The following is a 142727-nucleotide window of genomic DNA, read 5'->3' as shown; positions in this document are numbered from 1 at the left end:
ATTTCCAATTTTCAACAACACTTATTTTCTAAAGAAGGGATTTTTTTAAGGATTTACTGGGTGAGTAGGTACCTAGTACCACTTAATACTAGTAAAGATGAGTAGATACCTCTTAGAGAATTTGTGTTTATTACTGTTTTATTACTATTTATAATTATTATATTGATTATTTATTGTTATTGATATCTCTTATTATTTCATTTTTATCTTTATTGATTATTTATTATTACTTTGATAGTTTCTCGTATTTTTTTTGGAATATTCTACACTATAATCGAATACGTCCATAACCATTTTTTCACCTATACATATGTACAAACAGTAGTCTCAGTAGTTTCAGTAAACAGAAGTTTCGCTAAGATCCGTGCTTAGGACCAATTTCAAATTTAGCCATGAGGATAAAGGAAAAATCTCTGTTAAAGATAACAGATAACACGTTTAAAAATCGCTTTTACTTTGTAAAAATAGAAATTACTGAAAATTTCGTTTTTTTGTTGAAATTAAAAAAAAAGAATTTGTTGAAATTGCATTCGCTTCTATTTTCTTTGTACAGGAGAGACCGTTTTTCCTTTTCTGGACCTAATTCTACAGACTTATTTTAGCCTAGCTGGGCATGTTTCTCACTAATTCAAAGTACCGTTCTTCCACGCATATGTATGTACATTGTCCCTCACGTTGTCGAACAGGTTATATAAATAATTCGCGGTTGGTTTCACCTTTACAACGTCATAAACACAGAGTTACTCGTGAACGCAGTCTTTACGAATTCGCACCGCAAATGGGACACATTAAATGCCATAAAAATCCGGATACCTTTTTTGAGGATTTCACAACAGCAGGTGTGGGCCTACGCGAATCGACAGCCACAAGTACGTAGGGATGCTTATCATTACTATCTACAACAAAACCCATATTTTTTTTTAGAAATTATTACGTTCTGGTGGACAACGCAATATTAAACTTAATTCAAAAAAAAATAAATGTAGTAATAACAATAAAAAGTCGGAAAAAGTCACTAGTGAATCAATCCACTTGGGATGCTCTAACGAGTTTTACTGTAATTCGTAGTCGTCGAGGTTTTAGAATGTGTGTTCGCCTATACAATATCTGGCGGGGACCAGCCCATGCTCGAGTCACTGTTTTTATCCTCCCAGACAGCTCTGGTACCAACTTCTCGACCCCTCAGGGATGAAAGGCTTGGTTTGCACTAGGGCGGTTTCGAACCATTGACCACAGTGGCCACAGCGGACTTCTAACCGACTGCGCTACACCCGCCCGTAAAGATAGTAATAATAATATAGTATTGTGATAGTAATAGTGTCGAATTCATAAACACTTGTCTATATATAACATATTTCTGGGTAGGAGCGATCGCCCCATTGTTGCGTTACCCTTTCGAATTTGATTTTTTTTCCACAAATCCATGGGTTCAGATAGTTCTTCGTTAGTCTCACCGACCTCAAACTACATACGTTTAAGGTCCCAAATGAAAACTCGCCTCAAATCTGCATCCAAAGCGTTATGCCAACTGCAATATTCTCGTTCATCATCAAATCCACAAGTAATTCGTCCACCTGCCGAAACAGTTAGAGCATCCGGCATTGGATAAACGCTAGAGGCAGCCAGAATTTCTGAACATTAACATTAACATATCGATCTATTAGCATTTCCATATTTTTCATATTTTTTCACATTTTTTTTTCTTACAAAAGTGTAGTGTTTCAAATGTTCTGAAGCAAACCTTCTGCATTGTAAGGCGGTTTGTACTGGCACTTGTCCATCGATTGATAAATTGGAACCTGAGGGGAATTTGTGGCTGAAGTGACACCGTTAGCGTGAGCAGAATGTAGTTGTTGTAGTTGGTGGAAATTGTGACACGCAATGGAGTTGGCTAGGACAATTTGTTTAAAACGGTTATTTTAGTCCCTTAGGGTTTATTTTTTGAAAAAAAGAACAAACAGAACAAACGCATGAAAATTGATTTCAAAGAAAAACGCTTACCAATTGCAATAATAAAAATGAAGAATGAAAATTCAGGATAGATCCGAGATGACTTGAATGTTGTGAACAGATTCATAAGTGAACGTATGAAATAACTGCATACGATTTAGATGAGTTAACTGTATGGCTGAAGATCTCAATAGTGAGGTGAGGATTTCGAGGGGAAATGAGGTCATTTCGCTCTCGACCGAGTACCGACCGTGCTGACCACGGTAATTACGATGACACCTACATTCACAATCGAGTTGAAACTAAATACTAGATGGAGACTAGGTAGTCTAGTAGATTATAATTTTTTTGTGGATTGAGAAACATAATTTCTTCCGTTTGAAATTTGTGGAGGTAATTTTCCTGGATAAAGGACCAGAAAAAGGCTGGTTCGTGCAAAATAAACTAAAAAATTTGAAAAATTATTTCTAATAACCAAAAACCAAAGCAAGCACCTATGGTAGAGTCTTCAATTAGCTCTTATTTATTCATTTGCGCCATAGCGATGCGTAGAATTGATGTAAAAAAATAATCAAAATTTAAAATTTAAATTACTGATTATTTGTTAAATTATTATTATTTATTAATTTTTTGTAAATTGATTTACAACGTAATAACGACTCACTTCGTTCTATTGTTGTCCATTCAATTGCTCATTGTATATGTACATCTCAATGCCACACCATATTTATTTATTTATTTATTTATTTATTTATTTATCTGAAAACAGTCATAGGTGTGCCATAAAACAGAAACAAGAAACAGCAAAACTCACTAGAATTTCGCCAAAGTTTTATACATCTAAGTGGGCCTTTCATAGCACATTGTGTGATGGGTTTTCAGGTCATTATCCCGCTACAGAAGATGGGAAATCCTCACGCGTGATCAAAAAAAAATTCATTATTGCCATAATGAATTCCTTGAGGAATCGATATTTAGATTTTGAGAGAATGAAAGGAAGTAAGTAAAAATCTGCGGAAACCCTTCCTGTACTTGCGTTGTAAGAAAGAATAACCAATAATGTTTAAATCACAGTTTCATCCTTTGCAGTCCCACGATATGCGGTAGTAAGAATATAGGTTTTATATTCTCTTACGCAACCTTCGCGCGCTCTCTTTTTGGTAACTTGACCATTAAACTTGACCATTAAACTTGACTTTTTTGGTAACTTGACCATTAAACTTGACTTATGAATAACCTCGAAAACATCGAGGTTATTCATAAGTCAAGTTTAATGGTTCTTGCATTCAATAACTGACATAGTTTCGCTCCATTGTGTATTTACTATCTCTCCGTTTCTCTTTCTCTTTCTCACATAGTTTTTCTTTATTCTTTCTCAACTATTATTTATTTTCTAATTAATCCTTTCTTAATTTTCTTTTTCTTTTTCGTACTAGCATTCCCCAATTATTATTTATTTGTCAATCTCTGAAATCTAAAAGAAAAAAGACCAGTTCGTAGTTAAGCATTCATTTCTGATAAGTTTCTAAACACGTAGTGCATATGTAGTGTTTCTATTTTGTTACGATAAGAAATCCATTTTTTTTTGAACCACTACGACATCCTTAAGTAGATATTTGATGAAAAAACGGAAGCCTACAAACTGTTCCTATTACAAAATGTCAAAATTATCTGCCGAAAAATGTGTAGGCGGGCTCGAGTACAATCATGGGCTTTAAGAGGAGATGCTGAATCACCTGCATGGATCGTGGCGAGTTGCGTTGTTGATTATCTGTTGAACCATACATGTCGTGCTCGGTACGACTTTCCCAGCCAGCTGGCACCGTTTTATCATGCGGCGCGTGGGAAACATTGCCAATGGCAAGGAATTACGGTAGCTTTCCCGCGCCAGACGCAGTATATGCAAAGGCTGGCACTGAGCACTCGGGTTCCTGCTTCCTCTCCTTTTTTTAACCCTTTTTTTTACCTTGCCTTATGTGGTAGACACTCTCGTACTTCGTCGTATTCGATCGTTCGACCTCGCCAGGTATAACCCCCTATAAACATCTACAACCACCTACAGCCGCAGTACCAAGCTGGCTTCCACGGGTCCGGGCCCATCTTGAAGCTGAGGACCACTACCACGTAACCGTGTGACAGGCTTCGATCTATTCCATTTATCCATCTATAATGTATTGTTGTTGCCGTGTATTGATGTCATAATGATAAACCACTTTTGTAATCCGCATGTATCGCATTATACCACACAGCACCACTTGAAACCAAACACCATAAGGGTTGCGGTATCGGATCAGGAGTCAGCCCCGAGTCCCCATCATTCCCTTTCACTTGGTAGCACAATACCGTTGGGAAATCTCCTCCCATCGTATTTTCTCCAACAACAAGATAACATTGAGCGTTTAGTGAACATTCTGATTAGTGTTCAACATCCAAGCAATCTAACAAAAACTCTTTATTCGTATAAAAAATGTATAAATTACAATGACGTGTTGGTGGTTAGGCTATCACGCGGGATTTCGTTTACTTGCCAGAACACCAATTCAAATTATACTAGCTTTATACTGGACTTATTTGAGAGGATAAAAACACTGACTTGATCATTGACTGACCCCCGCAAATCATTGTACAGGTATAAATTAGCTATATGTATGTTTATATTTTTGTAGGTATATGCATAGATTCTGATGATCAAAGTCAGGGTTTGTCTCCCTAAGCTCCCGATCGTTGACTTAATTCTGAATGTACGTTTTGGCATATGTGTCCATAATTGTACTTCAGTGGTTCTTCATTTTTCTACGCCATTTGTTTTCTTCATTCCAGTGAATTTAGAAAAAAAAATCTTTTAATCGTAATTAATTTTTTGAGTTGATGACTTTACTTTAATTTCAAAAAACGAAGAATGGAGATAGAAAAAAAATAAAGGTAATAAAAAAGAAATAAACAGACGATTCTGAAAAGTATTGTTCTGTAGTTATTCTATACTTTTCAAATGTAATAATCACCGCGATAACACAGCCACAGCTAGATCTGTGGCTTAAGGTATCTGTTGGGTCGGCGTGCTTAGATAACAATAATCCCCCTAGAGAATAAACGAGTTTTTGACGAAAACATGAATATTACAGGATTTTTTGAGATTAGCACCATTCAATAGATGTCTTTTCCCTGATTAAACATATCCACTTGAAATTTGAAAAAATTTAGGATAAATCGCTGAAGAACGAGTTATTTGTAAAGTCACATGAAAAGTTTTATTCTTTACAGGGTCAAAATTGGCCGCAGTTGAGAAATATTGTAGAAAAATCAAAACAGTTAAAAGGGCAAATACTGCTCTCTATTTTGTTGTATCGAGAAATGACAAACCTAATTTGTTTGCGAATTACGAACTGTTAAAAGTGACAATAACTAATGTAAAGTACCGAAGTTATAACTTTAGCTGCAAAGAAAAAAATCTCTGAAAATTCTGTTGAGCTAGGAAGTTGAGAGGAAAGGGCATCTTACAACAAATAGTTTCCCTGCAGATTTTCTAGAAGATTAATTTCTCAGCTACTAATATCGATCTTTTCTGAAGTTGGAACATGTGACTTTAGTCAATTTTTCAACATCTTTAAAGTTACGATATTATAGCTGTGAGAAACATCGCATTGTTCGCAATGATATGTAGATTACTTAAATATAACTATCATATTACATTTTAAGAAATATATTCATACTAAAAATCGTATATCCTTAAGGCGTAATTATCTCGGATTCAGCCTTGTTAATGTGTAGCCGCAGGTAATTTTTTTCAAAAAGTGTTTTAAAGGCATCACTCCACGAATCTGGGGTGATGCGGGTTCAGCTGGGTTAGCCTATACGGATTCGTAGACTATGGAGAAAAGGTGATTCCGTCTATTTCTTTTTCGTATATTTATTTCCGTAAAAAACGGTCCTGAGGATACGACTTCGAGCGTTCCGGTGCGCTATTCTATTTTCTATAAGGAGTTCGATTGGAGCGCGCCAGCCTTGTGCTCGCGCTGCATCCTCCAGGCCATTTTTTACGGCAATTCTAATTCTAGTTCTAATTCTTCGACGTAAGACAAAAAAGACGCGGACCCGCGTTCGTTTGTCACATTGCTGTTCGGAAACTGCAAACGAATGACCTGTGGTTCTGCTGAACCTCACAAACATACATTCTTTTTCAGTTCACAAGAACCTGATTACAACAAACGATAGTAAAGTAATCGTATGCATGTTGTGCCGTGCTGTATGTATCAGCTGATTATTGCAAATTATTCTGTCCGAACACTTTTTGTTTACACTGTTTATAGTTCTTCTACATACTCGCGACGATTACTTTTTGTTTTTGTTTGGTTGGAACAAGCTGTTTCATTCACATTAGTTGGCAAATACAGAATATAGGAGGATTTGGGGAAAAAGAAGAAAAGCAACATGGGACAGAGAACGCTACATCTCTTCCTTTTGGCTTTGGTATAAGACTTTCTTTTTCTCTCTTTTTCTTTTTTTCTGGTTATAGTTATAAAGAATTACTCATTTGGGGATGCATTTTCTTTGCTCGTTGCACCGAAGTCATTGCTCTATCTGCTAGTGAGTATTTCTAGGCTTATCAGATACTTGTTTGCAGCAACTAAATACTGTCCATTATCGCTCGCCGAAGATAAGTGCAAAAGAGCTCAAAAGTATGGGACAACGGGGGACTAACGTCTATTGAGAGGGCACACTAATAATAGAGAATACAGTAGTAGCCCGGATATTTGATATGTAACAATCAAAGATTCACAGGCAATCCCACCTGTTTGACCGTGAGCTGCACTGAGTGCAAAAAGTATTCAAACAATTGCGATTGTGGATTTGTAAGACCGCTAGAATGTATCGATGGTAAGCCGTGCAAAACGTTCCCGAGATGTATTCCACAAGGTTTGTCAGCGCTCTTCATTTTTGCATAATCTTCTTTATGCTTTAGCGCTTCAGAAGAGTCTTGTTCTTCCATGATCTGCTCAGCTGATGAACGATGTGAACTCTATGAGCTTCTGTGCGAGTCGCCCCCATGGTGCATTTAAGTTTTTTCAGCATGATTTTCCTATTCGTCGTATTTTTTTATGGATAGATCCGTTCATTTAAAAAAAGGTTATGCATTTGTGTCCGAAGAAAATATTGAAAGGCGTGCTCAGAATTCAACCAACTTAGGAGCACGCGCAGCGAAGATAACTATAAGATGAACCAAATAAGAGCACTAGGGAATGACTAGGTTGTAAATCAGCTACATTATTGATCCTCTGCTTTATTAACCCATTTCTCATCGGATTTACCCTGAGTAGAATTGGTGACAAGTATTTTCAGCAAGGGTGGTGTAGCGCAGTCAGTAAGAGGTTCTGCTGTGAAACCTTTCATATCCATTAATGAATTGATACTAGATTCGTCTGGGAGGATATAAACAGTGACTTGGCATATCGGCTAGCCCCCGTAAGTCATTGTGCAGTCTGGTTACGCGTTCGTAAACCTCAAACGATTCTGAATTGAACGCCAAACACTTTATTTACTTCATTTTCAGCAAGAGTAGTTGCATTACTTGGCATTCTTATGTTGGACCCAGATTTTCATACCATCTGAAACATAGTCGGTCAGGACGACTTGAAGTTCTGTGCAATCGTGTGAGCGGCTGCGCTCCAAGCGGCGCGGTCGAGGTGGCGATTGCGAACGACTAGGACTACAGCGCTGAGCGGAGCTAGCGATGGTCCCGTCTCGATTCCAAACGCTAGCTCCATTGCGCCGCCTGCGGAACTCCACAAAGGTTCAAGTCATATTGATCCGACTATAGTTTACGCGTGGTAAATTATCGTTCTTTCTTCACACATGCGGATCTTATATATCTAGAACCAAAGGATTGAGATGTTGGATATTGGATTTGTGAATTTGGGTGGTGGAATTAAGGTATAAAACTGATATTTACAGTTGGCCATCAAAACGATGTACACCGATATTGTGTCGAGCAACGGGCGAATAGTGTCGTAACAATTTGTGTGCCTAACGTGGCTTCTCCATCAGTTGCTAATCTTATAATTGTCGAAAAATGTCTATAATTACGATTGTCTTATAATTGTTTTCTTCTATTTTTGTGTTAGTTTTCTTCTATAAATAGTTTATATTGTGTATTATCGTGTAAAAAAAACTGTGCATAGCCGCTCTATCCAAACTGGTGGAAGTCGAGATCTTAACAATACAAAATGTTAAGCAGCTTGTTTAATATACTCACATGGACTCCTCCTTCAGAATTATCAGTTGGGATCCTTTCTATAATCGTAGTCGAGGCTTTTCCTCTTTTTTACGGATGAAACTCCTGCCTATGTTTCCCACAAATGAATGTTGAATAGAGTCACAAGGAAAAAAAAAACAGAAGGTAAATATTTAAGGACATATTACTATTTCAAAGAAAATCCTTTTCCTGCTATAACTTCAATTCGAACAGTCCAAAAAAGGAACACTTCCAACCAATCGTCAGCAAGGATAAGGATGGAATAATTCAAAAGAACATAAACAAACATGATCATGGCAAGTACGGATAGACAGACATCGGATTCGGAGTGTAAGAGACCTACGATCTCTTTCTCATAAGAATATCCCCGGTTGACAACAGAAAACATATACTACTATAAATTTCAAAAGGAATTTCTGCCTTTTTTTTCGAAGGTGGTAGAGATTGGTGTTTCGAGTTTTGACCTACCACGTCAATAGCGATCATCACTGGACTGGGTAAGTGAATCACAAAAAATTAGTCGAATCTCAGATACGCTGTTGTCTTGAGGGCAGCATGCATTAGATATTGAGACCTCTCCACGAATGGATAGGGTTAGGGATGTAGATCACGAGTAGCGCTATCGCGTTTAATTCCATCTGATGTTTCGAAAAACTGGCGTGGAAAACTGCTTTCTCGACCGATATTTCCTACGAAGCAGCTTACATTGCCTCACTTCTATATATCCACCACGTCTGCGAGCCAACAGACGAAAGTAAATGAGGTTCCCCAGACTTCCCCGGATGCAGAACGGCTTAGTTTCAAGGTTGACCTTTTGAACGAAAAAAAAGCAAGTGACTACAAAAGAAAGATACAAGGATAAAGTCACATCAATCCATTTGAGATGCGCCAACGCGTTTTACCGGAATTCGTAATCGTTGAGGTTTTGGAACGCGTGTTTTCCTATACATTGATTTACAGAGGCTAGCCGATGATCAATTCCGTGTTTTTGTCCTCCCAGACAGGAATGGTACCAATCTGTCGACTCCGGAGGGATGAAAAGCTTGGCTTGCACTAGGGCGATTTCGAACCATCGGTGGGAGGAATAGGGCTTCTTCAGCTTCACAAATAATTTTTTGTGTAAAACGAAGTATGCTATTTTCTAAAACCCATCAGTCTTTGTCCGGAGCGTATGTAGCCGGACTCTCACACAGAATCTGTTACAGGATGAAATAAAAGCACAACTTTGAAGAAGTTATTTCTTCACTATTGTAGCAAGCTATTGCAGTTAATAGAACTGAAAACCTGAAACCTATCCAAATCACCTCCTTGTAGCCATTTATTTCGATCTGGTTCAGGAGCCTACATTGCGTGAGACAACTAGTAATGGGGAAGGGCTTGATGAAAGATAAAAAACACATTAGAATAAAACAGACTGTTTTGTCATGAAATCGTAAAACCGCCGGCGCAGAAATGTGTAAACATTTGTAGACCATAAGTAAAACAAAATTCTCTGCTCTTAATTAAAGGCAAAACTAAGCTTATGATATTGGGGTCTCTATGAGCAAATATAGAGTTTGAGATATAAATTACGAGTATAAGTGTCGCCCTGCTCGAATCCCCTTAGTCTTGAAAGAACGGCGTGGGAAACGGCGGGGTTGTTCCCACGAGGTAAGTTGGGACGCAAGAGTGGTGCGCTTTTACGTACCGCGTAGGAAGAAGCGCCGTTTCGCACGCCGTTTTCTGGGGCGATTAAAGGGAATTGAACAGGACGCTCATACTCGTAATCTACACTCCAAACTCCATGTTTGCCCACAGAGATCCCAACATCGTCTGTTTCGTAATATACTGCCTTCAAACAACTGATAATTTTTATTGAAAGAACGTATCTCACGTGCACTAGATTTTGCAACAACTTCCCACATATTCTCTATCTAGAAGCACTACAGATCTGACGTTATTCGAACGAACGTATGTATTCTTTGTTTTCTTAATCCTGAATATCTGATTAAAAATGATTAGAGTCGAATTATTCAAATCCTTGTGTAAAATGTTGCGTACACAGTGTTTGTTTGTGTTTTGGCCAACATTCTTTCATTAATATTCATCGGAAAATGTGTATAAAAGCAGAATCAGCTGTCGAAAGACTATGCAGAGTTGCGACTATGCTTTTCCAGGTCTTCTTCATTCTTGTGAGTTTCTTCCTCTATGGGTGTGTTCCTCATCTCGTCACAACCGAGACAGGGTGCGATAAATGCAGAACCGCCACCAAGGTTACTGCATTCGTCAACTACTCTTGGCATTGCCCCGATAATCTGTTGCGCTAGGAAACGATGAGAGTAAGAATCTTGCTGAGGGAGGAGCGCGGAACTACAGCAAAAATTGCGAAAATTCTCAAAGAAGCAAGGATAGGAGATTTCAATTGATAACTTGATGTCGAAGTTTCTAGACGAGTCCCACAATGATAACATAGCGCAGGCTGTCTAACCATAGTCTTTTACTTTCAGGCTCATCAACTAAATATCCTCTCTTTGAGTTGGGATAGGGTTATTTCTCAATTGTACTCCCCCAAAAACCCATAAGCTTGATAAAAAAAATGCCCAAATTTTGTCCTTATCATTGCCCCTTTCAGCCTTTCAGTTCTGTCTTTTTCAGCTTTTCTAGTTAGCTTCGAATTGAGATAGCATGAATAGTAACTCAATAGAATTTCGAAAAGATTTTCCACCTTATTCCCTCTTTCTAAATTTAAACCGGAGCATCGCAAGCGACAAGACACATCGTTGGAGGGAGAATTCTGAGAGTAAGTGAGTAATAACAGTAGCATTGACGACTGCTTTGCACTGAGCGTTTGGTCCGCATTCTCTTTATGACGGCTGTGAGAGTGAGAAACCCTCATTCCCTTTCCTCTGTTTGAGAGACAATTTTGCAAGATTTTGTTCACTTACAGTCGTATTTGCACTACGTTCTACCATCTGGTAATCATACTGCTACTATCAGTGAGTTTTTTCTCCACATTTCGCAGATACAAGCATCCGTCTTGAAGGGGGCAGTGAGAGATTGAGAACAGTGACTCGTAGCCATCGAAAGTGCATTTCCTCACTGCATACGTGATGCTTGCTTTATGCTGATGAAATGTCCTTCCTGTACGTTCTTATCATGAGCAGCTAAAAGATAGCTCATTTAGAGAATTTCTTCTATATTTCAGAAGAGTCATTGATAAATCGACTATTACCAATAATTAAAAGAGTGAAATATATCAGTGACATGTCAGAAAGGCATGATCACTCGACCAGTCCATTCGAAGGGTCAAATACGCGGAAATTCTGCGTAAAGTTATAGGACAATGTAAATGCGCATAGCAACATCCTGACATTTGTCATCTAATCCTCTTGCATTCAAGAACAACTAAGTGCTCTTCTTTGAAGCTAAACATTAATTGATTCGAAACTGTAGAAGCGACGGCTACAGCATACACGAATTGCAAGAATGTGAGCTGTACGGAATGCAAGAAATACTCAAAAGACTGTGTCTGTGGAATGGTGAAGCCGCAAAACTGCGTTAAAGGAAAACCATGTAAGCTCTTCCCAAGGTGTATTCCAAGAGGTTTGTTTCTTACAATGCTGAAAAAAAAACGAGCAAATAGCAAATTCAAATCGTTGGGTTCGTTATTCCAGAGCAGTCCTGCCTCTCGACGCCTAGTAAACCTAGCTGCTCACCCGGTAACCGATGCGAGCTTCACGATGTCACCTGTGTGAAAGCCCCGTGGTACGGTACAAATTTCTTCCTTGAATCTCTCCTCAAGAGAAGAAAGTTGTTTTTCAAATAACTGTAGAAGGGCTCAGTTAGCGTAAAGCACTTTCGAGCCATCAACTGTGCGGACGTTGAAGAACTCCTCTCCCTGCAGTTGCAGTAACACCGCCCTTTCTTCCAAGAGAGGGAAGTATAGTTCTTAGAGAAGAAATTCTGTGATATTATAGTTGGCCAGCAAAGGTATGCCTACCAGTGAAATGCCCCCCGCATGAAAAGTGGCATGACTGTGGAACGTGCCAACCTATTTGCGGCCAGCCAATACCAGTGAGTCGTCGAACTGTGTTTCTGTTTCTTCCAGTACTGAATGAGTTGTTATTGCAGTTTTGTCCTGCGATTTGTGGAAAAGCAGGTTGCCAGTGCGTTGAAGGATTCAGCAGGAACAATACTGTTTGCGTACCGTCAAGCAGTTGCAAACATGTCGGTCCATAAACTTCGAAATGCTATCAAGAGTTGCTCGAAATTATATCTTGATATATGATTGCTATTTACCCATAATGTGAATGTAACCGGAACGAAGTTTTTTTTTTAGCCAGAAAAAGACCTTCTTGTTGTGTGAACAACTATCACCACACACCTATTCCGTAGTTACTTAATGAACTTCTTTTGTAAATTAGAATACAGCGGGTATTCGATGAATGACACACTGCAGTTGAAAACAGTAAAACGAGTATGGTAAAGAGATGTAAGTATTAGGGTTTCTCGTGTTTTAATTAGAAACCCAGCCGAGGATTAGTCTAAATGACGTTTTTGGCCAGAACTCAAAAGGTGGAAACGGACTGACCGATCTACATTCTACTTAACGTTTGCAGAGAACTATTTTTTTTTCTTATTTAAGCCCTCATTTGCGACTAGGTGGGAATGCACACATGTACACATAATTCATGCATGAAGAGGGGAATAGGAGAACATCAAATAGCAAACGATAATATCAAGGGCTTTTAAAGTGTTTTGAATTTGAAAGCATCTTTAAGACATCTTGAACAAGACGGTGAGATGCTCTTCCTATAATGGAAGCAAAAAAAGCGAAAACACAGATCTGTGACCACATCAGAGATATGGGCAAGATGTTGTGGCTCTCCAGATCCTTTAAACCACATCTGCGTCAAGTTCTTCGCTATAACATTATTTTCCAGAAATATCTTAACAGTCATCAGAATACCTTTCTCTGCGAGCAGTCAAGCTTCTTCACCAACGTGTATGGTGTTGGCCACACCTCGTACTTCATGATAGAACGGATTACGGATAGAGAGACTCGCAGCTTGATTTCATTGGCGATGGCTGTCAAACACGGACACTTGGTCAATAGAGTTGTATGGGCTTCATATTTGTTTGTTGGACATCTCTCTCGCAGCTGCCAGCGTTTACCTTGCCAAATGACAAAACTCATCCACGAGTTCAAATACGTTGTCCACCCACTCTGTTTCCCGTTTAGAGTCTCGAAGAGACACACATCTGCTTGCATTTGTCAAAACAGAGTCACGGTCCGTAGGTTGCTGCTAATTTCGATATAAGTTTCACAACATGTTGTAACCTCGCGCTGCTTGGAGCGAATTCTACTACATTGTCGGCGTACTCAAGATCCACAAAAGGACGTGCAGACCGTGCTAAAGCGACATTGGCGGGACACTACTCAATTGTTCTTCGCATTATGTCGTCCACGGTGGTTCCTTTGCAATGCTTGATTAGCCGATCCGGATGATCCAAATTTTTTTTACACTAAATGCAGCAGTGGAGTATTTTGGTAAATTTCAGGTTCCTTGATACGTAGATTTTGGTGGAGGGAAGTTATGAAAGCGTCCTTTTAGTCAGGTATTTTTCGTCAATCCATATGAAACGGATGTTGTTTGTCGTCTCAAGAATCCCAGACGGAGGGAGAGATTTTAGTATTTTTGCGCTAGTACCATGGCTCCACCATACTTCCCATTCTTCATTTTTTGGATACAAACTAGAACCTCTTAATCAGTCGATAGTTCTTCACTGACTGTCGATCGTTTAACGTGAGCGAATTTAAAGACAAACGCTGAACGGTGCATCAACGTAGGAATTTGTCATCCAGATTGCCAATATGGATTCACCGATAGCATCATCGTCGTTCATCCTCTGCGCAATTGAGAACACGTGAACACCTCTTCATCTTGCCACTGTACTTGTTTAGAAGAGCATGGCTTGCTCGAGTTTTCTCCTCAACATCTACTCAAATTTCTTCACTCTTGATGCACTCTGATGATGATTAGTTTCGTAACATTTTTATCAGACGTTTCTCTTGTCTACTTCTCAACAAAACCGGGAGCTATTTTCTTCGCATGTCCTCAATACATTCAATAAAAAAGTAGGAGACATCCATCTCTTTCTTGGTCCGTAATCCGATAATGAGAAATTCTTATTCAAAGCGAATTTACAGAGCACTATCATAAAATTTCCAACGTATTTATAGCCATATTCTTCTGTTCAGAAACGGTGGAAATCTGATGTTATTTGAACATTTGAGCTCTTTGTTTTTTTTTTTATCCCAACCACCTGGTTATAAAGTCGGATTATCTTAATCCCTAAAGAAAAATGTTGCGTACACAAAGTGTTTGACTTTGTTTTGTCTACTATGCGTTCATTAATATGCATTAGAAAACACGTATAAGAGCAGAATTAGTTGCAAAAGTTTCAAAGTTGCGACTATGCTTTTCCACGTCCTCTTCATTCTTGTGAGTTTCCTTCCATATGGTGTCGTTGTTGTCCTCACCCTTACGCGCTACAGAGTGTGAGCCATGTGATAAGTGGAGAATCGCCAGCAAGGTTACTGTATTTACTAATTACTCTCGGCATTGCCCTTCCTGTGTGGCTCTGACGGAAGTGAGAACCGTGTTGAATAGGAAACACGGCACTGCAAAAAAAAGAAGAGTGAAAATACTTGGAGATTCTTGAGCTGCAAATTTCAACTGGAATGTTGATGTCATCGAAGATTTTGCCGAAGTTCTGTAATGATAATAAAAGGATGAATTATCTGGCGCATCAGGCCGCTTGAGATACGACAACGCATTTTCCAGCAATTCGTAATCGTTGAGGTTTCTTGGAATGTTGGCCTCTACAATGACTTGTAGGATTCAACCGATGTGTCAAGTCATTGTTATTATCCTCCCCGACGACTATGGTGCCAATGTTTTGATTCTGAAGGAATGAGAGGCTTGGTTGGCACTGTGGCGAATTCGAAGCATCGACCGTAGATCTCTTGCCAACTGCGCTACACCGCTATAATGATATAGTAATATAAATTATCTTTATTATTCATTATTATTAATTATGTAGTAATATAAATTGTTTAATTAGAGTTATAGACCATCTAATAATTGACTATTATTTTCTACGTATCAACTAAACATCCTCTCTTTGAGTTTACATGGAGTTTATTTCTTATTTCTCCTCCAAACACCCTTGCCCTTGATTAAGGCTTATCTACACATTAGCATGTAGGAAGTATACTCAAATTTTTTGAGCAGCTTTCTCATTTAGTTTTGAGTTTAGACAGCAAGAACTACTAACCCACTCAATGAGAATACCGAAGGTGTTCCCGCAGTGTCCCCTTTTTCCGAATTTCTCAGTTTTTCGCGCTACATTGCAGCAACGCGAACATCGCAAGCGGCAGGACACATCGTGGACGGGAGAATTCTGAGAGTAAGCGAGTAATTACAGTAGCATGTGGGGACTGCTTTGTACTGAGCGGTTGGCTCGCACCGTATTTCTGGTGGCTGTAAGCGTGAGAAACGTCTGTCTCCCTTCCTTTGTTTGAGAGACCAATTCAGAAAATGTTGTTTATTTACAGTCGTGTCTACACTACGTTCTACCAGCTGGCAGTTATACTGCTACTACTAGTGAGTGCTGTTTTTCGACATTAGGGAAGTGCTAGCATTCGTCACAAGAGGATCAGTGACAAATTGAGAAGCTTAAGAGTCCATTGTCTTACTACATACTTGATGCTTGGCTTACGTACAGTACATTCCCATCAGAAGTAGCTAAAAAGATAGCTCACTTTCAGAACTTTATTGAAATTCTAAAGGAGGCATCAACACATCAGTTATTTTCAAAAGCTACATGCATGAATTATACACTGTTATACATTGGAAAGTTCATTAATGTTACCTGATCGGAAATTCTTCGGCAAGTTAGAGAACAATAAGTATGCACATAGTAGAATCTTGTTAATTGTCATCTCATCCTCTTGCATTCAAGGAACGACTGACAGCTCATCTTTGAAGCTAAATATTCACTGATTCAATAATCTAGAAATCTAGTAGTTTTAGAGGAGCCTCATTGCAAGCATGCGAGCTGTGCAGAGTGCAAAAATTATTCAAACGATTGTGTTTGTGAAATGGTAATGCCGCAATACTGTATTGAAGGAAAGCCATGTAAACTCTTTACGAGGTGTATTCCACGAGGTTTGTTTTTTCGAGTAGCAGGAAAAAGTGCGCAAGAATGATTACACATACACATTTGTTTTCTTATTCTAGAGCAGTCCTGTCTCTTGTCGCCTTGCTTTCCTGGTTTTCGATGCGAGCTTGCCGATATTACCTGTGAGAAGGCACCGTGGTACGGTACAGGTTTTGTGGGTGTTTTCAAATCTTTGCTGAGAAGCTCAAAGTTGTTTCTCGAATATCTGTAGATTGGCTTGGTTGGTCTAGTGCGTTTTCGAAAAATCAATTGTGCGGACACGGTGTAACCTCGTACAGTTGAACAGCACTCGCCTTCCCTACGAATATAGGAAGGCGTAACTCCTAAAAATATTTCAAATGAATTGATGTTATAGTTGGCCAACAAAGAGGTGCGCACCAGCGAAATGCCCGCCAAACGAGGAGTGGAATGACTGTGGAACGTGCCAACCCATTTGTGGCCAGCCAATACCAGTGGGTCATCGTAGTCTTCCTGTTTCTTCCAGTACTGAATGACTAGTTATTGCAGTTTTGTCCTGCGATCTGTGGACGAGCAGGCTGCCAGTGCATAGAAGGATTCAGCAGGAACGATTCTGTGTGCGTACCGTCAAGCAGTTGCAGTTAACCCGGTCCATGAATTTTGAAAGGCTCTCAATGGTTGCCCGAAATTATGTGCTGAAAAAGATTGTTGATATAACGTGAATGTAACCGGGATCAAGTTTTTGTGGAATCACAAAAAATCGTCTTCTGCATAAACTGATCGCGCAGGAACGCGGCTATTACCAAGCAAATACGGAGTTGTTACCAGATGATTTTTTGTTAATTAAACATGGTATGTAGTCGATGAATGACAGCGTTCCGTTGAAAATAGACGGAGGGTGCGCAGAATCCTGTTGAGTGGCAGACATTAGGGTTCTCATGTTTTGATCAACAAACCAGGCGAGGAGAAGCCAAATGACGTTTTAACCCTGAACTCGTATGGCGCTGTGGAAATGGACTGTGAGGGGAACAGGAGAACATTAAACAGCAAACGATAATATTAGACTTGTGCCAATGTCCGTTGATGGTTTTTATCCACTACTCTATAAGCATTTATTTCTTTCGAAGATATCGATAGCAGTACACATCGGTGGTGTCTTTAACTTAGCTTAGATAGCGGGCGGACACGAGAGTGCGGGTATCTGCATATCTGCCGGGGCGCGTCTTATTTAAAAACATCCGCGGCCATTCTGGTCGATCTTTAACTAGCATGCAATCTATCTATACAGCGATACTGCATGATATGTCAACGATACACCCCAATTAAAGTGCGTATCGAAGGCAAGTGTCCACCTCTGTTCAAAACTTTTTTTACGAGCACGAGACTTCTTCCAGTTGGAGTCTGAGTGCGAGCTTAAGACAACTTGGACAATGGGGTGGACTTTCTATAATGGGAACAAAAAAGCGAAGACAGTTTTCTGTGACTATTTCAGAAATATGGACAATAAGGTGAGGCCATTTGTGCCCCATAATCCACTTCTGGGTAAAGTTCTCCGATGACAGGCACTTAGTCAGGGAGCTGTACGCCGAATGGGCTTTAGCGTTTCTTTGTTGAATATCTCTCTCGCAGCTCTTTGAACACGCAGTCCAACGACGAAGAGATGCTCCTTGTCAGAACGTGATCCATGTTAGAAGACTAAAGTCGGCATATTTTATTGCTCTGCTTTTGTTTCGTTAAAGAACTAATTTCTCGCCACTCATGCTGAAGGCATCGATGATTCCTCCTTATAATATAATCTTGCTTTTGCAAAATGAAAGGAAGGTTAGATTCGTCTGCTTGCAGAGATCTTTCAAATTTTAGTTGTCCGACGTTGGTTTCGTAGAATAATACTATCTTCAAAGCAAACCGGGTTGTTATGAGAGTTCTATCTTTACATTCGCATCAACTCCGACAACTAACGCCTACTGGCTTGATGTTTTGGACACTAACGCATTGAGTTCATCAAGGGCGTCTTCGCTATAGTGCCCAGCGTTTTCCGTGGGTGCATGAGCACTAGCGATTCGGGGTTTGAACCCTCTTCCTGTGTGGCAATCGTACAAAGCTTGATGACGTTGATCGAATCTTCTCTACCGGGTTGCTATAGTAATTCCTCCCTTCACAGTTTCCTATCACGACGTTGATCAAACCCTATGGTGATGCGTCTACGCTTTCGAATTTATTTGAGAATCGTAATGGGTTCATGACCTCAAACTGCTCTCATTGACCTACGCAGTACACCTTATCCTTTATTTCTTAGCATCGCATCGTTCTTTCCATCCGAACCACCGGACGGCATTTTCGAGACCATTTGTGGGGTGATCTCTGATTCGTGCTTCCTGCAATGCAGCAAACGGTGTAGGAAGACATCGCAGAAGTCTGGACTGAACGGCTTGTTGGAGTTTACTTGACAGTGAACAGCAGTTCGACATTACAAGACGGATGTTTGTTGCCATAGATTACATATCTCCACCAAGCACTTGGTCGATCAGGGTATGGACTGTGGAAGTGTGTTGGACAAGAGCACCACCTATTTAGAATATTTGGACCATAAAGCTCTCACTGTCATATGGCGAAAGTTGTGAAGTAGCGTCCGTCCCAAGCCGTTACGTGAAGGTAACAATCGAACTTGTAAACGCGACGAATCTTTATGTTGCAAAAAGATTGCACAAGAGTTTCCAGAAATTCTTCACATACTAAACTATACTGTATTCCGCACAATAATTGATTTTGAAGAAAACTATCCGTTCTAATCGTTGTTCATTACCATGCATTGAGCCTTGAGGGTGTTCCATGTTTAGCTTCTCTATTTTCTTTTAATGCTCTCGTGTTCTCTTCCCAATGTGCTTCTTTTCATCCTGTAACAACTGCAGATTAAAATAAATGACATTTAGTGCAACTTGGATCAGAGTGCGTTGAATAGTGGACTCTGAGATTTGATCTACAATGTCAACAGCTCTTCGTCAGTTGTTTTGCTAATTGTGTCATAAAAGAACAATAGAAGTTAGCAAACACATTCACATTTGAGTCTTAGAAGTAGTCTTACAGTTATTATAGTCAAAGAAACTTTCTTTTATTTGTCAAATATGAACTGAAAACGTACAAAATTAATAGTGGATTGTTTGTCTGAGGGAAACTTCTCGAACTTTCGAACGATACGAACTGAAGACTTTGTTGCATCATGTTGGGAGAGTTGTACCGAAAGAGATTATTTTAGCTGCGTTCCGTTTTGAAAGAGATGACATCTATCGGAAATTAATCTTTGAAGAAATCACTCCATTCAACTGAGGCACTCGTGACCGATTGCAATGCGAAGTTGCGACTATAGCAAGGCAGTAACACGAAGAATTTAAAGGACGTTGAACATTTCACTGATGGTTGTTTTGCTGACGTAAGAGAACCTGACTTTTGTTTCCGGATACCTCTATCACAAACGATTAAAAACGATTCAAATGGTAAGCTTGAGTGTTTTTCTGCTGGATTAGTAGCATATTTTGTTATCGTGGAAGGGTTGAATCCAGGAGTTTCGTAGAAAAACAGATGCGATTCCAAAAAACATTCTCTCGCACGAACTATTTCACTGGTCTCTTCTATAATTTTGGAATTTGTAATTAGAGTAACTTATGTGTTATAAAAAGATTTTTTTAGGCACGTACAGTAACAACTCGGAAGATGCAAATCCGAATCGGTATTATTTTGGTGGTGAGTGTCTCTGTTGCATTTTTCGACTTCCGCATGAATTTGATGGTTTAAGGCTTTCATCATTGTCTCTTCTTCAGCAGCTGAGGATGCAGCGGTTGCGGCTGTTGCGGGTTTGTTGGAAATTTATTAAAAATGTCCTAAACATAATCAGAAACTTCTCGTTTTGAGAGTAGCGCTGAGAATTTCAGCACCGTCGAGTTGTGCCTGCAAGGTGTGTCCTAAAGGTCAAGTATGTGAAATGGCCTATAGGATCGGTTGCGTCTCTGGACAATCTCCATGCGAACAATTTCCCGTTTGTGTACCTAGTGGTGGGTGGTTTAGCGGTTTTAGACTTGAATTATTCTGTATTCACTATATTACATATTACAATCATTCGAACATATTAGAATCTAGGATTTACTTTGGTTTCTGTACAATTCTCAAAAATTTTCTCAAACAGTTCCTTCCAGACAGATCATGTGCTGCCACAAAGTGCGACAGCGGCCAGAAATGTTTCTTGCGAGAGGTTGTCTGCATCACGGCTCCATGGTACTCAAATAATCTTTTTGAATAACTTAATCTGTAAAGATCGAAGTTTACATCTAAAACTTCCTAAATACTCTTGATTTAAGTCAGCACCATGATTCTGCATGTCGGTTTTTGAAAAACTCTTAATTTAAAGGCTGCCAAATCACGAAATTGACGAGATTTGGGTCTCTGTGGGATAATATGGAGTTTGGGATGTAGATTACGAGTATGAGGATGTTATCTTGAAAAGGCGACGTGGTATACGCCTTAGCTAGCTAGAAGATACGTTAGAACCGCCACATTTGTTCACGGTTCGGTTTCTTCAGCAGCTGATTCATTGCTTTTACTTGAATGGGCTGATGACGGGACCTCATTGGTTTTCGAACGTGCTCGTGGACGCGGGAGAAAGTAAAGAAGCGGTGCGTTCTAAGGTGCCTCGTAAAACTTAATACCGTTTCTAACGCCGTTGTTCAGGGCGATCAGGGGGAAGTAGTGTGGTCTTGTGGTGGTCGAGACAACGAGTATGAGAATGATCAAGGCCTAGTGGTCGCTTATATTCCCAAGCTCGATATTGTCCCAGTCAGCTTCGATACGTCACTGATAAGCTGCCTTTAAGCTATCCTGTACCGTCTTGCGAATATCAGTGCCCAGAAAACGAGGAATGGCGAGAATGTCCAAGTAACTGCGAACCGTCATGCTCGAATCAAAGTCCGGTTGGTATCAAAGCTAAATTTCTTGTTCTCAAGTACCACAGGAGGTGTCTTCGAAATTCGTAACTCCAAAGTTTAGATCTGCAATCTCGCCTGCCTTCTAAAGCCGCAATGTCAGTGCAAATTTGGATTCTACAGAGGTCCCGATGGAAAATGTGTTCCTAGTAACCAGTGCAAAGGTTAGCGAAGTAAAAATTCATTAAGCTAGAGGGATACTGGATGCTTAGAGGGATAATATATTAAGTTTCTGAGATCAAGCAAGATCAATCAAACAATCAATCAGTCATCTGTCAGTCTGAATGTGACAACGCGTTCACTCCAGTTCAGAATCATAAGAAGTTTACTGACGAATGTCTACTCTATACAATAATAGCCAATATGTCATGACAGGGTCTTTATTCATCCTCCGAGACAAGTCCGGCACCCATTCATAGCCCCAAAGGATTAAAAGCCTGGTTGGCTTCAGCCTGGTTTTGAACCATCGATCATCCGTGTGGTCGCAGCCGAACCTCTTACCAACAGCGCTACACTCGCCTCCACTTTTCAATCGTAGAAAAATTTGAACTCAAACGCCCTTCATTTCCACTTAAAATTCACTTGCACTTAATTTTCAAACGCTTCATTAGGGATAAACTGTAAAATTGCAGCGATAGAGGGGGGGAGGGAGTGGGTGGGAAGGACCAGCTGGATTTCACACGCATTTAACACACAAAAATCTGCTTTTTTCTGGAATCGTACAGAATTTGAGAAAACTTTACTCCCTTCAGTATCATTGTATTTCGATATCGGCGAAACGATAGCATAAAACCGGTATAAAAAATGCCAGCTGCACCAGGTTCTAAACTCATGCCTAATAAATATAACGAGATAAAAATCTTGGTAATAACTGTAGAGGACAGTCAGAAGTTCCGACAATCCCTCCAACACGATAGAAATAGCTTGTCGATCTGAGGACGTCATTAAGAGAACTTCGTTGTAGCTTTCTTCCTTAAAATGACTGCGATTATTCGATGGAGAGTCTTCTGCCTTCATAAGTTCCATTTCAGCCGACGCAACATGTGCTACCACTAGTTGCGATGAGTGCAAGAAATACACAGATGATTGTGTTTGCGAAATGGTGAAACCGCAAGGTTGTGTGGATGGAAAACCATGCACGCTTTTTCCTCGATGCATTCCACGAAGTTTGTTAAGCTTCAAGGGTTACTTCCGACTTTGTCATTCAAAATTCTAGTTTATTTCAGAGCAGTCATGCTCAGCATCACCTTGTCCTCCTGGTCAGAGATGTGAATTGCGTGAAGTCGTTTGTGTAAAGGCACCATGGTTGGTGATTTGGCGACAACTTCACATTTACAGCGAATTCAACTACTTTTGACATTAGGGTTTTTCAAACCAAGAACGTCCCTCTCAAAAAAAGTAGGAAAACCAGGCTGTGAAGGATTCTCTTTTCAATTTTGACCATTTTTTCACCACCGAAGTGCTTTTTTTTATTACTAAGTTGAGTCTTGCATATCACATTAAAGGCATCACCCCAAGAATCTGAGGTGGAACGGATTTCAGTTGGAGTATTCGTATATGGGATTATATGGGATAAATTATGGAGAGAAGGGTGATTTCGTCCATTTCTTCCTAATTGCCGTAAAAACGGCACGGAAGATACGGCTTCAAGCGTTCCGGAGTGCTGCTTTCTACAACGAGTTCGATTGGAGCGCGCCAGCCTTGTGCACGCGCCGCGCCGCATCTTTCGGGCCGTTTTTTACGGCAATTAGGAAGAAAAGGACGGAATCACCCTGCTCTCCATGATCTACGATCCCGTATAGGCATAACCTACCTAAAATCCGTACTACCTCAGATTCGTGGGGTGATGCCTTTAATCACCCTTCCTAGTCCCTTTCCACTTGCATCTTTGACGATTTTCGATTTCGCCGGAGTACGCAAAAATCGTAAAAGACTGCAGTCTTTTTGCTGCGCCATTTTCCATTCTCCTTTCTAATCCGAAGATGTTACAGCTGGCCTGTAAGAGAATGTAATCCATTCAATTGTCCACCGAATGAGGAATGGAGGGATTGTGCAGCATTCTGTGAGCCCAGCTGTACGTCTCCAGCACCTGTACGGTTTCAATTGAAAATTTCTTCCTTCACCTCGATATTGAATAAGTTTTTTTTTTCCTTTACAGTTATGTCCAGATGTTTGTAAGCCAGGACGATGTCAATGTAAGAATACCTTCTATCGCCGTAATAACATGTGCGTACCCTACGTACCCGGATGTAATGGTGTCACCATACCTGGACCTGGCGGATAAGGATAAACTGCTACTGTTGGGTGCATCAGCTAGCTGTACAGCACGGCACATATTCTTTAGCACTCAAACATTCGTCTATAATAAAACTAATAATGCAATAATTGTGTATAAAATAAATATTTGTACGCGAAATTTGACAATTCGAGTGTATAGTGTTTCAAACATTTGAAGCATAATGGCTTATGATGTTTGCTTCCTTATGTCCCCTCGTCATATCGTATTGAAAGGAGGCGGTCCGCTTTTGTCGTTTTTATGTTCTACTATGTGACAACGGGACTCTGTTTCATAGCTCCGTTTTGAACAGAAAATTTTACTGGGTACCCATTACGCTAAGCAATATGGTTTAAGAAATTTGTGCGTTCTTTTGCGTCAGATGAAACCTAAACATATTCTCAATGGCTGACATTTTACTTTCCCAAGATTTCCCAAGATGGTTTCTGAACTACGACATTCTCACGTGTCATTTTTCGATACCAATTTCTTGTTCTATTTCCTTTGGATAAAAATGATCATCTTCATTTGTTACTACTAGCGACGCAAGTTTAACAACCGCACACAGCTGCTCTGGAAAAACCTGGTGTGGAAATTTCTCCGAATAAGTGAAACACTCATGACCGAGTGCAAATTTGCGACCATAGCGATGCAGTAACACAAGGAATTTGAAACGCGTTGGACATCATACTGCTGGTTGTTCTACAGTCAAAACAAAACCTTCGTTTTGTTCCCAGAGACCTTTTTCACATAGAGAAGCAGATAAAAATAGTGATTCTCACTGTTTCTCTACCATCATATTCTCTTATAGAACCATATAGTTGCTGAATCCTGAAGCTCCGGAGGAGAAGATGAGGAGTAAGTAAAATTCTTTCACGCATACTATTTTATGGGTCTCTTTCAAAAATTCCAGGCATATGCAATGTCGTCACTCAGAACATGCAGATCCGATTCGGTGTTATTCTCGTCTCTAATGTTTCTGTTGCATTTTTCTTCCCCCACATCAATTCGATTGTCTGAGGCATTCATCACCGTTTCTGACACGGGTAGGCGAAATAAAAGCGGTTGCGGCGGTAGCGGTTTGGTTGGAATTTTTTTTCGAATATGTCTTGAAAAGAATGAAGAACCGCTCTTTTCGAAAAGTTCCACTGGGATTTTCGCGTCAAATATATGATCTCCCTGACACGTTCAATGCTTTCCCAAATCTTAATCCCTTAGGATTACTACGTTTCAATGTGTCGGTAGATCGATGGTATGAAATCGGCATGACAAATGCCAGCTATCCACTTTTTAACCACATGAGTGATTACTGTAATGGGACAGAAGTTTTCTGTCTCTTAACATTCTTCTATAGGTCTTATTAGGGGAAATAGTAGAGTTTTTTTTTTTGTGTTGTTGGGCCCTCCTCTCTCCCCCAAAAGAGAAAACACCACAAAACTAATTAAAAAAAAAAAACAAAACCTTCCCAAAAAAAAAAAAAAAAAAAAAAAAAATAAACAAAACAAAAAAAAAGAAAAAAAAAAAAAAAAAAAAAAAAAAAAAAAAAAAAAAAAAAAAAAAAAAAAAAAAAAAAAAAAAAATTTAATAAAGAAAAAAAAAAAAAAAAAAACCAAAAAAAAAAAAATTTAAAAAAAAAAAAAAAACCAACCCAAAAAAAAAAATTTTATTCCCCCCCCCACCAACAAAACAATTTTATTAACAAAAACCCCACAAAATTTTACAAAAATCCCCCCCCCCCCCCCCCCCCCCCCCACAAAAAAAAAATTTTAAAATAAAATATATATTTTATAAAACAAAACCACCCCCCCCCCACAAAAAAAAAAAAAAAAAACAAAAAAATAAAAAAAAATGAAAAAAATAAAAAAAAAAAAAAACAACCAAAAAAAAAAAAAAAACAAAAAAAAAAATTAAATTTTTTTATTTTAAAAAAAAAAAAAAAAAAAAAAAAAAAAAAAAAAAAAAAAAAAAAACTTTTTATAAAATTTTAGTCTTAACCGTTACACAAATCACACTCAACCATCTTCTTCATCCTTATTCACCTGGATCTGTGATACGATTCCCGATTTCACAATAGTCCACACAAACTTCCCGTGAAAATTATGACTAAATTATAATAAAAATCATTGAAATTAAAATTTATTAAATTACCATTAAATTATCCCTTTTTGCTGCGCTAGTAGCCCTTCCTCGACATAATTTAAAAATATTGTATTTGACGTATGAAAGATTGCTAGGTGGAGGGTTGTTCAGGCCAGGAAGACTACCACCACTATGCTACATCAACTAAAACACAGTCCATAGGTCTTAGTACTTAAATATTTGTCTATAACACAAAAAATCAATATTTGCTGCTAGAATAAATATTTACTAAGCATTACATGGTTTTGCGGTCTATTCACGGGAAAATCTCACAATCTAATCGTCTCATCACTCGGAGACTCAGCTAGTTCAACTCGTTCACGTTTTGTCCTTGGAGCGCCCTTTCTGTCGACGTAATATTTCTACTCTCCTTGTCACGTGTTACAAAAACAACCAGTGTTCTTATTTATCCATGTATTGATTATTAAAAAAAACATTGGACTGATCAGGGGACCTTTCCTTTTTTTGGTTTCTCTTCTTTTCCTTTTGTTTATGCGAGCAAGACTTATTTTATTAATAGTTTATTCTTTTGGGACTTCTTCTGCAAAAAAATGGCAATAAATCGTCGCTGTGATTGTGCTCTCATCGAAAAAAAATGAAAAATGATTGGTTGATTGATTGATTGCAAAATGACGTCTTTAGACTTTTATTTAAAAAGATCTTTTGCAAGTTATTAAAAATTCAAGAAAAAATTGAGAGGTATGACGAAGAATTTGTTGGCCAATGAATGTTTTATGTATAACATAGTCATACTTCTTCGACCTGTTGTAGTAAGCAAAAAGCCCATTACCAACCTATTCTGAACCGCTAGTAAATGGCAATATATTGTCTTGAATCAGGCTACATAGCCGCCATATACGTTGTGATTGTATTCTCATCGAATCCGAACTACCGCTGTTAGACGTCGTTTTTATTTTCTTTCCACGATCTTTTGCATGTTATTCAAAAATCCGCTTTAGAGAAACACACATTCTCAGAAATCGTTAGATAGCAAATCGATCGATAGAGCGTTGTGAATATTAGCAGAAAAATCCAAATTTGAACTTCAACATAGACAAATCATCTATTTTTTAATTTTGAAAAAAAATCTTTTCTTGAAATCGATAATGGCCGCCTGTCACGTCGTACCTATTTTAATTCATCCCAGCAGCGCTAATTTAAGATTATGTTCTGAGAAATTTCCATTTTCCCAGTAGCGTCGGTCATTTCATTTATGACGATGAATTTATTACCTTTCAAGGCAATCTTTAATTAATAAAAATAAAAATAAAAAGAGATAAAAATGAAGATGTTAGTGGCGGGCCATCTGGTGCACACCTTCGTTTAGATATCAGTTCGAATAAGCAGTGGGTGGATCATTTTTACCTTCGCACACCTATAATATTTGAAATCCCTCTGGAGTAGTAAAGATTAACATTAATTTTACAAATTCTATTGCATACGCAAAAATAACACACTGATATAACATTTTGTAGGCTAACACTCGTCCCAAAACCTCAAAGATTACTAATTGAAGTAGAACGCGTTAGTGCATCCTAAGTGGATTGTTGCGTCAGTGAATTTATCCTTTTCATAATACTCTGCATTAATTTCTATTGAAGGTAAGATTTTTCTGCAGCTCTTATTCTTCGAAAAACGGATGAGGATTAGGAGATGAACACAGATTTTTCTTTTTGCTTCAAATTAGAATGACGTGAGATTTTTTGACCACTAATCCCAAATCCCAAAGAATTCAAATGCTTTGGATTAGAAAACCTATAAGACGAGTAAATGTGCTGGATGGCCTGGCACTAAAGAGCGTAGATTTCTGCTTAGTTTGCAGACCGACTCGCCGAATTTGCAGAGGATTGTTTTTTTTTTCCAGAAAATATTTATTCAATCCGCAGGCTGCTCTTTTGTATTTGTAAGTAAATATACGGAGTTTTGGAGGGTTCCCAACTTCCTTCTCGACGAAAACCCATAAGATATATTATAATATTTAATGCCGTTACTGTATTTGATTAATCGCCGTTATATTTACATAATTTGATTAAAGGCATCACCCCACGAATCTGGAGTGGTACGGATTTCCGGTGGAGTATTCGTATACGGGATGGGAGACTATGGGGAGGAGGGTGATTCCGTCCAGTTCTTCCTAATTGCCGGCTTCATTCGTTTTGGCGCACAATTTTGTACAAGAGGTTCGATTGGAGCGTGCCAGTCTTGTGCGGCGCCGCATCTTCAGGGTCATTTTTTACGGCAATTAGCAAGAAATGGATGGAATCACCCCTCTCTCCGTAGTCTCCCATCCCGTATACGAATACTCCACCTGAAATCTGCACCAGCTCAGATTCGTGGGGTGATGCCTTTAATATTTGTAAAGCCTCTCAGGTACACAGTTTTCGTGTCCAATGTTAGAATTTCTATGCTTGCGCTGGGCAAAGGAGGTGAGAAAACTCAAAGCAAATCACCAAAAACAAAGCAGCCATGCAGAAAGGAGAGAAACCAAAGTTTTGCTTTTCGTGAATACATTAGTGGCTGAAACTAATGTTTCCAGAAGGTAACAATGGAACGACAGAATTGACAGCGACAAAAGTGAAAAAAAGAAGACGCTAAAAAAAAACTAAAAGCTGGAATGAAGCGGAAGAGAGGTGGAATTTTAGAGGAAAATTCGTTTGAAAAAAAAGAAAAAAAAAGTTGCAGCGCCGCAACTGAACAAAGAAATTTGTGTGTGTTTTTATCTGTATGGATATTCAAGAGAGCAGCACGTAGGGAAAAAAAAGAACAGAAAGGAGGATTATTTTGTCCCCCATTTGATTTTTGTGCATAGATTTTGTATTTTGTATTTTGTATTTTTTTTTCGTAAGGTGATTCGTACATTGTGTTCTGATGAGGTCGTATGACATATAGTCGATGTACTTTAGGTATTTTTTTTAAATTTTAATTTTTTTTAATTAATTAAATTAATTAATTTTAAAGTTACAATTAAGTAATTTTAATTTTAATTTTAATTTTAATTTTTCATTATGAGGTATCAGACGTCAAACCCAATATGAACTACGTGGGGAGCTTCTTTTGAGAAAAAATAGCTTGGAAAATTAATGAAGAATTTTTTGAAAGGAAACAAATTTCCTTTTTCTTTCTGTGCTGCGTGCAAAGGAAATATTTGCACGGATAAGGTGTTCAGTGATCATTTCGACTTCATTCATTGTGTACTTTGATGGTACGAAATACGAAAGAAATCCGATAATTGTTTAGTTTTTCCTTAATTGCTCATGGTAATTTGGGACGTGAGAAATGAAAGAAGAAATTATTCAGCGTACAACACGATCATTATTTCCTAGTTCTATTTTTTTTTTCGAAGGAAAAATTCATTTCAATCAAGCTCTGCTCTCATAGTTGATTAGTTTAACTTCAATTCGATTTTATTTCCTCTACGCTTTTCCTATTTCCGGGTTATCGTTCCTTTTAGGGGGATTCTGACGAAAATCGCCGTCATTCCTATCAGATCGAACTTTTTTCCCAAAAATGAAGTTGTTATTCTTTCATTTTCTCTTCCATTCAGTCACTTTAACTTAACAGGGTTGGGTGCAGTGTAAGACATTTGTGGAAGCTGTAGCCTTTTCCAGAATTCCTCCTTTTTCTAGATTTTTTAGCACTTTCAGAACAGTTTAAAATTTCCAAAAAAAATTATTTATTTGCTCTCCTTTGTTATTTTTATTCTATTTATTTTTATTTTATTTTATTTTTATTTTTATTTCCATAAAAACTCCAAATTGAAAATTTCTACGACTTTCCGAAAAGTTTAAAATCTCCAAAAAGCTGTTGAAATCTCGATAGATTATTTCCTTTCTTTTTTCACGTTTATTCTTCTATAATTTACAACCGTAGTCGTAAAATTCAAAATTAAATCAGCAATTTAATCGTTTTTAGTAAAACACAAATTATATACTTATATACGTACGAAGATCGTGGAGAAAACTCTGGAAAGAACACATTTTATTGCGTCCTCAGTTTTGTCGCCTGATTCTTCGATTCATCTCAAGTATTCAGCAATAAAGAACTGCCTAATAGACTTCTCATCTTCTACGTATTCATCTTTTTTTTTCCAGAAACACTCCTTTTCCTTTTAAATTTATTCGATTCCACCAAATTATCGGTCCCGTTCATTTGAAGATTTGACTGTTTAAAGCTGAAAAATGTAAAAGAAAGGAAAAACATATGTGGTACAGAGTTTTATCGTCGAACAATTCCATAAATTATGGTCTATAGAGGTCAAAAGTAGATCGTTGCCGATTGATCGATGTGGGCTGATCCGATCAATGTTGACAGACGCGACTGCTTCCGTCCCGGTTACTTTTTTTTAAAGGATATATTTTCTTCTTTTATCCTATATTTTCTTCTTTTATCCATTTTTCTATATTTCATCTGATTCTTTTCTCACATTTTCAGATGGCGCTTATCATTGAATGAAAATTTTTTCATTTTTTCAGTCAGTTCATATTTCCTTATTTATTATTTTATTATTTCATTCTATTTCCCATCATCTCACTATTCTATTCATATTTTTTCGTGTTTAATTTTCTAAAAGCTATTCAGAAATAGCTAATAACAATTTCTTCCTAACGGATCTTTTCCTCACTGCGAAATTTACAGCTGCGGCTATAATAGTTTCGTTTGAGGGAGGGGAGGGAGTGAAATATCCACCAGCTACGCTCCAAATTCTATTAGTGACGGTGGATTGTTCATTTTTGGGGACTTTAAGGACTGCATACATATATATGTACTTCCGACGGGTGACGTCCCCGTCACCAAAATGTGTCAAAATTGAGCCAAACGTTGTTGAGAGCGTTTTCCATTTGCCGCACCTTTTAGGATTTTTCACAATAGCGTTCGAAGTGGTTTTGAGAGAAGTTTTGAGGAAGTTTTAAGCGTGAGAGTTTGTCGGCGACGACGACGGCGGCGACGACGTTTCTCCGAATCAAACTTCTGTTCCTAGGTGGTTCTTTTTTTTTCGTGTTTCATTCAAGATTTTCTATCCTCGTGCTTTCACATTATCATTTCCCGAATTTTTCATAGAATTATTTCAAACGATGTAGGGGAGCGGAGTAAGTGGACAAGAAGAGTAAGGATATGAGGATATGATGATCATCGTCTAGTCTAGTAGTCTAGTGATCGTCAGCTTATCCATATATATACCTCTTCTCTCATCCGTGGATGGACATCATCATGACTAGTGCTCGACGAGGAATGTTATGCGGACCTGCCCCTGAGGCATGGGCGGAGCGAACGCAATCATCATCTCTCTCTCTCTCTTTATGCGGCTGCTGCTGCTGATGCTGCTGCTACTATCCTTCTGACCACACGTCGCCACTCGCCATACGTGGAAATTCTCCAGAAATCTGATTTTTTTTTCTAAACCATCATCATTGTGATTTTCTTGATTTTCCTGACTTTAACAATTTCTCTTCTTTTTATTCACCACCTTTTTTTTTACCTCTTTGTGGGTTTTTTCATCTCTAGGTGATTTCTTGATTACAAATCCTAAACTGCTTCCGTGTATACATAAAATTTTCCCCGGCTACCCTTTATTTTCAGGTTAGTCATGATTGACTGCGTAGATGTGAACCATATTCTACAGATTTACGGCGATTGGACATCATTACTTGAAGTTCGAGTGTGTTTTATGTGGTATTTTTCGTTCTAAATAACGAAACCGGAAAGTACATATATCCTAAGGGGGAAAAACACCTGAAGAGGGTCCCGAGAGGAAAGTACGAAATTCCACGAGTTCTGCCAAATCTTAATATTCGTGTATGTTTGTGGAAAAAAAAGTGGTAACCATTGAGACAAGGCAGAAAACAAGTTTATGGATCTCAATATCTTCCTGCTGCTTCTATGCTTCTAGTCAACAACAGAAGATTCAACAATTTGTTTAAGGGTGTGATGATGATGATGATGATGATGATGATGAGGAGGAGGAGAAGAAGAAGGAGAAAGAGAAAGAGGAGGAGGAGGTGGAGGGAGAAAACAAGAGATCCTTATAAGCTACATAGATCTTTTCATATCCATTCATATTTTTTCTTTTTTTCCGGAAGAAGTCGTGAAATTTTCTTACGCTAGTCCTTCTGCGTAGTGAGAACTATACGATTAGCTGGTATTATTGAAATATTTCATGAAAATTCGTACTATTCGAAAGAAACTAATAAATTTTCGATGGGCTATACGTTGGTGCGTATTCCTATTTACTTCAGAAATATGAATGGACAATAATGGCGCAATATTGCGGATATATTTTTTTTGCTCTTTAGTAGTGTTAGTACTCATAGACTCATCTAATTGCATACTTTACAATGATTCGTTGCCTCGATAAGATCTTCGTGGAATTCCGCGCGTTAGACACAGCGCAGCCTTTCCAGGAAATGATGGTTCTGAGAGGATCTCACGCTGATTAGCCGACTGTAATAGAAAACAATCATTCGAGACCACTTCCTTCACTGTTACTGTGTAAGGATGGTAACAGAGAAATCAAATGAGGATGACGATCGAAGGATCGATCAATATTATCAAATTAATCGAAATGCGATCGATGCGAATTCCTAAAAGATAGATGAAATTTGTTTTTTTTTTTCGTAGAGGAAATAATTTAATTTAACGGCACTTTTTTGGTGCACAGCTGAGAGAAATTCGTTTACGATCGCAATCAGATTCTATCCACGTGTGGGGAACTTTCATTTCGCCTAAATTCTCCTCCGACAATATTTCATTGTTGCAATTTTTCTACAGAAAAACTGGGGACTTCTGCAAAAAAAAATCCTGTTCTCTTATGTTTGTTTTGAAAATTTCGTGAACACCTTACAATTTGCACATAAAACCTGATCCGAGTCCTGTAGTTTTTTTTTTTTAATTTCTAATTTTACAGTATCTACGTTGAAGGAGACGTTTTAAAAGAAAATTGTCGAAGTCGAAATAATATGACTTTGAGAATGAGTAAAAACATTGTTCGATTCTCCTCCATCCATTTGAATTCTCCGAAACGGATCTCACAGGTGAACACAAAGTCATTTTTTGTTTTATTTTCGTGTCAAACTTGAAAAGAAATCCAAAATTATATCCGAATGGTATCTTGAACTTGTCCATCGCATGACCGCACAAGCAATTGATCTTCGTGCTTACATTTGCTAAGAAGTGATCCGTTCGTTGGATCCGTCCGTTCTTGAACACCTTTCCGCTTTCTACATTTTTCCAGCACATAAAAATTCCAGGATAAAAGCAAACATCCTCTTTTGTGCTGAATTTTTATTCTGCTCTTCTGTACTATTATTACGTTCCGTATTACCTTTTCATCCCTGAACTGTATTTTTTTTAAAAAATTCTGAACTAATACAACTTAATTTTAATTTAGTCATCGGGTAAGACTAAAGGATCTCGTGTGAGGATATCGTTTGAGGATTTCTGAATTTCCAACACTTTCTGTGGCAGGAAAATGATCTGGATAACCCATCACACAATGATCTACGAAAGACCAATCTTTCTGTTTATAACTTTTGCAAACTCCTAATGAGCTGTGCTGTTTCTTGTTTCTGTTTTCTGTTTAATGGCACTCGTAAGGGTGTTTTCAATAAACAATAAACAATAAAAAATATAAGGGAAAAATTAATGTTTAAAACGTAGACAAGGCAATTGTAGTAATAGTTATGAAGTGAACTTTACAAAAGACTAAGTAAAAATTATAGGTTAGGTTAGTTATGAAGGTTGGACTATAGGTTATGTTATAAGATAAGCTTAAATTATAGTCTGGATTATTTATGAAAGTTTTTTTTTTGACGTAATTGACCCGCTAGTATTTATGTATTTGTACTTATGTATGTGATCGATTAGCGGCATTTATTCACTTATTTAATTACTTATTCGCGTCCTTTCCATCCATCCATCCATTATTTCTTGCGGATACAAATAAACGAAGAAATTCAAGAAATTCAACACTTCAAGAGTAGTTTTGAAAGCACTTGATTACATAAAAAAAGAAAGTTAGTTTCTGTTTCACAAAACATCACCGAAACCCATTAACGAAGAAAGTTTTGTTTTGTTTGTTTTTTTTTTCTCGTTTTGCCGCTGGCTGGCTCTAGCCGAGATCGAGACTCGCTTTTAGCCGTCCTCTCCTCTTTCCCCATTGTCCTTGATTCTTAGTGAAATCCGTACATATAACATTTGTTTACTTACTCGATTAACAAAGAAACTACATAGCAAGAGGAGAAGGAGGAGGAGGGGATTTGAGATATTTTGCAAGTGAGGGAAACAATGAGAAAAATATTGAATTACTAGAGATTTTTCTTTTCGGTTTTTTCTTCTCCATCATGGAATGGACGAATTTTAATGACTCTTCTGTCTTTCGTCTATATAATTTAACTTACTATTGATTAATTAATTAATTTATTATTTTTATTATTTATTGCTTATTTAATTTATTTATTATATAGTTTATATAATATAATTTTATTTGTTTTTCTTCGCTGAGAATTAAAAGAGACTTTTTTTGTAGTTCCCTGAAATGGATAAAAATTGGTGAGTCTTTTGTTTTTCCATTCATTTCACGGATATCTGGTGATTTTTTCTGGTGATAATATGAAAAAACTGAGCAATTCTAATTAGTACACGTTTTTTCTCCACAGAATAATAGTATGTCACCACCTTTTTTTTTTGGAAAAATTCACGAAAGGATTATTGCTATTATTATTAAAATATTATTGTTATTATTAGGATTATGTAGCTGTTTTGCTTATTATTTATTACTTTTATTATACTGTTTTTATTGCTAAATTATTCGGTTGTTAAAATATTGTCGTTGTCCCATGAGTTTTTTCCTGTTTATCTGGTATTGTTTTACTCAAACAACAAAAGTATTACAAATAAATAAATAAATAGATACAAAATTATAGTAAATTACAAAAATTACAATAAATTACAATTACAAAATTATGTAAACATTAAATGATGCAAATAAAATTATTTTTTTTTAAATAGAATAATCGAAACATTTACATGAATAAAATAACAACAACTAACAACACGAACTCACAATAGCATTTGAAAATTTATTCAACAAAATATTAACAAGTACGTCAGCAGATATGTCAGTTATCGTCATACATCAATATCTAAATCGGTATTGATTTTTTCGGTGCAGGAGTCAATTTGCTGTGAATTAAAGGTATCATCCCACGAATCTGAAGTGGTACGGATTTCAGGTGGAATATTCGTATATGGGATCGTAGAATATGGAGGGAAGGATGATCTCGTCCACTTATTCCTAATTGCCGTAAAAAATGGCTCGGAAGATACGGTTTCTAGCTTTCCGGCGCACGATATTCTACGAAGAGTTCGATTGGAGCGCGCCAGCCTTGTGCACGGGCCGCATCCTCAGGGCCGTTTTTTTACGGCAATTAGGAAGAAATGGACGGAATCACCCATCTCTCCATAATCTACGATCGCTTGTAAGAATACTCCACCTGAAATTCGTACCACCTCAGATTCGTGGGGTGATGGCTTTAAGCGGTGACGTCCGTGGTAAGGAACTTATCGGACAACCTACATACTACATAAAGTTATTGCAATATGCTTCGTAGGAAAAAGTTAGAAATTACGTGATTGGCTGATTGGCTTAAACATAATTTCCTAGTTTTTAACTGTTGACCTCTTTCTAATTTTATAGACATTACTGTGCTGAAAAATATCGTGACGACATTAGACAAATAACGTTTTCCCTCTTGTACGTAAGTTGCTATACGGCGATAATTCTTACGTCATCGAGAAGAAAAGGAGAAATTTGCGCATGACGTAAGAAAAAAAAATCTACTCACTCCGACCTTGTATACATCTTACAGTATCCAAGAGATACGGAAATTCATTTGAAGTTTTGAAAAATATCACTTTATCCGCCGCATCCAACGTAAATTTTGAATGAATTTTGAATGAAGCTACGAATTTTAGCCAAAAAATAATGACTAATATGTAGTTCAGGATCGTGCGATAAATTTCAAACACTTGAGAATAGCTAATTTTCCCAGTTTTTTTCCTCGGAAATTCCCTTCTGGAATCTTTTACGACCCACTTGATGGAGATAGGGTAGTCAACTAGTGTTTTAGCAAAACCAGCTATATAACATTTCGTGGTTTCTGGAAATATATCTGTGGCTGTGTAAACTGCGAAAATCCAGAAAATTTCCCCGTGAAATAACGCTGCAGGTGTTTATTCGTGGATTAACCGCACTTTTTTCCCCTCGGATTCAACATTACAATGAGAACGAGAGTTTATTCGGAAGCGAAATTAAACCAATTTCCAAGAATTTCAGAACAAAACCAGATTGATCGAATGCCTCCTCTTAAACAAAGCAACTGTTTATAATTTTTTGAAAAGTGAGAACTTATGAAATTTTCAAGATCCCAAAAATTTTCCCTTTTTGTTTTTTTTGGCGACGTTTTCTTGAAATAAAAGCTATGTCGAGGTTTTAGCACCTCCAAGCTTTAGCCTGCTCTGGTTCAGAAAGTTTCTGGAAAGGCGGCTTTTCCGTTGGAACATAAAATGCTTTGCTTGCTCATTTGCTTTTTTTTTACTTAGAAAATATTCTAGAATACGAATTTAAATATTATAGAAATGAAATGAAATATAATATGAATTCTGAATACAGAAATCAGAGCAAAAAAAAGGAAATTAAAGGATTTTTTAGAGGTCCACTTACTTCCTTTATATTTTTCCTTGTAAATAAAATAAAAAAAATTTTAAAGTAGTGTTTATTCTTACTTATTATTTGAAGTCATATTCTTCGATGCTAGAACGTCTAACGAATAGATATTGTACATCCAAAATTTTACAATTTTCACTTTTTCCTGCAAATAACGGTCAAGAGGTTTAGTTTACTGAGTTTACTTCCCAGTTACCTCACCCGGTAAAAAACAAATCTTGTTCTCTTTCCTGTTTTTCTTCTCTTTCTCCCACTACTCCTACTCCTGGCTAATTTTTGGATCCAATAAACCGAGAATGGTGGACACACCTGCGTACGTATAGATTTCTTTTTGCTGTTTTTTTTTTGTTTGGATATTATTCGTTAGCTGCTCTTCGTAATTGCTATCCATCCGTTTTGTCGGTGTATGTGTGTATGTGTGTGTTTGGATGTGGGCAGATCAGAAATCTATGCGCCTTCAAATTCCCCATTCGTGCCCAGCCAACGAACAATACAAGAACCTCTTCGGATCGGATTGTTTTTCCGAGCAATTCGCCTGAATGACCTCTTATGCATGTCGACGGGGGGTTCCCGTAAACGTTCACAAATCTCGACTTCATCTATGAGATGACTGCCTGTGAGGATAATCGGTTTAGGTTATGAAGTTGATTTCTAACTGCTATCCATAGTGTAGCGGTTAGAGGTTCCGCCACCTGCACGATCGATCGGAGGTTCGAATCCGCCCTAGTGCTCACCAAGCGTTTCATTCCTCCGGGGTCGATAAATTGGTACCAGACGTGTCTGGGAGGATAAAAACACTGACTTGACACATCGGCTAGCCACCGCAAGTCATTGTATAGGCCCGTTACACCTTCGTAAACCTCAAAGATTTTGAATTGAAATGAACGTATCCGAAGCGTGGGGGCGCATCCCAAGCGGACTGATTAACGCCAGAACTTTATCCTTATCCTTATCCGGTAAGCAGTTAGGAATCAACTTCACAACCAGCTCCAACTTATGGGCGCACGTTAGTAGCTCCTTGTCCTCCGCGTATCTCCCGCGCCGCCGCGCCGATCCTCAATTCCTCTTCTCGTATCCTAAACGCATTTTCAATCCCTTGAGGACGTTAAGCGTAGACGGATATACGTGTGTGCGCCCGTATGTGCCACCAACCACTTCACATCCACAGATCATTGGATTCATAATGCACCCATCTATTTTCGGACACAACTCACGCGACATTTGATGGAAAAAACGGGCTGCGGATTGAGTAGGCTGCGTTTTTTTCTACTCGTCTCTCTCTCCTCCTCTCTCTCGCTTGCTTACCATGTGACTTCGAACGTCATCAACGTTTTCTTTTTCGAGAAAAATGCAACAATAAAGAGTGTATTTAGCTTTTTCCCCTGATTTACATCATCCACCAGAAGGCGAAGGCGGAAATGGATTTGTTGGTGGATTTTTTTCGTACATCGTGAAAACTCCACCGAAAAAAAGTGTTCTTCTTTCTACTTGAATTTCTGGATGAAAAGAATGTTAGAAAGCTTAGAAAGCTCAAATAACGATGACGAGAACAGAAAAATTGCGCAACTTTGCATGGGTTTCCGATTGAACCTAGAGAAAAACTCGTTGAATAATAGGTCCATAGAAGGAAATAACGACATCCAAGACAAAGGGGCATTGCAATTATTTTAAATGAGACGAATCCGTGAAAAGAGCGTATATGTATGTATTTGCAGTGGGTTTTTCTTTTTCAAGGGAAAAGAGATCAAAAATGTGAGATTCCTTTGAGAAATCCTCATTTAAAGCGAATATTTTCAAGATGAAATGCCGATTTCGGACGAGTAATGGTTTCGAAGATTCGAATATTTGTTTGAAAGATTGTTAGAAAAAGAGAAAAAAAACTTGTTGAATAATAGATCCGTAGAGGAAAATGAAGATAACCTACAAAGAAAATTAGTTGTACGTAGCTAATTGTTTATGTTCTTAGTCAGTGCGCCAGAATATGAAATAAATTTGAACATATTCAATTCATAGAGAAAAAACAAAATTATAAAAACTTAAAAGAAAAAACTGAACTAAAAACTAAAAGAATTAAAACGAAATAGAACTGCATCACAAATTAAAATCAAGAAAAATAAGTAAACGACATTGAAAGTTTTTGTATTTATTTTTTAAATGTATAGTTAAGAAATAATTAATAATCATGGTTGAAAAAATATAAAACTTAATAGTAAATAAAATAAAATAAAATAATTTTAAAAATTAGTAGAATAGATAAATAATAAAATAAATTAATTAATAGTACGAAAATTTGCTACTCTTTTATTTTTTAGTGGGTAAGGTATTGAACTGATTGAAATTAAAAGTGATCTAAGGTGTAGGGTACACGTATTATGAAAAGATATGTAGGTATTGGATTGAAATTGATTTTTTTTCGTTTTTAGTTTTTTTTTTCGAAGTGCAGATTAAAAATTATCAATTGTTATGGTTGGTAGAAAATGTAAAATTCAAATTAATTTTATAAAAATTGGTTTTTTTCCTTATTTTCAGTGGGTCTTCAATCTTAAATATTTTTACATAGCAAGTCAGTTTACTGCATGTTTGAAGAGCGGCAATAGAGATCAAGTACTCTACATAGTTAAGATATGCTTCACTGATATTCGTTGTCATGTGATCGTGGAAAAATAACAGTAGAATTATCTGAAAAAGTCTGAAAACGTTAAAATTTGTGTTTATTATCAGAAATGCTTCAAAGGAAACATGGCAATTGTGGTAATTTTAAAAATTTCCTTCTCCTTTTCTTCTCTCAATTTTTGACTTTCAATTTTCAATTTTTGGCCGGCCGGTTGTTTGATTGTCGCAAAAAAAAAACGCTGCCAGAACTTGAAATTTTTCAGTAGAATCGTTTAGAAAGACAATAGCGAAAGAAAAGGTAGATAAACAAATAGAAACAAAAATAGGAAATTAATTAGGAGAATTGAAATGAAATTGAAATTAAAAATTAATTGAAAAATTAAAAATTCCCCGAGGTAACTAAAAAAATATAGAAATAATAATAATAATAAAACAATAATAACGGTATTAATGAAAGTAATTTCGCTTAGAAATATAAACCGATATCCTTGCTGAATAAATAATACATGAAAAAAACGTTACTTAAGACCTATCAAGTTTCTTTTAACGTTATTTGTTCTGTATTCGAAAGGAAATTGTGCTTTTAAGAACGGAAACATGATATATTACAAAGAAATTTCCGAATAATATTAAAAAACTTTAGTAAATACAAATTTTTGAGTTTTTTTCTTCGAAACAAAAATGTAAACGATCTATCACAAGGCTTCGGTCATACCTTTGCACTACTACAATCCCATCAAAGAACGTTCGGGTGCTACCACGTGGCTGCAGCACGGATGACTCTTGACGTTTCCAGAATGTTCGTATGTTTGAGAGAAAATACGATGCTGAAAATTTATTTGAAAGTGAAATTTGAAACTATGACTTAAGGAAGTTTCTGTCGTGCAAACAAAAAAAACGCATTTCTATGCTTCTTGCTTTGTAGCAAAGAATTTCTGTCGAGAAGCGTCGATTCCAAAGTCCTTTATTAGGGTGAACCCACCATTGCTAGATCGTCGTGCTTATACATATATGGAGCGAGGAAAATCCAGAGGAAAATGTCGGGAATTTCCTAGTAAAGCGAGCACAGACAAAACATATTAGCGTTTAGTACGCATATTCAGAACAAAGACATCTGAAGGACTGTATTACTCATGATTGTTATTCTAGAATGTTCAAAACTTCAGGCATTGATTAAACTTAATCTACATTTTCGATGACAATTTCTGCATTTCCTGCAAGAAACGCAATAGATTTCAGTCCAGAGGTTCTCATCAGACGTTTTTCTTTCTTCGTTCTATAAAACATTCACAGACACACACAAAATTGCGTGACAATATTTGGCCTTAAGGACCATTGCCGCAGCCGCAGAAAAATCCATCGTTTTCAAGTATTCGTCAGTATTCGTCTGTTTTTTTTTTTCGATTGTCGATTACCCGGAGCATCGCTTTAGTGCTGCATGCTTCTTATCGTCTGTTCTACAGCGGAAGAAAAGAAAATGGAAAGAAATTTAATCCGCAAAATTTTGAATGCGCCAGAGTCCATTATGTAGCAAAGAAGTAACAAGGAAAATATTTCAAAACAAATAACTAATGACAAAAAACTTTCACCAGATCGAAACTATTTCTACTAAAATTTTGATTTCATACTAAGCTGCAGTTCGCCTAGCACCGTTATAACGATCATGGAAAAATCCAAATTCTAGCATGAAAGTAATATCTACATATATGTTTATTTTTTTTTCGACTAGCAAACACTAAACTTCAAGGATTAGGAGTAGGAGAATATTTTTGAGGATTAATAGTATTATTATATTTTTTAAAGATTTCTTATTTGAGAAAAATGGCCTTATTAGAGTTAGCAGATAGTGTTACGCCTGTGTTTTCGATAATTATCGATTGACAGCGCTCAATGAACGATGAAGTTGGGCTGGGTCATCGGGTTTTTGCATATATTTTTTTGTACAAATATGTTCAGTACAGCGATGACATTGTGTGCTACTGGTCACTAAGCATAAACGAATAAAAATATAAATAATATAATATTATTTGCATTCGTATAAAAATATAATCATGATTCAAAACCGATGTTCTCTATTCGCCTAGCGGAGCGGACCTTTCCAAATCAATACCGTATCACTTTCGCAGTTTCATAATTTTTTCCTAACCATACATTCTTTTCTCGTTTTTTTTTTTTTTGAAGTTGTAGAATGTTATTTTGAATTTCTAGTGGTTCCAGCGACAGTTGTTGTTGTCTAAACGGCTATATCGACCGAGGGAGAAAAAAAAGAGGAAGGAACAAAAAACAAAAGGGAAATGTAAGGATAATTACAGGCGAAATTCATATGTTTCAAAGGAAATTGCGGCTAAGAAATGCATATGACTATAAATTAATTGGCAATTAAAAGACTACACTTAATTAATAGTTGAGAGCACTTTTATCGCCAATTTAAGGTTGCTTTTTTAAATGGTGTCTTATCTGGAACGCTGGAATCGTTGGTGGGTACGTTATGTCGTCTATGTTATATACATACATATTGATCCATATCACTCAGCATAATGTACACTTCAGCAATGCTATGCTGGCTTAAAATCCCCCGCGCACACTATTCATCCAAATCCGGAGCAGTCCAAATCCAGAGTCGTTTCCCAACGGGACCTCTGCTCACTGTTATGGTTCTCTTTATTCACTAGCTACGTCATCAAAAATGCTCTACTCTCCTACCGGGATGTCGGGCGGACTTAACTTTAAGGGAATTCCCAGGGATGAAATCCTCACGGGACACATCTGTAGTGTTTTTTTTTGTTTGAATGATGACCTTCATCATATATGCCTTGCTGACCGCTTCAAAGAATTATGTATGTGCGCTATTCTTTATGGGGACCATTAAAAGAAAAGACCATAGAAAAAATTTTCCTTGAAGTTTATGGATTTTTTTTTGTTATGGAAACAAAGTTTGGTAAAATCCTAATTAAGACCTTTCTTTTCATACAACCTGGTCGTTATCGAAGATCTGAACATGGCTTGAGGTCTCTAAAACTGTGCATATCACAACAAATTCCTCCTCTCTCCTTACCTTCGATGCTGTTCCGACTTCCGGAGCAAAAGACAAAGAAGGGTGAACTGCACTGGGTTAAACACTCCCAATCGCGGTCCGCCCACGCGTTCCATTTTAATTCAGGATCGCTTGAAGTTGTCCATTAATTTCCATCCATCCATCAATTAGTCATTAAAGGCATCACCCCAGGAATCTGAGGTGGTGCTGATTTCAGGTGGAGTATTCGTACACGAGATCGTAGATTATGGAGAGAGGGTTGATCCCGTCCATTTCTTTCTAATTGCTGCAAAAAACGGCCCGGAAGATACGGGTTCGGGCGTTCCGGGGTGCTATTTTCCACAAGGAGTTCGATTGGAGCGCGTCAGCCTTGTCTATGAGCCGCATCTTTCGGACCGTTTCTTTACGGAAATTAGAAAGAAATGAACGGAATCACCCTCCTCTCCGTAATCCCATCACCTCATAATCTACGACCCCGTACAGGCATAACCCCATCTGAAGCCCGCATCACCGCTCGAATCTGGGGTGATGCCTCTAAGGAAGATTTAAATAGGCTATACACTGACTTCCAGGGGCTAGCTAATGTTTCAAGTCAGTGTTTTTGTCCTCCCAGACAAGTCTGACACCAATTCATCAATTCCACGAGACAAAAAGCTTGGTTTGCACCACGGCGGTTTCGAACCATTGATTGATCGTGCAGACACCCCCGAACCTCCTAGCGACTGCGCTACAGCCAACCATGCCGAAACAGGAAATCATAATATCAGTACACAGGAAGTGAAGACTTGGGAATTTTCGATATTTTAAGTAGACCATCACTCACAGAAAACTACAGAAATGAAATATGGAATGAAGAAAAACACCGAGCTTTTCCCCCAACCTCACTGACTCCCATCGATCGATAACTCTTACTTCGTCGCAAAATCTCCATCGCTGCGCTTTCTCTTTTTTTGGAAACAAATTAACTGCGAAAATTTCCTCAAAATTACGCAATTTATTTGCAAACAGTTAGAAGAATGGCAGCAGCGCCGGCAGAAACGGCAATAACTTCCCGTGCATGCAAATGCTGGCCAGTTTCTGTGTGACCAAAAACAATTGGTGCAGCCGGCTGGCGGCAATTTCCAGCTTTTCGGGTAATCAAGGCTTCATGGATTTGGAAAAGGGCTCATCGCATACGAATGCGAAGCAGGGACGTTATGAGGTCAATCATTTGCCGTTTCCGATTTGCTGAGTGATTTGTGCGGTTATTTGCGAGTTTCCGAAATTAGCTCCACCAGCTCCTTCCAATTCCGATAGTTTTTCTTTCCCAGCACTCCTTAACAACCGATATTTGAAGGAACTGGAACTAGCCGTTTCAATGATCTAGAGTCGATCGATCGATTTTTCATAGAACCAGGGTCGATCAATTCGATCGATTAATGGTCAAATCATCGATATTCACTTCGATCTCTATATATTATACTGTACGATATTTAGATCTCCAAATATCATACTATACATACATATGTATTATATTTAATAAATAAGAGAAGTCAATAGTGTGCACATTCGCAGGGAATTTTTTTTCAGATTTTCTCAAAATTCTAATCAGAATAAATTTTATCAAGAAATAGTGGTTTTTCATACTAAATAGTCATAGTTGATTACCTTCGAGGGTCTCAGTTGACCTCGTTCAGGATTATATTTGTTAGGTTTTTTTTTTCGAGAGCAATTCTGAATAAATAGTTAGAAATAAATAAGAGGGACAGAAAACAAACAAAATCAAAAGCAACAGAAATTTTTAACTCTCGAACTCTAAAAGAACGAAATTTTTTATGTCTATATATTATAAATATGTTACTATTTATTAGTTTTTAATTATAATTTTTAACATTCAATATATTTTTACTTTTCGTGATAATTTCCCTTCAAAATCTGTTTTTTTCGGAGGTTCTTCTTTCCGTTTTCAACACGTGTTGCCTAAATTTCTTCTACGTCTCTAACGGAAAGAACAGAGAACAGGAGGATTTGTTTTGTTTTGAAAGTTTTTGTTTATTTGTTTTGAATTTGAACATTTGAACAATCTTAGGTAGACGACGGTCACATTTCAAAGGATGTCATAACGCTGCAGCGAGGGAAAAGAGGTTCGCAGAGTTCCTCCGACCTCGCTGTGGATGCTGAGCAGACCCGCTCCCAAAGCACATCCCTAATTTTTAGAAAAACTTCGAAGTAATATGGAAATTTTCTAACAAAGTTTACAAATTGCTGAGAAAAAGGCTCCTTGTCAAAATTCAGTATTTCCCCCATATAATCTAGTTGAACATATTAAAATATTATCAAATTAATATTATTAATTATTATTATAATATTACTAATATTAACATATCACATTCGAGTACTAAGGATCGATATTATTCTCCAATAAAAAAGCATGAAAAATCACAAGTCAAACATCAAACTAGAATAAAAAAATAAAATAAAACAATAATAGTATACTAAAAATAAAATATCAAATATTAAAGTAAAACGACATGCCCTTGACAGATAGGTTTTTCTTTGCCTTTCTTTAGATTAAAACAATATATTGGTTACAATAGTAACAAAATCTTATTTATAACTAGCTACCAGTTAGAGGAAATCGAATATCCTTTCCAGGAAATTTCTGAGGAATACTAAGCGGGCTCTTGAGTTTTACTGTTTGTTAGCAGAAAACCACACTCACGGGTTTTTAGCGACAGAGCGCAGACTCAATTAAGGCATTCCGAATTCCAAAAATAATTGTTATCGCAAAAATCAAAAAAAATAGTAGAGGTAAAAGTAAACGCTGAAAGTAAAAGTTTTTAGAACTAAAAATAAGTGAAATTAAAGTCACAATGACTATTTTAAAACCTATAGCAATAATTCGTAACATCCAAATTAAGGGATTCGGCCATTTCAAATTCGCTTTCCATTGTTTCTTTGACTTTCCAATTAAAAAAAGGGCCCCTAATTTACTTATAAATATGGACTATCTGTTGAAAAATTATTTTAAGGATATTTTCTTTGAAATAATGATTATGAGGTTTTTATTTGTCACATTTTTTTAGTATTTATTTTTATTTGAGTATGGAAACAATTACATACCTGCGAAAACGATAACTTGAGTTTTGACAACGGGAAAACATCGCTGTTAACTTGGCACCTTAGATTTTTCCGTTATTTTCTCTTCAAATACTTTTCTTCGATTTTTAATTATTTTATTTCATTTTATATTTGTATTTTTATTTCATATTTATATATTTATATATTTTGTATTTTATCTTTTCTTTCTATTTTCAATATGATACTCACTGGTGGCGCACATAGCTGTGTGGACACGTACAATTGCTTAGAAATAAAAAACAAACATATAAAGTGCATATCCTTTTCATTTTTTTTAAACAAAAAGCTAAATAATTTTTGTATGTCATTCTATTTATGCCAAATAGTTCTAATTTAAAATAATAACAATAAAATTCATTGTTTATTAAGAGTCGAGGGTGATTCATGGTGGGAAGAGAGTGAAACGGGATCGGTTTGCTAATAGGAGGCTAGGATTAGAGATTTCTAGACAAACAAACCAGAAAACAACAGACAGACACAAACAATTTCAGGATTACATTTATGGGAAATCAAAAAACCACAACTTTATCGGTTTTCTAGAATTTTCTAGCTTCGCATACAAGGGTGGTCAACATTTAGGTGGTCTACTCGTTGGTCTACGCTTTGATTTTTGTCGTCGGTGTGGTGGGGAATGGACTTCTCATCTCGTCGGTGCTACTTCGGAAGCGATCCACCGTCGCTAACGTGTTCCTGGTGAATCTTGCCGTTTCCGATTTGGTAAGTGATTTGTGCGGTTATTTACGAGTTTCCGAAATTAGTTCCACCAGCTCTTTCCAATTCCGATAGTCTTTCTTTCCTGCAGCTGCTCTTCAACAGCTAATATTTGATGGAATTGTTCGTTAGACTTTTACAATTATCTGGAATCGATCGACTTCCCACTGATCCAGACTCGATCGATTTTTCGAAGAACCAGAGTTCATCGATTCTTTATAGAACCATAGTCTATTGGTTTTCCATGGAAGTGTAGTCGGTCGATTTTCCACAGGAACCGAGTCGATCGATTTTCCAATGATCCAGAATGGACCGATCGATTGGTCGATTGATGATCAAATCATCATTCACTAGTCTCTTCGATCTCTAGATATCATACATTAAAGAGTCATAATTGATCACGACATCAATAGACACATACATATTTTGATCTACGCAATAGACTAGCGAATTAGGTATCTAGAAAGAAAATCAACGAATATTTGTAGAATTTTTTTTAATTTAGTTTAACTTCATTTTCTCATGAATTTATTTTTTTTTATTTTGCACATTAATTTATGATTATTATATTATTATAAATATTATTATATTACATATTATTATTATCACTATATCATTATATATATTACATTATTATATCAAATAATACATTTCACATAATTTTATCTGAAGAAAACGCAAACATTTTTTCAACGTGAGCATTGAAAATAAATTTTCAGTTATTGTGTATCACGGCTGTGCCAATAACACCTGTATTGGCATTCATGAAACGTTGGATGTTTGGTCTTGTGCTGTGCAAAATTGTTCCGTCCTGTCAGGCTATATCAGGTGGGCACCTTCGGCTTTTTTAAAATTTCAATTTATTCCAGATAAATTCAGCAGGATGATAGCGAAAAGGCGGGGAGAAACAATAAATTTTTGAGATTATTCCTTCTTATTTCGTTTCTTCAGCATCCCCGTGCTTTTCCGTGTATCATCCCTCTTTTTAGTTGAGGATTTCCTCCTTTTAGTGCCAAACTGAGTACTGAGTTGGCATATAAATTTTAGTGTTTTTTTTCTTGTGAATTCCTTTAAATTTTTTCTTTCAAAGATTAGGTATACACAGAAGTAAACAAGAAGTGAACAACAAATCAATCAATAATGTATCCATTAGTGATTGTTTACAAATTCTCCAGCCGCAACCGTCGAAAAGCTCAGTTCTCAGTGTTTCGAGGCGAGAAATCATCTGGTCTCTACTCGAAGAAATCTTTCAGCCAATCCTTCAATTTTTCGTCATTACTGAACGAAAGCATCGCATCGCTTTTTCTCCCACACACACTTTACGAACCTCTTGAGCAGATTTAGTGGACCAAGCATCTGGATTAAATTCAAAGAAGAAAGATGCGTCGAAAAAAAACAAAAATGAGTTTTTTTTTGTATGCTTGACGCTACACTTTAATGATCGGAAAACAAGAAAAATTATATCTGCGCAAAAAAAAACACATTGTTTCGTAGGGCACATAATTCTCTATCGAGTAACTTAAAATGCATTACCAAAACATATTATTATCACTATATTATTATTAAAATGTTCATATCATATTATTATTAAAATAATATCATATTATTATTAAAATAACATCAAGTTATTATTAAAATCATAATAGCAAGTATACTAAATAAAATATAAGAAAATAAAAAATAAATGAAATTAAAATAAATCTTATATTATTAAAATTTTTACTTAAAAAACACTAGGACATATAGAGCAATTACATCATATTATTGTTAAAATTACATCATATTATTATTCAAATAACATCAAGTTACTATTAAAATCATAATAGCAAATATACTAAATAAAATATAAAAAATAAAGAAATAAAAATAAAATAAATATTATATTATTGAAATTTTTACTTAGGAAACACCAAGACGTATAGAGTAAATAATAATCAAAAAAATAATGATAAACAATAAATCCAATAATAATAAATATTAGTAGCCACAGTGAATATCACAGATGAGATGAGTACAAAAAATAAATAAATATTGCTGTTTGTTGTTATTGATGTTATTGATGTTATTGCTGTTATTGATTTTCTTTTTTTTTCTTCCAGTGTTGATCTCTTCATGGTGCCTGTGCTATATTGCTATTGATCGCTACCGGAGTATAGTGACTCCATTGAAAGAACCATGGAAATTGAAACACGCTCAAGTAAGAGTTCATTGAATTATCTGGCTATTTCTTGGATTTTTCCTATTTAAAAACAAAATTGCTATTTTCTTCTGCTTTAGAATAAAAATAAGTGAAGAAAAATAACGACTAAAAATGTAGTTTAAATTCTATCTAATTTTTTAAATTTTTTTTTTCAGAGAATATTAATATGTACTTGGCTTGTGGCGATGTTCGCTTCATCACCCTTATATTTCTCGCAATCGTTGAAGACGTTAACCATGGCGAATATTTCTCTCTGTGGCGAGGTATATCTCAGTTTTATTTTTTTAATGCTTTAATACTTCAACTAACACTTTAGTGTGTATAAAATTAAAATTAAAATTAAAATTGTATAAAATTGTCCAATTAATACAATGTTGATGATAAAATTGAACGAAATCAAATCAATCAAATTGATTAAATTCCTACTACTACTATACTACACACACATACTATACACATATTATAGATACTGTAGATGTAGAGTACTATAGAGTATTGATCTATCTTAATTATTCGATCAATAACGCTCTTAATGGCTGCTGCTGGCGGTCGTTCTCCTCTTTCTCGTGTAAGGGGACTCCCAATTATGTTATAGATACTTGATATTGATTTTTAATTGGACGGTCTGACTAAAATAGGGTTTTTGCTTATCTTAGAACTGTAAAGACAGACATAGATACAGTAAGAATGGCCTGGATCAAAGAGTTGATCTAGGATAATCAGTGGTCTACAGGACAGCCATGCTAGACGCAGCGACCTTACCAAAGTAGCTTAGTAACCCCTTTTAGACTTCTTAGAACCTCTTTACTCTACCTATTAAGAGTAAATTTAATTAACCTAACCACGCATGATCTCTGAATAAATTCCTTACATCACATTAACCCGAAGGATTAAATCCATTCGCTAATATTCGTCAAATCGAAGAAATTTGATCGATGTTCCTGAGAAAAGTGAAACCAAAAAAATCCGTATTCGTTTGTTTTTTCGCCATATTTCATCCGGCCACTTTTATTTTGATGATTACGTTTTAGTTTTGATTGTTCTTGACAACGATCCAGTTTTTGAACGGATTGAATGATTGTTTCATTGAAGTATTCGGACATTCGTTCGAATGTTCGTGAACATTCCCAGAAAGTCATTCCTAAAAGTTAATGTATCGTGATTTAAGTTGTTGTCGTTTGGCAAAACCTCTTGTTCTTTTATGTGTGTCGAGTATTCGAATCTTCGAGTCGTTCAGCAATTTAATTGATCGAATCAATATCTTATCACTATACGTATTTATTATTATAATATTATGTGATTACTATTTTAAGGCCATAGGAGATCAGCTCCAATAGTTCTGGTGTTTTCGGCCATGAAACTGTGAAGTGATGAGCCAAGATTCTTAAAACACTTCATTATTATTTATTTATTTTATTATAATTTATTTATTTATCATCATTTATTATTTTACTTATTACTATCATTTATTCTTTATGCTAAAATTCAAGCAAGGTTAAAATTTTATATATTTTTATTTTATTTTATCATTTATTATCATCCAATATCATTTTTGGTATCATTTTATATTTTAATTTCATATTTTTAGTTTTGTGGTGAATTCAATTGGGATCAAGAGGAGCACACGAAACTCGTCTATGGATTTTCGTTACTTGTCGTTCAATTCGTAATTCCCGCCATTATTATGTCATTTTGTTATTGGAAAATTCTTCAAAAGGTTCGTTTCTTTCTGTCTTTTTATTCTCTTTTTTTTGTGCTCTCTTTTTTCTATTCGTCAAAATCTTCTCAAAAACGATCAGAAATGACCACAACTAAATGCTAAGCTTTTATTCATTCATGCAAGGATGTATGGGTTCACATATATTTTGCGGCAGTCAGCCGCGTGCAAACATCATGTCCGATTAGATCAGGATGAATTTGCTGGGGACACACACACATATACGTGTAGTGCACACGGAATTCATCCTGACATTCATATGAACGTAATCCCGAATCCGGGGGGATCGCATGTTCGGAAACATTAGGGGAGCTTTTACTAAGAAAAAACGAACTTTTTTTCCAAATAATAACTCATTAATGACAAATCCCAAAATCCTTTGTGCTTTTCCCCCCTTTTTTTTTAGGAAACCAGAGTTTTTGATCTTACTGGAAGTGAAATAAGTCAAATTATTAGATTCGGCGTTATTTCAAACTGAAAACAAAATTAAATAAAGCATTTAATTAAAATTTAATTTATCTGACTTTCTGAGTCTTTACTTCGCCAAAGGTTCCCATAATAATGATGAATTGACAATCCCAATAACAACTTTTTTCAAGAAACAAAAAGATTCTGTAACCAATAGAAAATCAATTGCTCGACAACACAATATCATATTTTTCCAGGAAAGATAGCCATCAAGGACTACGTTTTGTTTTCTTTTTGTTTTCGAGAGAAAAAATGCGGTAGTTTATGCTGAGCAGCGTATTTTCTCGGTTAATCGTTGAATACATACTTACACTTACAGGAAAAAATTAGAAAATTCATATTTTTCTGAACTTATATTCTTCTCATTGTTAAGAAATTTCTTTGAAAAATAAATTAGTTTAATTGTATCCTACTGTCTATACGAGCACATATGATACATAGGTTGATTCTGAGGAAGATCTCAGCTTTTTTCCTAATTCGCAAGAAAATTTCACTCAATCGAAGCCGCATTTTTTTCTCCACAATTTTTTATTTCATAAAAGAACGAATCGGTATGTGGTTGGTATATTAATTTTCCAGAAATAGTGCGGGTGCTATATTTATCTCTATACTAAAATTTGCCCATACTTTATCTTCTTCTTTCTTTTCTTCTCTACTTCTTTCCTCTTTTTTTGGGGGGGGGGAGACCAACAAAAACGTGAGAGAATTTACTGAATGCGAAAAATTGATTTTTCTTGTGCCTTTTCCTTTTTTTTGGAAAAGTAGAGTTTTTGAGGTTATTGGGATTGGAATAAGTCAAATTATTAGATTCGGCGTTATTTCAAACTGAAAACAAAAACAAACAAATGCAAAAAACAAACACAACAAACAAACAACAACAACAAAAGTAGAGCATCTAATTAAAATTTAATTTATCTGATTATCTGAATCTGTGCTTTGACGAAATTTCCCATGTCCCTTGATGTTTATTGCATTTTTTCTTTGTGTGAATAATTTCAGAGCATGAGAAAAAAAAACATTGTCTTGAATGACGGCGAAAAATGTTGCACCGTGTGCGACCAGCGTGGACTATGTTTTTTTTTCACTCACTTCCTGTTCTCTTTGTTCGTATGATTGCTGTCATTAAAAGCTTTCCACCCAAAAGTGTCCACAAAAGTTAACGAGCAGGAATCATCGTCTTGCTGAGAACAAAAAAAAATTCTTCTGAAAACGTTGATGCTGGACTCAAAAGCTCGAAATTGCTCACAGTGACTTTGTGAATCGTAAAAAAAAAAGTAAAAAAAAAAACAGAAAGCTATAAATAAATAATGGAGCAATAACGAACAATCTAGTTGGTATATGGCTTATAGTTTATTGGAGACTATTAGGATTTCCTTTTGCCATAATGCGGACCATACACTTTCCAACATTCCCACTGAATTCTCTTTGGGAAAACATGAACAATTTCTGTGGAGGATCTATGGAAAACTCGGGATAGCCCGGCTTGGACCTCTTAGAGGACATTGATATGTCATATGTTCTTTTTTTCTCTTTTTTTTCTTATTCTATGACTCATCGATGATGGAGAGGAGACCGGGTGAATGGATACTGAATGTGCTTTTCAATATAATTCCAGAACATTATGTGGGATGTCCTCTTCATCGTGAATGATGTAATCATGGCAGAGAATAAAAACAAAAGAGAAAAAAGAACACATAAAATGGAAAGTCCCCGATAGATTTGTAGGAGGATTTCCCGAGTTTTCTGTGGATCCTCTTCAGAAATTTTTTATAGTTTTGGAAATAGGAGGAAAAGGTTAACGCTTCATATTTCCAGATTTCCACAGAACTTTTGAAGAATTGAATCCTTCAGTAACTTTAATTTATTAGAAATAATATTACTAACTACAAATATTCCTAATTTAATTAGTTTAATTTTAGTATAGAAATCTCTTTAATATCTGTAAGGAAGAGATGAATATTCCAGAAGTCTAAACATTAAGACCTAATTATTGCATTTATTGTAAATTTCTTTCTCCTGTACGGTATGTAAACTGCTTCAGTGAACACAAACGAACAATAAATATACACATAATAAATATACATAAACAATATATTGTACGTTGTACATATGTATTTCTTACCATTTGAAAATTACCTTTTTCCAGTTTGTGCGTGTGTTAATTTTGAGCAAAATTTTCTCACTTAAGACGTAACGTTTGGTTTTTTTCTTGGAATTGTATTTTTTCATTTTTATTTGGCTTCTTTTTTCCAGAAAAAAAGGACTTTCGTCAAATGCCTTTTTCTTTTGCGATGATTATGATCTTTCCATCCTTTTCGTCGATAACCTCCTTAACAGCAACAAATAACAACACATTCTCAAGACCGATCAATAATGCTAGTAATTCACCGAACCCTCCTCCTTTCTTCATGTAATTTGAAAGTAATCATCAAACTCACTACGAGCATTTGCACTAGCGGAAATGAACACGATCGGGTTGGGATGGCTCGCCTTATTTCAGGCGATTTAGCAATCCGTTGAGGACCACCGATAACATCCTGAAATGATACTACAAATGTACTTTATTCCCGATGCACTTAAAAGTACATAAATACATCCAGAAAAAATTTTCGTTACATGGTTCGATAAGAGTCTGGACAGATGTGAGCCATGATAATAGAACGTGGCAGACATATAGTACTTTTTATAACCGTTCCCAATAAGTATCAACCAAAATTCATTCCACTACCGGATTTCCGGATGATTTTACCGGATTTACTCAAAATATGAACAGCTTATTATGTTCGATCACCATCTATAAATATGAAGCCAAATCTCGTTCATTTTAACCTTTTTTCAATCTTTTTTCTCTCGTTTTTATCTTGAGGACAAATACTTGCTTTTTTTATTACAAGATGAAATAGGCAAGGAAGAGGGAGTCAGATATGTTATGTGTATACAAGCCGTAGTGTCCTTATAAAATAAGTTTAAAACGGGAACTTCCAGAACATCTCAAAAAATCTGCGCTAGTGCGGCATTTTCGGCAGATACTTTCCGAACACCCTAATAAAATAACTTTAGAGGGAAAACCTTACACGTGGCGCGAGTTATGAGGTGTTCTTTTTGAAATTATCTTCAAAAAAGAGTTTTACACTCCCCTTTGTTCGTTATTAGTCAGGTGAAGTGAAAAAACAAAGAGATCATAGAGATCCAACAGTGATCGTCGAGAAATCCGTGGTGGTCTTCAGAACTGGGATGCGAAAAAGGAAAATAAAGCGATAGTTCGTGAAAACTGAAAACGATAGTTCGTGAAAACTCAAAGAAATTGCAAACAACTATTGCTATTTCATTACTTTTTTCAAAAACCTCTCAGAAACTGTAATTTCGACGGAACTATGAGGAATATTGTGTATTTTCCGTTTTATGCTTGGATATTAGACAAAACTCACTGTTCTTCCAGCTCTCGCTACGATTTATTTTTTCCACTTTTTTCTCTAATATCTTAGTTTGAGACAGCTTCATTTATATCATAAATATTTGTCTCAGAATAAGTACTGCGGTTCTACCGAATGCCTTCATCTAAGAAAAATTACAGCACTTACTAGATATTTTTTTCAACCTAATTTTATTTGAAGTTTGAAAATCTGTTTACGATTATTGTCACAGCGCGCCAAACTGAATACTTTTCGAAAATGTGCGACACAGTTGGAGCTTTGGAAATTTTATGTCTATTGGATACTAGTGGAAGTTTTCAAATGTGCGCCTATTTGTTTGTTTACCACCCTCAATGATAAACAACTGGCTATTAAAATTGTGAGTGAGCTTAATCGAAATCGTGGGTGAATTTATTTGAGTATTTGGAAACAACGAAAAACATAGATCTCTAGTGGAAAACAATTCTAGAATCTTGTTTACTGTTTGTTTGTTTTTTCTCTAATCTTTATTAACCACCTCAAAAAATAAATTAGTTCTATTTTGGAGGGAAATAACAGAAGATAAATAACTAAAGTGAATCAATGCTTTAAAGATTTGGACATATATTTTTCAGTTAAAAGTTAAGTTAAGGTTATTTACAGTATTTTGGAAAATATGTAACAATAAGGTAAACCATGTTGTGAAAAACTTTTACCTGTAGGTTAATAGCAGTATTCTGGACATTTTTCTGCTCATTTTTTTATTCTTTTCGTGATTTCTTGCAGGAAATCTATGAAAAAGGCAAATGAGCGCAAAAATGTTTTAATGTGTTAGCAGAAAAAAAACAAAAAAAAACTGGAACATTTTTTCAGCAATTTGTTGGCTTTATTTGAATATGGTATCGTTGTGCATAAGTATTATAATGTGAAATTTTCAAATTTAAAAAAAAAATTAATTGAGAAATAAAATAAATAAGAATTATTTAGGTTCGAGCTGATTGGATCGTCGAAGAGGGCTCAATGTTAACAGCAGCTCAACAAGCTCAGGTATCAACTTGTCGATATTTTTTGTTCAGTAATGAATTCTACAGTATTTTATTTTGCTTTATTTTTTATTTATTTATTTATTTTTAGACTGCTGTTCGAAAGAAGCGTGTAATGTACGTGCTAATACTGATGGTTGTAGTGTTTATGACCAGTTGGTTACCACTTTCTGCCGTTAATCTGATTAAGGATCTAGAAATCCCTTTGGTAGGTTTTGTCATAGCTTACAAAAAAGGTTTGCTACGGAATAAAAATTCCGAAAAAAAAATAAAATTCTAAATATGTTGAAAATTTTGAAAGATTTAGAAAAGAAAATAAAAGGGAAAATAGTACACGGAATTAATAGCGTTTATATTTCCCTCTTTCTGGAGCGGTGTCAATTTCAGAAGTCTTTACACTATTTTATTTTATTTTATTCATTTCTTCAGTCATGTGCTGAGACACACTGTAGAAGGTAGAATACTACTGCGAGAACAAAAAAAAAAAATTCAAAAATTACTTATCGCCTTGTAGGATCGCTAAGTTCCACATCTGTTAATAAAAATCCATAATAAATATCCACAATATCCGGAATAATTCCATTCTTTTTCTTTTCTTTATTAATTTATTTGAAAATCCCCACAGATACGTTCCATGCAGAGTTAAAAGAGATAAACTACAATTTCTCCCAAATTATATAGGAGCGATAGCGGTTTCTTTCTGCACATTTGTTTATTTGTTTATTTCAATACACCAACAACTGTACCGATGCTGTACATAAACAATTACAAGATTGGACAGCCTACAAGCTAGAATTTTGCTTAAACACTATAGAACAGCGTTGAGCTTTTTTGTACATTCGTATGACTGGTTAACTGGCCATTCTCCTGTTACAGTAGCTAAGAAATTTCCATGCGAATTTTTTTTTCACCCAGGTTCAGAAAGGAGAACAACGCTTTTCTTGGTTTGGGTGACCAACGTAACCAAAGCAGCGTATCACGAAGTAGACGTAGTATGGAAACCCCAGGGAAACGTAGATTTCGGATTGTAGATTACGGAAATGAGCGTGGTCCGCTCAATACCCCCTTGTCGCCCTAAAAAAAGATATGGGAACCGGTTTAGTCTCTACGAAGTATGTTAGAATAGGCACCCTTGTACAGGCCCTCTTAGCAGTCAATTCATTGGTGTCACACTTGAATAGGCTGCTGAGGAGACCTCATTGATCTTCGACCGCTCGCATGTGGATGCGGCGCGTGCGCAAAAGTGGTTCCATGCCTTTTTTCTTAACGATGATCAGAAGAAGATGGGCGGAGCAGCAGCGCTCGTTTCCGTAATCCATAACCTAAACGTTACGTTTTCTCCGAACTTTCCTGTACCATGTCAACTTCGTACTACGCTTCCTTTAATCTAGAGCAAACGAGTCCGTCAGCGCTCCAAGCCGAACGGGTAGAGTGAAACCACAAGTGAGAGGGTTCACCAATTTTTACCAAATATTGTACTTAAAGGCATCATCTTACGAATCTGGCATGGTATGGATTTTCCCTGGAGTATATATCCCTATATCGGGGCGTGGATTATGAATGCAGGGGTGGTTCTGCTCATCTCTCCCTGCATCACTGCAAACAGACGGCTCAGCAACGCTGTTTCTTACGACGTCCTCCATTGCAAGGCGCCACCCTAGCGCCCCGCCCCCGCCTGCGACTTGTCAAATGAAACGAGTTGCTCATGGACGTCCGAATGGAACGAATCGCAGGCGGGGGCGGGGCACAAGTGTGGCAAGTTTCAATAGAGTTTCAATTTAGTGACTCGTAAACTATATCCTTATATCCGGTGATGCAGCATACGATTAGCGATAGGTAAGCATAATCAGCTATTTAGGTAGCAACAAAGGTGAGTTTCTTTAGGATACGCACCATCGCTAACTGCTCTGCCGTGGTATGATCGGGATCGGGCTCGAAAATCCGCCGGGACCCTCCCTACACGAGCCCCGACTCGTCGGTATCACTTTATGTGGTTTTTTTGTCGTGGGGAGAGAGGACGTCGTGAGGAACCGCATTCCTAAGCCGTCTGTTTACAGTGACGCAGGGAGAGATGAGCGGAACCACCTCTGTATTCATAATCCATGACCCGATATAGGTATATTGTAACGAAAATCCATACCACACCAGATTCGTGGGGTGATGCCTTTTAAGGTGTTCGTTGTAACTGAAGTATTTTGCTTGTGGTCTCCGAAACAGTAATACTTTAGGCATCCATCGTACCAGAAAAAGTAAAAACTGTATTTTGATAGCTTACTTTTGAAATCATGTCCCGGTGCATCCTCAAATACTCTAAATACTAATAAAAATTTTATTTTCTATGGAGAAAATTGTTTAAGAGCTGTAGAATAGAGTTAGACATAATTAGAATTTTCAGATACTGGAACAGATGTACTTCAAATTGTTGAATGTGCACGCTATAGCGATGACATCAGTTGTATGGAATCCTTTGCTGTATTTCTGGATGAGTAAGGTACGTGCGTGATTATGAATCAACACAAAAAAGTGCCGTAACTGGTACGTGACGGGTTATCCGGGTCTTTCATGCTGTAATTATAGCTCCCTGTAATTATTATGTATTTCGGTAATAGCCGTGCTAACACATGAATTATGATTTTAAAAAAAACGATAAAATCGCATGATAAGATCAAATCATGCAAAGGAAAAAAATTTAAATCTAAAGTCTAAAAACCGAAGTATTCTGTTTTGTCCTTACTTCTACCATTTTTCCACCGTTTTTGTTCGTTTTCTTTTTAAATTTTATAGCGATATGTCTCGGTTTGAGTCACTTAGAATCTCTTTTATAAACAAATTAATCTACTGGGTTTATTTTAATAGAAATTGTAAAAATTAAATAAATAAATCATTGTATAAATTTCAAATTATCAATTACTTAAACTAAAACTTTATGATATATAAAATAAATTATTTTATAAATTTACTTGAATAAAGACAATTTTTATTTGAAGCTCATAAGAAAATCCATGAATTTGTTGTAGAAGTTCTCGTTCCAAAGCAAAATCCGAATAAACAACAAACAAACGAGAAAAATAAGGGAGTTTCAGGCGCAGTAAGGTTTCTAAGATCATCTCACTCAACTTTATGTTGATTTGCTTTGAATTCATCAACATCTCAGCCTCTCAAACAAGCCGTGAACGCTTTCAGCGACATCGTCGAGCTCTCAAAGATGATATGACATGGTTGACAAACGTACGTCGACATACGAATGTTGGTGTTCTATCCAGATTTGCACCATCACCATCCGTATCGTTGGTGTATCGACGAACACTTGAACGACATCTTGGTGTCACAAATTTTAGGTACGAACTCATTTCGGATAGAATTAAACAGCAATTAAATAAAAATTGAAAAATAGACGACAAAACATTTTAAAGCATATGTGAACTTCTACTGATTCAGCGGCAATCTTCTACCTTTAGAAATTACTGAGAATTCCTGGAAGGGAAGGCAGTTCCTCCATGCATGGGAAATGCGTAAAGTACGACCGTATCCTTCTAATTTTTTTCAAATAATAAATAAATAAACAAATTTATGGTGATGAGCGTCTGAGCATCAACGTCTACTGTGAAGACTTCCTCTTTTGCGATTCTCTCCTGTCGCATTAATCACTGACGGCAAAACAACTCAAGCGCGCGCAATCAAATTTCGACCAACACGCACACGCACACACACAGGCCAAAAATGCGCTATCTATTGGAGGGCCCTGTTCCATTACGAGGGTGTGGATGTGCTCAGAGATATTTTTCCCAGAAAAATTCCCTGATTTTCGCGAATTTTTGGATGGATTACACGGAATCGCAAACTCGAATCGAAATTTTTGGGAAAGGGGCGGAATTAAATTCTTATTTCTTATTCTTCTTATTTTATTCTTCTACTTGTTTTTTTTTGAAGATATGAGGCTAGAAAAAAATACAGTCAAAATAAAATAGAATAAAATAAAATAAAATAAAATAGAATAAAAATAAAATAAAATAGAATAAGTTAAAAATAATGGCTGCTCCGAGGTGGACAACGACCAATTGAGGCCTTCAACAGCTTCTCTTATGGTTTTACTCGTGTCTGCTTCAATTATTGTCCTCATATGATCCTCATATATTACTAGTTTAGGGTCAACCACGACCTCTCTTCGATCTTCGAGACCGAAGGTGCCGTTACGTACGAAAATTTTCCAAGCAATCCATTTGTAGTAGTCTCAAGAGCTGTGCCTCATCACCTAAGGTCCTGGTGACATTTTGCGCTGATTCTGCCCGCATTATGCCCAATTTTGACCCTATAAATGTCTTTAAACTTGCCTTAAGGCTTAACTTAACGCCTTAACTTTGCCCTTGAAATAATAATAATAATAATAATAATAATAATAATAATAAATAAATAAATAAATAAATAAATAAATGCGAGTTGCTCGGTTCGACAATATCTACAAATATGATGTTATTTTAGGTGAAAAAGCAAAACTTAAAGGATGCTACAACATCTGTCGATTGAGGAAAAAAAAGTATTTCAAGTGATATATTTCATGAGCATTTTAAATTTTATTTTAATAAATTAACTTAATTTTAAACTCGTAAGAGATTTTATTTAAATAACACTTCACAAACATACTGATAGAAGGAAACAGCCATTATTTTTGCATCAGTCTAATACTATTCAATAAGAAATTTGCCGCTGGTTTCAAATATGCTTCCAGAATTCAGTTTTGACAAATGTATGGAAACGATCCCTCTGTGATGCCGTAAATTACTCCACAAGGTTGGGGAAAATTTCTCCGAAACAGGCAAAGTTTTTCCAAGCTTCTAAAGTTGTTTACGGCGTTGTAGAGGGACTTTTTTTTAATTCTCAAAATCAATACACGACCATAGAAATGGCCGGGTGAGAACTACTTGTACAGTAATATTTTCAGGCGTGGAACGTTGGCCGATCCCACGTGTATGTCACGTGAACGAGCGCATGCCGATTTACAATCGAATTGTTTCCTTCTCGTACCGCTTATGCCACTTTGTCAATCCGTTTCAAGAAGAAATAGTCATCTAACAATCGATGATCATAGGTGATTGATCATATGTTCTACCGATTATGACTGATCAACAATTTTTCGTAATATCCTCGATCCTATTTGTTGTAATTTTCATTTTCAATTTTCTATTTTTCATTTTATCTCTCTAATTTTAATCCTGCTTCTAATTTCTAGGATACCGCTCTCGAAACAGTCAAGCCGTAAAACGAGTACTGGATCGACCACATTGACAAAAGATCGGTGATTCCGGAAGCAAGCGGCCAGCAATGGAGCTCTAACTGAGGCGGTGTACCCTTCAAAAATAAAAATATCCATTGATCTCAATGGCAGATGATAAATCCTAGGTTGATCGATAATCGATGCTCACATTTTCGTCTCGTCACACATATCGTCTCGTATAATGTTTCGTTTCTTATTATTAAAGCGACGAACAGAAAAAAAAACCAGTACAGTAAGACTTGTAATGATGTTCGTGACAGTCTTGCATAAATTTATACTGAAATTATTGTTGTTCTCCTCAAATTATGCCTCAATTTGTTGTGTGAGAATCACGATAAACTCACAAGAATAACGTCAACAATCGCCACAAAACAAATGCTCAGAAATAAGGGACATTAGGATTTTGTGGATTCGACAATGGAAAAAAAAACTCGCACTAAACCATACGACAATAAATCATGGAATTCAATTTAACACCAAATATTTACTTATTTATTTGTTTATTTATTTATTCACATACACCAATGGTGCACCAGAAGAAAAAGAAAAGGAAGAATTACACTTTGTCTGAGTCAGAACACTGGAAAAAGTTGGGACACAATTTATTGTCGGTGGGACCCGTCGCGCTCCTTTTCCTGGCAGATACCGTGTCGAACATGCTGCTCTCCTAATACAGATTGTGAATAATCCTCTTATGACGCCTGTTTTTCCAACCCAGAACTCTTAACATCGTTCAATTTATCCATATGTCAGGGTACAAACAACCAACACAGCCTAAGACCGAAGGAACACCTTGGGATCCGGGGTGATGTAACGGGAGACCTGAATGGAATGCAGCATACCACAAATCTGACGTGGGAAGGGAATCCGCGGGAAAGGATAGAGAAGGGGTTGTAGATTACAGGGGTGGTTTCGCTCATCTCTCCCTAATTGTCTTCAACGCTGTTTTTTCACGACGATTTCAGATGTCACGCGCCACCCTTATGCACGCGCCGCATCCACATGCGAGCGGTCGAAGATCAATGAGGTCTCCTCACCAGCCTATTCAAGGGAAACCAATCAATAGGGCACTGAGAGGCCGGAACTTGTACATAGAGGGTCGTTCTAACGAATCTCGTAGGAACAAAAGCGATTCCCACGCCGTTTTTTTTTCTACGACGATTAAAGAAGTGTAAGCAGAAGCACTCTGGATCCCAAAATCCATCCTAAGCTTTTTCCGCGGATTCCCTTACCTAGTCAGATCCGCCGCATGCTGCCTTTAAGCGCTTTATCAACTTTTGAAACTTTAAAAACTTTAAAAATTTTGAAAAACTTAAAAAAAACTTTCAAAACTTTTAAAATATTGAGATGTGTGTTCTAAGTTCTGGACAGCTCCTGGCTCTTTGGTGTACAGTCAAGTAATTGCAAAAAGTAAACGTAGTTTATTCCATTCGTTCCATCATTATGTCCTCTTATATACGTTTGAGCATGTTTCCAAGAGTTTTAACATAGTTCTTCATCACTTAACCAACTATCCATTCCAGTTTTTATTAGGAAGCTTTCACGTTTGGTGTTCCGCTAACTTTATAGTGTCTTTTAGTGTTCAAGTGCTAAAAGACTATAAATACAGTTCCCAGAAAGACATTGATCATTATCGATCCGCATGAATTCCATCGTCTATCTCCTCACAATTCTCTTCCTTATCATGCCGAGGTAATTGTAGTGAAATCGTACATATTTTTAGCTTCAAAGAGGTCTGACAATTTTCCTTCCTCTCATAGATCTCCGCAACGGTAGGTTAGAGAAGGCCTGGAAATCTGTAATCCTGACCGTTACCGTACCAACCTTTCATTCAAAGTCAAGAATTCTTTATTATTACTGTGTCAGTCGTATCATTTCAAGGTGTCAAGGTGAAAGGTTTGGGAAATTTGCCAAAAAAAACTCAGCACACTTGTGGCTATGAACCACACCTGGATACAGCTGCTACATACTGCGTTTATACTTCCAAAAAATGTTTAATATATGGGTGCAAGCGACAGAAGAAAACTTTGCACTTTTCACTCATTCCTTTCCGTGTAGTTGCTATGGCACATTTATCTCTCCAAAATAAACCTAATTTCTGATTTTCCTAATTTTTTTTTGCCTAATTTTTTCCAAATATCCTTACTGAAACAAGGCTAAGATGAAATAAACAATAATAGCGCGCTCCAATGCCAGAACCTGTGGAACAGAAAAGTTCGAAGAAGTTCTGTAAAGTGTAAAAAAAATTAGGAAATGTGTACAGTAAGGAGATGCGAGTGAAGAAATTCTTCCTCAACTTTCCACTTCTTCTTCAGTCACCAGAAAGAAAGTTTCTTTTTTCAGGTCTTACGCCAAAGATCCGTCAGCGTTCTTCAACGGTTTGTACATTATTTTTTCTTGGAAAAATATAAAATGTATCCTTTCGTATTAGATCTTTTTACTGATAGTTCTCTTTATTAAAAAAAAACATCAGCACGACTTTGTACGAAAGTAAAACCTTCGGTGTGGTGTCGGAATGAAATTTTTCTTCCAGAAAGAACTACTAATAATAAATCAGTTTTCCTTGGATTTAATAATATCAACTAAAATTTATTAAACTTAGAGCCTAAAGCCTGTGATTAGTTCCGCATGTGAATTATTTTCTCATATCGCTTATTTGCTTACTGCAAATCCATAAATAAACCGTAAACAACAAAAAAATGACACAGAATCGCTGCTTGCTAAAAAATAACTTCAAAGAAATACAATCAGTCTTCTTTTCTTATTATGATGACCTACACTATTGATTTTCTAGTTAAGAAGGTGTTATTACATGCAGAGCATAATATTCTCTTTTGCCTTACACTATGAAAATTGATTTTATGGCGACAGCTGAAAAAAATCAATAGCTGATAGAATAAATAGTGTTTGTATAGTGGTTCGTTATTGTTTAGGCTATCCACGGCATCCGGAATTCCACCGGAGCGATTATTTCCCTTCGTCTAGTCGTTTAGCTGTTCCAGCTTCTCTTCTACAGGGTTCGCTGCCTCCCAACCTTCCTCCATTTCCTTTTTCTATGGTGAGTTTTTTTTTTCGTGTCACATCACCTACGAAGGACAATAAATAAGGAACTGAAAACTAGGCTTTTTTATAATTATTTAAATTATTCCACTATTTTTTCGTTTTCAGCCCTTCTTTTATGACTCGGAGAAAGAATTTCGCAATATTGCTGGCGCTTTTCAACGTGGTAATGATTATGAAAATTCAGAAGCCGGAAAAAAAAACAACTGATTTATCGTTTTCCAGAAAATGACCTTCTGACCGATGTCACGATTCGCTTCCCATTGAAGGCTTGAAATTTCGCTAAAACTGCACTTAAAAAGAAATACGCAAAGAGCTAATCCTAGGAAATCATCAATTTTCCATTGAATTTTCGAATAATCCCTGACAAACAAATTGTTGCTCAGTAAGGATCTGCTTATTTTTTTTTCTTGCAGTGAGAAGGAGAATAAGTAGATCACGCTGTAAATTATATTGTGATGATGTACGTTTGTAAATGATGCTTGTAAACTTAAATAAAGATGATTGAGATGATTGAAGAATCAGGAGATGCAAAGAACTTCTCAGGTCATTCAGTCTCACGTGTCTAGTCTCGCTCACCTTCCTTTTCATAGATAAAAGTACATTAAAAAAAACTGTAAAGAATAAAAGCACTCTAATAAATTTAAATAAGGTAGATAAAAATGAAAACAAATAAAGATAAATAAATGAAGATTTTAAAAAAACAGATAAAAATAACCCTGAGGAATTCCACCTAAGTCTCGGAAAATCAGTGTGCACGAATCTTAAGGAAACACACAATTTCCAGAAGAGAAAACCTCACGAAAAGGTGCACACAAAACTCTGAGTATCCTCATTGAAAGACTATTTCGATTATTTCACATATGGAAAATTAGCTCCAGGAAAACAAAGGAAATTAAAACGATAAGGAGGTTTTCATAAAATATATTCTTCAGGAAAAGTACGGTGGAAGTACTATTAGCATAGAGTAATAGTGTACTCCAATGAGAAGGGGAGTTACAGCTCCGTCAGGGGCTTCAGAAAATCCAGTTTTTAGCCCTTCTAAACCCGGTTCGGCATTGAAATTATTAATAATTTTTTCTCTATCCACCTTCTTCGATACTTTCGCCCCTCGAATAAAAAATATCTTAAAAGGCACACAGATAAAAAAAGATTTTTTTTTATTTTATGGCACATCTGCAGGTGTTTTCAATAAATAGATAATTAAATAAAGAGCGAACTGTGTTTTTTTTTCCACTTAGATTTGTGGACTTTAGTCTAGTTGAGATGCGTGATCACTGCTTTTATTGATTGGCTTCGGAAAATCAAGTAGGATTATGGATATATCTGGGCTCGTCCACGAGCAAATTGCAATTAGTGAGTTATTTACTTACCTCCTTTACTTTTTCATTATTTTATTTATTTTACTTGTTTAGTTTTACTTTACGTTTCACTAAGCGCTTTTTGTCCAGCAATCAGGTAGAAGATCGCCGGTAAAGGTGAAAGGCTCCTAACAAATTAGAAAACTATCCGTTAGCGCGCAGCACCAAAACATCCGTTGAGCTTTTCTTCATCAAAATATGTAGAATTACCACTAACTGAATTCAGCAGAAAAACCTCATTAGAGATTCTTCAAAAGCACCAACAAAACCAATGGAATTTAGCCTTTTCAACATTCAAAAAAAAAGCCTGAAATTTTTTTTCCTCGAAATCGTATCCCTAATTCTATGGGGGCAAAAATTTGTCCATATTTATGAAGCACAATTTCCAGAAATGATCCGCATGTATTTTTCCTATCGTTGCCGAAGCAGGAATACTGATTAGGAATGATTGGGAATATTTTTCTTGATTAATCAACGACTGATCATAGACAATTTCGTCATCGTGTGGTGATCAGCTTCATGTCAGTCTCGAAGTTTATAGGAATCGTGGATGAGGTCTTCTGCTTCATCGAGGTAACCCGATCTCACAATTTTTTCACCCTTTTTACTCCATTGAAAACTTGAAACTCCACTTATTATCAAAAAAAAAGTGAGTAATAATTTTTAGTGTTGCCTCAGTCGAATAATCAAAAATTCTTAGAAAAAGAGGAGCTGATCTCACAATTTTCACCATTTTTTACTCCATAAAAAACCTAAAACTCCACTTATTATCATCCAAAAAAGGTCTATTATATTTTTGATAGAGTGGATAACAATTTTTAGTGTTGCCTCAGTGGAATAGTCAAAAATTCTTTGAAAAGGAGGAAGAATGATGCGAAAGGAAGTTTGGAACGAGAGAAAAAAACTACAAAGTAATAATCTGATGAAATCAGTGCTGGATCCTAGAAGAACTCTCAAAAGATAAAACACTGACAAACTTTTGAAATCATTTCGAACCCCTCCAATTTCTTTTTTCTCTGATATTTTTGAGGCAGATATAAAGTTTATAAAGGATAAAGTGTCTGGCGTTAATCAATCCACTTGGGATCGGCGCCAAGACGTTCACTTCAATTCAGAATCGTGTGAGGTTTACGAGGGTCTCCTACACAATGAAGGGGCTAGCCGATGCATCAGGTCCCAGTGTTCTTATCCTCCCTGACAAGTCTGGTACCATTTTATCGACCCCGGATGGAGAAAAGGCTTGCTTAGTACTGGGGCGGATTCGAACCTCCGATCGATCGTGCAGGAAGCGGAACCTCTTACCGTCTGCGCTATAATCGCCCCCTAAAGCAGATATTTACCATAATATACCAAGAAAAATTCCCATATTGAAAACTGTCCATAGTTTTTCAATTATTTATTCAATTCATTATTTTTTCATGAACAAACTCCTCAAAGATTTACCTATAGCCGGTTTTTATTCTTTTTATACAAAATTCCTCAGGATATTTCTAGATATGTCCACAACATTTGTTTAAGAAATGACTCCATTGGGGTAGCTCTCTTTTCTCGGTTCGGCTACTTTCCCATATCTTTTTTTCTCTTTTTATTCTCTTTAAAATCAACATTGTGCTGAGTTTACGTCGTTCCTCATCCGCACGTTTACGGAATAAATCATTATCCAGAAATGTTCTCACCTCCTTCACATATCCTTCTCCTCTTAATCGGTGAATTTTCAGGGAGTGATCTCCAGTAAGGGACATTTGAATGGGACACTTCATTCATGCGAACCAGCTTTGAATTGTACTGTGCTCAATGAAAATGGACCACATTTGGACTCAACTCAGGAAACCATCAAATGTATGGATAGAGGATTTTTCTGGGAAGTAGAGGTAGGTGAATCTACCTATTTCTGCTTATTCCATTGGTGAAACATGTAACTCTCTAAATTCCTTTTTTTTCGTAGAATCAGTGCTCATTTACGGAACTGATACGGAAATCGTATTGTTACACGAAGCGACAGTGCTATGGTCTTAAGGTGCGATGCCCTAATCGTTACATCATTCTCACTTCATTCACGGAAACAGGTAAGTTCTTTTTTTCAAAGTTTCAAGGTCCCATGAGTAGGCGAACTGTTAGGATTGAGTTCAACTTCACTCGAGATTGTTACGATTTCCATTTCGCCAAGAGAGTCGTCCTTAAATTATGCAGGACCTCTCCACTTATTTAAAGCTGATTTAATATACATATTTTAATGTATTACATATTATATATATGAATTAATATATTTTTATATTATTTAACTACGCTTATTATTCTTATATTATTTAACTAATCAACTATATTATTTAATTAATCACCCACAGTTATGTAGCAGCGGCGGAAAAATCCTCGATGGTTCTAAGTACAGTAAAATCACTAATTATTCGACAAAAGACGAAAAAGACGGGATTACGCATCTTTTTCATCTTTTTTTTATAACTCGCCTCAATTGAATCCCTTTTATAAAATCTAAGAGCCAAAATATTCGTGTGCTCGAGCTCTATCGATTGGTGTAATTAGAGCTCTTAAATTCTTCCATCAAAGGCATCACCCCACGAATCTGAGGTGGTACGGAGTTCCAAGTGGAGTATTCTTAGTTAAGATAGTAGATTATGGAAAGGGGGTGATTCCGTCCATTTTATCCTAATTGCCGTAAAAACCCGGGTAGGAAGATGCGGCGCGTGCACAGGGCTGGCGCGCTCCAATCGAACTCGTTGTAGAAAATAGCGCGCCGGATCGCTCAAAGCCGTATCGTCCGGGCCGTTTTTTACGGCAATTAGGAGGAAATAGACGGAATCTCCCTTATCCCCATAATCCACTATCCCGTATACGAATACTCCACCTGAAATCCGTACCATCTGAGATTCGTGGGATGACGCCTTTAAAATACTATTCAGAAAAATTACCTCTGGCTACATATTAGCAAGGCTGACCGGATACTTATTTATCTTTTTTGACACCCCCACTTCTAACTGAGATAAGTTTGCAGGATATTTCTGGATGGTCAAATAAGATGTTTCATTTAATAAATCACCATCGATTCCACCCTCTCGATCCTTAAAGAGAGTGAATTCGACAAAACCTAAGCCAAAATATAAAGATCATGGCAACATCGGGTGTGGTTCATTTTAAAACGACAGATACTGGATCATCAGGATGCTCAGGCTTAGTCATTGTCGAACATGGGTTTCTTCCGGATCCTTATTCTTAGCCTCAGAGCTCCTTTGTGCAATGTTGATCAAAGAAAGAATGATTCTGAATGTTTTATTGGTAACTCTGATGCATTATTTCAAAAGTAAGAGGAATTTCCACACTCTCCTGGATTTCCATTACGTACGTATGCGTCCAAGTATTATTATGTCCAAAAAGAAAAATTTTCGTTCGTTTCGATTTAATGCGTAAAGATTGAGGTCCGGATCATGTTCACATTCAATTAATAATATTTTATAATTGTCATTTTATTAGTGACTAAAAACCATCTCTTTAGAAAGATGGGGTTTTAAATTCCACGGTTCATTCAATTTGCAACATTTTTTGGATTTTATTGCCTAGGACAATTCCTCTGTTGTTCGCAAATGTGAATCCATGCTTAGCATGGAAAGGGCATTGTATCAATAATTTCTTGCATTTAATGAATGTGAAAAATTAAATGGTACTAAAATGACCCAAAAATTCCGAGAATGGGAGATCCTTAGATGCAATCTGTTCCCAAGCGATTCCTGTCCGTCGGGCTCACATTATAGCTATTTTACATCATATACCTTCTTCTTTTTGTTTAATTTTAAAATTTTCACTTTTGAATCTTTTTTAACTATATTTACATTATATTTAGTTGTTATTTTCTTTATTTTTATTCACCCCTTTATTTTTGCTACGAATGTGAATATTTCCAGCACTAATAATCGTCGGTTTGGTTCTGCTATCCGCTGCGACGATAATTATTATCAAATATGCATGTCGATCCCGAAGAATCAATGTCGCTGCTTTCCCAAGCGACCTTTCCGAAACCAGCACCGTCACAAAATCGGACAAAGTGATGCCGTAGGCGATGAAACACGAACTCACCACAAAAATTGTTTCCTTGAAGTAAAATAAACTTAGAAGTATCAATTTATTATATTTGAACTCTTTGGTTTAATAATTGGTGGATTCATTGGTTGAATAATAGCATTATTAGCATCTGGAATTTGTTCACAATAAATCTCTACGAGGGGATTTGAGGGGAAATTTGCACCCATTGCGTTGAGAATCTCTAAGATTCTCGAACTGCCTCGTGTTCTTTGCAGGACCAGATGATTCTCGCATTTCGGGAAGAAATCTATTTGACTGATGACTAGTACGTCGAATGGGCTCGGCGATGGATGATCCGTGGAGTAGGCGACTATCACTAAAACACGATTTTTTATGTCGGGTCTATTTGACTAGATAGATAGTGTGGAAAACAGAGAGAAACTGAGACGCAAATAGATCATACTTACTTTTTGTATTCAACGATGGCCCAAATGAAAATTGCAAGGATTTATCGACGTCTCTCAGAACATCACCGATCAACGACATTCTCCTACCATTTTTCAGGTAAGAGATCTCAAAACGTGACGCTGCATTGTCGTTCAGGACTGGAATGAAGGAATTTCTAGTAGGTTTTCTGGAAGAATCACCTTAGTACAGAACTTCACGAGGTTGGAAGGATTAAACAAAACATGGCGAAAAGGAAACAATGGTGAAAACCCTTTAATTAGGTTTTTGTAATTTGCGAGACCATCCATATGTCCGCTAACGAAGAATCTCCTAGAAACTCAGGAAGGAAAATTTTGAAGCATAACCTCATATTTTTCAATCTTAGTCGGATACAGTACACAACAAGACAAAAATTGCGTTGCGATCAGATAATCAGCGAATTAATAGCCGCCACGTATGTTTGTCAAGGTGACCGCGACGCATGCGCTGGAATTCACACTCCCTCCCCCGCTGGCACGGTCCATTGGTCTTCGACATGCTTAAATCGGACGCACCGCGACGAAAAAATAAGTACCGTCACGTCGATGTTGGTGTTGGACCCGGGAATGAAGCCTTCATGAAGATCCCGGAAGCGAAGCAATAGTGCGTCATCCAGAGATCAAGAGAGCGAATTCTAGCGTAAGCATCGCGGTCGCCTCGGCAAATATAAGTATAAGTAAGAAAAGTATAAGTAGAAGTATAAATATAAGTACAAGCTTAACATAAGTGTGTTTTGCTTATTGATTAATTGCTTGATCACATCACGATTTCAAGCCAATCGATAGCCATATGTCGAATCCGAGTAGGATCGGAACATCATGAGGTCCCATCAACTTTTCTTCATTCTAACGGCGGCTGTGTCCAACCTGGGGGCATCACGAATCTTCGATTCGAATGGAAAGATTTAAAATTTTTGTCAGCAGATGAAACCCTTATAGATCCTAGAGACGAAAATTTTTAGACTCAAATAAACAACCAACATTCCATCTTTAGACACGATATCTGCAGATCACGGCTGAAAATCGATCCCAGAGATTTACGAACGGGTAATCGTTGTCCACTCGCTAGAAGATCGATGACCTTAAAAGAAACAACCACAATTTCTGGAAAAAAAATACAGTCTGCTATCCAAAGAGTCAATTCTTCATAGCGATTGATTGAAGAAACTAAAAGAATCGAAAGAAAGTAAAACCACTAGACACTAGGGTCACTCTCTTGGCCACTTCCAAGTCCAGAAGCTCACTGGTCCTCCGGAGTGCTAGGGACTCCACAAAACTCTTTTTTTGTGGACCACACAGACCCAATAACAACATCAAATTTTTAAATACGCAATAGGTTTTTTTGCTCAAAATTAATATGAGTTACTTGTACCGCTACAAGGTGATTAGGAGAAAAAAAAACTAATAAAAAAAGCTTAGGGAAAAGCTTAGGGAACCGATTACTCGGTATATCGCCAAAAAAGCTGAATTCGGTGATTTCGCTCGCAAGTACATATGGTAAAAATGATCAGTTCTCTATTACCGTAGAAATTTTTGGACGAACAATGAAAAAATGCTAAGCAGTCACATATGAAAATTAACGAAAACATGAAAGAAAGAATGAAAATTAATGACATATTTTCATTTGGAAGCAAAGCAGGAAAAAAATCAATGAAAATTTAAAATGAAAAATGCTTGGTTTCACCTCGTCCAGATCAGCGAGAATTGTTTGCATCCATTTTCTGTTCACATAAGTGACGTGCCAAGAACCACTCAACAACGGGACGGGAAGCGAAGCTGGGCATGTGTTAAGGAACTAAAAAAAAGATCAGTTTGAAAAGGTTAATTTTTGAATTTATTTATTTCACCTCGTTTATTTAGCTAAACAATAAATATTGGGAAATTATCTTATTATTACTATTATTCTATCAAATTATTATTTAAATTATATTCGTAAGCATAAATTCTGTAAAAAAAGCGTAATAAATATCATCAAATCTCACTTCACCAAACGATTTCACGGCGTAAGTAGACTTGTCGTCCATTGAAAATGCAGCACTGGGACCACTCATGAAATCATTGGAATTGGGAATAGGAATGCTAGAGAGGACCTGGTGAAAAAAAAAGAAAAAAATGAAATAATGGCCAGAATTTACATTATACTAGAGATATTACTACTAATACTAGAGAAATTATATTTTTTTTACCATATAATAGTTATTTCTCACTGACTTAGTTTACCTTACATACCTGTATTATTTTTTACGTTTTTTGTTTTCGAAATACGGACAAAGCCTGTAAGAAAGATAGTTGGAATCGAGATAAATTGGGAAACTAGGCGCGTAAACCAATCCAATTAAAATTAAGTATTTTAGTTCTTACTGTACTACATTTTGTAAGCATTATGATCTCGAAATATGGAGAAAACACGGTGGAGCACTCAATAAGCCCTCCTAACTCAATAATCAATAACTCACCTTTTCACCAACTCCTCTTATGGATAGAAGGACATTCCGGAGAAGTCCTTCTACAGGATCCGAGGTTAAACTAGGAGGAAAAGATGAAAGAAAAACAAAGAGAAGCCTCATAATCATTCCATGATGAAGTGTGTTCTCGGAGATTTCCAAAATCCTGAAAGTTGATAGAAAGCTCGTACGTAGGTATGTACGAATGAGTGACATACTTCTTTCTAACTCTATGTGAGTATACATTTATTGTTTCACCAATCGAAACAGCATATATGGTAAAAAAAAATATGGAATGTAAAAAAATGGAGTGGGCACGGACAGCAAAAATATGATTTGCACGTGATGAAACAGCACCATAGCAGAAATATCGAACGAATTCGACGAGAAACGTTGACCTCCCGGCGAAACGTATATAATTGCCGCTGTTCAGGTATGGATTTGGGACTAGTTTCAGCCTACAGAATCAAACAATCTCGTCCAATGCGCTTAACACAGTCATTCGTATTGTTTCGAGCATACCATAGCCAAAATATAATAGTTGTCACTAACCAGTTGGTGTACAAAGAAAAAAGAGATTAAATAAAAAATCTCCTAACCTCAATTTGCACCTCCATACTATTGAGCACTTTTTATGTGGTTCACAATTTACATTGACATGCAATTATATGACAATTATATGACATTGTGACATTTATATGTAATTATGTTTTTTTATAATAGGATATGTATTTATATTTTATAATATAGAATTTTTTATATTGTACAGTTTTACAGAGTATTTTACATATCCTATATTCATTTTTGTGTACTTTTATATACTACATAGGGATTTTTATGTGGATTTTCGATTAATCTTCGATCCGTCGTGGCGAGCGCCTACAATATTTCCACTTCCCGATCATGTGCGAAAATTCCCCACTGGCTCCTCCTGTATTAAATTATACAAATAGCACTTGATCTCTGTTTAAAGGAATTGGCAAAGAAATCTGACCATCGAGTCGACGGTTTCCGTATAGTGCGTTTAAAGGTAGCGTTTCAAATTCACATATAGTGGAAATCTGATAGAAAAGATAGAGTTCAATGAATAAGTTACGAATATGAGGGTAGAGCACTTAATTTTCCTCCATTCATCTTAAAAAACGGCGTGAGAGTCGCTATAGTTCCTACGAGGTGCATTAGAACGCGCCACCCTTGCACACTTCCTGGTTCCTTCAGCAGCATTCCTTCTTACCTCGTACGAACGAATACTGTTTCTCACAATGTGTTTGATGACGATTGGGAATAATTGAGCATGACCACCCTCGCACTTGTAATCTATTCCCGAAACTGTTGTTTTCTAGGTCTTCGGTCAGTTTTTCACACCAAGTCAGTTTCGTAATACGCTGCCTTTAATATCGTGAAGGATTCAGGTGTCCAGGGTTCTGATCCGATGTCGGTGAGATGCAGCACAAGTTTGGCTCAGCTAATTTTAGTTTTCTTGACAGATATGTCTCAACTCACCTATCACTGACATGAAAGTTAAAGGATAAAGTTCCTAGCGTTGATCAATCCGCTGGGATACGCCCCCACGTTCACTTCAATTCAGAATCGTTTGAGGTTTACGAACGTGTATCTGGCCTATACAATGACTTGCGGTGGCTAGCCGATGTGTCAAGTCAGTGCTTTTATCCTCCCAGACGAGTATGGTACCAATTTATCGACCGCGGAGGGATGAAAGGCTTGGTGAGCACTAGGGCGGATACGAACCTCCGATCGATTGTGCAGGAAGCGGAACCTCTAACCGCTACACTACACCCGCCCCATCACTGACATAGTGACAGAAATTTGATCCCTCTCTTCCACATGCGAAGCGGAATGCTCTCAGCAGCATGTATTGTATTGTAAATTCTAACTGTACTTCCATCTTTTCTTTATCAGGAAAAAAATTTATTTACTATACCGCATCCCTTTCCTGTATCAAGAACACACAAGGTATTAGTAAATGTCAACGATCAAGCTGTTCTGTTTTTTTTTAGACCAAGGGAAATAATTCATAACTCTAGAGGTGCTCCCATAATGCGATAATTTTATGTTTCCAGCGATAACGTCTGAATTTCTAAGCATAATACACAATAGCACAACTCAATTTTTGGATTTTTAGTCATGAAACGACAGTAAATTGATTTTTTAACGTTTAGAGTCATTTCATCTCCAATATTCCACGGTGAAACATCCTTAACGTCTAAGGGACACGGCGGAATGGACTTTATCGACACTCTACAAAAAAGGAACACATAACAGTTTTACGTACTCCATATAACTAATACAGTTATTACCAAATCACTACTCAAATCGAGAGAAGAAGAAACACTATTTTCTTACGAAAGCAACAGAGGATATTCATTAATACATTCCGAAATGCAGATTCTGAAACAAAAACGAAGTAATCGAGAACCTGAGCAAGAAATAGCGCTAGGGCGAATGAGCAGCAGTGAAAACAATGAGAATGACAATAAAACAAATTATGTGAGAAAGAAAACCATCTAATGCAGTGCACAAAAGTTTATCCACATGTGAAATGACTTTCTAGACAGTAGATGTATCGAGATACGCTGGTAAAGCTTTCAAAGACTTCCATCTGTCAACCACCAAAATTTTCCTGAGTCGATCCCATGTCCTGTAGCTGAAGCGGCAGGTGCACTATGAAATTAGATGTGAGTAAAAAAGTAGCTCAAAACTACTTCCAATAGCGCTCCAGTAAAATAGGATGCTTTAATATGCGAAGATGCATCACAGAAAGAACCCCATAATTTTTTTTGAGTTGTAATTCTATCAAAATAATACCACTCTCCCGTGGATTTTAGGCTTGTTGATGATTGACCGCCAAACTGACTCTCTATGAAATATAAAGTCAAAAACACGCAGGAGAATGAGTTCACTAGTCCGAAGAAAGGCTGCGAAACTCAACGTTAATCCGTTGCCTTCAATAGCGCCGTCGAACCATCAATCCCATGTTCGCTGCTCTTAGCACTGTCCGTTGAATCTTCATGCCCATCCTAGAAACGAGACCTAAGAAGTGCGCCAGTGCACCGACATGATATCCTACTAACCTTTTCGTGATACCTAGGCCCAAACGTAAAGCAATGATCCCCATATCCTCTACTGTGTCTTTCTTTTGAGGAAAAGGTCTGAAGGAAAGTCTAATAGGGCGGTCTCCTGCATGTAGCGGTGTATTATATTGTAATATACATCGTACTTACCCTTGCCCTCGTATCCCAATAGGTATTGCACGGTTCTTCCCTCCTCTAATTCCATTTGCAAAATTGGAAGGGTGTATGTATTTAGTGAGTGTCAGAGAGAGAGACCCTTTTTGAAGAGACCAAAACGGTGGTTCAGTGGAAGGTTTACTATAGTACATTCAGATAAAATTGTGCAATGCTGGCGAATTATTGAGTTAATTGGGTAGACCGTTCTCTGCCACATTACTGGACCATGCAGATGAGATATACACTAAGTAATCAGAACAACGAAGACAGTGCAAGACCACGCTCTTTGTTCTCGGCGCCGATGATACTGCTGCGGGCGACAACGTTGAGGATAAAGAAACCACTATAACAATCTAAAGTCTACGATTGAAGATTTGTTCGTACGCCTAGATTGGTAGTTCGGTTCGAATGTAGCATGACAAAGTGTGGATGGTGGCTGGACGTTGACGGCGTTAGATCGTACAGGTGGATTCGGCTCAATTGGCGCAGACGATGGAAATTACCGTTGAAGCGGATTATGCATTCATTCTTGGCGCTTCGTAGCTTCGTGTCCTTGCGGAGTAAAGATGGAAACTTTAGCCGTGACTACAATTCCCATGCTTGACTCCACAGCTGGCTTCGTGTGCTGTTTTGATGGAGAGGAGACACAGACTCATTTTCGTGACCTTCGACGTTCGGAATAATGGATCCGGAAACCGTGGTCATTCTAGCATAATGGTTGTCGTAATTTTCATCCACAAAACAGAATTTGCACTGGCGTTTGGGAAGCCCTTTCGAGGCTATCGTATCGGGACAGCAGGTGATGTAATAAGGTAACGATGTCGCACCTGTCGAGATCGCCCAAAGCGGAGGGCTGTTTAGTGGAAGAGGGAGAGTTTAGTGGAAGTGCAAGAGACCGAGGGTTCCAACACTCTTTTTGAACAGATCAGAACGGCGGTTTAGTGGATGTTTATTACGGGTCGTTAATGTATTGGCGTTCGACAGTTAAGTTATGATGTTCATCTGTGCTACGCGGGATATTCAAATTTATTCGGCAATCCCTCAAACTTGGAGGATTGAACCTACAATAACAATAACAATGTTAATAATAAGAGTTACAATACAACAGAAAAGAGAGCAACCAAGAGATAAACCACACTAAGAAGATAAATAAACGAAGAGTGACACAGCGATTATACTGTATTTATACGGTACAATGAGGGCAGAGTAATTGTGCGAAGGAATTACTAGTTTCCTTCTTTCCACTGCAGAGATATTGTACTTGGGCTTGTGCCATAATGTATTGTGGTTCAGTGGTAGAATAGAACGAACGAAGACCAATGTGTCATTTAGTGTAAGAAGACTTTCTCCGCTTTCATCAGTCGCAGTTGGCTCTGTTGAGTTCTGTTGATCTGTGTGAGTGCCATTTATTTATGCTGATTTTTGTGTTCTGGCCTTCTCTGCGTTATTTTCATCTTTCTGGCGATGTTCTCCCCATGTGATTCATTTCTGTGACTCAGGCACTCGATCTTGCTTCTTCGTATTTTTGTTTTTACAATTTATTGATCAATACCTGAAGAGCGTTTCTGCTCATTTTGATTGTCTCTATGATCCCAGAAAGCAAATTTGTTGCACTGAGATATTCTCCATACTTTTTCTCGTCTGTTCGAAGCGTTTTGACCTCAGCAATACAGATTTTTTAGTGAAAAACTGGTGCCATGGTGTCGCAAGAGAAATCGTAGCGATGGTACCCTGGAGGCAGTGACTTTAGACTCAAGAAATACGCTTAAGCAGCTATTAGTTTGCTTTTGAAAGCGAAGGGTTGGGTGGACTTTGTGATCCGTTTCAGAATCTCAGCTTTTATTAAATTTAGGCGATGCACCGAAATGTGATGGTGCGAAGGAATTACTAATTTCCGTCGTTAATAAACAACCTTCGTGGGCGGTCATCTTGATAAGATGCCGTTTGTTTGCACAAGTGATATATGATACTGTTGCCAAAAGTGTAGAATAACAATACAGAATTGGGTTCCTGGTCCAAATATCAGGAGGACACGCAGAATAAACTATGATGATGTCCTGCAAATTTTTTGCCTTGCCATATGACCGGCAAAGATGGGGCAGTACAGCAACAAACCTTAAAAAATTATCAATTATCATGTTCCGAGATCGGAACACTCTGACGACACAACAAAAAAGGATCTATACATTACGTTAGAGAAGTGTCGTATTTGCTTAGTTTTTAAATTCTTCTTGTTACTTCGGAAAATGTTGGATCTAGAATTCCCTTTGAGTTGACGACTGGAGGTAGAGCTTGCAGTTGGGTGGGCGGAGACGAGTAGAAAATCCTTGCAGACCGCAGATGTTGAACAAAAGCGTGTTATGCGGTAAACCACAATACACGCAATTGATCCCGCAGTATTTCGTATCACGACTAATGTCTTTGAGGTGCGATGTAAACGGTGATTCAGTGGTAATGTTTATCAAAAGAAGAGCAATGAAGTTAAGAGCAGAGAATAATTGCCGGCATTCGAAACAGAATTGAGGCTCAGTTGGCGCGAAGGAAATATTAGTTTCCTTCTTTTGCACTACAGAAATAGGGTGCCTGAGCTTGTGCCCCACTGTATGGTGGTATATAATGTGGGTGACTAGAGACCTAGGGGTTTTATCACCCTAACTGAACAGACCGAAACGGTGATTCAGTGGAATGTATTTATTATACAGTAGGCAGAGAATAATGTGAGCGAAGTTATGAGTGGGCAGAGCGTTGTCTGCCGCACTCTTCGACGGTACAAGTCATTATGCCACGAAAATAAGCATAACAGCGAACGGTACTTTATACCACGCCCCTTATCCATCACCGGGGTCGATGATATTGCCGCAGGTTCGATTCCCAGCTGATGCACCAGACTATATAAGTGGGTGACTAGAGACCTAGAGGTTTTATCACCCTAATTGAACAGACCGAAACGGTGGTTCAATGGAATGTATTTATTATACAGTAGGCAGAGAATAATGTGAGCGAAGTGGTGAGTGGGCAGAGCGTTGTCTGCTGCACTCTTGGACGGTACAAGTCGTTATGCCACGAAAATAACCATAACAGCGAATGGTACTTTATACCACGCCCCTTATCTATCATCGGGGTCGATGATAGGTGGTTCGCTGATTAAATATTTATTAGCAGACGAACGGTGACAATGTGCTTACTAGGAACCACATAACCAGGAATTGCCATCGTGTACGGTCGTGGAGAAGCAAGCTTAGTGGGTGGTCGTCTTGATAAGATGATCGCCAAAATTATAGGCCTTTACAATGCCGAATATTTCCACAAAGGACAAGTTATATTGAATTGTGAACAGAGGTTGAAATAACAGTACAGAATGAGATCCTGATCCAAACATCAGGACAGAGGCCAATTATTGAGTTGAGTGGGCAGGCTGACCTACTCTGCCGCACTACTGCACGATAAGATGGCATGTATAATGAGCGACCACAACAGCGAAGATTATTTAAGGTCAAGCCTCTTTACCAGCATCGATGTCGATGATAGGGTAGATGGTACGATTATTAGTGGATAAGGCGTAATAGTTATTTGCATCTGTGATCCGTGATCATGCCTTCAATTCCGTAATGGTGCCCCACCGAAAACAAAGAACAAGCAGAGAACATCACTACAAAACCATCACATTAATCACCCTATGTCCCGCTGACCTATCTCGTGATCACACCCATACCATTACCAAAGATCGCTCAAGTACCCTTCTGCTACCACAGTACATCCCTTCTGCACGTCACGAAACATTCATTCGATATACATATGTTTCGTAATCAATACGTACTTCTAGAACTCCCGAAATCCAACCCTGCCTTCGTCTGCAATTTCTTCAATTCCTCCAATGTTTGGTGGAGGAACCAATAGATAACGTAGTCAATTCTGTCATCGCTGAAATCACTTATAATAATCGTTCACTCTGCTTTCTCAGCTTTTCCTCAACCTTGGTTTGTTTGCACGACCGCCGCCAAGTTTCCTCTTGAGCAAATCCGGAACAAACTCATCGACAAGGTGCTGGCTTGACTTCCGCCGTTGCGTGCATTATCCGTCGACATCGTGGAGAATATTGCTCCAACCATACTCATAACTCTTTGATTTTTTGAGTTTTGCATTCTTTCTACATCCTTCTGATGTAATCCTCCTATCCTTCCATGATGATAGAAGATCAGAGCTTCTTATCAGAACTAGAAAAGCAAGTAAAAAAACAAAGAAAGTATATCACAAGTACTGGTCCGAATCCATATTCTTATTATTACTAACCTTAAGCTATTGAACGGTGAACTTTAATTGATTTGTTTTCACTGTCATTAAGGTCCTCAGCGAAAGCCTAAAGGCAATGCTTGGCGGTGGCGAAAAACGTGCTCGAACCTCATATGCTCGCCCCGACGGTAATGAACGTGTCGCGACACTCGCTATGGTCGCGCGCCGCTGTCTTCCTCTTTCCTCTTTCCTGTTTTTCCTGGGATTGTGAGGATATCACGCGTTCGATTTTCCACCCAGTTTCTATTCTTTGCTTGCTTCCCAATACGTGAGTTGTTCGATTCTTTAGTCGTATCTTTGAAGAATTTGCAATTTTGTGGAGGTTCCGGTTGGGGGAAGTGTCGTGCTTTGCGAAGACTGCTCTTTACTATCGTTCATTAATTTTTAATTTGTTATTTATTTTTATCTTCGGGAAGCCTTTCCATGTTCTAGATCTAAAGCTGGCTCTTGTTATACTTGACGTATTGAGCTTTTTCCACTTTTTTCCTTGTATTTTTCTAACGTTTTTATTGCAGCATGTAAGAAACGGCAACCAACTTTATTATATACCAATTTATTGAATTCCTGAGGCTTTCGCATGTTTGGGATTGTATTGCACTTTTGTATCGAATCGTGGCAGTGTTTTGCCTGTTTGCTCTGCTGCAGGGAAAATCTTCACTCCACTGAAAAGTATCGATTTTAGGCCATGGCTCCACAGTTTCCTGATTTTAGACGAGTTAGAAGGCGAATTAGAAGAACATTATGTTACGGGGCGAAACAACCTCATACCATCAATTTGCCGCTTTCTGGTACGTTTTCATTTTTGAGTGTTTATTTCTTCGTTTATGTGTTAGGAAAGTAGAAATTACTTTGACTTTGTGGAAAGTAGAAAAGTGACTTTTCTTGTCCTGTCCATTTTACGGTTTCAGCTTACCATGGTTGTTTCATTTCGACATTTTGCTTTGAAAGTGATCGTTTGCATGTTTGATTTGATGTTGCAAAGATTCGTCATTGTGTAAACCACTAGGAGGAATGTAAAAAAAGCAAGGAGAACAAGAATGTTCATCGCGGAAATACGTGGAATGTGCTTCTACTTTCAATTCATCAAAAAGTCGTTCTTCTACTGATAAGATAACGCTCATTTAGAATTCGGTAATTTCAATGTAAACACCTTGTAAGGTTGTTGTAATAGATGCAATGGAAGATTTCTTGCTGAGAATCAAATCTGCAGAGTTACTAGCTTCGAACTTTGAGAAGATGTTTTACTTGTTTATATGAACTTTTTAAGAACTTGTCGTGGATTTTTTCAACAAGCGGTCCCCTTTCGACTACATGAGACCGGAAACGTCAGCGAGCATATCAGGTCGCGGATATGCAGATCCGTGTACGCTCGTCGTTGCCATGGTTTATCTTGATCGACTAAGAGTTAACGACAAGGTAAGATTCTTTCAATGTTTTTTTTCCTAAGTTTCTGCTTATGTTCGTGGAATGTCAGAAAATGAAGTGCTGCAAATGTGGGGTAAAGTGTAGGAGGACACTCATTCGTGAATAACTAAATGAACCGGAGCCCTAAGACCTAATCATTAGTTACAGCTATTAAAATCACTTAGAGGAGCTATTACATGTAAGCTAAAGTTCTTTTTTCTAAGTTTTAAGAGACAAAAGGAAGATATAGAAATAATAGCGCAGTTGAAAGCTGATGATCTGTTCACAGTAGAGCTGGAAATATAAGTTTAGTTGCTTTGTTAATATTCTTTCTAAGTGTGTTTCTTCAAGGTTTGGTTTGAATCTTCTGATCCGACTGATCTCTATTTGCCTGCACTTGTGGTGGCTTCGAAATTCCTTCATGACTCGGACACATATGACAGAGTATCAAATGCAGACTGGGCTGAAGCTGCGAACATTTCAAACCAACACCTAAACCAACTCGAATGGGAGTTCGTTCAAAAAATGGTAGGTCTATCTCCACTTTGAGCCCCCATTCTTTTTCGAATCGTAAGCAGGAGTTTTTTTTTTCAAATCTTGGCTTGTACCTTGTCACTATTTTTCTTTTGCTCGTCACTGCAATCTATTCTCAATAAAAAAATGAAAATGATGGTTTTTTTAAAATTTAACCAGAGAGGTGATAACATTTTTCTTATCGGATAGTATATGAAGATTCAGTTCTTAACTCCCGATTTCTTGACAAAGGATTATTTTTCTCTCTTATAATATTGCACAAGATTCTTTGTTTGATTTCGTGCAATTTTAAATAACCACCTTGCAGAATTGGGACGTGATGGTTGATCAGACTGAGTTCGATCGATGGTTGTCATTCTTTGAACACTGGGTTGCAAACGATTTCGTGATGAAGAATGGTTTTTGTACTTACAACGAAATCCTACAGCTCAGTTCTTCGTTCCCCTTAGCATCGTTGCTCCAAGCGATCTCCTCATTCTTTGGGCTAATGACTTTGGTTTATACTCTTTCTATTGTCTCTCTTTTCTCTATCCCATCCACGTTATTGTCCACTGAAACTTCCCTACCTGAGAACATTACGGTAAGGACTATGCAAGGACCTATTAACTTTCCGTCTAGAATTAATGAGGAACAACCGATTTCTCTTTCTACTGAGTACGACTTCATAGAAGAACTTGATATTGATCTATATCAACATGTGATAGAAGCAGATAACATCAGCACAATGGCATTCTCATGTCGAGCAGACTTTGAAAAACTTGATTGTAATGTTTATGAACATGAACGATTTCCCAATAGATTCCCTGAATTAGAGAAACATTTTACTGATTTCACAATCCATCCTTTTCTTAATACGGTTTCTTGAATTATGTTAGATGTTAGATTTTAATAAATCGTGATGAGTCTGCAGTTTAATAATTTGATACAGTGCCTAACACAAACAAGTAACCAAAATCTAACTCTTCTTGGCTAGCCTCATTGGAAGTCATTTAATTGTTTGTCATTTCTTTGAAGTCTGCGGAATTTCCCAGGTGTTTGATCATTCATTTTTTGACTTGGTCTGGAAGGGTGTTGCGGGGATTACTCAACGTTTGCAGATCGAAGGGAAAAGAAACCGTACGGCTTGAGTTAAGTTTAGGGTAATGAATGTGAATGGGCCAACAATTGGTTAAAGGCATCACTCCACGAATCTGAGGTGATACGGATTTCAGGTGGAGTATTCGTATACGGGATGGGAGACTATGGAGAGGGGGGTGATTCCGTCCATTTCTTCCTAATTGCCGTAAAAAACGGCTCGGAAGATACGGCTTCAGGAGTTCTGGCGCACTATTTTCTACAAGGAGTTCGACTGGAGCGCGCCAGCCTTGCGCGACGCCTCATCCGTATCTTCCGGGCCGTTTTTTACGGCAATTAGGAAGAAATGGACGGAATCACTCCCCTCTCCATAGTCTCCCATTCCGTATACGAATACTCCACATGAAATCTGCACCACCTCAGATTTGTGGGATGATGCCTTCAAATAGTCGGTGGTTCTCAGTTTCGTGTACGAGTTCCATTAATGTGCACCATCTGTCGCAATCTGTGTATTGTCTTTTGTGGAAAAAATCATAAAGTGTAATGGGAACGATAAACAATGTGCTAATGTGCTCACGGTATGCACGGTCAGGTTCATTTATTGCGTTCTTTCACACTCACATGGTAGGGTCCAGGTGATTAGCATGTCGCAAATAATTTTTCCTGTTGTTGTTTAGACCGGGAATCCGTCTACTGATATCGATACACTACAAAAATCAGGATACAATTCTCCCAACATTGAGAAAGCGTAAGTAATGTGTAGTGCTTTGAGGTGATGAGTACACATAGTGCAGTAATTATGTTCAATTTCTATTATCCAGAAATAGCAAGGATAACTGTGAAGGGCATTTTGTATTTCTGGATGAGGCATTGTCGGGCTATAAGAACAGAAGTGCTGGAGCGATCAATCGTTTTTGTTGTTTACCCGCTCTCTGTCTGAAATCAATCAACTGGCTGGCATAGTTCAGCAGTCTTAGCGCCTAGTAAGCTCTGAGCAACCACTTTCCTGCTGTTTAGCAGGCCATAATGTCTCACAAAAGGAGGATATTGTCCTAGGAGTAGGCTTTGGTTACTCATTCTGCAGGTAGGACCTTCAGCAAGACGAAGACGAAATCGGGAATCAGGTAATTGCAGCACCTATATCCGAGAGTACCACCAGTTCCTTCCATGTTGACTGAACGATAGGATCAGAATGATATCAAGCTCTTCGAATGCGTCACAGCTTATCGATTTTGATCAGCTGATTTCATATCATGGATGACCGGCCACTGTTACCGAAATATTGCAAAATGATTTGAAGATTGCACAACTAATCACTGATTAGAAGAGAAAATTTGGACTCTTATCAACACACGACTCCACTGCTTATCAGAATGGTGACAATACGACCCTTGAGTATGACATATGGGGCGTATAAGACGTACGTAGTCCTTCTAAGGTACTCCTATACGAAAAGATGTCAAAAAATACTGAAAAAAACGAAAAGAAATGTATAACAATAATAATACAATTATGAAGTTAAAGGATAAAGTTTCTGGCGTCAATCAATCCACTTCGGATGCGCCCCCACGTTCACTTCAATTAAGAATCGTATGAGGTTTACGAACGTGTAACTGGCCCATAAGCCACTTGTGGTGGCTAGCCGATGGGTCAAGTCAGTGTTTTTTTATCCTCCCAGACAAGTGTGGTACCAATTTATCGATCCCGGAGGGATGAAAGCCTCGGGAAGCACTAGGGCGGATTCGAACCTCCGATCGATCGTGCAGGAAACGGGACCTCACACACCACACCTGCCCCAATACAAATATACTGCCAATATTGGGGATAATAAAACTCATAAGATGGTGGTATGCGAGAGATCAGATCAGAAATAACGCTCTGATCTCATGTTCCACAAAAATTTCAAAGAACGCGGTCTTCAATGAGAGTTGGATAACGAAAAAAAAAGCAAATCGACGCCTCTGGGCATAGATCGGTCTGGTTATGTGTTATACAATAATATAATATACAATAATACAATAATATAGAATAGTTCATAATTATGTTCGATATCAAGAATTAGGAATCTCTGAAGATGAAAAAATAGAAAGATTTTCAAACGAAAAAAAAAACCCGGAAGAATGCTTATTACAGAGTTCCACGATTTTTCTATTTATTGTATGCGATTCCGTTCCTTGTTGTAGTCGCTTATATAATTTTTGTATTCGTTTACCGTACGAGAAGTAAGTCCATGAAACTAATAAGGCTATTGTTATATCTCGAATTCGTTGACGACTACGGCTGCAAATTTTATTTATTTATTTTTTAATTTTTTTTTTTGAAACGAATTTGTCGTTATCCGATGTCGCCAACGATTTCAATTTGAACATCGTCTTATCGCTCTGTGATTTTTTTTTTTACTTTCAGAGGAAAACTCACTTAAAAGTCTAGCAGATATAAAACCAAAAATGCCGCCACCAGGACCAATAGACGAAAGTAATTTTGAGTTTTGTGGTCCGCTTAAACTGCAGAGCAGATTTTTAGGAAGAGTGGTAAGAGTGAATTTAAATAGTTGGTTGTTGTCCTCCTCGAAAAGTAAAAATACATCAGGAACATGCATTAGTGAATGATGTTTCATATCCAATCGAACAACTTGCCTACGATGAAAATATGAATGAAGTGAACGATATAGGTAGCAATATTGAGGAAATTGAGGTACAATTTTTGTTCTACGATTAATTTGTGACTCTAGGACAATGATGAAACTTAGCTAAAAATAAATAAATAAATACTATCCTAAACACTACTCCTACTAAATACTAATACTATCTCTACTACTAGTAAAAATAAATAAATAAAAATAAACAGATACAGCAACGGAGTTTTTAAAGTATATTTATCAAGTTTATTATTTATCTTTATCTTTTTATCAGTTTATTTATTTATATTTTTATTTATTATTTTTAAAGTATATATTTATCTCTTCGAGACGTTAATACCTCCTATTTTACTTTATATGTATATGTATTCCTTGAGATCGCTCCTTGTTTTCAATGACCGTAGCCCTATTCCTTTTTTTTGCGCTCAGCTCCGTACTAGTAGTATATCTAGTTTCCATGTCAGATAAGCTAGCTGGGAAAAACGGCTGATGATTAGGGTAAAAAAAGAAGAATAGAGATTTTTAGATCCGAAAAAGCGTTTGTATAGACGTTTTTATCCATGGAAAACTAAGGACAGCGCTATGAGTGAATTCTTAGCCTTAGACCGTGTACTATCCAAGCTATCTCCAAGCTCCAAATTTCTTGAAATTCAGAAGACGCTCATCACTAGGGGAGGAAGGGTCGTGTTTCTATACCTTCTTAAAGTCATCACCCCACGAATCTGAGGATCGTAGATTATAGAGAGGGGGGTGATTCCGTCGATTTCTTCCTAATTTCCGTAGAAAATGGTTCGGAAGATACGGCTTCGAGCGCTCCGGTGCGCTATTTTCTACAGCGAGTTCGATTGGAGCGCGCCAGCCTTGTGCACGCGCCGCATCTTCTGCGCCGTTTTTTTACGGCAATTAGGAAGAATCCCACGAATCTGGACGGAATCACCCCCCTCTCCATAATCTACTGTCCCATATACGAATATTCCACCTGAAATCCGTACCACCTCAGATTCGTTGAGTGATGCCTTAAAGTGTTCTCTTTACATCATGGCACAACGAGGAAAAGAAGCGGAGTTAAGAGGAGGGGACATTTGTAACTATGTACATATGTATTAGTGGAAATAATGACTTAGATGAAAAATACAAATTTACGATCAGGAATTATAGTACAATTCAAAATAAGCAAAATCCTAGAATTACGAGAATTGGGTCTTCTTTACTTGACTTTATCTCCATCCATCATAGGGAATTTCCGATCCGACAATGTCCGCACAAAAAGCAAAGAGGAAATCTACACTATTCGTTTCAAGAGATTCATCGAAGCGTCCAACAGTAGCGTCCATGAAAGCAAAAGCATTACTCAAAATGAGAAAAGATGCGGTGTGTTTCACACATTTTTTTTTATCTCGAAGAAAAATTCTATATTAGTCGAAGTAATATAACAGAATGTGGCGTTTATGTGCATTGCAGGCTGAAAATAATAAAGCGAGCACACCAAAAGAGTGAAACAGTTTGTCGAAATGGTCAAAGATCAATTTATCATCAGAAATGTTACATCAGGAATTAATAAATCTTTAAAGAAATTGTTAAACACCGGGATACAGGAATCCTGTGTAATACAAGGTCATGCACATGCATTTATGACACTAAGATAAAATTTGATTTGATATAAATAAGATGATTCAGAAAGACAACGTATATTCAAAGTGTTGACGAAGAAATAAGCAAACAAATAAACATATCAACAAACAATCAAGTGTTAAGACAGTCGTGCATAGTCTCTTCATGGGTGTCGTTTGGGGGGAGGGGAGGGGGGAGGCACTCAGTGGCGCCCTTATTTCCCGGGGCTCTAACTCACTTTTTTTCTTAGTAACTTAAGTTTACATGTCATAGATCCTCTAGGAGTAATGTTTAGGCCTTAGCGCCCCGACTGATTTGATTATTTACTTTGAGAAATAAGGGAGCCACTTAGTACCACCTCTCCCCTTCAAAAAAAAAAAACGACACTTTACCCCTCTTCTGTCACCCATTTTTGTTCGTAATGATTTAAAAATTAGTTTCTTTGATATGCAGATATGTGTATTGCAATGAAAAGGCTGCGGCTCCACGTTCCATGGCATGTTTTCCATGGTTAGTGGTTCGAAATTTCCCGATGCCAACTAAGCATTCAGAGGCGGGGTCAATAAAATGGTACTAAACTTGTCTGGGAGGAACACCGACTTGGTACATCGGCTTTCTGCTATTTTCTATTTCTGTTTGCTGGAATTTCACAGAAATTTGTAAGTCTAGGGCACTGCAGTTTACTTATTTTTCTGGTAAACGAAACTCAACAATACCGTTTTAGATGATTAGAGAAAATGCTGGGGAAGATGGCTGAAAATTTCCCGTTTCTCAAAAAAAAAAAAACTCGAAAAGCCTATTCCTCACAGTCATCTAGCCATAATTTTGACAACCGAGGTACTTTTGATGCTGAGCGATGTTTTCGTTTTAGTATAGGATATGTTGTAGAATATTTATGATTACAGCTAAGAAACTGATAATTTACAATTTCAAACAATTTTTTCCATTATATAATTAATTAACATAAACCACAGGCACGCATACATTGTTGACGAACTTGTGGATAGCCACAGAATCCGAAGAAGGCAAGAATTGTACAGCTAAACGAGACCAATCAACAGTATATCCTTAGAAAATGTTTCTTCATTGAAAACGGTAATTTAAAATTACTTACTCATAAAAATTGTTCACGCATTTTGTAACCGGCCTAGTGGTTGTCTGAACGACGGATGGTTTTTTAGTAGTTATTTGCACAGGAGGCTCGACAGCGTCTGGTTGGTTCGAGTCAACTGAAACGTACTGTATCTCACAGAATCATATTTAAGAATTTCATTTGATTTATGAAAAAAAAAACTTTTAGAAAAGATTTCTGCCACATCATTTGAGAAATAGAAAGAAAAGTGAAGTGTAAAGCACGAAAATCATACAAAGAGTCACTACCGTATCGATAACTGAGTCCAATTGTGGATTTTCCATAGCGATTGAACGTTACCACAGGGACCAAATTTGAGACTGCAGTTAATGTGGTTCCCGTAGTCGTACTAGAGCAAAATCTGAAAAATTACACCTGTTAGCATGGTGCGGACAAAAGCGCTTCGTAACGCTACTCTAGAAAAGAAGTACAAACTACTATGGCTAGAATAGTTGTAAGGTCTGCGCACGATTTTCCAATCGGCGCCTCGACGGGAACATCACCGCGAACACCTTCCTACTGTAGCTATCTCACACCCAGGGAGTATATAAGGGATGGCACCCAGTGCCGCTTCCTGTGGTATTTCGTCATCCCTTACACGCGCCCAAATTTTAAAGGCATCACCTCACGAATCTGTGGTGGTACGGATTTCAAGTGGAGTATTCGTATACGGGATGGGAGACTACAGAGAGGGGGGGGGGGGGGTGATTCCGTCCATTTCTTCCTAATTGCTGTAAAAAAAAGCCCGGAAGATACGCCTTCAGGCGTTTTGGCGCACTATTTTGTACAGGGAGTTCGACTGGAGCGCGCCGGCCTTGTGCGGCGCCGCATCTTCCGGGCTTTTTTTACGGCAGTTAGGAAGAAATGGACGGAATCACTCTCTTCTCCCAAGTCTCCCGTCCCGTATACGAATACTCCACCTGAAATCGGCACCACCTCAGGTTCGTGGGGTGATGCCTTTAAGTGCACGTGGCTTTTGAATTTAGCTTCCAGTAAAATTCAGAGAGTGCTCTTTGATATGACTTCAAAGTGTACCATGCTTCCAGATCCTAATTGGAAAGAGTTTCTTGGTCGTAAAAGAAAGTTCTGGACGGAGGTGGTGAAGGAAGATCTGAGAACACTTGTCGTTGACAGGCAGTTCAGTCGAGACGTGAAATTCCGCCGCTTGTGGTATAGCGACGTATGGGTAGATTCTACGCGAACTCCAGCTGAAGATCGAACAGGATGAGCTCGGATATGTTCAGGGACGACCATAAGGCCTTTTCCAATTCCAATCGGCGAAAATGCGGATAGCCGCGTTAGGCCGTAACACCCGCCCGCCGATTAGGTCAAGTAAGTCACCATCTGGGCACTGGTTGAGAGTGCGCCTGGAAAAGGACATCCACTGCAATATCTGCTGATCTAGGGGCGCGGGTCTCCAGCCGAATGACATGTACCACGTAAGCATCTAACTGAACTTCTTGTATGGTACATTGTTACTTGTGCTACTATTTGCATTGTTATCATGCACATCCACGGATCTCCCTCACTAGAGGGATCACAGCCGGTTAGTCGTGAGGCTACGTGGCGCGTCCCCGGGTGGCAGATAGGGGGCTAAACGCGGACCAAAAGCGACCTTGCGCTTGCCCAGAGACGCAGGTGGATTCAGGGGATGGACTCCCTGTTTCTGCTGAGCCAGGACTGACTCATGACATCCTTGTATCCCATGTCGGTCCGGCCAAAAGCCTTCAATCAAGTGACTGGGAGGTGCAAGGGAGGCGGTTTGGAGTCGCCTCCAACAAATAAGCTCCACATGTCCACACCGGGAGAACGAAAGTTCTCCCAGAAACTCATGGGACTAGAGGCTTGCAACCTGCCCATGGGTTTTAAAATTTTTAAGCAAAACACAGTAATAGAAAAGAGTCTCCTGATTCCGGAGGAAAGCCTGGTACGGTAGCGCCAGGTAGGATGGGGTTGCAGGAGTCATGTAGGCTACCAAAACGGAAAAGGACTAGGATGGCGATCTGTACTTATAACGCACGTACGCTTGCATCGGAAGCGGCTATCGAAGATCTGATGATGCAAGCCAAGAAGATCAAGTACGACGTCATCGGACTGACCGAGACGAGACGACGTCACCCTCTCAACGCCGTATATGAAACTGGAGAAGAACTGTTCTTAGGAACATGCGACAGTAGAGGTGTTGGTGGAGTTGGCGTCCTCGTCAACACGAGTATGGCAAAGAACATCGACTCTTTTGAACAACTTACGACCCGAATCGGACGTCTGCGGATGAGAAGATGTGGCCCAATACCAGCTTTGACTATCTTCGTCGTTTACGCTCCAACATCAAGCTACGAAGAAGAAGAAGTCGAAGCTTTCTATATGGACCTGGAGAAGTTCTACCAAGAAGATCATGCCTTCTACAAGGTCATAATTGGCGATTTCAACGCTAAGGTTGGCCCAAGAAGAACGCCGGAGGAACTTCACATCGGGACCCACGGCCTACAATGGAATGACCAGGGGGAGAGGCTCTCCGAGTTCATCATGACGACTAAGACCATCCATGGGAACTCGCAATTTCAGAAGCCCTCTTCTTTACGCTGGACGTGGGAGTCACCCGCTGGAGGATACCGTAATGAAATAGACCACATCATCGTCAATAAAAGGTTCTGCCTGACGGACGTCGGTGTTGTACCAAAGTTCTATACGGGATCGGACCATCGCCTCCTCCGAGGAAGATTTTCCTTCACAAGGAGAGCAGAGAAAGCCGCCAAGTTCAGAGAGAGAAATCCCAGGACTACCATCAACTGGGATCTCTTCGCTACGCTAGTCGGCTTTTGGGAAGATTCTGCAATGGACAACATCGACGAGGAATATGACCGGCTTGTCGAACACCTTCACGACTGCGCGAAGAAGGCTGAGAGTTTTAAAACCACCAAGAGGCGTCTGTCTCTTGAAACTCTTGAGCTGATACGCCAGCGTGGAGCAGCACGAGCCGCAGGGAACCAAGAACTCACGTCCGAGCTCGCAAGGCTTTGCCAAGAGGCGATAAAGGAAGACCTTAAAGAGAGAAGAGCAGAAGTGCTGGCTGAAGCTGCAGAGGCGGGGAAAAGCATCCGCTAAGCCCGTCGAGACTTCGCCAGTCGCAAGACGAGGATGACTGCTCTCCGGAACCCAAAGGGAACAGCCATTGCATCGAGAAGGGGGATGGAGAAAATCATCTACGACTTCTACTCTGATCTCTTCGACAGCCATGTCCACTTGCCTCCTCACCATCTGAGGGAAGATGGACAAGTCATTCCAGAGGTTCTCCCGTCCGAAATACGACATGCTATCATGTCGGTAAGAAATCGTACGGCACCCGGTCCCGACAGAATAAGACCAGAACACCTGAAGAGCCTTCCGCCAGTACTCATCAACACCCTGGCGAGGCTCTTTACACGTTATCTGTCGGAATGCAAGGTTCCTAAACAGTGGAAGACCAGCAAGACCGTGTTGTTGTATAAAAAGGGAGATCCACATGACATCGGCAACTATCGCCCAATCTGCCTACTGTCCGTCATCTACAAGCTCTTTACAAGAGTAATCCTTAATAGGATTGAAAAAGTCTTGGATGAAGGACAGCCATGCGAGCAAGCAGGGTTTCGAAAAGGATTCAGCACGATTGACCACATTCACACTGTTTCGAAACTCATCGAGGTATCACGAGAGTACAAGATGCCGCTCTGTCTCACCTTCATCGACTTAAAGAAGGCTTTCGACTCGGTTGAGACGGAAGCGGTCGTGGAAGCCTTGGACAACCAAGGCGTCCCTACTCAATATATAAAGGTACTTCGAGAGTTGTACAGTAACTTCACGACCGGAATTTCGCCATTCTACAAGAACATCATCATTGACGTGAAGAGGGGGTCCGACAGGGTGATACAATTTCACCCAAAATATTCACAGCCACCCTCGAGAACGCAATGCGAAAGTTGGAATGGGACGACATGGGAGTGAAGGTTGATGGTCGGCAGCTACACCATTTGCGCTTTGCTGATGACATCGTACTGGTAACACCTAGCATCAGCCAAGCGGAACGAATGCTGACCGAATTCGACGAAACATGTGGATGCATCGGTCTTCAGCTGAATCTACAAAAGACGATGTTCATGCGGAACGGATGGGTCTCGGATGCCCCATTCACGCTCAACGGAACGAACATATCCGAATGCACCAGCTACGTTTATCTGGGTCGGGAACTGAACATGATGAACGACCTGACCCCCGAGCTGGGCAGGAGGAGACGAGCGGCTTGGGGAGCGTACAAGAGCATCGAGGATGTAGTGAAGAAGACCAGGAACACCCGGCTCCGTGCTCACCTCTTCAACACCACCGTACTTCCTGCTTTGACCTATGCTTCGGAAACCTGGGCATTTCGCAAGCAGGAAGAAAACGCGGTGAGCGTCATTGAACGCGCAATTGAGAGAGTGATGCTAGGAGTATCCCGTTTCACGCAAGTGAGGGACGGGATTCGAAGTTCTCTCCTACGTCAGCGATCGAAGATTAGAGACGCCGCCGCGTTTGCCAAGGAAAGTAAAATAAGGTGGGCCGGACACGTGATGCGCTTTAATGACAACCGTTGGACCAGAGCCGTGAGCGACTGGGTTCCCCGCGATATTAAGCGCACTACAGGAAGACCGCCGACCCGATGGTCAGATTTCTTCACGAAGTCCTTGAAAGAAAATATGATGCTCTTCGTGTCCCACGCGAAAGGAGGAACCACTGGGCTACTCTGGCACGCGATCGGGACAAATGGAAGAATTACTGGCGCCCGCTCGACCAGTTCGAAGATCAACGGGAGTCAAGGTGATCAAGGTGATCATGCACATTCGCTTCGCCATTTAGCTATTTTGTACTTCGACTTGTATTAGAGGATAAAGGATAAAGTTGCTTAGCCAATCCGCTTGGGATGTGTCCCCACGTTCACTTCAATTCACTAGCCCCAAGGCCCTCGAAGAGGGCGGAGGAGCAAGACATGGGAGCACGTGCCTGTAATGCCCCGGAGGGCACAGCAAGCATTTGGTGGCCTAGTCAGTCCAGCGCAAACTCCTCCGGATCTGGACAGTGGTGACCGGATCTCACTCTGCAACGCCGCTGCTCCTTGGAGCAGTTCCGTGGCACGACAATAATATTCGTTTCTTTCGCATTATATCATCAGGAATTTCCAAAAAGTCAACTTAAATAAATGATATAAGAGAAAAGTTCAATAACACCACTATGCTGTTCAATGAATATAGGATTTCCTGTAACTATTAATTTTTGATAGTTTCAATTCCCAAAAAAAGTAATCAAGCGGTAAGAAATTAACGGAAAGCATGAAAAACTTTTGCTTATGAAACTTTCAAGCCCCAACTTTTTCTCAAACATTGCGTAGTTGATCGTTTAAAGAAATCTAGACATCAGGTGAAATGATATGTATTGAGACATCTTTTAACCTAAGATCAACGGGAAAATAAGTTGATTAAGTGGACTTTCATGTTCTGTGGGAGAAGAACGACTTGTTGCTTTGACGTTGTCTTTATAACTTTTTTTTTGTCTTTTAGAAGAGATGAGAACAGATCAGCAGAATTGGACATGGAAACGTCATATATTTTCAAATAACTGAAAAAACGAGGTGAATTTTTGTAATAGCTTAAGGAAAAACCGTGAAAGAGTTGCATTATTTTCTAAATGCTATACACGAACGATGAAGTAGAGATGAAGAAGAAACAAGAAAGTGAACCGAATTGAAAATAATATGAGAGGAAGTTTGGAGTCAGGTGATTTATTGGAAAATGAGCAAATTGTAGAAAAAAATCACTTTCTAGAAAATTTATCTATGAGTGCAGATACAAAGTGTAGTACTTTCTTCTAACCAGTGTCATCGCAGCTCTAGTGAGTTCCTACAGTGACAGATCAATTTGATCGATTTAGTTGATTGGTTCCCCTATTGATTAATCCAAGTCATTGAACGTATGATCGTAGTAATACGTTGATGAATTTCCTTTACCGCAGCAAAGACCTAGAGCCGAAGAAAAAAAAAACTGCCTTCACCTGTAGCCTGTCCGTAACTGATCAGGATTGGTTTTAATCTCCACACCTCCATAAATGCAACCATCAGCGGTAATACCCTTATAACTATCCAGACGAACCTGTATTTGTTTCCCTGGAGGAGCCTGAAGATAAATGTCGATTAGAATCACATTATTGATGAGAAGAACGGAATAAATTAATTGCTATAATTATAATTATAACTAAAATTATAATTTCTTCAAAGGAAAAAAATGCGACGTAGAATCATCATGTCTGTAGAGTATGGGGATCACTTATCACAGCACCTATGACCAGTCAGATCAAAAATTCGTGAGTTTCGTTCTGCTCTCCGTTGCTGTCTGTCTATACCGGACAAGTAACGACATAAGCATTCGAAAATTCGAATGCGCTTGGACAATTTATTTGGGTCCACAACAACCATAATATAATCATTCATAACACTTAGATAATAAGTGAAAAGTCTCGGGGTAGATTGTGGACGTCCGATAAATAGAACATATGAAAGCACTTGGAATACTACTAAAGTATGATAAGTAAGAATGAGTGTCAGTTCAATAATTTAACGTAAAAAATTTGGAGCAGTCTGAGGTTCCGGAGGTTTTGGTGCATCAATCCGTTTGGGATGGACCAACGCGATCGAGTGCAATTCGGAACCGTCTGAGGTTTACGAACGTGTGTTGACCTACACAATAACCTGCGGTGCTAGCCGATGCGCGTATCGAGTCAGTGTTTTTATCTTCCCAAAAAGTTCTTCCAGAAGAGGGCTTTAATTTAACGACTTCGGAGGAATGAAAGCTTTGCTCGGCTTTAGGACGGTTTTGAACCATCGACATTATAGTCACAGTCAAACTTCTCAGTAACTGCCCCACTTCGGCATATACTTAAAGGCAGCATACCACGAATCTGAGGTGGTACGGATTTCAGGTGGAGTATTCGTATACGGGATCGCAGATTATCGAGAGAAGGGTGATTCCGTTCATTTCTTCCTAATTGCCGTAGAAAACGGCTCGGAAGATACGGCTTTGAACGTTCCGGCCCACGATTTTCTACGAGGAGTTCGATTGGAGCGCGCCAGCCTTGTGCACGCGCCGCATCCTCAGGGCCGTTTTTTTACGGCAATTAGGAAGAAATGGACGGAATCACACCCCTCTCCATAATCTGCTATCCCGTGTACGAATACTCCACCTGAAATCCGTACCATCTCAGATTCGTGGAGTGATGCCTTTAACATAAACGTATGTATAGTCATGTAGGAATTGTACCTGAATCCAATATGTGCACTTTTGGAAGTCGATTTTAGTTTGCGTTGTTCCATCTCCAATCGTACTTATCAATGACTTGTATGCCGCTTCTGCGTTGAACGTCCCACCACAATCATCTGGCTAGAGAAAGACTTCTTTAACGAAATTTTGAACCAGATTTGATTTTCTCTTACAAAATAAGTGGGGTTTTTCTTAACAAAATTTACATATTTTAGTGTAATTTGAAGAAACGACGATAAAGCAAAAACAACACAATTGGAACAAATTAAACAGCGTATCGATTTTGACAAGATGTACCCGAGGTTGTTAAATAAATTTATTTATAACGCTTAATAATGCTAACGTTTCGGCAATATCGCCTTCTTCAGAGCCTGAAATGGGCGATTCAATCTACAATTATCTAATTTATCAAAATCGATACGACATTCAACTATGCCGAGGTTCATTGAAAGTTGAACTCTTCAAATTAAACAACAAACCTTTTCACTACATAGCGAACCGCCGTATCCACTTGGACAAATACATTTAGAACAGTCGTTTGGATTAGGAAATCCTCCATTTTGACATTGAGCAGCTTGTCCGTTCTTACATTTAACTGGAAAAAAATCGGGTTATAAGTCTCGGAAAAAGTAAAGTGAGAAATACTCTTAGATAGTCATGAAACATCCAAAAAATTACAGTGTAGCTGAAAAGTCACCTTTACAATTGTAGTGCTCGTTCATCATAGATACATCATAGAAAGAAACCATGTCGGAACCCATAGTATCTTGGTAATTTTCTTCTTTAGCGACCATTGTAGGTTTTCCATTACGAGATGCACTGAAATAAATACAACTGTGTTCTATTCTCAGTAATGTTTGTCGCGTTTCAGAGTGCGATGTCAGCAGAGCCAGTGTCCTTTAAAGGCAGCATACCACGAATCTGAAGTGGTACGGATTTCAGGTGGAGTATCCGTATACGGAGTCGTAGATTACAGAGACCGGGATGGTTCCGCTCGGCTCTCCCTGAATCACTGCAAGCAGCCGGCCCTTGAATGCTGTGTTGTACGATGCCTTGTGTTGCAGCGCGCCACCCTTGCACGCGTAGCGTCCCTTACTGCCTATCGGGGCAGTCCGAATTGATTTTCGACGAATCGCAGGGTGGAGGCGGCGCAAGAGGTGGAGCGTTGCATTAGATGGGGTCGTTCAAAACAGCATTCTGGAGGCGGCTGTTTGCAGTGATGCAGGGAGAGATGAGCGGAACTACCCCGGCCTCCATAATCTACGACCCCTTATACGGATACTCCACCTGAAATCTGCACCACCTTAGATTCGTGGTATGCTGTCTTTAACGGATAGATTTGGAGGTCGTTAATAAGCACTGACACAGGGGAACATGATTCAAGGACGCTCTCGGCTGTGTTGAAGCTTGCGTTGTTTCTTCATGAGATGGTGGTAACCATTGAGGCCGGGTGGCTCACACAACGCCCTCCGGGCGCAATATGTCTGGGTGCTGAATTGTATGTGTCCCTAGCTACACCCCTCCGGGCTCGTATGGCTTCAGCTGAAGACCTTTTCGCTGCGTTTCTTTCCTTTTTTTCTTACTCTCCTATTCTATTCTTATTTTTTCCTTTATTTCATTCCTCTTAGTCACCACAGTTATAGTCATCAGGAACTCGTATATTGCTCTTCGTACAGTGCAATGGATGTTTATACATTTGACACATCACTGTATATAATGCACATATACTAAGAGAGAACTGAGCGGGTTCTGACCAGCCCTTTATTACTGGTCTAGCAAATACAAACCCTCGGACGCCTGTAACCTCCAGCTCGTGGCGACGACTCCTCCTTCTGGCTGTTGATACTGTTCGAGAGTTGCACTTGTTTGAATTGATTGTTCACATTGGTTCTTTGTTTCTTTGTGATCGCTCCGTGCTACGATGGAATTGTCGAATGATTTTTCAAAATGCGAAAGTGCTGTTTTTATAGAGGCAAAGGTTGGCAGAGCAAAGAGTGCACGCAATGGAGGAGCGCTACGGGACCCTTTCACGCCTGCGTCCTGCGACCTCCGGATGGAATACAGGTGAAATCGCTTCGAAAACGCAACTATACTCGTGAAATCATTCCACTATCTCTGATGGAGAGGCCTGAGAGGGTTCGAGATTTTTATTTTTCTTGAGGATTGCATACTATGAGAAAAAACGGTCAAATCAGTAATGAAAATAAATGTATGCTCGAGTCCAAAACAAAATTCTATGAAACAGTGGTAAATCGCGTTTATCGCAAATAAAAGATAGAGAACACGCAATATTTTTTTCAGTCTTTACCAAACTGCGAACCAACGGTTGAAGAAAGCCACAAGATCTCATTTGGGTAAAATAAATGGTACAAAAGTTGCAGACATAAGTGTCAACTCACCTCCTTGCTCCGTACTGCATTATGCTACCGTAATCATACGGCATCCCGTAGTTGTAATTGGTTGTAGATGATTCTTTATCGAATTGATCAATATAACTAGGCTAAAATTCAGTGCCGTAAGTGAAAATGAACGGCGAAGCAAATAAAGCAAAAATATTCAAGTAAAGTTCAAGTAAAAGTTATCCATTCCCAAATAAAATGCTTTTTGTATCATAATTTTCTTCAGAAACAAATTTAAACCCGATAAATATTCAATTTAGTGCATTTGACGGGAGAAATTCGAGCGACAGATACCGTGTCGATCTTGTTTTTCATAAGTATGACAAGAAGAAGACGAGCAGAGAACAAATGACAGAGGAAGAAAAGCAAAAGACCCAAACGAACTTCTTTTTATTGGCAAGGAAACATATTTAGAAAAGGGGCGGTGTAAGAAGTACACTATTGGGCATATCATCCTAATAGCTCCGCCCAAAAATGTGATCGATATTTTTTGTCACGAAAAAACAACACTTGCTGTACTAGAGGAAGTGTTTTGTTGAATTTACATGAATTTTTTTCTGCGATAAATTCGAAGAAGAGATTCGTCTCACCACTATGTTAGCCACAATTATACTAATCGCATCATCTCGATCAAATCTCGATTGAGTGTGGAAAAATCCGAGAGCGTGACCAAGTTCATGAGCAGCCGTGCCAACCTAAAAATTCTACAGTGAGAACCATTTTCTAATGTATAAACAAATAGTTAGGGAACTTACGCTTTCGCATCCTTTTCCTAATGATAAATCTTGTTGACCACCGACTCTACCTACGTATGAGTAACATCCTTGTCCTTTAAATACCCGAATTTTGTTTGGAGCTAAAAGTAAGGTAAAGGATCTTAGTATACGTTAAATGGTTAAGCGCAATCACCTACCAGACATACTTTCCACAAATTTAATGCAGGTGTTCGACTGCCAAAACTGTACAGCTTTCATAAAAACCGTCTTGATACTATCGGCTGAGAGAAGCGGAGAAATTAATCAATACACATCCATTGTATGGCTACAGTAATCAAGAAGGGGCTTACTCGCTGTTCTATCAAAGTAGTAATAAACATCATCGCTCCAAATCGTGTTAGGATAGTACCAGTCACGATACGCTTGTCTTTTTCGTTTTTGCAGATTCATAGAATCCTTAGCGATCTGTTCAGCTTGTTGCCTGAAACGTTTTTTTTCTACATTCAGTGATTTTTCATGTTAATATCAACTTACACAGTTAGCACAATGTCCGCTTGATACATGAATTCGCTCAAATTTGCATTGTGGTTTATCTCGTGTATGGGGCGAATTGTGGGAGCGTTCCTCCGATACACCGTCCTCCTTGGCGCCTGTATAATTAAAGGAATTAAAGGCAGCATACCAAGAATCTGAGGTGGTCCGAATTTCAGGTGGAGAATCCGTACATGGGGTCGTAGATTATGGAGATCGGAAAGATATGGGAACCGGTTTAGTCTCTACGAAGTACGTTAGAATAGGCACCCTTGTACAGGCCCTCTTAGCCGTCAATTCATTGGTGTCACACTTGAATAGGCTGCTGAGGAGACCTCATTGACCTTCGACCGCTCGCATGTGGATGCGGCGCGTGCGCAGGAGCGGTGCCATGCCGTTTTTTTTAACGATGATCAGAAGAAGATGGGCGGAGCAGCAGCGCTCGTTTCCGTAATCTATAACCTAAACGTTACGTTTTCTCCGAACTTTCCTGTACCATGTCAACTTCGTACTACGCTTCCTTTAATCTAGAGCAAACGAGTCCGTCAGCGCTCCAAGCCGAACGGGTAGAGTGAAACCAGAAGTGAGAGGGTTCACCAATTTTTACCAAATATTGTACTTAAAGACATCATCTTACGAATCTGGCATGGTATGGATTTTCCCTGGAGTATATATCCCTATATCGGGACGAGGATTATGAATGCAGGGGTGGTTCCGCTCATCTCTCCCTGAATCACTGCAAGCAGCCGGCCCTGAATGCTGTTTTGTACGATGCCTTCTATTGCAGCGCGCCACCCTTGCACGTGTAGCGTCCCTTACTGCGTATCGGGGTACTCCGATTGATTATTGACGAATCGCAGGGCGGAGGCGGGCGCAAGGGGTGGTGCGTTGCAATGGATGACGTCGTACAAAACAGCATCCTGGAGGCGGCTGTTTGCAGTGATGCAGGGAGAGATGAGCGGAACTACCCCCTTCTCCATAATCTACGACCCCGTATACGGATACTCCACCTGGAATCCGCACCACCTCAGATTCGTGGTATGCTGCCTTTAACGGATTGATGTGAAAGTCGTTAATAAGCACCGACCACAGGGGAACATAACCCAAGGACGCGTTCAGCTGCATTGAAGCTGGCGTTGTTTCTTAACGAGATTATGGTAACCAGTGAGGCCGGATGGTTCACGTAATGCCCTCTGGGGACAATATGTCGGGAGGCCCTTAGCTACAGTCACGCTGACCTGTTTTTTCCCCTCTACTCTAGCTGCCTGCCTGGTCTTGGGTGCTGTACCCCGTATACGGCTACTCCACCTGGAATCCGCACCACCTCAGATTCGTGCTATGCTGAGTGTAAGAATGTCGGTGATTGGTATAAATAGATTAAAATTTAAAAAAGATGATAAATTTCTTATCATATCAATCCGCTTGGGATGCATGTTCAAGACAAGCCAATGTTTTTATTTTTCCAGACAAGCCTGTTTCCAATTTATCGACCAGGGAGGTGTGAAAGTCTTTGTTAGCACTGGGACGGTTTCGAACCACCGACCTTACCCATCGTGCCACAGCAAACCTCTTACCGACTGCTTTACACTCTTCCATAATTAAACTAGGAAATAAAGAAATAAATAAAAGTAAATGAAAAGAGAAAATAGAGTAAATTAAAAATAAAATATCTATAAATAAAAATAAGCAATATGTTAGGAAAGAAAGCGAAATGTGACAATATTGAGAAAAGTGAAGTGAAAATTACAGCAGTTGTTGGGAACATCACTGACCCGTCAGATTTCAGGGCAGCCCTACGTTTTGAGTTTTTGTCAAGGTAACCACCCTGGAAATTACTGATAGTGGTACAACTAAAAAAGTTGAAAAAATTAGAGCAATGAAAAATTAACATGCTTGACGGTGAACATAATTATTTGTAGAAACGTAAAAATCGAAAATATTTGAATATGCGCAAAATTCACGTCAATCCAACGAATACAAAACAAATACTAATGTAATTCAGATTTTCGCTATGTGATCTTCTTTTCCAGTTTCTTCCTATAGTGAATCAATGCTTTTAGAGCGGACGATGATCGTTCGGTGATTTTTCCCATATAAGCGGATTATTGTATTATTTATTACAGGAACTGCTCTCGTAATCGCCTGTACGGCTCGAGAACAAAAGTGAATGGAAAAAATACAATTAAATCGAATGTCCTAAAACAACTACGCGGTAATACTCACCAACATTTTGTCTGGTATTCGCCTTTTTGGTTGTTTTGGGTCATTATTTTCGTTTTGTAATTTTTTGATCCATTTTTCTCGTAGACCTGCCAACTTTTCATGAACCAAATGCACATCAGACCGACTAAATGCCTGAAAGTAGAATAAAAATCACTTCACACGATAGCATATCTCGTCAAGTTGAGCACGGCCATGTAATCCATTGCTCTCCGCAAGGCTTATGCTGTATGTTGTTGTTGTTTTGACAGAAACGATCACAACTACATACACGTTTAAGCGGCTAGAGTACATTCCAATTATCGGTAATTATCGGTAATTGGGAATGGTGCCGATTATATATGTACGTACATTTGATCTGCTGTAGCTGTACAATAAAAAAGCATTGGATTCTACCTCCCAAAATAATTCGAATAAAAAAATTAACCGAAAAAAAATTAAAAATTAACCAAAAGAAAGGAAACATACCTGTAGCAATTCTTGTTTTTTCTCATCGGGAAGTTTTGAAAATTTATCGTCTATAGAAAGTACCGCTTTAAATGCTGCCACAATTAATGCAAGTATAAATGTTTGCATTCTACCCACTTGTCACACAGACTACCACCCAATAATCCTGAAAAAGAGGATTTTTTCCTTGAAAGCAAAAACAACGAAGAAATGCGTGAAATTCCCGCGAATGAGGTACAGGACTTTAAGCTGATCATGTAAACATAATAAAGTTGTTGACACGTGTAAACAATTTTTTACTGAAAACCAAAATATAGTCGATTTTCATTAAAAATCAAATTCAAGAAGCTCGAGGGTGAGGTTGAAAAAGGTGACGAGGATCTGAGTCACTGTTTGCGAATATTTTTCGTTTTTTATGTGTTGTGCATGAAAGCATCAAGAATACCGGTCAACGATTGTATTTTCAAAGATATCCATGTGATTTAAGAGAGAAAAATATACTAATTTTTTGTTCTTTGTTTAGAACAAAGAAATACAAAGTGCACGGAATTTTTACGTTTTTTTTTCCCCTTGGATTACGAAGACTATTGTGTGAGAATGTTCCTCAAAGGAAAGTAATTAGAAAAAAGAAAAAAAAATTAGAAAGTAAGAGAGCAAAAAAAAATTTCCGCTAAAAAACCCGCAAAATGACTTTTATTTGGGTTTGTAATAAAAAAACACAAACACAACTGAGTGATAAATATCAGTGATTCCACCCCGTGCTCCCACGTGCCTCTATTTCGCCGAATCTAATACATTAATCCGATACGAAACCAGACTGCAAAAAAAAGGTTGATCCTATGGCACGGAAGTGATTTAGAACGGATTTTTCTTTTTTTTAACGTGCGCCCTCTACCCCCAGATAACCTCAAAATACTTTTTTTTTCAAAAAAGAATAATGTTGACAAATGATATTTTTTTAGTAGTGCTGTCTTTGTGAGGCTCAGTCTAAGTAAAACCTATTCTAAAAAAAAAAACTTGAATTTAATACGAATTTGTGGAAGGATATTCTATGAATTTGATATTCGTATGAAAAAAGTCATTTTTTTTCTCAAAAAACATAAGGCAAAAAATCCGCGGTAAAAACTATCACAGGCTTTAATTTCGAGCATTGATCATAGATCATACGAGTACAACTTATCGATTTTACCCCTCTGTTCTGAATCTCCTCTTAAATAGCAAAAGTTATTCAAAATCAGACATCGAAATTTTTTCTCTTGCTACAGTTCTTTTCTTACTAGAATAATAATAGCATAGTAATAAAAAATAGAAATAATATTAATAGCTGTAGCAAAAGTAATAATCACAATAATAATGACAATATAACAATAATAATAATAATAATAATAATAACAGCAATAGTAGTAAAATAGTAACCGATCAGCAATAATAATATAATAATAGATAATCAGAATCACGCGAATCCTCATTCTGCAAAAAAAGTAGATTTTTGTCCTATTTTCCGCATTTCTAGAGCATTTAACGCAAATTTTCTAATGCAGAACTTTAACTATCTAAGGATTTATTTTTTTTTCTTATTTAATTATTTTAAAGGAGTATAGGATAAAGTTGTGACAAAAAGAAAAGGAAGCAGCAAAAAAGTTTAATAATTTAGTTTCAGAATGGGGGTTAAGGGTTGTTGGAATGAAAACGAGAGATGCCAGAATCGTCCGAACCATACCACCACGCACACACAAACACGCATAGAACTATGAGAGGATTAAGGGTTAACCGGTGGCGCATCTACTACAATGATGGGCTCATTAGTATATAGACAGTGAGTCAACCTCATCTAAATAAATTCGTTTTGATGACGTTCGTTGCTGTTTTATTGTCCGTGTAGGTGACTACGGAAAACGGTTGCACTTTATGTAGTTGTTCAAAAAGCAGTTCAGAGTAATTTCTGATTCACTGAGTTATTGATAGCTGGTTATCGATCAGGATCAGGATAGGATTATAATATTCAATAAACTTGAAAATTTCTCGTCGCTTTTTAAGATATTTGCAAAAAAGGATACAAAAATAATAACCTAGACAGTTTTTCTGAGGTTTTTCCTGGAATAAAAATAGATGATAGGAATAGAAAAAAAGAATAATAATACTAGTAATAATAATAATAATGATAGAAAAGAATAGGGTAATAGAAAAAGTGAAAAGTAGAATTTTGTGTTTTTCTCTAATAATATAATGAATTAGTTGACTTAATCAGCGGTTTGATGTCATCGCCTGAACCGATTACCCGCATCCTCTCCAAGGCGTACCCTCCTTGAACGTAGCTCTGCCCCTACGTACTAAACCCGCGAGAGCTTACAAAAAATTAATCCCATCGCTGCCATTTCATATTCTTTGAAACCTCATGTCTCACCTGAACTGCCTATCCACCTCCGAATCTTCTCTGGTCTTCTTTAAGTACCTCAGCTCACCTAATCCGTCAAACTCCCACAACACGTTGAACAAGGCGATCGCTTGGTCTCCTCAGTTTATGAGGAAAGAGGCGAAGATGATTTTCTGTAGCCATGTTTGGTGCCGGTACAAGATGTTGTCATCCGCCGGTATGCCACATAGATTCCCACGTGAAGATCTTCATTGTGGCATACACTAGGTCAGAAGCAGCCAAGCAGTCGTATGCAGACTCCTATTCGTGTAGTCAATCCTCTCCTTCGCAGTAGAAGGTGCTGCCCAAGTGTCCGATCCGTACATCATGATGAGGCGAATTGTGGATAGGTAGACTCGCAGCTTGACTTCCTTGGTGATGGGGGTCAACCACAGGCATTTCGTTAGGGAGTTAAATGCAGAAATATCCTTAGCGCATCTTTCCTGAATATCTTTCTCGTAGCTGCCGCTGTTCTTTAGCATACACCCAACGTAACACAACTCGAGATCAGTCAACGGGCAGCCTGTTGGTGCTAAGACGACGTCGGCAGGACACCGACCGACAATTATCTGCATGATGTCATCGATGGCGACGTTCAACAGGAAGGGTCCTGCCACTGTCCCTTGTATTACTCCCGTTACCACCTGAAACGGTGTTCTACATCCGACTGGTGCTCGTACTACAGCAGTTTTTCGTTGATTAATGTGCCCTAGCAGGCGAACAAACTTTCCTTGTACTCAATCGGCGTGGAGATCGTTGAGAAAACGCCCTCGATGAGTAGAATCGAAAGCGGCTCCAAAGTTCACAAAGGCCAATTGCACTGGAACACTGTTGCCAGATTTCGATCACTCTTCTAACGAAGAACAACTGATTGATCGTAGATCGGCCAGGACGAAAGCCAACCTGTTCTTCGCCCGTTGTTTCTTAGCGTGTCTCTATGAATCACTCCTTGTTAGCTCACAAGTCCTAGACGGAGGAAGGTATTAGGGTTGTTTTACTGACAGCCACTCCATTGACAGTCATTCCAAACTCCTTCGCTCTTGACGTCCAACTCTTCATCGCAGTCTTTTTGCAGCTGGCAATGCAACTTTCTCCAAAAACGTTTTGCTGGAATCGTCAGTGCTGCGGGCGGCGCATACAGAATTTCATCGTAGAAGACGTCTTCACTGTTGTCCTTAGCGGTTTCAGTAGGTGCGTGGGGACTCACGATCCAGAGTTCACGTCCTCTGCGATCCCGCAGTCCTAAAAAGACGCATCTAGGCGACGTTAAGTGGGATTCTTCCAAGAGTTCGTTATTATCGTTCCTCACAGCTATCGTGCACCCACCTATCCTCTTTTCACCAACATTCCCGCAATAGGTAGTGTAGTCTCCGATGTTGACGACATCCCGATCTCTGATGCATGTTTCCTGCAGCGCAGCAAACGGAAAGCAGAGATATTGTAGAAGCGTGGAAGGTCGACTTGTTTGAGTTCACTAGAGAGTGTTCGGGAGTTTCGCGTGACGAAACGGAATGTTGTTACCAAAGTGTAGTTACCTTTCTCTAGTATTTGACTTGTTTGAGTTGGGCTTTGACAATGTATTTGACGACAGCACCTTTTTTGCAATATCTGGGTAGCTTCCCTCTTGTAGCAGTGCGGGTTATATAGCTCGTACGCTCGTAGCGTACATTCAAATAGCTGCGTTTAGCCAAAATAATATAATGTGGTCAGCACTAACGTGAATCTAAAATTAGAGAAAAAAAGTTAGTCATTTTTTAAAATTGAAAACTATGACGGAAAACTACCTTCCTTATGTCAACATTTCAACCAGCAACAAAAGTTATGGACTTATTTTGAATCTGATAAACAATAAAGGAAGTAAAAATACATTTTTTAAAGAAAGAAAATACGTCGATTTTAAATTTTGGGGACTAAAAAGACCTACCGTGTTTCAATATTTGTCCTCCTGGGATTGATTGCTCTGATTCTTTGATTTAGTTTGCGTTATGAATTCCGCAATATCGGATTCGTGGACTGTTCTCCTCTAAGCATAGTTTTCGGTGTCTCGTGCGAACTCGTCCACTTTCTGGAATCATTAATATTGGTTTATCTGAAATCTATTATAAATGGTTGCTTCTATACGTTTCAGAGTGGAGCGTGATAAAAATTACGAATTTGGAATAAAATTTATACGATTAGTAAATTGTAGTGGTAGTGGAGTGGTTTGGGCCGACGAGATGCTAGTTTGCATCTGTATTAGAGAAAAAAAAAGTTATTTTATGAATACCCTGGATTATATTGGTATCTTTCAAAGTTTTACAAGGTTCCTCTCATGAAAAGTTTCCCACGCTCACTGGCCGTGTTTTTTTTTCCCTCACCGTTGAATTTTTAACATTGACATGTTGTGTGCGGTTGTTATGATCCTGAGATAAAACACTAGAGATTCCTGGTCGGTTCATTAGTTTTGAGGTTACCCAAGTGAAGAACGGTGGCTTTCAACCTCCGATGACATCTACTCAAATTCTTCTCGTATTCTTAGCACTACTGCGACATCGAGTTCATGCTGAGCAGTGCTATGTAGGAGATAAGCACGTTAGAAAATTAGAAGTAAGTTGTTGTTTGCAACTTGTCCTTTTGTTCTAGAAGTAAGGAAAGTAAGGAAACATCCTTAAAAAACGATGGAGATCGCTCATCGAACATTTCAATCTTTGGAAACCGCATGAAAGATGTAGTATCCTGCTAATATGAATTTCTGTAGGCTTAAATATGGAGTTTCTATAGAGACAAAAGGTCCGACAATGAAACTAATCCTGGCCACCTGTGCAATCGACCACTCATCAGTCAGTACCTCTCAAAGATGAAGCAACCATTAAAGGCAGCTTATCACAAAGCTTACTATGTTGGGGTCCCTATGGGCAAATATAGAGTTCGAAGTGTAGATCACGAGTGTGAGGTTGGCCCCACTCAATTCTCACTAATCGTCCTCCAAAAACGGCGTTATAAACGACGTTTGTTCCTACAAGATATGTGAAAGCGCCATAATTGTACACGTGCCGCATCCACGAGCGAGCGGTCAGAAATCAATGAGGTTTTCCAGCAGGTTATTCAGGCTAAAACCAGTAAATAGGTTGCTGAGGGAGCTGAAGCGTTTAGAAGGATGAAATAAGGTGCCTCGTAAGAACTAGGGTGGTTCCCACACCGTATTTGAGAACGATTAGAACGAACTGACACGGAGCTGTTGACTCTATCAAATCGCCTTTTTCAGTGCCTAAAATGAGTGACTCGATCTGTAGCCCACCCGAGCTGTAGCGACCCGAATTTCAGCACCACTAGACAGAGAACTCCAAATTACGTTTTTGATCAATTACGCGAGAGAACCAAATGCTTACCCTGACGTGGAGCGACTTAGTAGTGACCGCTGACTAATCGATACGACTAGGAATGATTTTGAGGTTTCATTCAAATCAGATGAGGTATCAGAGATATGGCACAAGTTCCCTTGTAATCAAATCAAAAGGTGATCATTGGCATAGATCTGAAACTTTCCCATCGACGTTCTAGCCAATCGCCTAGGACCATGCATTGATTTTGAATTTTCAAAAAAAACTAGACATACATTTGACACCACTCTGCACTTTTTTTCCTGTGTGCTTCTTCTTCCCACGAAATATTCTCGTCATTCATTCCTTTTTGAAAGAAATGCCTAACAGTCGTGCTGTTTCGCCAACGTATATGTTCCATATGGACTGAGGGATTGGTCTCCAGTTGAACGCAGCGATCGTTATACAAGATTTGAAGCAAAAAGGACAGTAGCCGCAGCCGTAGCGTCCATCAATGAAACCAACCATTTGGATAATTATAAATTGGTAGGAACTATAATATTCACTACTCGAAGACAAATCGACTTCACATGAAAGTAATTCGCTTTTTTTCAAATTTTATACGTATCGGTTATCAAGTTAGTACATATCAGGTTGAAAGATGTGACGGGCTCACTGCATTGTCGCGTCAAACACAAAAAACGATGGGATCAGACGTATTTGTATTGATATGGAAGCGCTGAGGACTAGTGCCAGGAAGTCCCTCCACGTGGTTCGAAATCTATGCATCTGCCCCATATTTGTAATGAATGTGATTCCATGACTCTTTTGCTAGTTCCTAAAATTTCGCGGCTTATATTTGTTTCAACGTAGCTTACTTTGCCAAGATTTACATGAATAAAAGAATCCATCAGAATATAAAGGTAGTTCACTACTAGACGATGTTGTGATGACGGTGTTGTGATCTTTCCACGAAAAGATAAAGTTAAGGATATAGGTCACCAATATGAGTGCGATCCCGCTCAATTTCCCCTAATTGTCGTGAAAAACGGCGTGGGAAAATGCCTCGGCGCTCGAATTTTCCTACGACGCACTTAGTGACGTGCCACATCTGCGATCGCAGGCGAATCCGGCAGGTTTCCCAGCGAGTGGAAAATCAATGAACTTCCGACAGCGCTCCTTCAGCCTGCAAATGTAGGTGCCTTCAAGGAAATTTCAATCGCTAAGGCTACCTCCCACGCCGTAGTTCGAAGCAGTTAGGGAGAATTGAGCGTGGTCACATCTATACTCCCTATCCAAGCGACCCTATTTTTTGTGGAGAGATCTGAAAATATTCAATTTTGTCGTATGCCGCCCTTAGCACACTTTGTTTTTATGGATGATGCTTGCGGATGGTACCTTTTTTGAGCCTAATAAGAGTGTCCGCGTCTTCCTGCACGCAACAATAACCGATAGGAAATACCGATAGAAAAATGTAAATATACAGTTTTTGCTTTTAGACGTTCCGCCCAACGTGTTCTTTTACAATCATATCTCCAAGTGAGAACTGTACTAGACCGACGAATATGAATTTTGGTTCAGTGAATCACCTGATACCGCCGGGGGTAGAGTTTCGTTCACTTCATGGTGTGTTGAATCGAGTAATCGGGAAGCTTCTTTACAGCAAGATTGGCTCTGCTACCATACAACCATCAAGTTGCGTTGTTTTTGTCGTGGATATCTCTGTAATGGTGAAACGAACATAAAGGTGTGCATCATTTATTTATTTATTTATTTATTTATTTATTTATTTATTCGGGAGGTGGGAGAGGTTAAAGAATACGATGGCGTGTTTGACCATGTGTTACCGTACTACTTTTTTTTGAAGAGTATTGACGCTCATTAACATTTCTCTTGAGGGCGTGGTGGTAGAATAAGAGGAACTCCCAGAAATTATTTCTGTCAATTTTTTCCCTATTTTTAACCGAAAGCTTGACCAGTAGGTGCTGCTTTGTCGAGAAAAAAGATTGTATTTGATTTATCTTACCGGTAATAAAAACGAAAAAAATATATAGGTAAACTATAGAAGACTGACCTTTTCTCTTGCTGTTCAATCGAATTAAATCTCTTTTTTTGGACTGACTGATCTTCTCCCAACGAATTCAGCGCCCAGTGCTGAAGCAAATGTAGCGACATCCTTGGTGGAAAGAAAGACTTTTCGGGATTATCCACTGAACTACATAGGCAATAATGTTGAGCGTCAAGCATCAATTAGCAATTCCATAGTTGTAGAAAATTCTCGCACAAGAACTTGGAGGAGCAACTAAGGAGATGCAAAAGATTATTTTCTGTTTTCTTTCTACGAGTAGAGGTAAAGAATTGAACGGTAAGCGTTAGGTCATCCGAGCTAGGACCTTGTTTATAACTATTTTTTTCTTACGATTTATTGAAATGTTCAGGAAACCACACGAAAGAGTCTAACGGGGACAAAAATGACACCAAAGACCACCTACTGCTTGAACTGGCAGGAAAAATCGTATGTCATAGAAATGAATCACATAAGCATCACATAATTCATAAATAACATTTTTATACATTTAGACTAGAGATATAGAAAACGAGGCAAAAAACAGACGTGCTAGAAGAGAAGAGAAAAAAATGTGAGTGTTATTTCTTTAGCATTGAGTTCCAGTGGTCATTTTTGTGAATTTCCGAACAAATTCCTGGTAGTTGTATGTCAAATCGTAGAAGAGTTTACTCGCTGTTCACGCAACAAAGAGTACAGGTTAACGAGTTAGAAGTTTCTGTGAAACACCTTTTGGTTCTAAAATGCGTGAGAAACACCTCTTAACCCATGTTCACTGATGAAGGAAAGAGAAAGAAGCAAACGCGACAACAGGTGTTAGAAGAGTGTTTCTGAGCTCACTTCCTAGGATCTGTAGGAGCACAGACGCGAGAGATAAATAATCCGGCTCCTGTTTAAAGTCTCAGAGTTTAAGTACCCCATAAACATAGAAAACATTTATAAGAAGTTTAACCCTTTACAAGTTTAAGTCTGGGGCTGATGTACGAGCTACAAATTCAAGACAATACTTCAGTTGTTTGGAAATTCAGTGAACGATACAGGAAAAGGAAAGAGATTTCTGACTGAGGAGGAAAGTATGGTACGGTAGCGCAAAAGAAAGACAGGGCTGTAGAAATCATTTACACTAGCAGAACGGAAAAGGACCAAGATTAAAATCTAAACCTCATATAATATCACGAACGTACGCTTGCAGCGGAAGTGTACATTGAACATCTCACAATGTAAGCCAGGAAGATTAATTACAGTACAGACGTCATCGAAGTGATTGAAACAAGACGATGTCACCCACTGAACTCCGTACACGACACCGGAGAAGAAGTGTTCTTAGGAACAAGCGAGAGGGGGAGTTGATATAGGTGGCGTCTTCGTCAACACCTATGGCAGTTCACATCGTTTCTTTCGAAAAACTGACGACCGAATAGGAGACTGCAGATGAGGAGATGTGACTCAACGCCAGCATTGGCCATCCTATTCGTTCAATTTCCGACATCAAGCTACGAAGAAGAAGAAGTCGAAGCTTTCTGTATGAATCTGGAGAAGTTCTACAGGAAAGATCATACCTCTTCATACCTCCTATAAAGTCAACGTTGGTGATTCCAACGCAAAAATTAGTCCGAGAACAACGCCTAAGGAACTTTACATCATTACTCGCGCCCGGAAAAAGAATGAACAGGGAGGATTTCCGAGTTTTTCTTGGCAACTAGGACTACTCAACTCGCAATTCCAGAGCTCTTAACTTTAGAATGTATGAGCCAAGCTGCGGAGGTATCCTAATGAAACTGAACACATCATCGTTCACCGCATCGGGTGAGGAGATGGAGAACGAATTCCACACAAACCTCTTCGATAGCCACGTCCACAAGGCAGATGGACAATTAATTTTTATTTCGTTTGCCCCATTTTGAAGTTCGATATGCCATAATAGAGAATCGTCCAATTGCGAGGGTAGAAGGTGCGGCTGTGTCTCACGTTCATCAACCTAAAGAAAGCCTCTGGGTTCATTTGAGACGGAGCTCATGGAATCCTCGGATAACCAAGGCGTCTCTTCTCCGTACATAAATATACTTGGTGAGTTATATTGTAACTTCACGACCAAAATTTCCCCATTCTACAATAATATCACAATCGACGTGAAGAAGGGTCCCTCAAGTTGAAACAGTTTCACCCAAAATATTCAGTGCCACTCTCGAGAACGTGATGCGAGGATTGGAATGGGATGACATGGGAGCGGAAGTTGACGGCTGGCATTTACATCATCCTCGTTTCACTGATGACTTCGTTCCGATAACATCATGCACCAATCAAGCGGAACGAGTTTTGATCAAAAAGAGATCTCGGAAGTCCCATTTACACTTAACAAAACAAACATATCCAAATGCACCACCTACATTTGTCTCTAAAGGGAGATAAACATGAAGAACGACCTGGGCATGAGGAAGCGGGCATGTAAGAGCACAGCATGTATTGAACACGGCTAAAAACAGCCGACTCCGTGCTCACCTATCCAACACCATCATTCTTCCTGCTTTGACCTACTTTGAAACTTTGGGCGTTTGGCAAGCAGGAAGAAAGTTCGATCAGTGTCATAGAACGCCGAATTGAAAGAATGGTGCTGCGAGTATGCTGCTTTAAGAAAGTAAAACAGGGGATTTAAAGTTCAGCCGTCAGCGATCGAAATCGGATACGCTACTGTCTTTACCAAAAAGTGTAAAATTAAGTGGACCGGAGACGTGATGCGTTCCAATGACAATCACTGGACCAAAGCTGGGGGCGACTGGATACCACGCAACATCAGACGTCCTGCAGAAAGACCGCCAACGTGACGCTCTTGGACCTCTTCACAAACTCTTCCAAAGAAAGATATGATACTTTTCGACTCTCTCGTTAAAAGAGAGGCCAGTAATAGACGTTTTAGCGCGATCATGGCAAATGGAGACTACTCGAGTTCGAGCAAATCGGGAAACAGTGGGAGCACAGGTGATACTTCAAGTACAGTTAGGAGTAATGTCGAAGCATCTTCGATACAAACACACAGAATAACTCAGGAACCCTGAGGCGCTTTGGCGCTACATCACAGTATAACTACAAACATAACAATGAGAGAAACGGTGATGAGAGAAAATCCGACCTCTGATTCAGACATTTTGGAAGTTACCGCGTTTTTCTGCCTCCTTAACTACGACTTTCAAAATTTCAAAGCTGACTTCCGTTCACACTTGGTAGAAAGTCAAGCACACAGAGCGGCAAACTTTACGCGCCATCGTATGGCTAACCAGTCCGCTTGTTGCCCGATCTTACGCAGAAGATCAGACATAGCGACTGCTTGGACCATGTCGAGTCCGAGGGAAGTTACGAACATAGTCTCAGCTGACATTGGCTTTCGAAGCTGAACGAGACATTTTACTAACGTGACTGGATGAAAGGTGGTTGTGCAGAGTTGGGTGCTGCAATGACGATCGGCGAGAATGAATTTGCTTTTGAAGAAAATGGCAAATTCAAATTGCGGGAAAGGATCAAGGACATCACACGAGTAGGGGACTTCATAGATGAAAACTTCCGTCAGTAGACTCATTTAAAGGTGGAAAATAAACTGTTTAGTGTTGATCAAGCGGCTTCGGCTGCTGCAATGCAGTACAAAAGTCGTTTAGCTGCAGTACAAAAGTCGAAGATTTCTGGATCATATGATCATTGAATGATTTGTGAGATCCATTCAAAATATGATGTCACTGTTTTTATTCTCTCATCTAAGTCTGGCACCAGTTCATTGATCTCAAAAAGGCGAAGTAATTGATGGTACTGTGGCAGTTTTGGACAATCGTGCAGTGGTAGCCAAACCTCATACCTCACTGCGGTGCACACGCCCCCGCAAAACATCAAGTGGTTTTTGTGTTATCGCCGCAGACATATTGGTGGAATAATGAGTAGTATAAAACCGATTAAATTGTCATTTTCTCTCGCGTATTCACTACTGCACATGATTCGCTGGTTTGAAATAATGGCTAGAGATTTTCTGGATTAGAAACGTTTCCCGCTTATTTTCAACAAACGTTTTTATAGCAAAAGTTTTACATGAGCTCAGCTAAATTTTAAAGAATGAAATGGGATATGAGAAAATATAGGATTCAGTACATTTATTTAGGAACACTCGCTTCATTTGGTTTCTCGTACTCACCGTTAGTGGAGTCATCGTCATTGCAGTGGATATCGTGCTAGTTATTTGTATTTTTATACTCGCGATAAAAAACAAAAAAGAAGAGGAATCTGTGAAAGAGAAGGAGGAATCTAAGAAGTCGAGAAAAACTATGGATGAATTCTCGTTGTCAGATATTTCATTGTACGCAGAAGCTAACAGCGAGGAGCAGATAGAAACAATAAGGAAAATTGATGAAAAAATAAGAGAGGCGGAAAGAAGAGAAAAAAGTTTAAGAAGGAGTGAAAGGAATGGAGAAGGACACAGTTGTACGGATGAAGAGAAAGACGAAAAAAGCTGAATATGAATATAAAACTAGAGACTGTCCTGATTCAGTACATATTTATGTGCGTTCCTATTGTAAGTCAAGAACAAATGCGGTATATATGTAAATAAATGACAATTTATTACCACTTTGTTGATTTTCATGATCTCTTTTTTGGTGCATTTAGTAGCACATTCTTAGGATGTTTGGACAGAAATACGACTTTTTTTTCACAAATTTGAAAATTTCACACCAAAGCGGTATCTAGATTTTATTTCATGTTATCAGGTGGAGTCATAAATAACTTCCATTTTTTCCATACTTCTGTTTCCCTCATAAAAAAATAACAAAAAAAAAAAGAATTAATTGTGACGTATTGAGTTCCTCTGCTAAATTTCTGGTTATTTGACATGAATTTGTTCCAATATTAACTTCAAAATATCGTCATGGAAAGCTGGATGGCGACGCCCCTTGCTTCGTCTTTCAAGGTCACATGTCCAGAAAAAAAGAAAAACCAATTTTTAACCAACCGATCAGTTACCGGTACTTTGCCATACACAATACATTTTTTTAGCCGTGGCCGTAGCACTTTTGGCTTGTTTAAATTCCCAAAGCATCAGATGGTGTAAGTGTACTTTTTGATTCTTCATTTTAAAGGTGAACAAAAAATGGACCTAACGTAACGTACACGACACTAGACTGCTGCCTAAAGACTAACCTAAGTTCTGCCTGTGAAGCGATAAAAAAAAATCCCTTGTTTGGATTACGTTTCCATTCCATACGTTAATAATAACAATAGGTACACCATTTACATGAGGGGGAAGTTTTTTTTAATCACTTAAAGGCATCACCCCACGAATCTGAGGTGGTACGGGTTTCAGGTGGAGTATTGGTATACGGGATAGTAGATTATGGGGAGCCGTGTGATTCCGCCCATTTCTTCCTAATTCCCATAAAAAACGGCACGCAAGAAGCGGCGCGTGTACACGGCTGGCGCGCTCCAATCGAACTCGTAGAAAATAGCGCACCGGAACGCCCGATGTCGTATCTTCCACGCCGTTTTTTTTACGGCAATTAGGAAGAAATGGACGGGATCGCCCTTCTTCCCATAATCTACGATCCCTTATACGAATACTCCACCTGAAATCCGTACCATCTCAGATTTGTGGGATTCGTAGGGTGATGCCTAACTTATTCTTCACAACTATCAGCAACATCTCGCCAACGTACACGTAGAGGACGAATGCCCTGCTTGTAGAATTGGGCCGACTGGAAGTCAAAGAAGTTGGCCGTCCAGACTTGCGGACTTCATGGAAATTCGTTGAATTTCTTCTCTCCCAGAGCTTGCTGTAACGAACGGAAAATGTGATCTCGAAGGTTCGAGCTGTATGACAGATACGGTAAAACAGTCCAGCGCACTACTTCAATTTTCTAATGAACGATCTTCGAATTAGGAGACTGAGTTGTTCGCGTCACTCAACTGAGCCAACACTTCATTTACTCCGACGACAAAAGGTAGAAAAAATAGTGATTAGACGCAACAAAATAGCGAATAAAAAACATCAAGCACTTTTTTGGAATCATTTCTTTCGCTATTTTCTACAACTGGTTCGATTGGAGCGCGCCAACCGTGTGCACGCGCCGCATCTTTCGAGCCGTTTTTTATGGTAATTAGAAACAAATGGACGGAACTACACTTTTCCGCATAATCTACGACCCCGTATAGGAACTCTCCACCTGAAATCCGTACCACCTCAGATTCGTGGAGTAATGCCTTTAAGCCAAAGTCTCTGAACTGGCAGTGTACGTTTACGAACTTCGATGGGAAAGGCTTCAAATTAATTTCATTTTCTGGAAGTCACTTTACGTGACTTAAATACCTATGTTTCGAAGTGTGTATTTAAAAAAGAATATTTCGGTCCCAGTTTTATACTAGAACAAAGCTTTCTATGTTGTTATCCATAATTCGAAGTGTTTGAAGTTTTAAGGACGTTTCTTAAGAAATCTTCGTTCCTATGAAATTTAGAGAAGTTTTTGTGTTATCCAAGGAAAAAAAATTCTGTTTTGTTAGCACGATCTTGTTTACCAAGTTCGATTTTTGGCGTTTTCAATTATTTTTGGAAGGTCGCCCTTCATAAATATTTTTATCCGTCATCTAGACTTTCGTAAACATCTAAGATACAATGCCAAGATCGCTAGTTATGTTCAGTTTGCTAAGTGAGTCAGCGGCAGAAGGCGGTGTTCACTGTTTGACATCATTTGCTAGAAGTAATGTTTCCCATTACTTCCATACTGGTATTGTCGTTGCTATACTGTAGAAGCGGCTATGCTGTACAGTGTTATGTGGGATCTAATGGCTACGTAGAAAAAGTGCACGTAAGTTTATAATTTTCCTTGCAAGACAAGTAAATGGTGTTTTGAAGATGGACATTTAGCGAGGAAACGGTGTTTAAAGGCAGCATACCACGAATCTGGAGTGGTACGGATTTCAAATGGAGTATCCGTATACGGGGTCGTAAATTATGGAGACCGGGATGGTTCCGCTCATCTCTCCCCGAATCACTGCAAACAGCCGGCCCCTGAATGCTGTTTTGTACGATGCCTTCTATTGCAGCGCGCCACCCTTGCACGCGTCGCGTCCCTTACTGCGTATCGGGGCACTCCGGTTGATTTTCGACGAATCGCAGGGCGGAGGCGGGCGCAAGAGGTGGTGCGTTGCAATAGATGGCGTCGCACAAAACAGCATTCTGGAGGCGGCTGTTTGCAGTGATGCAGGGAAAGATGAACGGAACTACCCCCGTCTCCATAATCTACGACCCCGCATACGGATACTTCACCTGAAATCCGCAACACCTCAGATTCGTGGTATGGATGGGTATGGGATAAAGGTAAAATCTACCGTTCAATCCGCATAGAATGCTCTAACGCTTCCGATTTCAACTCAGAGTATAACCACGTGTTCTGCCTATACAATGACTTGTGGAGGATAACTGATGTATCAAGTCAGTATAATTATCCTCGCAGACGGTTACCCTTCCGGTGGATTTTCGAACTTTTAACCATGAAATCGCGTTAATGACCTCTTGTCATTCTGTTACGTATGCACAACAAAAACAAAAGGAAGGCGAGAAATGTAGAGGCGTAGAGTTTTGTAGGGTAATCTGAAAGTATGGATTGGTTGCCAACGACAAATTACTCCTTGCGGTTAGGATGGATTTCATTCATGTAACATTCGTAGACAGGAAATACGAGAAAGATACTGAATTAAAGGATATACTTAGAGAAATGTAGAATGGACGCAGCGTTTTGACGCAGGAAACGACCAACGGTAGGGTATTAGGACATTCTGGCTGTTTTATGTAGTTCCTTTTCTGCTAGAATGTAACTGCACTGCTGGCTAGGCTCTATTCTGCCATCAGCGGTGGCCATAGCTTCATTTTTGATGAGTATCGACTATCGGCGGAATGATCGCGGAGACCGACCACTCGCAATTGATGTCCGTGAAAAATGGATTGCGGTCGAACCATATGGAAAACCAAAGTTGCCGGTCGATGTCAATCGAGTATCGGCAGCCAAGGTCCACAGGACAATTATACAATTGCATCGGCCCAAAAGGGCGAGTGTAGTGTAGCAGTTAGATGTTCCGCTTCCTGCACGATCGATTCGAGTCCGCCCTAGTGCTCACCAAGCCCTTCATTCCTCCGGGGTCTATAAATTGGTACCAGACTTGTGTGGGAGGATAAAAACACTGACTTGACACATCGGCTAACACCACAAGTCATTGTATGGGCCAGTTACACGCTCGTAAACCTCAAACGATTCTGAATTGAAGTGAATGTGGGGGCGGATTGATACGCCAGTGACATTATCCTTCTTAATATTTTGCAGTAGTCAATTTCCTGTCCGAAATTGAGGCCTACCATAAATCTTACCCTCTGACCTCCTGCCCGCAACCCATTCCCAGGCACATAGTGCACAAAGTGTTATGTGTGCTCTCGTTCAGGTCAACGATCCATTCTGCACTTTCACGATCAGATATGACAGTGATACATGCAATAGTGAACCGAGTGTAGTGCTAGCATATCACGGTCAAGATGATATACTAGAGGTACAAAATGCTTCATTCTCATCCAATTAACAGGTTGGAGGACAGCACAGATTACTTTTATAGGATGATAATGCGTGTTACCATGAAAAGAATATGATCAGCTGCCTTTGTTTCGGACATTTGTGCAACGATGCAGTTAATCATAAGGTAGGTGATCTTCCATGTTTAATAATAAGCTGATCTGAGTTACCTGGCAAAATGATAAACTAAACATTTTGGTAAAAATTCCTCAAATGACGCAAATAATCATTGTTGGTTGTTTGCAACTTCTAGGATTAACAATTTTCTGGATAATTTTGCGTCGATAAAAAAGTTCTACAACTCATGAGAAATCTAATAGTTGAAGGCATCACCCCACGAATCTGAGATGGTACGGATTTCGGGTGGAGTATCCGTACACTGAGTCGTAAACAATGGAGAGAAGGGTGGTTCCGTCCATTTCTTCCTAACCGGCGTAAAAAACGGTCAGGAAGATACGGCTTCGAGCGTTCCGACGCGCTTTTTTCTACAACGAGTTCTATTGGAGCGCACCAGCCCTGTGTACGCGTCGCATCTTCCGGGCCGTTTTTTTTTTCGGCAATTAGGAAGAAATGGACGGAATCATCCCCTTCTCCATAATCTACTAACCCGCATAAGAGTACCTGAAATCCGTACCACCTCAGATTCGTGGGATGATGCCTTTGACTAGTTATTTTTTGCACGCGCCAACCCTTCGAATTCCATACTTCCATAATCGCACATTGATGTTCATCGGTCAATGCATTCACCATAGGTGTCATCACAGTGCTCCATCTTTCTGGAGCAGTTAAAATTCCTCTGGGACAAAACTGGCGGGCTTAGACTCTCAAAACAACGCAACAAGGGAATTGATGGCAGTGGAAGAAATGAACACTTTTCGCTGCCGAGTATGCTTGAATACCTGGAGTAGTGATCTGGTAGAGCGAGATTTTGCGGATAGGTTGAGTGGTAGGGAATGTGAGTACCTTACCTAAGGCTTCAAGCTGGCAGTGAGTGGCCTGAGTGACGTGCGGCTGCGGGTTGTCGTAGAGGAGGTGAACGGCGAAGTTGCGTCGAGGTGGTCAGGGGTGGGGTACGCAGCTCGACCCAACTTTTTAGTATCTCTAGTACTTACCTAGCGTGTAGAACCCCGGATGCTACGCCTAGCAAGATCTAAGTTCTACACGCTCTTGGATACCAGAAAGCTTTGCGCAGCATCTCGCCAAGTTGTGCAGCCGTCGACTGCGCCTTGGGGGTTTGGAAACCGCTCCGAGGTACCGAGCACATCGTCGTCAATTTTGACGTATGAATGTTCCACATGTGGCAAGTCGTCAAAAGAGAAGTTTCCCTCGTCGAAGCAGCAGAACCAATTGTTGGCGGCCGGCTGTTAGATGTGCAGTATGGCGTTTCTTTCACTCGAAGAAGAAGATTACTCGGAAATAGCGCCAATCCATTTGCATTACAACAGCGGAACAACAGAGACGCGACGCCTTAGATACGATTGACTAGGAAGTTTCTAGAACCACTTAGCTTTTGCCTAAGCTCCTCGGAAGAAAAGGCATGTCCTCGTCTCCGAATATCTTTTCTTTCAAAAGCCCAAAAAAAGTAAGCAGCCAACCTAGTAGATCGTCGACATTTACAGGAGATTTTGGCGATGGAACTCACTAAAGAGACAACTAAACCGTTGAGAACTCTTATCACATGCTATTTATTATTCAACCACGGCAAAGCTGCATTCGGTAAAGCTTATTGCTATGTCGAGAATTTTCAAGGGTTAATTTGCTACTTCATTTTTTCAGCTAACGAAAAAAAGGAAGGAAATCCCTCTTCGGATACCGTGAGTGAATTTCAGCGCAACGATGTTTGCGCACTAATTTGTAGGTTTACTCTTGCGCTCAAATGTCTTATATTAAGAATTAAATTTGGAAGTGGCTTCACCTGCGTAGTTCAATTAAAGGTTGCATTAGATGACCCATAAAGGAAATTAACCATCGTACGGGGTCTAGGTCATTTTTCAAAGAAAAAAATTCATCATATCGCCTCGGGAAGCGGAGTGGCTTCCCGAGGCGATATATTCTGCCGGTCGTGGCTTTCCCGAAAATGAAAGGGTACAGCAACTAAAAAAGATCAAAAATTCCTCTCTCTAGGGATTGGATATTTTTCACAAACTCTTTCGTCCAACTTTCAGTTCTCATATGTATCTGTAATCAGTTACTGGGAATCCATTGTTAGGTTGAATTTCATGGGGTCGTTAAAGAAAAATGTGTTACGGTGGGACAAATTTCCATTTAAAGGCATCACCCCATCACCCCTCTGAGGTGGTGCAGATTTCAGGTGGAGCATTCGTATACGGGATGGGAGACTACGGAGAGGGTGGTGATTCCGTCCATTTCTTCCTGATTGTCGTAAAAATCGGCCCGGAAGACACGGCTTCAGGCGTTTTGGCGCACTATTTTCTGCAAGGAGTTCGACTGGAGCGCGCCAGCCTTGTGCGGCGCCGCATCTTCCGGGCCGTTTTTGACGGCAATTAGGAGGAAATGGACGGAATCACCCCCTCTCCATAGTCTCCCATCCCGTATACGAATACTCCACCTGAAATCTGCACCACCTCAGATTCGTGGGGTGATGCCTTTAAGTCCATTTATCGAAGCAACCTTCAAAGTCATTAAGTAAGGTAGGAGAGTTCTGATTTACGAAAGAGCAGGGAGGCTTACCAAGGCATCTCTTTTATCTCTTTATCTTAAAGGAATCACGAATCTGAGGTGGTACGGATTTCAGGTGGAGTATTCGTAGACGGGATCGTAGATTAGGGAGGGGGGATTCTGTCCATTTCTCCTCGTATCAGTGGGAACGGACAACCCCAGAACGCTGTTTCTTACGACGTCCTCAATTGCAGCGCGCCACCCTTGCGCCGCCCCCCGCCTGGGATGTGACCGATTGGGTTTGCGGGAGCGGGGTTGGGCGGAGCGCAAACGTTGCGCATTGCAACATAAGTCGTCATAAGAAACAGCATTCCGGGGTGGTGCGTTTTCACTGATACAGAGAGAAATGGACGGAATCACCCCACTCTCCATAATCTACGATCCTGTATACGAACACTCCACCTGAAATCCATACCACCTCAGATTCGTGGAGTGATGCCTTTAGAGGAGTTTTTGTGAGGGAAAACGTTTTTATTCTTCCTTCCTTACAACAATGACCATGTGTATTTTTATACTGTTGTTTACAATTAATGTGACGGGAAATGTTCAATTGCAGACGGATATAACAAGGTCGTCCACAGAAGATTGGGGCCATAACAGAAACAAGCAGGTACACACACACGTTCACAAAAAATTATATGGGCCGACACTTGTGTTTGTGTCAAGCGCCACCGCAATGTGTACGATCGGGACGAGTTTAGGAGTAATGTGGGAGTGCGAGAGTTGCTGCCGACGCGTTGCGGTCATGTTCGAGCAAACATAGGAGTCGGCACCACGGATAACTGTTGCTTTTCATCTTGAGAAAAAAAAAAACTTTATTAAAGGATAAAGGAGCTCCAAAAGAAAGGGTAGAATTGGCGCGTACAGGAACGAGGTAAGTGATTTCGATAATTAAAATTTTGAGATTACTTATGATAAGGAGAGTACACTAAGAGTAAAAGACAAACAGTTCTATAGTCGGGTCAGCACCGACATGATGCATGAGTGTAGTTACACGAGCGGTCCCGCTGGAGCAACGCGGTTTTTAATCGCTCGCAGCATGCTGCGAGTGGGCGGCTTGGCAGTTTGCCAAAGTGGTGTGGAGTGACGTCACCCGGGTCGATATTATCCGCAACTTTTTGTTTCTTTGTTTTTGTTTTTCTTTCTGGCTTTTTCGTCTTTTGAATTCCTTTTTTTCGCACTTTTGTTATGATTGCGGTATTTGTTTTTATTATGTGTATCTTTATTGTATCCGTATTGTTCTTAAGCTATTATATTGCTTTTGTTAATGTATTTATTTTCATGTTAATGCTCTTTTTTGTTTGTAAGGGAGGTAGGGAAGGCGGAGGAACAAAAAAGAAAGAACATTAACATGGAAATAAATACAACTTTGAAATAAATTTCAAAACCAAAACATGAACAAAAGCAACACATTAGCCTAAAAACAATATAGATCCAATATAGATCTACATAACAAACGCGTATACAGGAAGAATATCAAAAAGAATGAAAACAAACAAAAAATTGCGGCCAACGTCGACTCGGGTAACATTAGAGGATAAAGAATAAAGTGTCTGGCGTTAGTCAGTTCGCTTGGGATGCGCTCCACGATCACTTCAATTCAGAATCGTTTGAGGTTCACGAACGTGTAACTGAACTATACAATTACTTGCTGTGGCTAGCTGATGGATCAAGTCAGCATCTTTATCGTCCCAGACAAGCATGGTATTACTTTATCGATACCGGAGGGATGAAAGGCTTGGTGAGCACTAGGGCGGATTCGAACCTCCGATCGATCGTCCAGATAGTGGAACCTCTAACCGCTACACTACACCCACCCACGAGTAAAGTTATAGTAGGGTCAAAACGACATGAAACACGTACGCAATTGCGTACGCGGCTTCTTTCGAGGCGCTTCAGTGGAACGTAGTGGCCAGGAGCGTGGTGAAATCCTTGCTGGCATCACCCATCGCTGCAGTTGGCGACGGGCCCACCTCGGTTCCAAGTGCTGCCTCCACAGCGCCGTCTCGAGCGCGTACGCAAATGCACATCAACTACACTCGTGTTTCATGTCGTATTGACCCGACTATACTTCACGTCTTTTTGACAAACAGCCAAGCCGCTCGTTCGCAGCACGCTACGAGCGGTTAAAAACCGCGTTACTCGAGCGAGACTGTTTCAAACTGCGAAAAAGCTACATATATAAGTAAACTGTTGTTAGCTGCGCAGTTTTAAGGATAGGAAGCTCGTATTTTCTCAGGTTAGCAATGGGAAATGGCATTAATAGGCGAACTTTTAATGCAAATGTCACGACCATTACATTACAAAAACATAAAAGTGGAATAAAAGGATAAAGAATAAAGTTTCTGGCGTTAATCAATCAGCTTGGGATGCGCCCCCACGTTCACTTCAATTCAGAATCGTTTGAGGTTTAGAAACGTGTAGCTGGCCTACACAGTGACTTGCGGGGGCTAGCCAATGCGTCAAGTTCGTGTTTTTATCCTCCCAGACACGTCTGGTACCAATTCATCGATCCCGGAGGAATGAAGGGGTTGGTGAACACCACGGTGGATTCGAACCTCCGCTCGATCGTGCAGATAGCGGAAACTCTCACCGACTGCGATACACCCGCCCCTTCTTTGCAGTTATATGAAGCACATTATGAACATAAATGATAAAATTTGAGTATTTCTCGAGCACGAATGTTGTCCTTTAGCGAATACTATAATGCGCCTTTCTTACTGTAGATCCGGCGTGCACAGACACAGGGAGAGTGAATTCAGCAGAGATTTCGTGGAGTTCCTGTAGAAAATTTAAAATAGGAAACAATAATTGTTGAGAATTGCAAATAGTTTTTGCATCACAAAATATAAGTCGATTTTAAAATATTTTTGTAACATTGGACAGAAAACGAAACAAATCAATAAATAAAAATGGCAACTCAGGTCTGTTTGCGTTGTAAAATGTTTTTTTTTTACAACATCAATCCTCTCTATACCCTCAATAATCATCTTTTATTTATCTTTCTCTCTAAAAAAAATTACAGTGTGCTAATAGTGCTTTTTTTCAGCTCGAACCTCTTGTTATTTGTCGTAATCGGTGAAGCAGCACTGATGTTGATCTTCTTGCTGATATTTATAGTTGTTGTTATTGTCGTTATTATTCCAAAGAAGAAAAAACCAAAAGAAAAATCAAAGAAAAAATCGAAGAAGGAGAAGGGAAAGAAATGGGACAACACTGAAAAATCCACATGTGATACAGAGGACTCAAATTTGTCGAAGAAGAAAAAGAAAAAAATCCCATCCTGTTCATCTGATCTTCGCTATAATCAAATATCGTACGCGCAAAAACTTGCAAGAGGTGAAATTCGTTATCCAACACATGAAAACGTGGACGAAAATGGAAGCATGTCAATGGAACGAGAATCATCACCACCGCTAAGAAGTGATCGCGTGGAAAGAACTAAAAGTGATGACAAGAGTGGAGAAGAAGCGTAAAAGCTAGGAAAGAAGTGGTGAAATCAACAAAGTGACAAACATAGCTGAAATTATCCTTATTCGGTACATATTCACTTGTGTATTTCTTGTGTTTTTCCAAAAAAAAAGCTATGTGTATGTTTACTGTTCACTACAGCGGTTTCCAAAACGTATAACAAAAAGATAAGAATTGACTCTACAAAGGTTATTACCGTAATACAATTAATGGTTAAACGCATCCCCCACGAATCTGAGGTGGTACGGATTTCAATTGGAGTATTCGTATACGGGATCGTAGATTATGGAGAGGGGTGATTCCGTGCATTTCTCCCTGTATCAGTGGAAACGGACAACACCGGAACGCTGTTTCTTATGACGGCTTATGTTGCAATGCGCAACGTTTGCGCTCCGACCAACCCCTCCCCGCCTGTGATTCGTCGAAAACCCATTCGGACGAATAGCAGGCGGGCGGCGGCGGAAGGGTGGCGCGCTGCAATTGAGGGCGTCGTAAGAAACACCCTTCCGGGGTTGTCCGTTTCCACTGATACAGGGAGAAATGCACGGAATCACCCCTCTCCATAATCTACGATCCCGTATACGAATACTCCATCTGAAATCCGTACCACTCCAGATTCGTGGGTGGTGCCTTTAATAAGACAGAATTCGCTGTCTCAAAATCTTACAGAACATTCTAAAAGAAGTTGATTTGAGTAGAAGCTCAAGAATCAAACTAAATTAGTCGACGAGTTTTTCCAATTTTCACTGAAAATTTCATACAGTTTATCTATGTAGTTTCTAAAGCTGAGACAGATCCAGTAACCTAAGTCAGTGTTCATCAAGGGAGAAGATTTTGTGATCTAAACGTGCACCGTAAAGGTGCAAAACCTATCAGTGGACAAATTTCTCCAGAGCTCTCATATTTTCAACAGTCCACTCCACTGCTGAAACCAAAAAGAACTATTCAGAAGTCATCTACCTCATTTTTGAACATTTAGTTTTTTTTTTAAATTTCCGGTGATTAGGTCACGAAATCAACCTGTAGATAATATTGAGGCAGGCCTAGACTTCTATTTTAATCCATTGCCACAGCGCACTTCTAGACGTCAGGGGGCCCACGTTGATCCATCATACGTGGTCCCTGTTGTTTGTAATATTACTCGAAGATAAAATCAAATAAAAAATAAAAAAAAAAAAAAAAAAAAAAAAAATAATAAATAAATAAAAAATAAAATAAAATAAATAAATAATAAATAAATAAAATAAACCCATTATGCAGCAAAAAACTTTGAAAAAATTAGAAAATCAGGGAGAATAAATGTTGAAAAGTGGGCGGCTCATCGATGAGCCGAATTGTCCTCCGCGAGCAAAAAAAAACCTTGCCAAAAAGTTTTGAAAAACCTCTAACAACAAGATTTGTTTAACTATAGAACAGCTGGACAGTTGCCTGTGCTCTTCGTTAACGCACTAAAGAAACCCCAGAAAACCTAAAGAGTTCGGGTTGTAGATTAAGAAACCTAGCGTGGATCCGACGAATGTCATCCTAATAAATGGCGTTAGTCGCTACGAGGCCCTTACGAGTTCCCTCATCCAAGCCTACGAGGCACATTAGAACAGGTCTTCTTGTACCCGCTTCGGTCCCTCATCGGCCTCAATTCACTGCTTTTACTTGAACAGGCTGAGGTGAGGACGTATCAGTCATTGATCTTCGACCGCTCGCTCGTGGATGCGGCGCGCGCACAAGAATGGTGCATTCCAACTTACTCCTTAGGAAAGAACTCCGTCTTCCACTCCGTTTTTTTTTACTGCGATCAGAGGAAGTTGTGTAGGGTGACGCAGGGTTCCGTAATCTACAATCCAAATTCTACGGTTTACCTGGGGTTTCCGTACTACGTCAACTTCTGGATACGCTGCCTTGAACGCCGCGTCTTATTTGTCACGTGATTATCTGATTTCGAAAGTTTTCCTACAATTGTTCACTACAATTTTCTACAATTGAAACTCTAACGAAAGTACGTTTTACTACTAATAGAAGATTCTATTGTTTTCTCGCTCATTTCTTGATTTTAGTTATTTAACCCTAACATAAGTGAACTCAATACGTCCAACGATAGAACTTCTTACACTTCTACAATTACAAAACTCTCGACTTTACGAGGATAAAGTGTGCGGTTCACTTCTTCTCAAGAAAATCTTCGGCCTTCTAAAGTGCGTTGCTGTCTCGCTTGCTTGTGAATCTATAATGAGCCCATATTAATAGCCCATATAGCGAGAATATCCAGTAATCGCTGCACGATCAATAATTCCCCTTAGCAACGCGAGCAACGTTAGTGTAGGTTTCCGAAATTCATACCAATTACCAGCACCACTAGGAGGCTAAGGACACCACGGAACACTCCTCCGATGTGATGATGATTCGTGGCATCATTTAATAGCGTGTTGAGGTTTTCACGTCAAACGAGCGTACATCGTCAATCTCCGGCTCAGCCCTCGCACCCCCCTCTGGCTATCTAATGACCACCGAATACACGAGAAATGAAGTGGCGCGTCATTGTACTGCCGATGATTTATGGATTATTTTTGATGGAAAGGTAATTTTCTTGGGATTTCTTTGTTTTTGGAAACAATGTTTTCCTTTTTTTGCTTTCGTCTTTCTCCTCTTTGAACATTTAGCTTTTTTTTGGACTTTTGTGGATTTTTCTAGGATCTTGGTGCACATGCTGCGAATAACTTCTTCTTTTTGCAAAAATATATGAAAGAAAATTTTGTAAATATGTAAAGAATAACAGAACAGCTAGTTTTATTATTATGTTCTTAATGGGACCTTTTCTTGGTTGCATGGGACAATGGTGAGCCAACGATGAGCCCACTGCACGCTTCCAAACCGTTATTTTCAATGATTTTCCGAATTTTTTCGAAAAAGAAGTTTTCTGTACTTAATAAGTTTATTTTTTTGACTATTTTTATTTCCTTGTTCAAAAATACAACTCGTAACGGTCGATTGGAGCCAGATACGCAAGAAGAAGAATTTAATGGGCCATTTTGAGTAGCATGGGCTGTTTTCGGAGATTTTCGTAAGAACACCTCGAAGGCAACGTACTTTTCATTCTTAGAGAAAATAAACAAAAACAATTAGTATAATTCCCAGTGCCCACGTGTGACTATTCCACAAATGCTTATTAGGGAGGAGTTATGGAAAACTTTTGGTATATTTTTGCACATTTTACGGATTTATAATTAAAGAGCGTTTTCAAGAGCGACTTAAGACGATGTGTGTCCCGCAGTGTCTCACGGCTAAACATGTAGGAGTGGTTCACCGGTGACTCACCCATTAATTAACGTTTCGAGTAGCTTTTTACTCATCAGTTCTCTGTTTGATTTTCTGATGCTAATTCTACTCGTTCTTTTTTTTTGACGAAGTCCTAATGCAATAAATAAATACTGACAACAAAGTTTCGGTGAAATAATGCAGCTCCTAGCAGTTATGGACAATTTTTTAAGGTTCATAATATGACACCCTACTTCGAATTTCATCCTGGAGGCAGTGCTATGTTACGACAAGCGGGCAAGGTTTGTCATTCTATTTTCTTTCACATTTTTTTCTCCGAAACACCTTTAAGAAATATTTTAAAGCATTACTTTAAATAAAAAGAATATGCACTAAGTGAAGGAGAGAACGCACTAGGCTTGCTTGCAGCAGCTACCGTCGGTAGAAAATCCTTGTTTATTAATATATCTTCATTATCAATGTGGATGACTGGGAAACCATTCCTACTTTATCGTAGCTTTTTATAGAGTAGCTAGTGCTCAGTACAGTATGATAGTGCTCAGTACAGTATGATAGTGCTCAGTACAGTATGATAGTGCTCAGTACAGTATGATAGTGCTCAGTACAGTATGATGGTGCTCAGTATAGTGCTCAATACAGTATGATAGTGCTCATTATAGAGCTCAGTACAGTATGATAGTGCTCATTATAGAGCTCAGTACAGTATGATAGTGCTCATTATAGAGCTCAGTACAGTATATCTAGAGACTATTGATAAGCTAAAAAATTATGAAACTTTGAATAATAACTAATAACTGAAAATACTGCTCTTCTCTCATGAAAAGTTATGTACATGGAAAATTTTGAAAAGAAATATCTGAGCAGTTCTATTCACAAATTAAAAGATCTTGCTATGTACATTTGATTCGTTTGCAAATTTCCATGTATGAATGGAAATCATGAAAATTATTTTCTTCCTCCTAAATTCTTTCACTTGCGGAAATTGACCCGATGGTAGTAATCTCTAAGCTTAACATTATTTTTCAGGCACTTTTTATTACTATTACATTTTTTCGTTTTTAGTTTTTGCACTTTTTTTATCTTTTCCCAATTTCATCTCTCATATTTTTTTTATTTTCACTGTTTTTGACGTATTTCATCAAACTAACTGCCTACATTTTAATTTACATTTGATTATATGTTTATGAGTATGTGCCCAAAAATAGACTAAGAACAAAAAAGTCAGATTATTTTCCAAGAAAAATTCTCTTTCCAAAAGTCTATCCAAAATCAAATTTTCTCGTAAGTTTTCTTGTTATCTTAGTTTTTCCCTTAAGAAGTCGTTTGCGTTGAAAAAACTCAAATCGCAGGTAATATTGCGTGACCGAAAGGACATACCTTACGTTTTTTCTAGGATGCTTCAGCTGCGATGCGACTCGTACATATGCATGGAATATCGTGGTCGGCGATTGAGAAGAAACTTGAAGAATGTAAAATTGGAGTCCTTAAACAGTAATTTCGAAAAGGAGGAAAAATGAGGAAAGCAACAACCCCACGAAAGATACTCTTCACGACCTCAACTCCAAAAGAGATCTCATAATTTTTTTTTAATGTTCAAATTTTGATTTTGCTATAAATGAATGGGTTGTTTTCGTGAACATGGTGGTGATTGGTGATGATGATGTTTTTATTAAGTCATATTACCCTAAAATCCCATAGATAAGAGCGGTTTGTGCTAGAAAATGAAAATTGACGTTTGTATAGGTTTTTGTTGGCGTTGTGTGCTCATGATTATCGCAATAATAGCCTACAACTCTACCTTTATTCTTACTGTTTTCTATACTCTTTCTATTCTGTATCACCTGCTATGAAACGTCGTAAATCGTATACAGCAGCTTTCAAGCTAGACGCCGTCAATTATCGTGATTTGCATGGAACCTTGGCAGCGGCTAGTCATTTTGAAGTCACTGAAGCAATGATAAGAAAGTGGGTTGTTGATCGACAAAATCTTCAAGAGATGCCAGCAACGAAGAGAGCCCGACGATACAAAAAACCAAGCGTTGAAGAAGTTGAAGATGCCATCTACAACTGGGTTGTCAAAAAACGAGAAGAAAATAGAGCTGTCACGGTGAAAGAAATAAGGACCAAAGCAAAGGAATTAGCAGAAGAGCATGGTCACCAAAATTTTAAAGCATCTGCGCATTGGTGCATCCTGTTTATGGCGCGAAAAAAGCATCAACAAACCGTTTAAAGACCACTTGAAAGCTGGCTGGGAAAAATGGATGAGAGATGAAGCTAAAGCAACTTACACAAAAAGTGGAATAAGGAGAAGGATGAGCTACGAAGAAGCTGCATTTTTAGTTAGCGAAAGTTTCCAATCCATTTCATCTGATGTTATTCAACATAGCTTTGAAAAAGCATTGTGTGATTTGGAAAATCTCAAAAACGATTTTGCCATGATGAATATAAACGATGATGACGAAGTAGAAATTGGAAAAGTTTAGTGTTATGTTTAAGTATGTTGGAGTCCTTGTTGTTTAATATACAAATAAAATTTTAAAAATATTTTTTCAAAATCATTTTTTACCGGTAAATTAAACCGCTCTTATCTATGGAATTTTACTGATCGAATGGGCTCTTCAAGTTCTATCCAGAGATCAAATTCCGGCATTTCTAGAGAGATTCCGGCAGAAATTCCGTTAAAATCGCTATTTTTCTATATGAATTGTTTATTAAGTGGACGGGGTTTAGAGTTGAGGGGCGGAGCTTCTTCTAAACTTCTTCTCCGATTTTTATTTATCCATCCATCAAGTTAGAGGGGTGACTGCATTCAATTTCAATTTCATTCCAATTCATTTTTCACCGGTAAATTAAACCGCTCTTATCTATGGGATTTTAGGGTAATTACTACTTAATCATATTGATTGTATTGTATAGCGTACCATTACATTGATTGCACTGTTTTTATTCTATATATAATAATATCTGAGATTCTGATGTCTACATAATATTTTTAATATCTAAGTATATGAATATATCTAATATCGTATTCAAAATTGGCCGAGCTTCTCACATTAGTGCGGGGCAGTACACTCGCACTTTCCCCCGTGTATAATTAGCGGAATAAACTCATCCCGATAAGGTTTTTGCTATTGGTCAAAATGGGTCCCCGTTTGGGACGCTACGCAAAACTAATTTTAGTGTCTATGAGTTCCGTTTTCACTATCTTGAACGATTATTGAAACACTGATCCAGAATAGTGTGGGACTTGACGGAATCAACATGAGATTGTCGCAATCAACCTCCATTCAAGCCTATGTAGGCGGCAAAAGAGTCGAAACGTCCAACAAATCAAGATCCCATCTAAAGACCTCGTCGGCACACTAATAGAAAGCATTTTGATGTACATTTTTATAGCTATAGTGACCTCACGTTGAAAACGTTGAGTTATTCATAGCCTCAGGCAGACCGAGTTATTCGCAATTTTAATGATAGCGTAACTAAAAGGCAACGTAACGCATTCCGCTGCCTACTGTAACCTTTACAATTGTGGCTGGATAGAGTAGATGAATGGGTTATCCGCTTTTTCTCAATGACTCGGTGAATTTGATGCGTGATTCGAGACCGGTATTGGTAATCTGTTCATCTGTTTTGTTCTGTTTTTAGAAAAAAAATCAATATTTAATCGAATCAAATATTTTTGAATCAAATTCAATGGTTTTTTTTTTGAAAAAGGGGATAATTAGGGTAGCTCTGATTTTGTGCTGATATAAAGAGCAGGCCAAAGTATTCTATTAGTGTGCGCACGTGGCTTCTAGAAGGAACGCTTATTAGAATGTAGCCTAGAATATTATTTATTTATTATTAGAGTGACGCGTCGAGTTTTTCGTCGTCTTCAGTGGTCTGAAGAGAGATTGATTGGAACAATCCTATGTTTATTTCGTCCAGTGCCACACTACCCTGGATCAGTGTTTCCATAATCTTCAAAGTGGTGGAAACTCATACACATTGAAATTAGTCTTGCGTTAGCTAGTTAGTAAGTTGGTGTGTAGTACCGGGTATGTGGCCGCTGGTTAATACGGGTCTGTTAATGCTCAGTGTACCAGGGAATGAGTATTGCAGTGTATGGATCACCATCGACGATATAGCGCTTGATCTACATACATAATATCAGGCAATTATAGGTCTTAGTCAGTTCTACTAGTAGTTTTAATCAACTATTCATTTCTATTAATATGATACTAAACTATAAGGGGACCACTTCTCGCTTCATTTCATTCGTCGACCGTTTACTTCGAGCGAAGGGGATTAGTTATGTGTTGTCTTGGTTTTGCACAAAAAAGTCGCAATAATTCATGAAGAACAAGGAAAAAAGAGCAGATTCATGAAATGAGAACATGTTAGTACACAAACGGAGCTGTTGAGGTCCAGTACTGTTGTGATAAAGAGAAAAAGTGGACAAATATTCAGAGAGAGTGGATTTTGAAAAGTGTGAATTGGGCTTTACTCAGAAGAAATGTGAACCTCTTAGATATGACCGGTGAGTAGTAGAGGTTATCCTACCAACACTTTAAGCTTATGACGAGCCCCTCTTTCTCCGGAAAAACAAGCGAAAGCAGAAATTACGAGTGAACTGTCATAGAAAGGGAATGAAAAGCAATGAAATAAAATGGAAAATTCAAACTATGATGGTTACGGTAGCGACTCTAGATACTCTTTTTTAGATACTCCTGTATCTAAAAAAAAACTAGGCATGTTCAGTTTTATCTGAGAAACTTTGAGGTTATTGTTTGAAATATGGAATTAGCATGCCTATCCGCAATATCCAAGAGATATGTAGCAGCTGAAGGAGTAGTACGGATGTAAAGAAGAAAAAAGAAAAAAAATTGAAAATAATGAAAAGCTTTTAAAGGATCAAAGTGGTGACGGGCGAGCAAGAATTGCTCGAGTTGGTGCTAACGTGCTTGAATGGATAGATCAACTGTAAGGTTCCCTGATCACTAGAGTAGATCGCAAAATAATAATAATAATAATAATAATAATAATAATAATAATAATAATGATAATAATAATAATAATAATAATAATAATAATAATAATAATAATAATAATAATAATAATAATAATAATAATACAGCACTAATACAAAATCAAACACCACATGATCAAACTTCGTGTATTATTGGAGCAATTATTGTATTAAAATTCCTTCCCATCAAAATTAGCAATTAAACTTTTTGAGAACTCAACAAGCTATAATCGAAGGAAATCTTGTTGCTGGTCGAAATAATTAACCTGAAAAAGCTTGAAATAAATAAATAAATAAAAAATAATAAGAATAAGAATAATAAGAATAATAAAAAATCTTCAGTTTTTTGTTTCTGTTTTCCAGGCTAGTAGCACTCGCTAATACTCTCCTAATTAATGAACTAGATTTAATTAATTTCGCTTGTACGTTTGTTGGTTGTCGATTTGAATTTTTTGTATTTTCTGAAAACTTTTTTTTCTCGCTCATATTTTCCATTTTCAACAGCTTAATTATTACGACGCAGGCTATACGACTGTAGTTTTTTGGACGTTTCCCACCGTTTCAAGATGAGCTGAAAGACGATATTTAGCGGATAAGACGAGTAAAAAAAAGATATTTTCGGCTGATGTGCTGAAAATATGGGATCGGGCGCATTTTCGGATGAAATTTAATCCGTATCCGTGAGCTGGTACAATGGAGCGGCTTATAAAAGGAACAAGAGGCCTACCTTTTTCCAGTGGAGTATGTATCTGTTTTCTTGTAATGCGCTTATTTTACATCTTTTCACTAAACTGCACGCAGTTTGTCAGATCACAGATTACTTCACCCCTCATTTCATCCTTCCACCTTTTTCTTATCGCTTAGTTAATGTTTCATTTTTTTCTCACCATTTATCCGCATTATTTTTCTACTTATATTATTTGTTTATTTGTTTATCTCAGTTAACTCAATAAAAACTCGTGATGTTTTGTTATTCAAAAATGTAGTATAATATTATAGTATTTTATCAAATATTATATTATCATACTATACTATAGTATAATACATATTTTTATTATTTATTATTTACAATTTATCTATAATACATATTTTATTATTTATTTATTTATTTTAATAAGATTCACTGTACCGTGCACAAGTGACAAATTTTTCCTTTTGTTTCTTGTAGTTTAGTCCTTCGTTTAACGCTACTGTTCATTTCTGACTCTACTTAGTAATTATATTATACTACTATTACTTAATAATTTTATATAGAACTATTAATTATAATTCCTTGAAATATAATTTATTTGAATATTTGATAAAATTCGATATCATTGCCATTCCACGGAAATGTGGACGTTTTTTCTCAAGAATCAAACATCTCCCGGCCGTGGAAGTAAAATCCTACGGGCTAAAAATAAGCCGACGTGAACCTTTTCTGATCTAATTTTTTTTCCTCGACACGAGCAACTCGAGTTCATCAGAAGAGCATTCAACGGGAAACGGGCCTAATAGGGACGACACAACGCTCAAAATTTAATAATATAATAATTTGAAAGGCGAAGAATAAAATTTGTGCTTGGTGATGTGCAGCCAGCACATCATTCTCGGACATTACATATTTAGTTCTGATGGTATGTGAATATTTAAGGACATCCTCTCGTCGTCTTCTCTCATTGTTCTGCATTTCACTCGTTTTCTTGCTTCATATGGGCTTATAAAGCTTTTGATGAGCTTTTATTCTTCTTTTTGATGTCCTTCTCAGTGCTTACGTTGAACAGATTCTTTTATAATTTTGGTATATTCGTTTATAGGGTCATGTTCAACTCTTAATTGAAAATAATAGCTCCTAAAGAAATTTCTTCCATTTAAAATCACCTTAAATCATCGAAAAGTTGAGAAGAACGAAATTCAGAGAAGGAAGGCAAATTTTGCTAATACTTATTGACCTAAAACGAGTTTCCTCTTTCGAGCTGTTGCTTTTTTGGAATGATTTCCTCCTCATTTAAATGACGTTGAAATTATTACCATTATCTCTAGTAACTGGTAACTTGGGGAACATGCACCCTATAAAAAATTAGCTCTAACAAAAAAAAAAGACCGACCAAAAAGCTGGATGCTCTTCAACTCAAAATCTGATGTTTTATGTTGGATAAAAGAAAAAAGTTTTTTTTTTTACCTCAAAACAGTAGAGTTTTGGGTATGTACACCTTTCCTTTTTTTTTAAACTTTAACTATTCTTTGCTGAGTTGCACTAGAAGAAAAAAAACAGCCTCAGACATGGAGCTTATCAGCTGAATCGGAATATCTCGTGTTCTATACGATCAGAGCATTTTCTCGGTTTTTTTTCGCCCATAATGACAAGAAAAAACTTGAAAAAATTACGTAATTTGTTTTATGCGGGTCCAAAAGCAATCGTGACAGGATATTTCTTAGAGAACGAAGAAAACGGGAGAAAATGCCAGGATCTGATGTCAGAAAGTTTTGACCGCTGCTCAAGGAAGAATTTTCAACAATGAAAGGACTTCGGTCTTACCATTGATCGATACAAATTTGTACTATGTAGTATGGTTACGACAACATCCAAGAAGAAATAAAGGAAGTTAATGAAAAATTTAAGTTACCATGCAAAAATGTTGATGTGACCTGTTTATGTGTTAAAATTTCTGACTTAGACAAATGTGTTTTCTTTTTTTTGGTGCACCATTTGTGTAAGTTAATAAATAGATAAATAAGGGAATAAATAAATAAAATAAGTAATTCAACACAATAGAACCAACAGAATCGATTCCAATTACTTATTTATTGCATTCATTAATACAAAAATAAAAAAAATCTTATATATACATATATGAAAGTAAACAAAAATATATAATACAAAAGTAATAATAATATAAAGATAGAAATATGGGAATGTAAAAGTAATAGAAATATAGAAATATAAAAGTAATAATAATATAAAGATAGAAATATAAGAATTAAATAATAAAAATAGCATTATAAAAGTATATAAAAACATAATAATATAAAAATAATAGTATAAAAATAAGAACATGAAAGTAAGTAGCAAAAAAATAATAATATGAATAATAATATAGAAATAAAAAAACGAAATAAGAAATATCAATAAAAGGTCAATATAAAAATTATCTCAAACTCACAAGATTGGCAATAAACCCAAGAGAACAAATTTCTAAAAGGAAATTATTTGCTAAGAGAAGTAGCGTGGGTGAATATTACTTGTAAGTTCTTAATTGTCAATTATATTCAATTTTCAAGTAAAAAGTGGACTTTTTTTTTAAATTACAGGTCATAATTCTCTTCAAACATAGTTCGATACAAAATTTTAACATTAATTCTATAGAAGTATTAGAGAGAAATATTGATTCTATAGAATATAAGTATGGACCATCGATATGACGATATGGTGATCTACTTCGTAGGTCAATGATCGATCGATTCATTCAATGTTTGGCACCCGTCGCTTGTTAGCGGCAGCGCTAAGAGCTCTAGTTTTCATAGACTTTTTCATCTTTCTTGACTTTTTTCTTTTGTTTCTGTCTTTTTTCTACTGGACCACTTTTGAAAAAGGTAAAATTGCCATCTTTCAATTGATACAGATTCGTGTAACTGCCCTTAATTCTTTTTATCTTATTTTTGTCCTTTATCCACGAAAAACAGTAATAGATGTTATTATTCGACAAAGTTCTTCTTGTTTTTTAAAACTTAGCAATATGGAATTCATATCTTCACTCGAGTGATTTAAAAGTTTATTAAAAAATCTGTAAAAATTGTCACGTAGAGAAAAAAGAGACAGAAAGTGTTTTCTTGATCGTCGGAAGCTGTCATAAATATGATTTTGCTAATACTGTTGTAATATTCAGTAGTACATAATAAGTATGCAGCCAAATATTGTACTAAATATTTTTGTGCGGCCGAAAACTTGTTTCGTCTGTTGAAATCTACCAAAATCATCGTCAATTATTAAAAAAAAAGTATTTCGAATAGTTTACTTTGAAAACTAAGCTTCCTGCACTAATCAATTTCTCATCCAAATCAACTGACCTACACTACAACTCTTCTTCTACTGATTGAGTGATGCTCGCTGCCGATGATTCCAAAATTTCCACCATCATAGAGTACTGTAGTACATAATCACGAGAGATCATCTAAGCTTCCTTCTTTTCCCTGATTTCATGCTTTTGAAGTAGCAGTTAGTATTTCTGTACATATTTGACCAGCTCCTTCTACTTTCTGTGACTCATAAGTGGAAATAAATAGAAGAGCTGAAAAAGACAGCTTTAGTCAGCTTACAATAGAAATTAATCGCAACATATAATCACCATTATTAATTACAACAACAGTCCCACATAGTAATCAATAATTAACTTTATAGTGTTATTTGGTCATGTTCTATAACTGATATTTCCTGGAAACGGTCCTCAGTGACCTTAACAAGTTCGGGTCCCACTTGCGGCAAACTCGTCTCAAGTGCTTTAACATCGTTTCTGGAGGTGAACAAAGTTAGTCTAGAAATGAGTGGAAATGAACCGGACCTTCTTAAAATTCCATTTCATTCATTAAAAATTACCATTTCAGTCCCTAACAATTGCTACGACTTAAAAAAATTAGAAATTGGCAAATAGAAGGAGTGCCATCCTGGAGTTGAAGCGATTCGGAGAAAATACTCTCTCTTCTTCGTACGATGTATGGATTTCTTTTTAGTTGTGTTATTTGGTCATGTTCTACAATTGAAATTTCCTGGAAACAGGCCTCAGTGACCTTAAAGGCATCACTCCACGAATCTGGAGTGGTACGGATTTCCGGTGGAGTATTCGTATACGGGATCGGAGATTATTGATAGAATAGGGGCATGATTCCGTTCATATTTTCGCACTATTTTCTACAATGAGTTCGATTGGAGCGCGCCAGCCTCGTGCACGCGCCGCATCTTTCGAGCCGTTTTTTCTTACGAGAATTAGAAAGAAATGGACGGAATCACGCCCCTCTCCATAATCTACTATCCCGTAAAAGAATACTCCACTTGAAATCCGTACCACCTCAGATTCATGGGGTGATGCCTTTAACAAGTCCGGGTCCCACTTGCGGCAACGTCGTCTCAAGTACTCTAACATCGTATCTTATCATTTTACATGAAGGACGTTTTTACTCTAGCTCTTCTTGGCAAAGCGGGAACTCTGTTTGCATCCGGAGATAATTGCATCCGGAAGTATTCGAAGGCGGCCTTTGTTCTGTTCGTGACATAGTGGTCAAAACCTCGAATCCCCCGGAAGTGTCAGAATCAGGTTCGAGCTTTTTAAATTATTATATTTTGAGAATGACTGACGGAGGGGATGAGGGACGGTGTTGAGCGGTCGGTAAGAGGTCAGCTGCAGCATGATCGATCAGTGGTTCGAAACCGCCGTAGTGCCAACTAAGCCTTTCATTGCTTCGGGATCGATAAACTGGTACCAGACTTGTCTGCGAGGATGAAAACACTGACTTGACACATTGACAGCTGAACCCCATAAGGTCATTGTATGGGCCAATACGCGTTCCAAAACGTAAGCGATTACGAATCGCAGTAAATCGTGCTGGCACATCTGAAGCGGATTGATACCCCGAAGACTTTATCCTTTCGTCCTTCACATCTTGAGAATAGGTATCAAAGTAGTATCATGCTGGATGGTACTGTAAATAGCACGAAAAAGGTAAACGTATTGTTAACCTCGTCGACCATGTCGTCGCGCATGAGCGATGCCGCGAATAAGAGTACCACTGCATGTATAGGACTATGGATATAATGCGCCTGATTAGCTGATTTATTAATGTTAATTCAATCTAATAAACACAGGCGCATCGCATATTGTTCTCGGAAAGCTCCAGAAAAGCCTTTGATGTAAATATTATTGAAAGTTCATGTGTACCCTTATGTCATAGCCATTACCGTCATAACATCTCCTCGTGTTTTTCGTAATATAATAACATAAAATCCCGTATTCTCCCTAATCAAATCCACCGTCTCTATCCATTGAGTATTTCTCAGAATAGTAAGTTCATGTTTTGATTGAAAGTAAATTGGTTTTGTCGTCTTCTTCAAATTGTTAAAGGCATTACCCCACGAATCTGAGGTGGTTCGGATTTCAGGTGAAGTATTCTTATACGAGATAGTAGATTATGGAGAGGGGGGTAATTCCGTCCATTTTTTCCTAATTGCCGTAAAAAAACGGCCCAGAAGATGCGGCGCGTGCACAAGGCTGGCGCGCTCCAATCAAACATTTTGTGGAAAATACGGCCCCGGACCGCTTGAAGCCGTATCGTAAGGCGAAAGGCGAATGATATCTATAATCTGCGATCCCGTATACGAATACTCCACCTGAAATCCGCACCACCTCAGATTCGTGGAGTGATGCCTTTAAGTCTGCCACGCAAGAACTCTAAACAGGAAAATAAACCGACCGATCTCACCGACTAGAGGGCTAGGGAACCACGAACAGCGTTCTTACAAATTGTCACCCAAGGCGAAAGGCGAATGATATCTATAACATTCTGTACAGTATCCTCAAGTACTGATATCTGAATAGTGTTTAGAAACTGCATGTGGGAAATCTCATAGCTAACAAAGTGTTTTTTGTTGTACAGGATACTCTTTTACCTCTGACACTTTTCATATTACCTATTTCTTCCACATGCATGAACTTTCCTGCGTTTTTTTTCCTTCACGGCCTCGTTTTACCACTTTTACAAGGTTAAACCAGTTATGTTCAGGAGCAATTTTTTTGTGTAATAACTTCTTGAAGAAAAGAGTAACTACTATGAATTATTGTTAGGGTTACATATTGCCCCTATTCTTGTCGATAATCATCTGATCCGGAAATCGACTCCACGACATAGAACTAACTGTATTACCGCTTCGATTTCGCTCTTGCTTTCAAAGTCAACTCAGGCAATATTGCAGAAACGGTAGCCACGAATAAAGGATTGTAACAACCTCGTGTCCGGCTCAATTAAATACAACAATTATTAAAACATCAACATGCCGAGGTTTATCGAAAGTCGCACATGGAAAGTTAGCTCAGTAAGCGTGTTCAGTACCACGTAGTACCCTCTTATGAGGTCCAAAACCATCACTCCTTCTTGCTGAATAGCTTTTAAACGTGTACTTAGACCAATTCGCCACAGTACTCAAACAGAAAGTAGTTTTTCAAAAATTACTCTCTGTTCCTCGTCAGCAATTACTGCAACGGCGTTTTTCTTGGGACCCATGTTTGATATTCCAGAACAATGATGGACCACAAAAGTCAATGGTACCATAAAAAAAACGGGTCCGAACGCCTAGGTTTTGCATCAACTCAAACATTCCTTAATATATTTCCTTGAATTTTATGCTAATTCTCTTCTTTGTGATATTCCTATTTTATTCTATTTTATGCAAACATTTTCGCCTCTAATCACCAATGGTTCAACCCAGCATAATATTTTAAGACCCATAATGGAAACGATTATGATGTGAAATGCATTATACTGGCTCCGGAAAGAGAAATAGTGGCAAGAAAGACGGAGGAGGAATTTTGGATTCTTAAAGGCATCACCCCATGAATCTGAGGTGGTACGGATTTCAGGTAGAGTATTCGTATACGGAATAATAGACTATGGAGAGGGAGATGATTCCGTCCATTTCTTTCTAACCCTCGTTAAAAAACGGCCCGGAAGATACGGCTTTAGGCGTTCTGGCGCACTATGTTCTACAAGGAGTTCGACTGGAGTGCGCCAGCCTTGTGCGGCACCGCATCTTCCGAGCTGTTTTTTTACTGCAATTAGGAAGAAATGGACGGAGTCACCATGCTCTCCATAATCTACGATCCCGTATACGAATACTCCACCTGAAACCCGTACCACATCAGATTCGTGGGGTGAAGCCTTTAAATGAAAACCCTTCAGTGAAAATAGGAATGAACACCTGTGAATGAGGAATGAATTCTCTGCTTGAACTGCTCAGTGTCCATAACTGTCTGATATTGTGTGTGTGTGTGATGTCTGTGTGTGGTGTGTGTGGTGTGTGTGTGGTGTGGTATGTGTATGTGTGTGTACATCAAACGCTATGTCGTCGGTGGTGATCGTACACAGCAATTACCCTCTCTTTGCTCACACAGAGCAGCGACAAGTACGTGCTGGTAGCCAACGCACATGCACGGTTGAACATCACGTAAGACTAGCTTCGGTGTAAATGGCTTGTGTTTTCACTACCTTGAGTGATTAAAGGCATCACCCCATGAATCTGGGGTGGTGCGGGTTTCAGATGGAGAGTTCCTATACGGGGTCGTAGATTATAAAGAGGAGGGTGATTCCGTCCATTTCTTCCTAAAAAACGGCCCGGAAGATGCGGCGCGTGCAAAAGCGCTCCAATCAAACTCGCTGTAGAAAATAGCGCGCCGGATCGCTTGAAGCCGTGTCGTCCGGACAGTTTTTTACGGCAATTAGGAAGAAATGGACGGAATCACCCTTCTCTCCATAATCTACGACCCCGTATAGGCATGACCCACCTGAAACTCGTACCACCCCAGATTCGTGGGGTGATGCCCTTAAACGGCTACCGAAACACTCAACCGGAGTAGCGTGACCCTTGAAGAAATAAACGTGATACTGTTTTCTACTTAGGCCTTCGTAGACAACGAAAAATGCGAAGAGTCAGCCTGATAAAGGTTTTATTTGAACCCACGCTAGTAGAAAACATCACATTTTACATTCAGTTTTGTCCTAGAATGTTCTAACTGAGTTTAATTCAGCACAAAATGTTGATACCAGATATGGTATACAGTATTCTAAGACCTTTGAAAGTTTTTTTTTTCCCAATCATAAGTTTAGATAAGCAGTAGAACTTTTTCATGAAAAAAGGTGATGTGTGGAAGATTGTTCGGCTTCTATCTTGGTCTGGTGGCACAAAACTTCACATATCATTTGTAAAAAAAACAGAATCTTCTCAGATAAAGTGTCTTCAGTTTGACCTACTTTTGAAAAAAGTGCATCTTAAAGGTTTTTAAAAATTAATTGGTAGTATACAAGAGAGATTTGTTTATAAGTTTTTTTTTAATTCTCATATTTAAATGCTAGAGAAATTTTTTATAGATCAGCTTTTAGACCAAGTTTTTTGTTGGAGGCGAATTGTTGCCTCTTCGGTGAATAGCTTACATTCGAGTCGACGTGGTTGACTTCGATAGATTTTTTACTTTAGTTTTCGGAAAATTTATTCTCTCACGTTTTTAATTGTTTTAGAATAGTCGGCAAGAAAAATTGAGTCTGAAAATTTGATTCAACGCAAAGGACCGCAAATTAGTGAAAGTAATTACTTTAATAAGGAGTAATTGATTGCTCTAATGAAAAGTAGTTAAACGGTTTGTGGAGAACTGCTACTGTGGCCGCGTTTATTTTCTTAGTATAAATTCTACTTCCCGGATAGATGGTCCCCGTGGGCAGCTAGTGAGGACGGGAATGGATGCATTATCTAAATTTGATTAATATCCATTCATCACCGCCTTCCATTCATTCCTATGGTGCTGCGTCGGCTCTTCACGCGCAGCTATCTTTATAGCAACAAAAAAAGATCTTTGAGGACTTGCACATATTTTAGTCTCATCCTCCAATATGACTTGTTTTTCTTGTTTGGAATCATTTAGTACCTCATGTACTTTGCCCCAAGAAATGCGAAGTAGATTAGAAATTTGAAAAAAAAATGAAAGAAATTACTTCCGGAAATTACTGTAGGAGTCCGATGGACTGACGGTGCGTTGCTTGCACGAGATGTGAAATTTTTTCTTGAAAATGGTTTCATAATACTTAGCTAGGCTTCAAACCACACCAACTACCGTATCCCTTATGATTTATGATTTTTAATTATGGAGTTGTTTTGAGCAAGATCTACTGCGATTCCCACAGGGAATTCCGTTTGCGACAAGTCAATCTTGTTTACTCTGAAAAAATCGACCTTCTAAGTGATATGATTTAGTAAAATGCGCTTCCTAGTGAAAAAACTAAAACCAATCTATTCTCAGTCTCTATTTTCGGATCCGAAAATAACAATTATTCATCCGCCGGATGCTGTACGGATTTGCATCAAAGATTAATCGGAAGATATTTTTTCCATGAAGTCGGTCCGAACATGAACGTAGGGTATCATGAATTTTATTCATAATAAATACGTTTGCATAATTTCATGGATCAGAGGAGGCAGAAAGATTCTCCTCCTAAAATTCAAAAAAAAAAATCCCCAAAAACAGAGATTTTCGAGTAATGAGAATGCTGAGTATCTTTAATTCTACTAAGGAAGAATAGGGAAAGCTGAAGTTGTCCCTGGTTAGAATTTTATTCCTTATTATCTGACTTCAGGCGGGTGTAGTGTAGCGGTTAGAGGTTCCGCTTCCTGCACGATCGATCAGAGGTTCAATTCCGCCCTAGTGCTCACCGAACCCTTCATCCCTCCGCGGTCGATAAATCGATAAATTGGTACCAGATTTGTCTTGGAGGATAGGGAGGATAAAACCCTGACTTGATACATCTTCTAGCCACCGTAATTCTTTGTATAGGCCAGTTACAAGTTCGTGAACCTCAAACGATTCTGAATGGAAGTGAACGTGGTGGCGCAGGTCCCAAGCGGATTGATTAACGCCAGGGATTTTATCGTTTAACTTTATCCTTTTATTATCCGACTTATATCTGGATGCTTTGAAGATTGTTTCTGTACACTCCGCGTATGTAAGAACTGATAGAGGTTGAAAAACCGAATTTAAATCCTCATACGGAACATACGTGAGGGTGTAGCGTAGTCGGTAAGAGGTTCCCCAGTGAATGCACGACCGATCGATGGCTCAAACCCGTCTTGATGCCACCCAAGCCTCTCATTCCTCTGATGTCGATAAATTGGTATTATACTTGTCTGAGAGGGTAAGAACACTGATTTG

The 142727-nt window shown here is 38.5% G+C and overlaps 16 protein-coding genes across 29 annotated transcripts in view; 11 read left to right on the top strand and 5 right to left on the bottom strand.

Moving 5' to 3' along the window:
• The window catches only part of RB195_013018 (uncharacterized protein), a gene marked incomplete at both ends in the record, with an annotated part of 7165 nt that extends 5384 nt beyond the window's left edge, over positions 1-1781 (bottom strand). For 2 of the 3 annotated variants that reach the window (XM_064202650.1, XM_064202649.1), the window contains 3 exons: positions 814-896; positions 1473-1631; positions 1742-1781. In XM_064202650.1, the coding sequence (XP_064058529.1) occupies positions 814-896; positions 1473-1631; positions 1742-1781 (282 nt within the window). The remainder of the gene's footprint in view (positions 1-813; positions 897-1472; positions 1632-1741) is intronic. The other variant, XM_064202648.1, reaches the window with a different exon arrangement.
• Positions 1782-11715: 9934 nt separating this feature from the next.
• Positions 11716-17029, top strand: RB195_013017 (uncharacterized protein; the record flags this gene model as incomplete). Of its 2 annotated transcripts, none has more annotated exons than XM_064202647.1 (8): positions 11716-11782; positions 11854-11944; positions 12157-12253; positions 15801-15849; positions 16279-16413; positions 16486-16564; positions 16782-16878; positions 16934-17029. In XM_064202647.1, the coding sequence occupies 8 exons, from the start codon at positions 11716-11718 to the stop codon at positions 17027-17029; spliced, it is 711 nt and encodes a 236-aa protein (XP_064058527.1). The 2 variants fall into 2 exon arrangements, with proteins under 2 accessions (XP_064058527.1, XP_064058528.1); XM_064202646.1 differs by lacking the exon at positions 15801-15849 and adding an exon at positions 12311-12410.
• Positions 17030-17880: 851 nt separating this feature from the next.
• RB195_013016 (uncharacterized protein) lies at positions 17881-23638 on the top strand (the record flags this gene model as incomplete). Of its 2 annotated transcripts, none has more annotated exons than XM_064202644.1 (11): positions 17881-17892; positions 20069-20122; positions 20175-20232; positions 20311-20430; positions 20572-20650; positions 21246-21342; positions 21419-21518; positions 22386-22520; positions 22581-22659; positions 23346-23445; positions 23513-23638. In XM_064202644.1, 11 exons carry the CDS (start codon positions 17881-17883, stop codon positions 23636-23638), a joined length of 960 nt encoding a protein of 319 aa, XP_064058525.1. The 2 variants fall into 2 exon arrangements, with proteins under 2 accessions (XP_064058525.1, XP_064058526.1); XM_064202645.1 differs by lacking the exon at positions 17881-17892 and adding an exon at positions 19873-19875.
• Positions 23639-28172: 4534 nt separating this feature from the next.
• Positions 28173-60083, top strand: RB195_013015 (uncharacterized protein; the record flags this gene model as incomplete). 2 transcript variants are annotated; one of them, XM_064202642.1, is made up of 14 exons in its annotated part: positions 28173-28194; positions 31688-31764; positions 45835-45972; positions 46686-46794; positions 48066-48163; positions 48322-48429; positions 49755-49883; positions 54731-54790; positions 54878-54994; positions 57182-57277; positions 57970-58124; positions 58933-59043; positions 59726-59872; positions 60014-60083. In XM_064202642.1, 14 exons carry the CDS (start codon positions 28173-28175, stop codon positions 60081-60083), a joined length of 1437 nt encoding a protein of 478 aa, XP_064058523.1. The 2 variants fall into 2 exon arrangements, with proteins under 2 accessions (XP_064058523.1, XP_064058524.1); XM_064202643.1 differs by lacking the exons at positions 28173-28194; positions 31688-31764; positions 58933-59043 and adding an exon at positions 43283-43336.
• Positions 60084-64998: 4915 nt separating this feature from the next.
• RB195_013014 (uncharacterized protein) lies at positions 64999-68545 on the top strand (the record flags this gene model as incomplete). Its single annotated transcript, XM_013444816.2, has 4 exons — positions 64999-65052; positions 66198-66350; positions 66425-66545; positions 68394-68545. 4 exons carry the CDS (start codon positions 64999-65001, stop codon positions 68543-68545), a joined length of 480 nt encoding a protein of 159 aa, XP_013300270.2.
• Positions 68546-68606: 61 nt separating this feature from the next.
• Positions 68607-74840, bottom strand: RB195_013013 (uncharacterized protein; the record flags this gene model as incomplete). Of its 2 annotated transcripts, none has more annotated exons than XM_013444815.2 (8): positions 68607-68887; positions 68979-69116; positions 69978-70077; positions 70681-70791; positions 70979-71086; positions 71453-71606; positions 74533-74610; positions 74683-74840. In XM_013444815.2, 8 exons carry the CDS (start codon positions 74838-74840, stop codon positions 68607-68609), a joined length of 1128 nt encoding a protein of 375 aa, XP_013300269.2. The 2 variants fall into 2 exon arrangements, with proteins under 2 accessions (XP_013300269.2, XP_064058522.1); XM_064202641.1 differs by having other exon boundaries at positions 74533-74638; positions 74683-74737.
• A 2188-nt stretch (positions 74841-77028) lies between these two features.
• On the top strand, positions 77029-81781 carry RB195_013012 (uncharacterized protein; the record flags this gene model as incomplete). 2 transcript variants are annotated; one of them, XM_064202640.1, is made up of 8 exons in its annotated part: positions 77536-77584; positions 78650-78729; positions 79031-79106; positions 79191-79246; positions 79661-79766; positions 80246-80394; positions 80734-80910; positions 81224-81781. In XM_064202640.1, the coding sequence occupies 8 exons, from the start codon at positions 77536-77538 to the stop codon at positions 81779-81781; spliced, it is 1251 nt and encodes a 416-aa protein (XP_064058521.1). The 2 variants fall into 2 exon arrangements, with proteins under 2 accessions (XP_013300267.2, XP_064058521.1); XM_013444813.2 differs by lacking the exons at positions 77536-77584; positions 78650-78729; positions 79191-79246 and adding an exon at positions 77029-77139 and having other exon boundaries at positions 79031-79135.
• A 752-nt stretch (positions 81782-82533) lies between these two features.
• RB195_013011 (uncharacterized protein) lies at positions 82534-86125 on the top strand (the record flags this gene model as incomplete). Of its 2 annotated transcripts, none has more annotated exons than XM_064202638.1 (7): positions 82534-82614; positions 82668-82738; positions 82812-82882; positions 84397-84521; positions 84580-84684; positions 85865-85999; positions 86090-86125. In XM_064202638.1, the coding sequence occupies 7 exons, from the start codon at positions 82534-82536 to the stop codon at positions 86123-86125; spliced, it is 624 nt and encodes a 207-aa protein (XP_064058519.1). The 2 variants fall into 2 exon arrangements, with proteins under 2 accessions (XP_064058519.1, XP_064058520.1); XM_064202639.1 differs by lacking the exon at positions 82812-82882 and adding an exon at positions 84124-84212 and having other exon boundaries at positions 82558-82614.
• Positions 86126-87197: 1072 nt separating this feature from the next.
• Positions 87198-88818, bottom strand: RB195_013010 (uncharacterized protein; the record flags this gene model as incomplete). The annotated part of the gene is made up of 4 exons (XM_064202637.1): positions 87198-87279; positions 87354-87468; positions 87620-87732; positions 88552-88625. 4 exons carry the CDS (start codon positions 88623-88625, stop codon positions 87198-87200), a joined length of 384 nt encoding a protein of 127 aa, XP_064058518.1.
• Positions 88819-89318: 500 nt separating this feature from the next.
• RB195_013009 (uncharacterized protein) lies at positions 89319-90476 on the top strand (the record flags this gene model as incomplete). The annotated part of the gene is made up of 1 exon (XM_064202636.1): positions 89319-90476. One exon carries the CDS (start codon positions 89319-89321, stop codon positions 90474-90476), a length of 1158 nt encoding a protein of 385 aa, XP_064058517.1.
• A 33-nt stretch (positions 90477-90509) lies between these two features.
• Positions 90510-92266, top strand: RB195_013008 (uncharacterized protein; the record flags this gene model as incomplete). 2 transcript variants are annotated; one of them, XM_064202634.1, is made up of 2 exons in its annotated part: positions 90510-91181; positions 91271-92266. In XM_064202634.1, 2 exons carry the CDS (start codon positions 90510-90512, stop codon positions 92264-92266), a joined length of 1668 nt encoding a protein of 555 aa, XP_064058515.1. The 2 variants fall into 2 exon arrangements, with proteins under 2 accessions (XP_064058515.1, XP_064058516.1); XM_064202635.1 differs by having other exon boundaries at positions 90510-91200; positions 91302-92266.
• A 521-nt stretch (positions 92267-92787) lies between these two features.
• On the bottom strand, positions 92788-101132 carry RB195_013007 (uncharacterized protein; the record flags this gene model as incomplete). 2 transcript variants are annotated; one of them, XM_064202632.1, is made up of 13 exons in its annotated part: positions 92788-92830; positions 93429-93550; positions 94691-94810; positions 95170-95285; positions 95388-95509; positions 97090-97190; positions 97680-97784; positions 97845-97945; positions 98003-98086; positions 98156-98286; positions 98340-98455; positions 100560-100691; positions 101025-101132. In XM_064202632.1, 13 exons carry the CDS (start codon positions 101130-101132, stop codon positions 92788-92790), a joined length of 1401 nt encoding a protein of 466 aa, XP_064058513.1. The 2 variants fall into 2 exon arrangements, with proteins under 2 accessions (XP_064058513.1, XP_064058514.1); XM_064202633.1 differs by lacking the exon at positions 92788-92830 and having other exon boundaries at positions 93425-93550.
• Positions 101133-103640: 2508 nt separating this feature from the next.
• Positions 103641-104475, bottom strand: RB195_013006 (uncharacterized protein; the record flags this gene model as incomplete). Of its 2 annotated transcripts, XM_064202631.1 has the most annotated exons (2): positions 103641-104060; positions 104419-104475. In XM_064202631.1, 2 exons carry the CDS (start codon positions 104473-104475, stop codon positions 103641-103643), a joined length of 477 nt encoding a protein of 158 aa, XP_064058511.1. The 2 variants fall into 2 exon arrangements, with proteins under 2 accessions (XP_064058511.1, XP_064058512.1); XM_064202630.1 differs by lacking the exon at positions 104419-104475 and having other exon boundaries at positions 103641-103991.
• A 1425-nt stretch (positions 104476-105900) lies between these two features.
• Positions 105901-123517, top strand: RB195_013005 (uncharacterized protein; the record flags this gene model as incomplete). Of its 3 annotated transcripts, XM_064202629.1 has the most annotated exons (15): positions 105901-106002; positions 108215-108319; positions 108379-108462; positions 108987-109080; positions 109154-109230; positions 109296-109354; positions 112919-113113; positions 115553-115610; positions 117238-117342; positions 117406-117489; positions 118982-119078; positions 119139-119176; positions 120598-120651; positions 120866-120915; positions 123091-123517. In XM_064202629.1, 15 exons carry the CDS (start codon positions 105901-105903, stop codon positions 123515-123517), a joined length of 1629 nt encoding a protein of 542 aa, XP_064058508.1. The 3 variants fall into 3 exon arrangements, with proteins under 3 accessions (XP_064058508.1, XP_064058510.1, XP_064058509.1); XM_064202627.1 differs by lacking the exons at positions 105901-106002; positions 108215-108319; positions 108379-108462; ... (2 more) ...; positions 109296-109354; positions 112919-113113 and having other exon boundaries at positions 115506-115610; XM_064202628.1 differs by lacking the exons at positions 115553-115610; positions 117238-117342; positions 117406-117489; ... (3 more) ...; positions 120866-120915; positions 123091-123517 and having other exon boundaries at positions 112919-113270.
• A 2489-nt stretch (positions 123518-126006) lies between these two features.
• RB195_013004 (uncharacterized protein) lies at positions 126007-128277 on the top strand (the record flags this gene model as incomplete). Its single annotated transcript, XM_064202626.1, has 3 exons — positions 126007-126084; positions 126995-127063; positions 128176-128277. The coding sequence occupies 3 exons, from the start codon at positions 126007-126009 to the stop codon at positions 128275-128277; spliced, it is 249 nt and encodes an 82-aa protein (XP_064058507.1).
• A 351-nt stretch (positions 128278-128628) lies between these two features.
• On the top strand, positions 128629-129012 carry RB195_013003 (uncharacterized protein; the record flags this gene model as incomplete). The annotated part of the gene is made up of 1 exon (XM_064202625.1): positions 128629-129012. One exon carries the CDS (start codon positions 128629-128631, stop codon positions 129010-129012), a length of 384 nt encoding a protein of 127 aa, XP_064058506.1.
• Positions 129013-142727: the final 13715 nt, after the last annotated feature.

Source organism: Necator americanus, chromosome V, assembly GCF_031761385.1.
Source record: "Necator americanus strain Aroian chromosome V, whole genome shotgun sequence".
NCBI classification, from domain to species: domain Eukaryota; kingdom Metazoa; phylum Nematoda; class Chromadorea; order Rhabditida; family Ancylostomatidae; genus Necator; species Necator americanus.
This window is presented reverse-complemented; position numbering and strand designations above follow the sequence as displayed.